Source organism: Symphalangus syndactylus, chromosome 16 (genome assembly GCF_028878055.3).
Source record: "Symphalangus syndactylus isolate Jambi chromosome 16, NHGRI_mSymSyn1-v2.1_pri, whole genome shotgun sequence".
Taxonomy (NCBI): Eukaryota; Metazoa; Chordata; class Mammalia; order Primates; family Hylobatidae; genus Symphalangus; species Symphalangus syndactylus.
The window spans coordinates 43,216,645-43,360,823 of NC_072438.2; the positions used below are offsets into that span (position 1 = coordinate 43,216,645).

Sequence of the window (144,179 nt, forward strand, 5' to 3'; positions counted from 1 at the left end):
CCTTCTTTAGGGCCTGAAAAGCCACTTCTGCTTCAGGTGTCCATTCTACTGAATGAGTATTGGCTTTCTGAGTTTCCTAAATTAGTGTGTATAATGGCCTGGCTATTTCGCCATACCTGGGAATCCATATTTGGCAGAAACCTGTTACGCCAAGGAACCCTCTTAATTGCTTCAGGGTTTTGGGATGAGGATAAGCCAGTATAGGCTGAATATGTTCCTCACTGAGGGCCCTGGTGCCTTTGGATAATTCTAACCCTAAGTATTTAACCTGCTGTAAGCAGAGCTGAGCCTTTGGTTTGGAAACCTTGTAGCCACAGGCAGCAAGGAAGTTTAAGAGCACTTGGGTGGCTTGATGGCACAAAGTTTCTAAACTGGCAGCTAAAAGTAAATTGTCCACATACCTCCAATCCCTGCCTCCTAGGTACTAATGCTTCAGACTTTCACTTCCTCTCCCAAGTATTAGAGCAAGTGGTATCTCCAAAGGGATCTTATGAAGCTCTACGCTGCATCCTTGGGCATCTAGGCTATGAACCCAGGGAGTCTTGCCCCTGGTGTCCCTCTCAATTTAGGTCTACAGCTCAACATGGGCAGTTATGTGGGACCCGTTCCCCACCACCCTTGCCAGGGCCTTAGAACTGATGACCCAGTACTTTAACAACTGGAACTGGGTCTACGACAACATGATAGATCAGGATGAAAGCGAATTGAGTAAATTAAAGGGAGCTGCATATTCCTATGGTATCAAATTGGGGCAATGAGTGAACGTCCTTGCACTGTGTTCCCAAAATCCATCTACCAAGAAAGAGAGAGAAAGAGAGGTGGAGAGAAAGAAAAGAGAAAGAAAGAGAGAGAAAAAGAGAAAAGGCAGAGAGAGGAAAGAAAGAGAGGAGAGAGAGGGAGTGAAAAGGGAAAAAGAGAGGGCAAGAGAGAGAGAGACAGAGAGGGAGTCAAATGAATATTTTTTTATATAGTGCTGCATCACTTGAGGATTGTGACAGTGAATTTGAGTCTATTAAGAATGCTTTTGGTAATAAGCAACGGAATACCTAAGAGTTGCTTCAGAAGTTTGGAGAATCAGTCCAAATATTTGTAACACATCAGTGATCTCAAGGCAGAGGCTCAATGGTTTTCAAGACATGGTGAAATTACCATCCTTCATTTCAGTTCATTCCAATCTCTTTTCCAAGTGGTTGATTCCTATGCAGTATTTACTAATACGTATTTAGAATATTACATATACCTCAATATCACCCAGTAAACAAATTATTTGTCTCCCTTACTGTCCATTTCATTTTGGCTTAAAATGGCTAAGGAAACTCCAGAGGTCAGAATTATGTTCAGGGCAGGAGAAGGGGTAAAAATGGCTCATTTTTGACAGAACAACAAAATTATCAGAAATCCCTCAGCAGACTTCTCATATCTCACTGGATAGGACTGTGTCCAGTGGCCTTCCCTAACTGCAAGGAAGACTGGAAAATGCTTATGTAATTTTTCTTTTCTTTAGAGTGGAGAAAGTTATGGAATAGGGGGTTGAGTATGGATATTGGGTCAGTCAATCAATAATATCTGTCACAGAATTAGAGAAAAGCACTTGAAAATATTCAAATGGATTATTGAAGTGATAACCTTCAGTTTATTCTCAAGTCCTTAAGGTTGGAGGACACGAGGGTGGGAAGAAAGCAAGAACAGAGATACCCAACTAGAAACCTTGAAGTCTAAAGGTAGATAACTTTTCTTATAGTTTGATGGAGCCACTTCTGATTCCATCACACAATTTAATTTTGGTTAAATTGTTTTTATTTACTTGTGATTTGAGTTCCATAATTATGATTGAGAGTACTTAAGTAATTCTCTAAAAGCATCTTTGTAATTAATTCTCTTCTCTTATGAGGTCTTCCAAGAAAACCTAATTTTATTTCGTCTTCTTGAGATACATAAATAGCTGTGAGAGTACTCTCATAAGAAAGAAACAAAAATACTAGAGAAGAGAAAACAGTATTTTCTAACTGCCTAGCACACATCAGCTCCTGTTACATGTTATTTCAATAAATCTTTATAAAACTCTATTAAGGGGAAGTAATATGTCCCAATTTTACAGAGGAGAAAACTGAGGCTTAGAAACATTAAGTCAGTTACTCAAGATCACACTCACAGTAAATGGTAGAAGAAGAGCTTAATCCTCTCTCTGCTGTTTCAAGACAGAAATCTTCTTGAATTTACCTTCACAGTCTGAATCAGCATCATTGTCTGGGGTAAATACCTGGATTTCATCATCTGGCATCAGGAAGATTAAGGACACGTACACGTGGGTGAGTTAAGGAGCTGAAAGTTTAATAGGCAGAAGAAGAGAGGAGAGCAGCTTCCTCTCTCTTGTGAAAGAGAGGAATTCCAAAGGGAAAGCCAGCTTTCAGCAGACTGCAGCACATTTTATAGGCGGGCTTGAGGAGGCTGTGCCAGATTTACCTAGGGCCCACAGATTGGTTCAACCAGGTGTAACATTAAATAGCTTGTGGGAAGCTGGTTGCACCACCCTAATTTTATTTCCGTTGGGCCATCTTGTCTGCTCCTACTGCACACGTGGCTGGCAAAGAGAAGAGAAGATGGAGCCGCCATTTTGATCATGCCTAGTCACAGGTAGCCTTTCCCTATTGGCACAACTGCCGGTATTCACCCGTGCAAGCTTCTAGCTTGCTTGTCTATGTTGGCAACTAGATTTTACAAGCTGCTCTTTGTTAGAAAACAAAATGATTTGGGGGCTGCTTTTCATTAAAAGAAAAACCTTACCGAGGACTCCCATACTGTCAGTATCTGCCTAAGTATTCTTCTTAACTGGTGTATCAGTTATTCATGCCCAGTAGTGATTGGCTACAAAAGAACACTCAAATGTTTATTCAGTGAATTAGTTTAACTATCTGACTCAAAAACCCTTGCTGTTTATACTATAATTTTTCATTTCCCAGGAATAGTTTCCATAGTGTTGGCTTCCAATTTAAATGCAGAAATGTCAATGTTTTCGATATTTGAGGTAATTTAGTAAAATCAGAATCAAATTTCAGTCATTTACCAACATTTACTATTCATTGACCCTGAGCAAGTTACTTAAAACTCTCTTGACTACATATTATTTTTCATTTAAAAATAAAACTAATAATAGAAAATAATAATAACATATATTGTGCTTTCAAAATGCCATTCTTCCAATCTTTTACATAACACAACCTATTAATCTATACAATACCACTGTGAGGTACATGTAGTTATCCTTGTTTCATGAATGTGGAAACCACTATTGCCATATAAAATGTTTCATAAAAATCACCCCCAAATTTAGGGGCTTAAATCACCAATCAAATTTTCTTGATCATGTAAATGAGCCAAGGGGCAGTTCCCTTGGCTGGGTTGGATCGGAAGTCTTTGCTGTTGGTTCTCTAGAAGTCAGCTGGAATGGGCAACTGGGCTCCACTCCAAAAGTTTTTCGTCCTCTTTTATCTTCCAAGGGCTAGCCTGGGAATATTTTCTCATGGAAATGTCAGAGTTGGAAGGTAAGAATAATTTATAGGTGCTTTCAAGCCTCTGCTGTGCCAAAATCTGCTAACATCTCATTGGTCAATGCAAGATACAAGGCCAGGTCCAGAGTTAAGTGGTGGTGAAATATACCTCACTCTTTTAATCAGAGGTGGACAGCAGTTAATATTTCTGAACAATAATCTACCATACTAAAAAGCCTAGCCATAAGCTCAGGTATAAACTCAGGTTGTTGGTATCTTAACCTGTTCTTACCACTATACTATATCTTATTACAACTGGAAATTTAAAAAATTCCATCCAGGATGGAATAACAGGGTGTTATTGACATTTAATAATATAAGGTATCAACATTAAGTGATATAATGCATATAGGACACTTAGCACAATGCCTGGCACATGATAAATGAAAAAGAAAATCGTCTGATGTTTAGTTATTTCTCACATAGCCAGATATAACTATTTGTATTTTTTTTTTTTTGAGACGGAGTCTCGCTCTGTCGCCCAGGCTGGAGTGCAGTGGCGCAATCTCGGCTCACTGCAAGCTCCGCCTCCCGGGTTCACGCCATTCTCCTGACTCAGCCTCTCCGAGTAGCTGGGACTACAGGCGCCCGCCACCACGCCCGGCTAAGTTTTTGTATTTTTTTAGTAGAGACGGGGTTTCACCATGGTCTCGATCTCCTGACCTCGTGATCCGCCCGCCTCGGCCTCCCAAAGTGCTGGGATTACAAGCGTGAGCCACCGCGCCCGGCCAGATATAACTATTTGAAAATACTCTTATAAATGAACTCGACAGACATTGTCAAAGATTGTCTACATTGTGTTTACATATATTGTGAGTCATTTCTGAATTTGAGGAAGATAGATATTGGTGGACTTCAATTTGTTCATCATTTAGGAGACAATACAATTTACCAGTAGAAAAGTTTAGTGTTATGGAAGCCTCAGAAACACTACAGGAGAGTTCAAGATGTTTAAAAATTGTGATCCTTTCCTCTCTTTTGTATTCCATTAATATTTATTGTATATTCACTCTGTTTCAGTCACTGGGCTTACTTCTGTGCATACAATAATGAACAAGACACAATCTTTGCCCTAAAGAGGCTTATGGTTTATGATCTCATTCTCACTAGATCTTTGGATTCTTCAAGGCAAAAACCCTGTCATGCTCATTAACATGTGGATGACTGAGATAATTACAGGACCACGGGAGAGCCAGATAACTTGCCCCGGGTATGATGAAGGGTTTCTGAATCTGTTAATAGCCAAAGACAGCCCTAAAGGACAAAATATATTGACCAAGATCAACAGGCATGAGTTTGGGAACAGGAAGAATGAAAGAAGGATATTCCAATCCAGAAACATTCTCATAAGAAGTGAAGTTAGAGAAACCTGAAAACACGGGGGAAGAGGAACTGGTTTAATATGGCTAGAGAATGGAGCTACACAGTCCCAAATGGTAGCTCCTGGCCACAGGCGGATGTGCAGCACTTATAATATGGCTGTATATTGGATTTCAAAAACCAAGTACCACACAAAGGAAGTGAAATATCTCCTAAATAATGTTTTAAAAATGATTACATGTTCAAGTGATAATCCTTTGAATCTATTGAGGTAAATAAAGTCTGTTATAAAAATTAATTTTTTCTCTTGTTACTATTTACAGTGTGACTACTACAACACTTTAAACAGTGTATGTGGCTTCCATTTGTGCTTATATTGTATTTCTACTGAATAACCCTGAAAAGCAACATCAGGTAGGAAATAACAAGAGATGTTGGGAGATAAAGGAGGGGAGAATAAAATGTTTTTAGATATTTTTCTTATAAAACCACAGCCTGTGAAGACACTCTCTCTGGAGGACTTAAACATCTCACCACGAAGTATCCACCTCCTCAGACACTAAAAATATTTCCTCCTTGCTTCTGAGAGTTCACAAAGGGTGTCTTTAGTGTGCCATATACCAGTCGATAGACTAGAGTCATCATGAAAGGGTAGTGGAATGTCCTCTCTCCCTTTCCAGCCTCCAGATTTTCACATGCTATTTCTGCAAACCTGCTGGCTAAAACAGCCCTGCAGGACACCATTGCCTACATAAAAGTGTCTAAACTGGGAGCCTTTAGGTCTCATCATTGCATTTGTTCTCCCATCCTTCATATATCCTATCCTAACTTCATTTCATAACACTCTTGCTTTCTTCTCAGTCAGGAGGTTTTAGGAGAGATTCACTCCTTCTCCCTAAGCTTCAGGTATGGACCCCTCTTGACTCCTTGCTAAGAGCTTGTCTGTGTGTCCTGTATCTTGGCTTGTGAGGATATGTTCTGAGATGGACGTGTAACCCAATCAGAACCAGTGAGACACCAGGTTATGTTTGCTGAGGCTTCTTGGGAAAAATAAAACAGAACTTATTTCTCCTTCTGTGGAAAGAGATTCTTGGTGCTGCTGTTTGTGCAACAAGCACTTTTCTTCAGCTGCCAGCCATCTTGCAGTGATGAGGAAACAGTCTGATAAAATGGGACCAATACTGAAGAAACAGGACTAAGAAAGGCAGAGTGAAGCCAGCTCTGTCCACCCTGGCTTGGGCAGTTGCACAAACCAATCAATGTTCTACGTTGTTTTAGCCACGTTGAGATGAATAGTTTGCCTTAGGTATTACAGGATATTCCCACAGCAAAAAAACAAAACAAAGCAAAAACGTTGTGTGCTGGAATAGTGGTAGGTGTGAGCAGAGGAGAGGAGAAGTTTCCTTTTCTCTGTGCCACACTTTGTCACTATGTTCTCTGAAGTAATTGGGTTTGAGCCCAGAGTCTCACACAATCATTAAAAATTAGGTCTGAGGGAACAGACAAAATTTTGGCTCCCCTCTTCATTTCTGCTTCGTCATCTTTGTTCCATCATTTCTAAAACTGCTTCCCCTTTCTCAGTAATGCAGTAAACACATCCATGCACATAACAGAGGTGTCAGAGTAAAGTGTTTTCTCCCTGGGTGACAGCCAGACAAAAAAAGTCCTGATCAAGAGAAAGTAGTCAGTCACAAAAGGTCAAATCTGCATAATTCCACTCATAGGAGGTATTGAAATAGTCAAAAGTATAGGAGCAAAGAATAGAGTGGTGGTTGGCAGGGGCCACTGGAAGAGGGGAAGGGTAAATTGCTAATCAACAGGTATAACATTTCAGTTATGCAAATAAAGTTCCAGAGATCTACTGTACAGCATTTTGCCTGTAGATAACAATACTGTATTATACACTTAAAAACACATGAAAGGAGTAGATCTCATGTTGCATTCTTACCACAAGATAAAATAAAAATCTGTTTATGTGATCAAATAACTGTGGACATGTTTGTGTATCTTTTAGTTTAATACAGCTTGAAAAAGTTTCTGATCTGGGTGCGATGGCTCACAACTGTAATCCCAGCACTTTGGTAGGCCAAGGTGGGCAGATCACGAGGTCAGGCGTTTGAGACCAGCCTGGCCAATGTGGTGAAACCCCGTGTCTACTAAAAATACAAAAATTAGCCTGGCGTGGTGGCACATGCCTGTAATCCCAGCTACTCGGGACGCTGAGTCAGGAGAATGGCTTGAACCTGGGAGGCAGACATTGCGGTGATCCAAGATTGTGCCACTGCACTCCAGCCTGGGTGACAGAGCAAGACTCTGTCTCAAAAAAAAAAAAAATTTTTTTTGACTTGTCAGCTATGATTTCACAGTTTTACAGATGGAAAAATCAAGTATCAAAAAAGTTAAGTGAGTTTTCCATGGAAGCAGTTGTTTAATAGCTGATTGTATACTCCAATCCAGGCCTCTTAACTGAAGAGTATGTAAGATATCTTATGTTAGATGCATCCAAAAACAGTACATCTGTCTACACAGCATGCAAAAAAAGATATTTTATGTTAGAACTGTGCCCTGGTATCACTTGGAATTCAATGCTTTGTCCAATATTAGAAAGCTATTATAACTTGTACACATTTCTGTCATTCCTTAATTGGTCTTTTCTGAAACTGGTCTTGAAATTAAAATTATACTTTGCATACTGTGCCTTTCCAGAAAATGGCCTTATAAGATTATTTCATATTGATTTTTAAAGTTACACATGCAAAATAATTTAAAAACATACCACTGATCAACTTTTAACTCCTAAAATTTTGTTTTTTTTTTTTAGATTTTAATCACAGAACAATACTTATATTATTTAAAATTAGCAATTAAAATGAGTAAATTTTCAAAGATCTAAGTAGATTATTTTAAGCAAATAACTAATAAAAGACCATATTAAAAATAATCAGAATAAACTTATAATAAAATTTGATTGCATTAATGCTATATTTATTGTCTTTGTTGAGTGTTTAGGTTAACAAAAACAGATTTCATTTGGTTCTTACTATAACCTTGAAGGACAAATGTTATTACGTTCAGTTTATGGATAATAAAAGAAAGGTAATGAAATTAATCTATGTGCCCGAGATCAGTTAGGTTGCCAAGTTATGGCCTCAACTTGTATTTCATAGCTCTGAATCCACTACATAGACTCTAATATCAAGGACTGGAATAATCACTCAAACTGGGTTGTCAGACATACCAAAAGCAAAACAAAGATATGATTGTCAAGATGAAGACAAATATAATATACTTAGTTAAAAAAAGGATATATTAAAGGATTTTATACTACTTATAAAGTCTTATTTTCTTGTATTCCAAATAGGGAGCTCCATATAGTTATAAGGAATTGCTGCCACTGCATGGATTTGAACTATGATCTAATTTTTCCAAGATTTTGGGAGGCCAAGCAGTGATTGCGAACTCTTAGGAAAATCTCTTGTTCTTTTTTCTTCCAAGGTATTATGAAGCCAGAAAAAAAAAAGCTCCTCTGATTTGTACACTCCAGAAGTCTTTCACTCTTTTGTTAATCTGGTTTTGTCCCTCTCTCGAGTCTTTCTATACATTTGTCCTCTTCATGCAGGCAGCATTAACTAGGGTGACCTCAGCACCATAGTAAATTACATTCTATTGTAGCACCTCTACCAATACCGCAAAGATATAGCCTTCACCTCCATCCAGCCTCTCAGGGAACTGAAAGTACTTTTTATATGCTAACCCGCCAGTTCACAAAGTATTATTTTTTTTTATTTTTATTTTTTTTGAGACGGAGTCTCGCTCTATCACCCAGGCTGGAGTGCAGTGGCGCAGTCTCGGCTCACTGCAAGCTCCGCCTCCTGGGTTCATGCCATTCTGCTGCCTCAGCCTCTCCAAGTAGCTGGGACTACAGGCGCCCGCCACCACGCCCGGCTAAGTTTTTGTATTTTTTTAGTAGAGACGGGGTTTCACCATGGTCTCGATCTCCTGACCTCGTGATCCACCCGCCTCGGCCTCCCAAAGTGCTGGGATTACAAGCGTGAGCCACCACGCCCGGCCCACAAAGTATTATTTTTAAGACCTTTTCTGAGTATCAGTGATATGAAAGTTATTTTCAAAATAGTTCTAAGAAACTATGTGAAAGGTGATTTTTTCACTCTCATTCTTTCTCTCATTTCTAAAAAAGATTTACTAAAACTCTGCTAGTGGGAATGTAAATTAGTACAACCTCTATGGAAAACAGTGTAAAGGTTTCCCAAAAACTGAAAGTAAAGCTACAATTCAATCCAGCAATTCTACTACTGGGTATTTACCCAAAGGAAAATAAGTCATTATATTAAAAAAATAAAAACCCTGCACATGTATGTTCATCAAAGCACTATTCACAATTGCAAAGATATGGAACCAACCCAAGTGCCCACCAATTGATGAGTGAATAAGAAAATGTGGTGTGTGTATATACCTACATACACTCACACCATGGAATATTATTCAGCCATAAAAGTAAATGAAATAATGTCTTTTGCAGTAACTTGGATTGGAACTTTAGGCAATTATCCTAAGTGAAGTAACTCAAGAGTGGAAAACCGAATATTGCATGTTCACTTATAAGCAGGAGCTAAGCTATGGCTAAGCAAAGGCCTATAGAGTGGTACATGGACATTGGAATTTCAGAAAAAGGGAGAGCTGGAAGGGAGTGAGAGATGAAAAACTACCTATTGGGTACAATGTACACTATTTAGAGTGATAGGTACGTTAAAATACCAGACTTCACCACTATAACATTTATCCATGTAACCCAAAACTATTGTAATAAAATTTTTTTTAAAGTTTTGATAAAATGTATGTAACTATTGTATTCTATTTGCTGTGCTTTCTTGTTTTGAAATATATTTTTCATAAAATATGTTAATCATATATCATGCAATAGTTTATTGTCATTTAAAATGAACTAATAAATATTGCTTTAAATTATTAATTTAATTCCTAATATGGTAAATATTTATAGATATAATTAATATTTATAAAAGCTCAATTGGAATCCCCAAATTTTTCCTTTTTCTCTGTTTTTTTTTTTTCTACACAAACCTTGAATGCAGACCTCAATAATTTTTGAAAGTGTAAAGAGGGGCCTGAGACGAAAATGTTTGCAAATCACAGATCTAAATGTTTTAAAAATGAGAATCTTCTTACTTAAGTGGATTTTATTTTCTCTCCTCAGAGAATGGATATCCAAGACAAGTGGACCAAGACAAAAAGAAATCTGTGGAGATCCACAATACAAGCCCATAAATGCAACACACACAAATACAGTGTGTGACTATCAAAGGTATAGTTTTAAAAGGCATTCCAAAACAGAACTGAATGATGAGTGTTAAAAACTGCTGTAGGCTATGCTTCACTTCAATTACTTTCTTCAATAATTCAAGAATAATTACTGTAGCACTGAGATCTGCTGAGGCAGTCTCTCCATGAAGTCTTTTATACAGAGCTTAGTGCTATTCAATTTCTTTTTTATTGTGGTAAAATCACACGGTGCATAAGATCTACCCTTTTAACAAAAATTTTAGTGTAAAATGCAGTACTCTTCATTATAAGCATAATAATGCACAGCAGATCTATCTCTAGAACTTTTTCTTTCCCCTTAACTGAAACTCTACGCCCGTGGAATAACACCTCTCTACAGTCCCTGGAAACCTCCACTCTACTTTCTGTTTCTATGAGTTTGGCTACTTTAGACACTTCATAAAAGTGGAATCATGTAGTATTTGTCCTTCTATGATTGGCTTATTTCACTTAGCATAATATTCTCCAGGTTTATTCATGTTGTACCTTATGTCAGGATTTCCTTATTTTTATGGCTGAAAAATATTCGATTGTATTTATGTGCTATATTTTCCTCATTCATTCTTCCATCTATGCAGAATGGTTGTTTCCATCTCTTGACTATTGTGAATAATGCAGCAATAAATATGAAAGTGCAAATATCTCTTTGAGAAACTAATTTCAATTTTTTTGAATAAAATTTCCAGTGGAGGATTACTGGATCATGTGGTAGTTCTATTTTAATGCCTGTACTAATTTACATGCCTATCAACAGTGCACAAAGGTTTCAGTTTTTCCACATCCTAGCCAACACTTTTTAATCGTTCATCTTTTTGATAATACTCCTTGTAATAAGTATGAGGTGATATCTCATGGTGGTTTTGATTGGCAATTCCCTGATGATAACTGAAGTTGAGTATGTTTTTATGTATCCATTGGCCATGTGTATGTCTTCGGAGAGTTGTCTAAGACCTTTGCCAATTTAAAAAATCAGCTTATTTGTGTTTTTTGTTTGTTCGTTTGTTTTTTTGTTATAGAGTTGTAGGAGTTTCTTATATATTTCAGACACTAATCTCTTATCAGATATGTGAATTAATTTATCCCATTCTGCAAGTTGCTTCTTCATTCTGTTGATTATTTCCTTCATTCTATTGATCGTTTCCTTTGCTATTCAGAAGCTTTTTAGCTTGATGTAGTCCCACTTGTCTATTTTTTGCTTTTGTCGCCTGTGCTTATGTGGTCATACACAAAAGTCATTGTCCAGACCAATGTCAAGAAGCCTTTCTCTGATCCTTTCTTCTATTACAGTTTGAGGTCTTAAATTAAAAATCTTTGATATATTTTGAGTTGATTCTTATGTATAGTGTAATGCAAGGGTCTAATTTCATTCTTTGGCATATGAATATTGAGTTTTCCCAACATTATTTGTTGAAGAGGCTATTCTTTTCCCACTTATATCCTGCTACCCTTGTTGAAGATCAGATGACCATATATGCATGGATTTATTTCTGGGCTTTCAATTCTGTTCAATTGTTCTATATGTCTATTCTTCATGCCTGTTGCACATTGTTTTGATTATTGTAGTTTTGTAATATGTTTTAATAAGAGAATACGAGGCCTCAAGCTTTGTTCTTTCATTAGATTGTGTGGCTATTTGGGGTCTTTTCTGATTTCATATTAATTCACTTATTGATTTTATGCTTAATAACTATAATCATAAATCAAAATATTGTTCAAAATAGTTTATGCAGTAGAATTAATGACTGTAATGCTTATTATTAATGGAATATTCCTTAACAGTGTTAGGACATACATAACACTTCTCAAACTATATATCAGATGTCATCGATGTACTAATTTTGGAGAAAATCTATGAAAACATTTCAGGAATGTATGTGCCAAGCTTTAGTTGGGGCACATATTCTATTACTTATATAAAACTGCCTATGTCTATCTTTTTCCTTCCTCTGTGCTGCTATGAGCATTTATCAAAGTGCCTAGATTAAATTAAGCACTCAACAAGTATCCTACATATTTATAGTATTGTTTGAGAGTGAACTCATGCCTAAGCATTTAGAAACATCCCCCAATATTTTAATAATACCAGGATAAATATGATTGGTTTGTGATAGATAACAAATGCAAACTATACTTTTAAATTAAACATGTTTTTTGTGATACATAAAAATTCTGCATTAGTTATTGTTCTAGGGCAAAATCTAGAAAAAAATAACATTAGAAACACTAAAATTTAACTCTAGTATGCTAAAAACCTTGAATAGGAGAATTGTGACAAAATCTTTCCATATTCCCATTTAGCATGCACACTCTGCCAGCAGTGGGAATTAAGAGGTTTATATTTTTATTTTTTAAAGTTCAATTATCATGTTAGAAATGCTTATTAATTGGCCTAGATTGGGCAAAATATTGCTCGCTGGCTTTCTTTAAATCCTTTAACCCAGTCACACTAATCATTTAGAAACAGCAGAATAGATTTAATAAGTGAACATTTTAAAGCGCTTATTCCAGATATAGCTAGCTCAGTGGTTCTGAAGTAGCGGGAAAAAGAGCTATTCAAGGAGAGACAAGAGTCTTTCACAGCAAGATGAAGGTAGAAAAAGTAGCAAGTGATATAGGAAATAGGTCAGAGTACTGAGGAGCCAAAGGCGGAAAGAGAATTCCTGATGGAGTAAACGTGTGAAAATAAAACAGCTGTGTTCTGACATTTGCAGGAAGAGAAAAATAATAAGGACATATTTGAAGAAAAGTAAATGATAAATTTAGATCTGTATTAGTCCGTTCTCATGCCACTATGAAGAAACACCTAAGACTGGGTAATTTATAAAGAAAAGAGGCTTAATTGACTCACAGTTCTGCTGGGCTGGGGAGGTCTCAGGAAACTTACAATCATGATGGAAGGGAAAGCAAACACGTCCTTCTTGACATGATGGCAGGAAGGAGAAGTGCCAAGGAAAAAAGAGAAAAGCTCCGTATAAAACCATCAGATCTTGTGAGAACTCACTCACTATCACAAGAACAGCAGCATGAGGGTAACCCCAACCCCATAATTTAATTACCTCCAACTGGGTCCCTCCTACAACACCTGGGGATTATGGGAGCTACAATTCAAAATGAGAGTTGAGTGAGGACACAGCTAAATCAAATCAAGATCTTTCTTATTTTAAAGTTTATCTTTTCCTAACTCTCAAAGTAAAATTATTAACAATAAATGGATTAAAATTACATGATTAGAGGGAAAATATTGGAAGCAGTTATTTGTATGCTAGTTATTAGTATATGGCCCAAAAGGCATGGATGCTTTTTACAGTTTTCTTTACTCACTATGCTCAGCAGAGAATTTGCTTCAGAGCCTTCAATGCATATGATCTGATGAATGAGTAAATGGATAAGACCACAGTACTGTGCCTTGGTGTAGGGAGTGTTAAGAATTTAGACCCTCCAAGGAAGGCCTATGCTTGAGCCTCAGCTGCTGTTTTTTTAGAGCAGAATTGCATTTGGTTAGATAGGATAATATCCAGCAGCCTGCATTCTCCCTGGCAATGGAGAACATGACATGTGAGTGAGAATTAACCTTTTCTTTCTATGGAACAAACGTAAGCTTAACAGATGATGAAAGAATTGTTGCCATGACCTTTAGAAAGTTTAGTTCCTGGTGTATTTGTGCCATCAATCTGTCTATTGACGTGTGTGTGTGTGTGTGTGTGTGTGTGTGTGTGTGTAACAAAACAGAGCTGGCCCAAGTGTTGATGTCAGATGACGACATTTGTCAGGCTAGATTCTACTTAGGCTTTATCTGGCCAATGATCTGATTCTGGCATTGGCAAAAATATCCCAGGTAACGAGAAATTATTTAACACCTACTTTGCAACATTAAAAAAACCTAACTTAAAAAGTTTATGTTATCTAGAGACATATATACATCTTTTACATCTTAAAATAAAGTAATATTTATTTGGGGCATGGTTCATAATACAAATATAAAAAAGTTTCTACAGAAGTAAAAAAGGGCAGAGGTATCTTATTTAATATCAAATTCAGAGTAAGCATTTCGATTAATTTTTCACAACATCCCTTTTTAGCTCCCCCTCCAAACTGTCCACGGTATTAATTTTTTTAAGGTTATACCAGCTGCACAAGTCAGTGAATTCTGATAAGTCATTCCAAACAATCACTACTGACAATATTATTTTTTAAGTTAATTTTTTGTCTTTTAATTTTTAATTCAACAAATATTTGAGTGTCAACCATAATTCTGCTTAACATACAATTTGATAGAATTACTGACTTCAAGATGTTCAAAATAAAAAGGGATATGCAAAGAGACATATAGTAAGTATAGTAAGTTTGGTAACAGAAATAGGCACAGGGTACTAGGAGATAACTGATAAAGAAAAAGCTGGGGGGATCAAGGAAACGTTTCCAGAGAAGCAAATAGTGAGCTAAGTGTAAAATGGGAATTGAGGTCTGAAGGAGGAATTGCATTTCAAAGCAATGGAAATAAGATAGAGCTAAACTGGGCAGGAAGCTTTCAGGTATTAAAGATTTCTAGAGCCTGAAGTGTGAAGCAGGATGTGGGCAGAGGCAGGGCTGTAAACACAGCAGCAGCCAGGGATGAGCCTTGGTGAAGGGTTTAAGGAGAGAAGGGCTTCAGAGTTCTGTGAGCCCCCTAAAATCATGTGGAAGATGCTTTTAGTTTATACATGTATTTTTGTTGGGGAAATCTATGATTTTCATCAAAATCTCAAAGTGAGAGCCAAATAGTCAATATGCATATGAAAATGTGCAAAATGTAAAAATATTAGCCATTAGAGAAATGCAAAGCAAAACTACAGAGATAGCACTATATATCTATTACAATATGTAAAATTAAAAAAATACTAAATTTGTGTGGAGATGTGGAGAAGCTGGTGAGAGTGTAAAATGGTAAAACCACTTTGGAAAATTATCAGGTTTCAAAATGATATATATGCAACTATTTTATGACCCAGAAATTTTATTCTCAGAGCTCCTCAAAAATAAGTAAATTTTTCCACAAAATTATTATGCAAAAATATTCCTAGCAATGTTATTCATAAATGCTCCAAAATAGAAATAGTTGTAAGGCCCAGCAACAAAATAATAGGCAATTTGTACTAGAGTTGTGTTGGTGCTATGACAAACTACCAAAAATGTAGTGACTTAAAATGTTGATTTATTCTTTTATAATTCAGGAGGTCAGGAGTCTGAAATAAGTCTTAAGGGACTAAAATGTTGTTCGTAGGCAGATTCTTTCTGGAGGCTTCAGGGGAGAATCTTTTTCTTGTCTCTTCCAGCTTTAGAGGATGTTGCATTTCTTGGCTCTTGGCTGTGTCACTTCCACCATTAATTTGCCTTCTTTCTTCTTTTTACCTCCTGCTTTCTTCTTAGAAGGATCATTGTGATTACACTGGACCCAATGTCTAATAATAGGATAATGCGGAATAATCTCCCCATCAATATCTTTAACATTATCACATGTGCAAAGTCTTTTTTGAATGTAAGGTAACATTCACAGGTTTTAAGTATTAGGATGCAGACATCATTGGTGAAGCTTTAGCCTACCACCTAATTGTTTGTAATTTATTCTTACAAAGAAATAGCACTCAGCAATATAAAAAGGACAAATTACATATACACAAAAATATGTCCACCCTAATTTTGGCATCCAATTATGTTCAAATAAAGTGAATATTGCCTTTGGTATATCTCTTAGAATCAGCTTTTCTTCTCTAATTTTCTGGTCTCTAGCCATCAAATTTAACCATCTAGTACATTCTCATAGGCACCGAACTGGCTCTTCTGCCACCAATTTATCACTTACCCAATTAGATCTTACATATGATTGCCAGAGTTATCTCTCTAAAAATCCAATTTGATAATATAATTACTCTTCTTGTAAGTTTACAATATCAATAGAATCTGAATGCCCATAATGCATATCATGTATGTTTTAAAAAGCAATAATTTAGAAGTCCGCTCATTAATTTGAAGAGATACAATCAATGTATTTGTAAATAGGAAAAGCAAGGAATAGAACACTACACATATTATTTTTGTGTGTGTGTTTGTTTACATAGAAAAGCCTGGAAAAGTTGACACTACGTATTATCAATAGTTATCTCTGGACGTTTTATGAAACTGGTGATTTTCATTTTCTTAGGTGCATCTTCTGAACGTTTTCATTTTTTTTTTTTTTTTGCTATGAGTATGTAGCAATTCAAAATAAAACACAACAGAGTTATTAAACATATCTACAGTTTTCCACTGGCTAAAAGATAGTTTGAATGCTTAGTGTGGATTGAAAGGCCACACTTACAAAGTGTCTCCACCTGAACTTCTACATCTTCTTATCCTGAAACTTTAAACCATTAAGCTCTGAGCTGGAGTCACATTGAACTTACAGCAAATTCCCTGAACACCTCGGCTTGGCCAGATCTTGATGTCTTTAATGCTTTTATACCAGGAATGTCTGTCTCTACTTTGTCTGGAAACTATCTAATCTTTCAAAACCCAGATAAAATGTTACCTCCTCTGAGAATTTCTCAATGTTCCAGGCAGAATTAGATTCTTTCTCCCTAGGGTTACCATAGTATTTTGTCAAACTTTGTTTTCTATAGTTTAGTATGTGAAAATTAATTTTAATATCTATTTTTCTTCACTAGATTTTAAGTCTTCAAAGTCAATAACTCTCTTGTATTTGTGTCTGTGCTCCAGTGCCTGACATAGTGACTTGAACAATTGTGCTTTCAGTAGTTTTTAAAAAATTATTAAAAGTAATCTCTTTACATTGAGATATTTAAAAATCAATTGTCACATTTCCATCAACTAATATAATTTGTTATGTTTCACTTTCTGTAATGCCAAAAATTGTTCTTCCTTCTATTCAGAGAACAAAATTCAGTAGGTTATGCAGATTTGATTTATGCTTTCAAATGTTGCCATTATTTAGAATATTTGATTCCATGTTCAATTTTGGTGGCATTTCTCTCTAGGTTTGCTATATTCAAAAGCCTCTTAAAATCAAATATTTCTCAATTCACCATCCAGTTTCTGTGTGGTAATTGATGGACAAGAATAAATACAATTCTAAGGAGGAACAAATTGTAATTTCACATTGTGTTTTCCTAGGCCTAAATTGCTGGATAAAAGTATCCAGAGTTGCTCATCTCCTTTTTTGAAACAGAGTCTCGCTCTGTCACCCAGGCTGGAGTGCAGTGGCGCAATCTTGGCTCACTCAGCAAGCTCTGCCTCCCAGGTTGACGCCATTCTCCTGCCTCAGCCTCCCAAGTAGCTGGGACTACAGGTGCCCGCCACCACGCCTGGCTAATTTTTTTGTATTTTTAGTAGAGACAGGGTTTCACCATGTTAGCCAGGACTAGATCTTCTGACCTTGTGATCCGCCCACCTCGGCCTCCCAAAGTGCTGGGATTACAGGTGTGAGCCACAGCACCCGGCCTTTATTTTTTTTTTTTTTAAATCACCATTGGCCAGCTACTCGGGAGGCTGAGGCAAGAGAATGGCGTGAACTTGGGAGGTGGAGCTTGCAGTGAGCGGAGATTGCGCCACTGCACTCCAGCCTGGGTTACAGAACGACACTCTGTCTCAAAAAAATAAAAATAAAAATAGAAATAAAAAATAAAAAATAAATCACCACTCAAGTAAAACCATTTGTTAAGATCATTTTTAGGAAATGTTACCTACATAAATATCCCAGTTTTAATATTAGGGCCAAGACTGGGGCCATGGCTAGTCAAAGGGATCTGACAGATAGCATTCGTGTGCCTGATGAAGGGTCATTGCTAGGAATAAAACTAATTAGAGAAGAATGAACTGGGAAGCATAGAGAAGCATGCTTCTGACTTCAAAGACTCAGCATAAGATGGGTGAAACAGACTGGCATCAAGGATTTAAGTACCCACAACTATCCCTGTGAAATATGTATCATATCTATCACAGAGAGATATATATCCTTGTGAGTATACATAAATTAACACATATGTAATGGTTAATTTTATATGTTTACTTGACTGGGCCACGGGGTGCCCAGATGTCTAGTCAAACATTATTCTGGGTATTCCTATAAGGGAGGTTTTGAATGAGATGGCAGTAGACTGAGTAAAGCAGATTGCCCTCTTTAAAGTGAGTGGACCTCATCCAGTTGGTTAAAGGCCTGAATAGAATAAAAATGATCACCCTCTCCCAAGTAAGAGAGAATCCTTCTACCTTTGAACCAGGAAGTTATCTTTTCCTTGCTTTTGAACTGAAACCGACGCATCAGTTCTTCCTAGGTCTCAGGTCTGCTGGCCTTCAGATTCAACCACACCATCAGTACTCCTGCTTCTTAGACCTTCTGACTTGGCCTGCAACTCACCATTGGCTTTCATGGGTCTCCAGCTTACAACTCACCCTGTGCCTTGCTTCTGTCATTTTCTCTTTATATTTCTAGACTATATAAATTTCTATATGAATAAGAGTTGAATATAAAAATGAATAATCTCACTTTCTTGAACTCTGTATTTTTTCAGAGAATAGAGCGCCTCTAGTCATATATACAGTACAGTGGTATTTCAACTTTTCAATATTTCATGTTAATTTTGTTGTTTTAAAATTTGACTAGAATCCAACACATTCAAGGTTTCTGTCACTTTAAGTCTGACAATATTAAAAAGTTCTAGTTGAGACATGTTGAAAAAATGTGTTGTCCATCCTTCAAATTTTAAATTAACAGTATGTATTTTAATCACAGGTGCCAATAAGAATATAACAGGTCAAACAAAAAAACCACATTTTCCCCTAAGAAAGTCTGTTAAGAATTAACTAGAACAAGGGATATGCTAGAACAATGAAAAAAAAAGTGAAAATGCTTTGTTTGCACTTTAATATAATTTTCACAATGGACTTATATTTTACTATTTGATTTCCTATGATGTGTGCCCAGTTTGAGCCAGTCTTAAAATGAGCTTTCACATTTCTGTTTTCTTTCAGTGTTTTTATGTTCATTTGCCACACGTTACTTCTGTCCCTTCTTGTCTTGTACCTCATCCCTATACTTTCCATTTCTCTGTGTCCCACTCTACCTGTATTCTCTCTAAACAAAACATCTTGTATCCAAACCCCAATTTCCTGAGTATTCTTTCCTCTCAACATTAACGTTGTTTACAAACTTGTTCTGTGCCAGATACTGTTTTAAGTGTTTTACATACATTCACTCATCCAGTTTTCAAAGCAGCCCAGTGAGGAAGATGTCATTTTTAAGTAAATGGAGGCATAGACAAGTTAAGTGAATTTCCAAAGGCCACATAGCTGGTAAGTGGCAGAGCCAGCTTTGGAAGTTAGGCTGTCAGGTTCAGATTCGGGCTTTGCCCAGGATAACAAGACTTCCCTCAAAGCCCTTCTCTGCAAGTCACAAAGGAGTGGACTTTTGCCAGTCTTTGGCTACTTTTTGGCTCCCCAGTTCAGGTCACTGTCCTCAACAATCACCCAATGAAGCCCAAACCTTACAGTGGGTGTGGTGCTTGCTAAGTGACGGACTTGGGCTGATGATTTATTTCTAGTATCACATTTATTCCTTAAATCTACTCTGTGAGTTAAATATCATTTCCTCATTAATAAATGAGGAAATAGATACACTTAGCCATTGTTAATTTGTTTAACATCATGTAACCTATAAAGACTAGATCTTGGATTCACACACCTGCCTGACTCCAAAGTGTTTACTTTTTGCCTCTACTCTATCAAAGAAAAGTAACATTTCTTATCACAAACCATTCACATATACCAATCTTTTCTTCCTTATTAGTAACATCAAAGACAATCTCATCTTTCTGCTTGGAAGTTTTTCTTCTCGACTGATTCATTGCAAGGACTTCAGCCATTCATTCTAACTTTATGTGTATTGTACTTTCCCTTCCTTATAAGGCTAATGTTTCTGAATATGGTTTTTTTTATCTTATGTACTCATTTATTAGATCTTCAAATACTTATTTGAGGTTATTACAGTCCTGAATGAAGATTGGGATCTATAGATTATGACTAAGACAGATGTGGCCCCTGTTGTCACAGGGGAAACAAGAATATATACCAATATTTAGATTATTATTATTATGCACAATATTAGGCCAGGTTCCACATAGCTCCTATAACTTTTCCATGATTTTCTGCTTCCTTTATTTCTTACATGTTTAATGTATATTTTCATTGCTTCTATTTTCAGTAAACTATTTACTGTAGCTTGCAAACACATCCAGGTCTCCCTGTGCTTTAAAGACAAACAAGTATATGCACAGTTTTCCCTCAATTCTGCTACAGTCCTAAACTCTTTTCTTCTCTCTCTCTCTCTCTCCATTTTAATATCAAATATTCTAGAGAATATTTAACTTCTTTATCACCCACTCTTACATTTTCAGAAGACTTGGCTTCTATTATAACTATGAACATATCAGGATGCTTTTGCATTTTTGCAAGACTCTTCAGAACATTGTCATACGAAATTGCTTCCTTTTTGTGAGTTTAGACAGTAGTATAGGACTCACTGAGAAAGCTCATATCTCCAGAGGATCAAATATACTTCCTTTCATCAGATAAAAAAGTCTCTCAAAATGCTCATTCATTTACGTCTTTTGCTGTTAAAACTCGAGTTCAATGCACTCGTTCATTAAAATCACAAACATCCTCTGTCTTACATACAATTTTCTAATCTCTTTTACTATTCATTATTACCTTTTAAGTTTCCTTTCAATGTTTTAGATTTTCAATTTTTTTTTTTTTTTATTATTATACTTTAGGGTTTTAGGGAACATGTGCACAATGTGCAGGTTTGTTACATATGTATCCATGTGCCATGTTGATTTCCTGCACCCATTAACTCGTCATTTAGCATTAGGTGTATCTCCTAATGCTGTCCCTCCCCCCTCCCCCCACCCCACAACAGTCCCCGGAGCATGATGTTCCCCTTCCTGTGTCCATGAGTTCTCATTGTTCAATTCCCACCTATGAGTGAGAACATGCGGTGTTTGGTTTTTTGTCCTTGCGATAGTTTACTGAGAATGATGTTTTCCAGTTTCATCCATGTCCCTACAAAGGACACGAACTCATCATTTTTTATGGCTGCATAGTATTCCATGGTGTATATGTGCCACATTTTCTTAATCCAGTCTATCGTTGTTGGACATTTGGGTTGGTTCCAACTCTTTGCTATTGTGAATAGTGCCGCAATAAACATACGTGTGCATGTGTCTTTATAGCAGCATGATTTATAGTCCTTTGGGTATATACCCAGTAATGGGATGGCTGGGTCAAATGGTATTTCTAGTTCTAGATCCCTGAGGAATCGCCACACTGACTTCCACAATGGTTGAACTAGTTTACAGTCCCACCAACAGTGTAAAAGTGTTCCTATTTCTCCACATCCTCTCCAGCACCTGTTGTTTCCTGATTTTTTAATGATGGCCATTCTAACTGGTGTGAGATGGTATCTCACTGTGGTTTTGATTTGCATTTTTATTCTCTGTTATGTGTCCATATACACTGTATACTTTTCATTCATGTATCCAGCCTCCTAGACAAGAGAAATTCTGCCTGTGAAATTTCTCCCTATCTGACCTTCCTCCACCCTCCAACACAGCACGAGGCTTTAGTTATTATACATCCTGTCACCAGTGGGTTCCAGCAGTTGCTTGGCTGTGGCAGGACAAGAAGCTTTGTATCGAGAGTTGAGGGAATGGGAGCCAAGCCACAATCAGTTTACCATGTTTTCCAGATTCTCTTCTTCAGGAAAATTACATTTTCTAGTGTTATCATCACATTATATATATACTTTCCTAGCATTTGTTGGGTTGTGTGATAACTGTATGGCCCACCGGCTATCTTATGTACATTGTCACATTTACGTTTCATAACAAGTAGGTGTGTATTTTCCTTTTAACAACTAAGAAAATCAAGGTTCAGAGAACCCAAAAATTTGTTCAATTTCACCCACCTAGAAAGTGGCATGGATGACATTCAACCCATTTTAGCCTGACCTTATTTGCCGTTACTTAGTCACTATGTAATTTTGTTTCCTCATTTGTGATGAAAATAAAAATAGAAAGAAAGAACTGAATGGAATAATAAAAACATGAAATGTGATCTCTTGCAGGCCATTGCCTCCTTCATCGCAGACTTGAATGGCTGCCCTTGGCCATCACTCTCCTGACCTACCTATGGTTGTTAATATTAATTTTTACCACCCACAGTTGCCTTTGGCTCCTTCTCCTTCACCTCTTGTATCTAGTCAACAAGTCCTCTGGATTTAACTACCTTATTTTCCGTATTTATCTTCCTGATGCCATTCCATGGATGATGCCTGAGAGCTTCTCAACTGTTTCTACTCTCTCCACCAGCCAAGCTGTCTTCTAGTATGTTGACAGGTTAGTTTTCCTACTTCCTGAATAGCTTTACTTATGCCATTTCAATGATTAAAAATTGTCATCAAATTCCCATGATTTGTGGGATAAAATCTAACCTTTTCCCTTGTTATGTTTCTTTGTGATGTGGTTGCACTCCACGATTCAGCTTCACTGCTCACTTTCCTGCACGAGTCCTGCAAAACACAACTATTCATGATACTACAAAGAAATCCAGCAGTTTCCTGTCCCTCTGCCTTTTTATATTCTGTTTGTTTTACTTCTACTCATCCATATGTTTCCTTCAAAGCCTGACTCTCAAATGTGCTATCATCCAAGAAAGAGTCTCTGTCTCTTTACTCCTCACTCCCAGCTAACAGTGACCTTGTCCACCAATCTGTGCTTATTTACTTACTGCCCAATACTAGCAAAATTATTTGAACCTACCTGTCCTGGTATTGGTGGATAATCACATCAGCACTTTCTTTAACAAAAGAGAGCATATATGAATGAAAAGCACCTATTTCATTTGAAAATCAAGTTATGGTCTTAGGCACAACTGTAAATCCCTGATGTTTCCTGCTCTTGGAAATGTAGATTTCCTAGATTAAAGAAATTACACAGATTAAAATAGCTTGCTCCAGAAAACAAAGTCTAGGGAAAAATTGAATGTGATCTCTTTGTGCAGCTTGCTACATTAGATTATGTTTATATATTTTTGATTGAACAAATTAGCATAAGTAGATATCTTCACACAAAACAATTTGATGCACCTGCAATCAAACATTAAACAGGATTCAGCTCCCAAAAGTGCAGATGATTTGAAGTATGCTCTATTATATTCATATTTTATGAGCACTTTATAGATGAACTCAAAGCAGTCATATAGACCACGAATCGCACCTTCACATTTAGAAATGCAAAAGATAGTCACGTATTGTTATGTTGAAAATGTCATGAAGCAATTTAGAAACACTCAGTTAATTAACATAATGGATTTTTTTTCAATTTGAATTAATATAACTCTTTAGTTTTTGAATAGCTTTGCTGTTATCATTTATACAATAGTCTGATGAAGTGGATGAGGTGTTATTAACTAGAAATAATGAGAAAATGCAAATTTAAACTTATTAAATTTCTCTTAGCTCAGCATTAAGATGAATGTTTAATGTTCCTAATGCTTAATGTCTTATTCAAGCCATTTTACTACAGTCTCAATTTGTGAATATATTCATAAATGGTGGTTGTATAGAGGTCTTGGTTGTGTCACAGTGTTGCTACTAAGTTATGAGATCTGTTCAAAGACAAATAAATACTGATTTCAATGTTTCAGAGCTTTTAAGACTAAAATTTTTTGGAGCTAAACGATATACTTTAACAAGCAAAATTTTTTAATTTTTAATTCAGTTTTCAATTTTTGGTCAATTCCATATTAACAAATATCTTCTATATTAATTCAAAGGATTAAAAATATTTTTCAAGTTCTTTAAAAATAATTTTTGCTTACTTTAACAATTTGGTCTTTGGTCCTGAAACAGTAAATAATTGAGTAAGTGGCTATAGAAAATATAATGGGTAGGTAAAGGAAAAATGATTTACTTCTTGCACTAGAAAAGAAAAACTTTTATGAAATAGCACATAAGTCTGTCTGGACAGTCACTATTTAAGTCTATCATCAGAATATTCCAGTGCCATTGATCTAAAAATTAGAGATCTAGCTTTATTTGTGAACTTTGACTTAATTTTTAGCAAATGTGTTATATTTTATTCATAAAGTTTATCTGAGAGTTACATACAGTAAGAAATACAGTAAAATTAGTTTTGTCAAAGTCCACTCTTGGTCTTCCAAAAAGATATCATCTCTGGTTGTCAAGCATCCTCTTATACCTTGTGTTCAACTGAATATTAGTTCAAGCTGACACTAAGGCCAGAGACATATATTGGGCAGAAAAGTAAAAGGGATTTTGTAATAGATTCTTATTAAAAATAAAAGGGATTTTTATAGACTGTGAAAAATAAATATTAGCTCATTACAACTGAGATTTACAGACTTTGGGGATGGTTGATACACTTGAATGGAATAAACTCTGAATATCCAATGCAATTCATGCATCTTCTATGGCATCTGAGATGTATGATGCAGAGAAAATATCTTTGTGCTTTTGTACAGTTACTGATGTTTTAAATTAAAATTAAATTAAAATTTTACTGAAATTTTGGATATTGGACTAAAAGCAAACCCTAGAAATAATTTACAACTGTAGAGATAGTGAGAACTCAAAAGAAAAGTACCAACTCTAGAGTTGTGTATTTACGTTTCAAATGGGTAATGAGGCTTAGGACTTTGGAAACATCTATAGGCTGCAAAATTAAAGACATTAGGATTATTGGGCTCTTTGATTTATTTATATTTCAAAAGATGAAAATGAGAATGCAGTATCCTTTTCATCCCATCTCTGAGAAGTAAAGGTTTATCTACTTTTTTTAATAGTAGAAAATTGAAACAGTTGTGTCTTTCTTCTACATAAATAACAAATATCCAGGTTTATTTTTTTAAACATTTCTTTATGTATAGAGCACTTGACCTAATTTTATAATATCTCCCCGGGGGTAAGAATTGTGATGTGGGGAACCAAATGATTAATAATCGGTTTTAAATGAATAGTGATAATCTGTCTCTGATTCAGAAACCTTGTATATTCATTCATGACAAAATTAACAAATATGAAAATCTAAGTAAAATCTAATCCTAGATAAACATATTTCACATACAGTACAATCCATCAATGTAGACATTTCCTATGAGCAAAACTCTAGCTGGAGTTGAGATCAGAAGGAAAATATTAAACCTCTTATTCCTATAAAAATAGCAAATACATGTAATTTATAATATTACTACTTGGCCAATATTACTTTCTTCTCTGTTGCCACAATGCCCTGTACTATAACATTTATTACATCCTATAGTTACTTGTGTGACATTATAATATTTTGACATTAATTAATATTTATTTTCACTCTGGTCATTCGTTTTGACCATATGGCTCTTCCCCATTAAATTATATTCTGACATCTGTGTCCTCAATGTCAAGTAAGAATGCTGAGTGAAACAAAAATAAGGTTCAATTTTTTAAAAAGTGTTTTGTGTTCAAAAATCTTGGTATTGCATATTAAACCCTAAGGCTCTAAGGATCTAAGACCTTATGATCTTTTAGAGTTTTAGTTGAAAACCATAGACAACAGATTTATAGACTATTTAGGAGGGAGCCACATTTCTGATTCTTTCCTCTCTTTATCCAAATAAACAAAGAAAATTATTTCTGGGACAAAAATGAGAATTGGTAGAGAAAGAAAAACTTACAATTTTCTCTGTCTTTAATAAGAGATTCCCTCAATGGAATGGATTTGGATCAATGAAACTCCAGATAGGTGAAGAGCACTGACAACAGAGAACGCTTGTGCTCTGCTTTCTTGATCATAACTGAGAAGGCACGCAGGCTCACAGGGTTGTGGTGAATGTGTAGTCATGCATAGTGTCCAGGCAGATTCATCAGATAGGTTCACAGAGTCTCTGCTATGGTCTGAATGTGTCCCCCTAAATTCATTTGTTAAAGCTTGATGAAACTTGATGAAAGTATTAAGAGATCAGGAGTTTAGGAGGTGATTAAACTGCGAGAGTGGAGCACTCATAGATGAGAGTAGGGCCCTTATAAAGGAGCTTCTGTTCTTCTGCCATATGAAGACTCAGTGTTTGTCCCATTGTTGCTGTTTCATCCCTTCTGCCATGTGAGGACACAGCAACAAGGTGCCATCCTGGAAGCAGAAACATTGGGCCCTCACCAGACACTGAACCTGCCAGTGCCCTGATCTTGGCCTTTCCAGCCTTCAGAAGTGTAAGAAATACATTTCTGTTCTTTAAAAGTTGCCCAGGTAGTGGTATTTCCTTATAGCAGCACAAACAGACTAAGAAAGTCTCCATCCATTCTAGGGAGGTCACAGGAATAGCAGCATGTTGCAGAGAAGGAACAGCATCTCACACAAAGAGCCAATGGGGCCAAGAGTCCTTGATGAGGGTCAAAGTAGATACAATAGCAATTTGTCTCTACCAATCATCAAGACCACATGGAACAAGATGTCTCACCAAGTGACAAAGTGGACAGATGCCAGTCAAGGACCCCTACATGACACCATGGCACTACATAAATATCTCATCCTCTTGCCACTGATTTAAAAACTATCCAAGGAAAAGACAAGGGAAAACTACACAGGAGATTACCCCGAATCAGCTAAAGTTAACAGAATTGGCTGAGGTTTAATTTCTGCCCCCTAGTATAATGGAGTTCAAGCTAGAAAGTAAACTGAATAACAGATAAACTGATAAAAGCTATTACTATTATTATTATTGTATGCTGAGCTATTGGCTGAATAACAGACTACTAAATTTACATGATTATATGTATTCCCCATGAGACTACATTCTCTTCCCAAAAAAGAGCAGTCAATGTCTATTATTCTTGTCTTTCCCTCCCCTGAATCTACTCGTTAAATGAATAAGGCAGTGGTGAGGAAAGAGTGAAAACTGATAAATTAACTGGTATGGTAGGTACTATGCATTTATGTATAACATCCCTTTTTGTCATAATCTATAAGACATAGGTTTGTTTTGTCTTCACATTTCCCAAAATATGTAATATTAACCTGAACCTCTGTCTTGCAATTTTTGCTTAAAATTCTTAATGAAAACAATATCACAAGATGCTTTAGTTTTCTTTTCAGGCAAGTATTTCTAGAGTCAATATTGTTCAGTTCCCTTATTCACTTTGGTAAAAATATAAAAAGAAATTCAGAAAATTGTATTTTCTAGGATACTTCCTTACTGTTTCAAGTTTAAGTTAGAAGCAGGGGACTTTTTAAAAGTTCTTTCAGCTACAATGTGCCAATTCTTCAGCCTATTACAGGAGGAGATTTCTCTTGTGCCTCGTTAGTAAGTAGCAAGGACTCTCCAAATGAGAATATGGTGACTGCTCATTAAATGAGGTGTATTTTGTGTGGGCGTGTGGAGAAAAGGGAAGTTCACATACATGCACATAATAAAGATATAGGGTGCATGACAACAGAATTCTTTGAAAAAATATAAGAAAAATAAATGACTTTGAAACAAGAAGTCGTTTTAGAAATACAATATCAATTTCCATATATGGTTGGGCATGGTGACTCACGCCCGTAATCTCAGCACTTTTGGGAGGCCAAGGCAGGTGGATCACCTGCGGTCAGGAGTTTGAGACCAGCCTGGCCAACATGGTGAAACCCTGTCTCTACTAAAAATACAAAAATTAGCTGGGTGTGGTAGCGCATGTCTGTAACCCCAGCTACTCAGGAGGCTGAGGCACGAGAATCACTTGAACCTGGGAGGCGGAGGTTGCAGTGAGCCGAGATCGTGCTACCGCACTCCAGCCTGGGCAACAAGAGTGAAGATCCTTCTAAAAAAAAAAAAAAATTCCATATACAGCACAGTAGAACATGTTGCAATTTTGTTGAATGCATTACTTCCACACTAACAATATTTCTTAATTGACAGAAATTTTCATCAGAACTAAAAATGGAGCTAGAAAAAAACACCATGAAATCAATGTGAAAAATTATTTTGCTGTTTGGAATTAAAATTAGCCATTTCTGACTCATTATAGCTAAAAAGTAAGAGTGTGAATATCAATTGATTGCAAATCAGTAAGGCAAAAATGGTTTATTTAAATCAGTATCATTGAATCAATCAAAGTTAACCACATCTCAACCAATATGAAAGAGCAGCACCAGAAATGGCCCATTGTAAAGAAGGGCAAATTCGTAATCCTCCTAACTCACTCAAGATCAAATCATGTCAAATGGCTTTTATCCCTAATACTGCAATTTTAGGGTCTGATTAAAGGACCAAGTAAAAAAAGCGTTAGTGAAGCAGAGAAGTGACACCTAATTCACTGAGTAACTCAACTACAACAAGGCATTATCTCCAGATCATCGGTGCTGCAAGCATTTGCCCTTGGGATAGCACAAAGGTCAAATCTTCTTTTGACAATGTGTACAGCAGAGGATTCCTTAATGGGAAATACCATTTTGCTCTGAGTGAAGAAGAAAGTAATGTATGCTATTAAAAAGACATTTTTAAAATGGACATTTAGATTATATTTTAAAATCTATATTTTATAAATAGTGGATTGCCAATCTAGCCCCAACCTCCTTTCCAGGATTATATGCCTAGTCTGATCCTAGTTCTTCCTAAACACACTTTACCTGATTGGTTCATTTTTGTTCCTTTTATCATATCTGGACTTTTCATACACCACCTAAATATCATGTTTAACACCTGTTCCAGATGTTTGTTGAAGGCCAACTTTCAGCTCCTCAAATTCCAATTCTTCCAGAAAGTCTCCTTAGAAAACGAGTTTAGCTTCAAAAGAACTCTATTCTTCTGTGACGACCAGTTGGTATCACTTTAACAGTATTTATCATATACATAATGTATAGCAATTGAGGGCTGCATCTTATCTCCCACAATAGATAGTAATCTATTAGAAAACAAGGGTGAACTCTTAATTTCCTTTGTTTAACCTATGATGCCTAGGCAGAGGACGTACATAGTTGAATAGTAATGTTGATGTTACTAATTGATCTGTCAGCATCATTACAATCTAATTCACTTTCAAATTATTGAACCTTTAATTACTCTCTCTAAATTTAGCTGTAGGAGAAATCCATTTGGGACAGTAAATTGTGAGGCACAAACCTGGAGAATGGTAGGATGGTCCTAAATTTGTTCGGTATATGTCTTAGTTGATTTCTGCTTCTATGACAAAATACTACAGCCTGAGTAGTTTATAAATAAGAGAAATCTATTTCTCACCATCCTGGAGGCTGGGAAGTCCAAGATCATGGCACCGGCAGATCTGATGTTTGGTGAGGGTTTGCATCTACTTGCTGCATCCTCACATGAGCAAAATGAATGATTTCTGTGTCCTCATATGGCAGAGGACATAGAAGTACAAAAGAGACAAACGTGCCCTTGCACCTCTTTCATAAGGTCACTAATCCAATTTATGAGGCTCTGCCCTTATGACTTAATCATCTTTAAAGTCCCCACCTCTTCAGACTATCACACTGATAATTAAGTTGCAACCCAAAAAATGTGAAAGTACACAGACCTTCTAACCACAGCAGAGGTTTAGAGGCTAGTTTGTGCTGTGTCCAAGTAATTGAAATGGTTTCCAGGGGGATCTGGATTGCAATATTGCCTTGGCTGGCAATTAGTTGTATAATAATTGACAAGTTCCATATCACTGACAGTATCCCAAATTTTAATTTTCACATGAAATCACTAATTTATCATTTTCATGTACAAGATGCCATACTAGGTCACTTAAATTAAAAGAATAATAAGGCACTATCCTTAAACTAAAGGAGCTTGAAGAGTAATAAATGTATAACTATATACATCAATAATCACCATCAAGTAAGTTAAGAGCATTGACATTAGGTCTTAATTAACTAGTGAAACGTGCATGAGAACAGAGGGAAGAGAGTGATTTGCCTAAAAGGAGGGTTAATGAAGGTTTTACAGAGATGTTATGTACTAGTTCTGGATTCTTTTCTGACAGAGAAAAATGTGTAGTGGTAACACTGTCTATGCAATGGGAATAGCACCTACAAATCCACAATGGTAGGAAACTGCCTGGGCTAATCAGGGACTGCATGTTGTCTGGAATTGTTTGAACCATAGGTATGAAGGGGAAAGATCAGAAATAGGGCCATAGGAACTCAATGAGTTTCCTGCATCTTGCTGAGAAGTTCAGACACTTTCTTTTAGATCATTAACTTTCAAATGGTACTTCTTGGAGTCTTAATGATCTTCGAAGGATCTCCAGGGCCACTGATAATTCAAGGATGTGAGCCAGGGCAAAAGGAACTTAGAAGTGAAACTGATAGGGATGTAGGTTTTTACTTAAACCATTTTCACTTTTCTTTTACCTGTCTTTATTTTGGGGGTCTGCATAAAAATTGAATTTGACCACCAATCTTATTTTTAAAAGTATAAAGGATAAAAAAGTTCTGTTATAAAATATGAGGAATAATAGATGGAGCGCACACACGAATGAGATTGGACGTGTCCTACAGAAAGTGGCTTGGAAGGCAGTGATGGATTCTACAGAAACTGAAGTGATTTTAAAACAAAGACGTTGCTGGGCACGGTGGCTCACGCCTGTAATCCCAGCACTTTGGGAGGCCAAGGGCGGATTGCCTGAGGTCAGGGGTTCAAGACCAGTCTGGCCAACATGGTGAAACCCTGTCTCTACTAAAAATACAAAAAAATTAGCCGGGCGTGCTGGCATGCACCTGTAATCCCAGCTACTCGTGAGGCTGAGGCAGGGGAATTGCTTGAACCAGAGAGGTGGAGGTTGCAGTGAGCTGAGATTGCACCACCGCACTCCTAGAAGAGAACTTTGACTGATATTATCTTGAAACATCAGAGTTCCTAATAATTTTAATCATCTAAAGAGAAAGAGTCATGGGCTTTATCTTATTCTGGGTGACAGAGCGAAACTCCATATCAGAAAAAAAACAAAAAACCCAAAGGGGTTGGGATGAATACTCACTATTCTCTGACATGGTCTACTCTGTGCTCAGAGACTCAAAGTGATTTTCAGCATTTGTTTTTCCTCTTTTTGGCCATTTTCACATGCCATTAATTCCTCCCCACTGCTGTTAATGTCCTTGTCTCTGCAGTGTGGCTAATTGTTGCAGCTGGAAAGTGCTTCACAGAGTGGCCGGTACTCCGGCTAATTCTTGCCCACCAGCCTACATTGGCTTATTCTCTAGGGTACTCTAGGTCTTGCAACATTGATACGAAAAAGTTGCCAGGATTCTTCCGTATAGAACCCCTTTTAGTACAGGTTTCTGTGGCTCTAAGTGAATCTCCAGCCTGCAGATAGAAAGCAATTGTGTAATTGATCCTGTAGAGAACCCTTTGGGGTCTCAAAATCTCTACTCAATATTTTCTTAGTTCTCACTCTAGGAACATTTGAATGCTCATACATTTGAATGCTAAAAATTTTGGCAGCATATTGAAGGAATACAACTTCACAGGATGAGTCATCAATCATTATTACATAATTACTACTTAACTATAGCAATGTCTTGCAAAAACTCTAAAAGCATCCACAGACTGCCTGGATCTAAACTTAGTCTTCACTATTCACTAGCTGAGTAATTTTGGTCAAGGTCCACGACTTTTTACACTTTCGGCATTCTTTGAAATTTATATGAGATAATCTATGTAACATACTTTGTACGATGCCCAGTACAATTCGATGTTCAATAAAAATTAGCTACTTTATTATCATTTTCAGATTCTCACATCATTATTATTTTCTTAACCCAACAATTTGCATTTTTTTACCGTTTGAATATAATGGTTTTCTGCTCATATTTTCTCCCTTGCATATTCATGAGGAAAAGTCTTTATGAAGTCCGTAACACACAAACTTAATTCTTATTCATTGCCAGCGACCTTGCCTTACACAATGCTTCATGGCCTACACAGCTAGTTTTCTGTTTGATGACATTCCATATGCATGTATGCTTAGTGTGTTAAGACTACCTTTTATATGTCAGCTAAAATTAGGAGGCAAACCAACAAAGTTTTATACAATATCACGTATTATGACAGTGGGAGGAGCATACTGGGCTATGCTATAAAAGCTCTGAATAAAAGTAATAGCAAGGGTTTTTGATAAGCATTGCAGTGACATTTAGGAAACTGGAATTCTGTCTTAACTTTCAGTTTTCTGATTTGTATAAAGAGTGGGCTTAAGATACTTAACAACTGTAAGTGCTAGTCCAGTCACAGGCCAACGAGAAGAAGAAAACAGAGATCACAACATATGTTGGCATGTACTATGTGCAGGGTACCCTCTGATAGTGAATATTCATTTAATTCTAACATCAGTTCTGTGAGGTATTTCTTATTCCAAGTTTATCCATCTGACAAATAGATCTGAGGCAAAGAGGGAAAATAAAGAGTGAAGACAATTCAGAGTTAAAAATAACTTTCACAGAAAAAGTAATAGAATTAAAATTTAAAAACTCACCCAATAATGAGTTCCAAATTTATATAATCATATTAAATTACATTGTAAATAAACTGGATATCTCATCAATAAAGTTGTATTACTGACTTTTATCTACACATGATAAAAGTAGACAAGCGCCTGGCAAAGCATTTACAATACAGTCACTCAGTGAGTGTTGAAAGAATGAATGAACCTATGACTAACTCTATTGAACTTGGTACTTTTTTGTTATTTCATTATTTTAGGTGAACAGATGGATAAAGAAGGAATTGGCAGGAAGGCAAGTTAGAGTCTCAAGATTACTGAAAATCTCAGTAACAAGCTAAGGCCAAAGAGGGAGGAAAGGAGAACCATTTTATGCCTAAATCCATGTGTTCTTGATTATTGGAATGCAGCCATGGTTTTGCTTTCCAAGGCAAAAATGTGTGTATGTAAAGGCTGAATCCAACTTGAATAAGGTTTTTAATAATGTGCTAGCATAAGGCATTATCCAGGCTCAGCATTCAGTCATGGCTTCTGACTATCGATTTATCAGATCAAAGTAATTGTTGATACTTATTTCATAGAGTAAAACACCTCAATCATGAACTTGTAGAAGCATGTGAGCTACAAATGATTATAATTTCTGACTTATCAGCATTAGTTGGTATTGAATGCCACTCTTTAGTCCCTAATAAGGTTAGATAAATTTCAGAAAAAGGTTGCTAGAGATCAAGGAACAACAGATATCAATAAACTTTAACAATCAATGTATAAATGTTGCTATGATCTGAATGTTGATGTCCCCTGCCCCAAATTCATAGGTTAAAATCCTAACCTGCAACGTGATGATATTAGGAGGTGAGGCCTTTAGAAAGTGATTAGATAGGGGGCAAAGCCCTCATGAATAGGATCAGGGTCCTTGTAAGAAGCTGGAGAGAGCTTGCTTGCCTCTTCTGTCATGTGAGGTAAGAGGAAGAAGATGGCATTCTATGAGGAAGCGAACTGCTGGTGCTTTGGTCTTGGACTTTCCAGCCTCCTGACCGTGAGAAATAAATTTCTGTTATTTATAAGCCCCCTTGTCTATGATATTTTGCTGTAGCCTCACAAACAGACTAAGACAAATGGTTAAGTTGAAAAAAAAATACCCTACTCTGAGACTCAGACTTTAGAGTGACAAAATAAGAAATAGATGGATTTTTTAGATGGCAGCATGAGGAAATATATAAATAAACAGATAAATAAAATCCTGAGTTTAAATTCCAGTTCCATCATTTCCTAGCTGTGTGACATTGAATAAGTCATTTGTTATTAATTTCCCCAACTCCAAGATGGGAATGGTAATACCTACATCAAAATGTCATTGTAGGAATTAAATAAATTAAAATATAGTTAAAGCACTTACAATAAAAGCATGTTACAGAAAACAATGGTTGCTGTTATTTCTATTTTTCTAATTATTATAAAAATTCTGTCCAGTTAATATTACCCACTGCTTTGTGGATCAAATATAAGCACTGATTCTGGGAGTAGAGTGTCATGTCGATTTATAATTAAATACAGCTAGTTTTCAACTACCCTGGGATTGAGATACAAGTTCCAGGTTTGGAGGACTTTTTGATTCTCATTCTATTCCAGAAAGCCTCTTTAAAAAGGTTAATTTCTCCTTTATATTCTGCAGAAAGGTAGTCAGATAACAGAGATGAAACAGATGTCAAACCAATCCTTTATTAATTAATTACATAATTAATTTTTAAAATAAGCTTATTTTTTGAGCAGTTATATTAATAGGCTCACAGCAAAATTGAGCAGAAAACACAGATTTCCCATATAGCACTTGCCTTTACACATGCATAGCTTCTTCCATTATCAACATCCCATAATAGAGTAGCACATATTTTATAATTGATAAACCTACATTGATATGGCTTTATCACTGAAATCCACCATTTACACTAGAGTTCACTGTTGGTGTTGTACCTTCTATGAGTTTTGACATTAGAGTTCACTCTGGTTCTACCTTCTATAAGTTTTTTAGGACAGTGTCCTAAAAACCCTCTGTATTTGGCCTATTCGTCCCTCCTTCTCTCCAGCCCCTGGCAATCACTGATCTTTTCATTGTCTACACAGTTCTGCCTTTTCCAGAATGTCATGTAGTTGGAATCATGTAGAATAGAGCTTTTTCAGAATAATATCCCATTATCAGCATGTACCACAATTTATTTATCCACTCATCTATTGAAGGGCATACCTGTTGCTTCCAAGTATTGGCAATGAATAAAGCTGCTGTATAAACATCATCTGCAGGTTATTGTATGGACATGTTTTCAACTCCTAATTTAGGTAAGTACCAAGGAGTGTTATTGATTGCTGGATTGCATGGTAAAAGTATATTTAGTTTGGAAACAAATTGCCAAGCTGACTTTCTATGTTGCTGCACCAGTGTTCATTCCCACCAGCAATGAATGAGAGTTCCTGAAGTTGCTCCATATTCTCATTAGCATTGGTGTTAACCAGTGTTTTGGATATTGGCCATTCTAATCGGTTGTAGTGGTAGTTTATTGCTGTTTAATTATTTACAATTCTCTAATGATATATAGTGTTGAGCATCTTTTCATGTGCTTATTTGACATCTGTGTATCTTCTTTGGTGAAGTGGTTGTTCAGGTCTTTTTCCCATTTTTAAATCATGTTGTTTGTTTTCTTATTGTTGAATTTTAAGAGTTCTTTGTATATTTTGGATAATAGTTCTTTACCAAATGTCTTTTGCAAATGTTTTCTACTAGTCTGTGGCTTGTCTTCTCATTCTCTTAATCTTTTGTTAAATTTTAATAGCTCTAGTAGTGTTGGCAGAGGTAAAACACTGGTACTAAGAACCCAGGAGTTTATTAAGCAGAATGAACTTTAATTTGGAGATTGTTTTCACAAATGCATTTAAAATACCAATTTTTTCAGGAATTGCCTCTCTCCCCAAAAAAAAAAAATTCTGCTAAACATTTTGATGAAGAGGAAAATCTAGTCAGCTGCATTCTGGCTCAATTAACTTTATCACTATTCATAAAATACTTATTTTATGAAAGACATTCTATTTAGCCATTTAGGATTTAAATCTTCTTAGTCGCATACATGAATAAAACCTGAATGGGTATAGAATTGTTGGATCACAAATTTTTCTTTCAGTACTCTTCAGAGTTTAATACTTTCCTTCTTGAATTTAGCATTAATGAAAATCATGCAATTAACCATATTATTACATCATTTTTATCTGCCTGGATGAAGGGATATTTATCCCTTAAATAACAACACAAGACAAGATGTAGGATGGATTTAGACACTAATCTCTTCCATTGATTTTGCTTTGTGAATGGTAAGAAATTTTGATCAGTAGTCTAGGATATTTTGATTTTAATAGTTGCTACTTTTTCACTTGTTCTGTTTTTTTCTCTTCAGGAATGCCCATCATACCTATATCTTTTTTTTCTCCACTCTTATCATAATTCTTATAGTTTTCTTCTTTATTTTTGCCTCAATATGATATGCATCACTGACTTGGATTTCTAGATGCCATTTTGTTTTTTACCACCACTGCAAGTTTTACTTCTTGATTGATATTTCATTTTATTTCATTATTTTATTTTTCTGTTTAAGTTTTTTCCTCCCATCTCTGTCTGTTCCTCTTTCTTTTAATCTTCTAACTGTTAGTTTGGAGTCCAAGTTTACTTTAAATGTTTTCCAAAATTTTGCTTGTTTTTAAATAATATATACTTTAAAACTATGTCTTTTCTTTTGCATAGTTGAGACCACACTTCCTTAAGATATTGCTAGTCAATTATTTGCAGACCTAAGCAAGATTATGTCCATTTTAAAATTCTTGTCAGAAAGACCTACCTTATCCAATGTTTGGACATAGGGTAAACAGAGTGCTCTAGAGCCCTTCACTATCAATTTAAGTTCAAGCAGAATCTATCTCTCCACACCCACCTTTGAATCTTGTATCTTCATAGACGCCCATTTCTGAGCCAAATCACCAATGCAGACCAGTCTCTCTACTTAGGATCTAAACCATACCAGAAAATTCCATGAAGACTCTTTTTCATCTCTCTACGTGTGCAACCTCATAAACCATTTTAGACAAGATTGGGCAGGGCGGTATGCCCGTAGAACTCATAAACCACTTTAAAGTAAATAAAGAGTTCTAAATGGCAGTTATAAGATGCTAACTGTTGTTGTTGGATCAGTTATTTAACCTATTGAAATCCCAATTTTCTTCTTTCTAAAATGGGGATAATAATTTTTATGCTAGGGGCTGGTTAAGTGATTTAAGTGAGTTCATATTTGTAAAGCATTTATCCCAGAGTCTGGTACAGAATATGCACTCAAAATTCATTCACTATTTATCACACATATTATTTTATAATATTTAGTTTTCCAACTTACAGAAAGATCATGGACTTCAATACATGCTCCCTCTTGAATTTTATAATTATAAAAATATCTACATTATATCTTGTTAAATATAGCTATAATGAACATTCTTGCTGCATCTATTTCACATGATAAGCTACCACTGATGGAAAAATGGATAATGCAAATGATATTGGTACAATAAAATTAGAGAGTATAAAATCAAGTTAAAATACATAAAGTTATTCAGAAGAACTTAAAAACATAATTTAATATATTAGTTTCAGATCATGATTTTACATAAAAATTAAGGACAAGAAAAATTGTGCCTGGATCCATATTCAGTGAAAAAGGTCCACTGCATAGATCAAGTCTGATGTAGTGTATTTCACATCCAAGATGACATATAATAGTATTTTAAAGTCCCATTACTTGTTAGGCTGTAAGTCATAGATACATTTACTCTGCAGTGAAAGAAATGTGTTTTTAATGGCATGTTGAATTAATTCATAGTGTTGGTTGATTTAGCAGTATGACTAAATATGTTTGTGTATCATCCCAATTTTATGGGCTAAGTCTGCCCATAAATTTAAACTTCAATGACTTTCCTAGAGATTTAATATGCTTCTTTGCTAGAGCAGATACTTGGAGAATACATAATAAAAGTCCACGCTCTAGTTTCTCATAACTATGTGAAGAGCACTGTGCTAGAACACTTTTACTACATTCTATGACAAAAAATCATGGGGAAGTAAGGCTTATAATCTATTTTTAATTCAATTTCAGTTGTGATTTCAAGCTACCTGATACATATCAGCAAAAATCGTAGGATGTCTGTCTCTTCAAAAAAAAAGAAAGGAAAAATAGTTAACATATGACATAAATAAAAGGAGAACTATTTTGATGACCTCTGAGTAGACAATTTCAGAATCCTTTTCTGCTTGCTTCACCCAGAAAGCCCAGAGAGAGCTATGCAGAGGAGTCGAAATACAAATTCGTGTTTCTTAATTGAAAATGGGGCAAAGAAAATCACAGAATGCCATTTCCCACTATGATTCTATGTCTCTGGAGTAATTTCAGCTAACATTTATTCAATATCTATTAAAAAATATAATTTACTTACTCTTTAATAATACAAACTCTTCTATCTTTTTTCTTCTTATTAAAAAAACTCATAAAAAGATCATATGTCATTGGTAGACATTAAAATACATTAGTCTTATTTATTTCTTTAGGTAGTTTCTAAAGTTTTCCAATTTTACTGGTGGTGATTTGACTTATTCTTTTAAGTCAATTCATGCTAGTTTAATTCATTTAGTAATTCTCACAAACTTTTAACCCATTAAACTTTTGGGCAGGCATTCACTTTTCATTACCAAATTTTCCTGATTCTTTCTAGCACAAAAAACTTAAAAGAAGATTCAATTTACTTATGACCTGATGAATTGCAACTCAGGGCTGAAATATATATGCTGTTTGATACATCAGCTCCAAAAGGTACCAATTATGTTATAAACTATATACAAACAGAAATGGCACCTTGGCAGTCTCATTTTTCTGTTGTTTGTTTGTTTGTTTGTTACTGGTAATATTGCCTATCTGGAAGGCAGGGAGCCCTCTCTAACCCTTCTCCATAGGATTTGTAGTGCATATTCTCTTTTTGTTTGAGCGTGTAGTGAGCCACTCAAATGTCCTTTGGCATGGCTGCAGGACATGCTTTTAATTCTTTTTTCAAAAGAAAACAGACAAACAAAAAAACAAATAAATGTAGGGTTTAACATAAGTAGAATATCTCAATGAAAAGAATTTCTTACACGAATTGAATGCCAATATACAATTGGGAGATATGATATCCTTTGAGTTTTAGGGTCAATATGAGAAGAGGAATGGAAGAGGACCTCAAACACAATGGTGTGGAGGACAGTGATTCTAAGGTAACCAACAGTGGTGATGGTACCAGTAATGAAGGAAGAATAACAACTGTAGCTACCTAGAGGAAACATTTTAAAAAATCACAACAAAAAAAAGAACATGCAATTGTATTCTAAGTAACAAAGCTAGGTGAGAGGTAAGAGTCAAAAAATGAGATTGTCATTCAAATCCTTGACTGTCTTTAAATTTTGAGTATTCTATGATGAAAGATGACTAACACGAGTCTATACTAATACACAATTATACGCATAACAATTTACCATATTCCCCATGAATATAAAGATCCCTAAAAAAATTAAGCAAATATAATTCAGCAATGTAAATAAAAAATATATACCATTGGCCGGGCGCGTTGGCTCACACCTGTAATCCCAGCAGTTTGGGAGGCCGAGGCGGGTGGATCACCAGAGGTCAGGAGTGCGAGACCAGCCTGGCCAACATAGTGAAACCCCATCTGTACTAAAAATACAAAAATTAGCCTGGCATAGTCCCAGCTACTCGGGAGGCTGAGGCAGAAGAATGGCATGAACACGGGAGGCGAAGCTTGTAGTGAGCCAAGATCGTGCCACTGCGCTCCAGCCTGGGTGACAGAGTAAGACTCCGTCTCATTAAAAAAAAAAAAAAAAATTAGCTGGGCATGATGGCAGGCACCTGTAATCCCAGATACTTGAGAGGCTGAGGCAGGAGAATTGCTTGAACCCAGAAGGCAGAGATTGCGGTGAGCCGAGATCACGCCATTGCACTCCAGCTTGAGTGACAAGAGTAAGACTCTGTCACACACACACACACACACACACACACACACACACTATATATATATTAGTTTATATATAATATATTAGTTAATATATATAAGTTTATATATTATATATGAGTTAATATATAGAATATATATTAGTTAATATATATTAGTTAATATATAATATATATTAGTTAACATATATTAGTTAATATATATAATATATATTGGTTTATATATTAGTTAATATATATAATATATTAGTTAATATATTATATATATGAGTGAATATATAATATATATGAGTGAATATATAATATATATGAGTGAATATATATTATATATGAGTTAACATATATAATATATATTAGTTAATATATATTATATATTAGTTAATATATATAATACATATTACCTAATATATATTATATCTTAGTTTATATATATAATACATATTAGGTAATATATATTATATATATTAGTTTATATATATCTTAGTTAATATATATTATATATATTAGTTTATATATATTAGTTTATATAATATATATTAGTTAACATATATTAGTTGATATATATTATTTAACATATTAATATATTTATTATTTAATGTATTTATATTAAATAATTATTATATAATAATATATTAATATATTTAATATATTAATTACTTAATATATTATATATTAGTTAATATATTATATAGTTTATATATTATATATTAGTTAATATATAATATATATTAGTTTATATATTATATATTAGTTTATATATTATATATATTAGTTAATATATATAATATATTAGTTAATATATATTATATATTAGTTAGTATATATTATATATATTAGTTTATATATATTTTATATATATATATATATATATTAGCTAAATGGAGTTTATTCCAGGGATGAAGCCTGGATTAATATTTGAAAATTTATCATTGTAGTTCACTATATTAATGGTTAAGAAGAAAATATTACTACTGACCTGATGCATGATAATTATATATGATCATATCAATGAATGCAGAAAAAAGATCTGAGAAATTTTACCACTCATTCATTTAATTATGACCTGAGGAAAAAAACCTTAATGACAATATCACAATATAATCTTAATTATAATACGATTATATTTGCAAAGGACTATTATCCAGAAAATATAAAGAACTTATTCATGTTAACAGTAAAAATTAAATAATACAATTAGAAAATGGAAAGAAGACATGACCAGACAATTTATTGAAGAGGATATACAGATATCAAATAAGCAAACGTAAAGGTGTTTCATATCATTAGAAAAGTGAAAAATCAAACCACTGAGTTCTCACTATATACATATCAGTTTGACTAAAATAAGAAATAGTGACAGAAGCAAATGGTGGTCAGGATCTGGAGAAACTGGATCACTCATGCATTGCTGGTAGGAATGTAAATGGTACAGCTCCTCTGGAAAACAGCTGGCAATTTCTTAATAAACTAAACATACAACTACCATATGATTTAGCAATTATGCTCTTGCGAATTTATCCCAGAGAAATTAAGACTTATGTTCATGCAAAAACCTGTATGCATATGTTTAGCTTTATGCAACCCAGATGTCCTTCAGCAGGTGAAAGTTTGAAAACACAGTAGTATATCCATATGGAATACTTACTCAGCAGAAAAAGAAAGAAACAAACTATTTGATACAGTCAACAACTTGGATGAGTCTCCAAAGAATTATGCTGAGTGAAAAATGCCAATATCGAAAGGTTACATACTGCACGAGTCAATTTATATAACTTTCCTAAAATGACAATATACAGGAATAAAAACATACTAGTGACTTTCCGGGGTTAATAATGGAAAAGGGGTGTGGGAGGGAAGTGGTTGTGGTTATAAAAAGGTCACTGGAAGAATACTTGTGGTGATGAGATTGTTCTGTATCTTGACTACATTAGTATCAATGTCAGTATCCTGGTTGTGATATTATACTACAGTTTTGCAGGATGCTACCACTGGGAGAATCTAGGCATAGGGTACATAGTATCTCTCTGTAAGATTTATTACAACTTCATGTAAATGTGTAATCACTTCCAAATGAAAAGCTTAATTTTAAAAAGCTTACCCGTTACAGTTGCATGCCAGGAATATATTTTATGCATAATTTATTTCTTTTAAAGATGATTTTGGCATTAAAATTTTTATATAGTTTGGAAAACTTTGGAGCCCTTACATAAATTAGAAGCTTTGAAATTGTGCTTGTGAAAATATTCCTCCTCCTTTTTTTTCCACCCAGCAAGAAAATGTGATGATAGTTTGAGAATGGAGTACAGACAATATCCCAATTTTGTATCCTTTTGTTTTATGTATAAATATAAAATTAAGGTGTTGCAAACCAACTTAAGAGAGTTTGGCCTTCACAACACTTACGTTATTTTTGGCAGATAATGACAAACCCCCAAAGATGTTTAAGGAAAGATTAGCTTCTGCCCCCAAACCTCATTCCAGGTATAAGAGCAAGGTGCAAGAGCAAATGCATCAATCACTAAGCCATTTAATACACAAAATGCATCAATCACAAAGCCATTTATTACACATTTTATTGGTAAGCAAACATTCAACCTGGTCATTCAACTGTTCTGTGAGTTCAATGAAGTCTTAACACACACACACACTCTCTCTCCCTCTCTCTCTCTGTGTTTTCCTTTTTAGGTCTTCTAATGATGGATTATATAGAATTGCTCAACTGGGCCAAACCCAATAACATTCTACAGGCAGGATTTTAAATTCCTTAATTGGTATTCATGCTATTAAAAAGCCTCCTAAACCAATGCTGGTCATAGACCCAATTAAGCATCAAACCTCCTTAAAAATCCAGATTACAGCCCTCACTGTTTTTAAAAATGATATGTTTATTAAAGGGTTTGTAGTATCTCCATACTATCTTAGTTAATCTACCTATCTTGAATATTTTTAATTTTACTAATGCAATGTTTAATTTCAGTATGTCAATTAGCTAAATGTCAGTTGCAGATCAAGAGACATATAGAAGAATTTATAGTTGCTGCTTCTAAAAGGTCACATATTACAGATCTTTTTCCATAGGATACTTATTGATGTCAACAAATATAAAGGAAGGAGAAATGATACTCTTAACATGCAAATATGTACTTATATAAATTCCATATTTTAATGAGGAAAAGGATCTATGTGAGATGTTCTGGAAAATATCATTTTATTGATGTCAGTAGAAAATAGTATATTTTATATTCAAATTATGAAATATTAAGAGGAACAAAAGGGGTAGATAAGGGATTGGAATGCATGAAGTCAGAAATCAGTGATTCAGATTTGGTGCTGGGGGAAGGAATCCTTTCAAAACAAAGAGATTCTTAAATACAGTGACAAAGACAAAGAATCCAGAATGTTAGGATTGGGGAAAAATAGGAAACAAAGGTTAAGAACAGCAGATTTAAGGCTGTACAAAATCACTGCAAACTTTCTAAAGCAAGAGTCCAGAGGGACAGCCACTTGAGCAATGGTGGATGTAGTTACAAAGATAGTCCTTATTTATAGGCGCTGAAAAAAGTTAAATCTAGGACTACAAAAAATACTCAATTTGAGACTTGAAAGGTACAAAATAATGATGTTGGCCTTGTACCAGGCGTTGGAAGCAATAAGCCCTCTTGGAAAAAAAGGCTGTAATTCTGAGAGCCAAATATTAGCAATTTAATGGGTAAATAAGAAAACGAGCCTTCTGGAAGGGTGTATGTAATTAACATCATCTGTACATAATCAGTTTTCTTAAACTTTGCCCATTTCTATTTAGTTCAGTAACTCTCCGAAGTTGCTAACTAATATTCCTTTGAACCAGATGATATTACATAAGTGAAAAAGTTGACTTGGGGTACTTAGCTTAACAGGTGTGGTTTTGGCAGTGTAATCTCTTCCACTTTTATAATGAAGTGATGACAATAAAAAGTTCACCTTAGACTCACCAGGATGAAACATGACATTTTTGTCTTATAATGTGGCTTCCTGAATGTTGCTTGTATGAAGTATTATGACACTAAATCTTTGAACATGCTTTTGTTGCACTGACAATAGACAGGGAAGATATGCTCTCCTATTGTCTTAGTCGGTTTTTACTTCTATAAAGATACCACAGAATGAGTAATTTATAAATGACAGAAATTTATGTATCTCAGATCTGGAGGCCATGAGTTTAAGATAAAGGCCCTAGTTGGTTGGTGTCTGATGAGGGCCTGGTCTCTGCTTCTAAGATGGTGCCTTATTGCTGCATCCTCTGGAGGGATGGAATGCTGTGTCCTTACATGGCTGAAAAGACAGAAGGGGTGGAAAACGGTGAACTCCATCCACCAAGCCCTTTTATAAGAGGACCTTATTCATTCATGAGGGCAGACCAATGTCTCTTAATACAGTTGTACTGGGGGTTAAGTTTCAATATGAATTTTGCACAGAACAAATACATTCCAATTATAGCGCCTATTTTTATGAGCATGCTCTCAGTCTACCTGGAGCTTTCAGGCAACCAGCTCTAACTTGACACCCAAAGCATCTGTCCTATTGACTTGAGCAAGAGGAGATCTCTAAATATCCTAGAGTCACTTGGTGTCCAGATAAATATGCCTTCCCTGGACCTGCACTGGAGTTAAGTGCTTGGCCTGCTTCTGCTTTTAATTTTAGTCATGCTGTACAATTCCATCACGAGGAATCTTGGAATCTCATGTTTCCCTAGCCTCCTCTAGCTCAGCCAGCAGCTAGTACAGTTATGGACAGCAGTCATTCGGTATCTATTTATTTGAAGTAGACACAGATATTTCCCCTTAAAAAGCATTCTAGGAAGTTGCACATAGGCCTGCTAGATCTCCTCCCTATGCCAGGCCTGGACAGCTTGCCTAAACATTCAAAGGAAAGATTTGAATGACAGCATTTAAGTAGGCCTCTGTTTAGTCCAGGGGATTTTCCCTTTAGGTTTTTATCTTTTTACACAGGTTTAAGTAGGTTAGAGAAATATCTCCAAAAACTATCAGAAAAAATAATAGTTTTGATAATGTGCTAATAGATGTTATGCAAAAAAGTGTTCCATTGTTGAATAACTGGAAAACTCTAGATAAAACAACTTTACTGAAAGATTGTCAGAAACTGAGATTGTGAACCTCAAAGAGGAGACTATTCTATATGTGCCACCTGTTACATACTTGAATGACTATAAAATATTTTTGGTGGGAGAGGCTCATAGGACTATATTTCTGAGGAACACATTTTGAGAAAATCACAGTAAGAATATTGTTGTAATGATGCCATGATATGTGTTGGATCTTTCTTTTGTGTGGCTACAGACCCTCTAATCTTGGCAAGCAATAATGTTAGGGCATGCCATTGTTAAGAATAGCAGTTTGATCATCAAACAATCTAGCTCAAATAATGTTGAACAAAATTAAATTCCAACATTGTAAGTCATTCTTCCCATCTTCATGAATCACAGATTCTAATAGGAGAAAGATATAAACAAATTATGGTATAAGATGATGGTGATGTGTGAATAATAAGATGGCTAAAAGAATGGAGTTACTATATGTGTCTGGAACAACTATGAAAACATTTTGGAAGGCTGCAAGAGGGAGTGAAGTTTGTGGGATAATAAATATTCAGTTTTGAACATGTTATGCCTGAAGATGCTCATACATCATTCAAGTGGAGATGTACAGAAGACAGCAGTATTAATGGGTCTGTAGTTCAGAGAAGAATCAGACACAGAATAAATTAGAAAGCACTTATATGGCTTTAAAGCCTTCAGACTGAATGAGATTACCAATAGAGCAAATGCATTCCAAAAAGGGATATGTCCAAGTACTTTAGCTCTTCAGTATTGAGCAGTTAAGAAAATGAGGCAAGAGCAAAGGAGAACATGAAGGAGCAGCTAGTGACATTGCAGTAAAACTGAGACAACATGGCATGTTAGGATTCAAACAAAGAAGAAATATTTATGATTATTTACCCTGCTGTGCATTCTAATCCAACTATATTTGGCGATTTCTGCCAATATTGCCCATGTAGGCCATAGGTACCTGTATCTGTTCCTAATCTGGAGGTCAGAATGGAGTTCTTATAATTCTCAATTATCTTCAGAGATAACAGATAAAGCAACACAGGTGCTTTATCTGCTATCTCTGCTGCAATTATTTGTCTGCCACAATCACTTATCTCCTTTTCCAAAATCCTAAAAGTTTTGAAAACCAAAAAGAGATTTGCCATTCATTTGGTAATAACTTCATCTGTCCTTTACTCTTTTGGCAGCAAAGCCTGTTTGAAATGATATGAGACAATTTATAATCTTCATTTCCTGCTTAAAGGAGATAGTCATACATTTTGCTTCCAAAAAATATTTCTGGATTTGATTTTGGCATTGCTATCTCAGACCGTTCAGCAGGTACCACGTGTCTTTGATGTATGAACCTTATTATTTTTTTCCAAACCTGAAAATTTTACATTCTGAATGACATCTGATTTCAGGGGTATTAGAAAAGTAATTGCCATTTTCTATAAAATTATTCTAGCTCTGTACACATTTCATATAAAACAATATAGTCTTCCTGGAAATACATTAAGATTGTAATAGGCTGCTGGGTAATAAAATAATTCCATTTCCCACCCTCACCTGGATTTAATCTACTTTCTCTAGAAGAATAATTTTATAATTGCGAACCCAGAGAAAAAATTTCTTAACTTACAAGGATATTTCCTGACTTTTCTGGCTCCCAGAAGATCGTTTGGAAAAAAACATCAAACCTTATCCATAATTTGTGTGAAGTCATGTTTGATCAACCTTCTGCATCATTTTTTCAATAGATATTTTGAACCTACTCTATATTAGAACTGGAGGGAAAAAGATTTTCCTGATCCCAATCTGGATGCCTTAATTTACACTTCCTCCTCCATGGGTGTAGGAAAAAATATAGGGCTCTTGAGAGAAAATCCTGACAGACGAGTAAGACTTTTGGAAGCAGGTTCATTGGTGCAACAGTATAGGGCTTAAGGGCACTACGTCTGCGTAAATGTAGGGCATTTCTTGGTCACCAATGACCCAAACCCGCTCTATAGCCTCCTGTTAAGATGGAGGGTGCCTACGATTTATTACTTAAATGAACGAATAATTTTTTTATTTTAAAAAGTCTATTTGGGGAAGAAATTGTGTTTAAATTATTTAGTATTTTATATATATCAAGACATTTGTCAAGGGCCTTTGCCCATAATGCTGAATGAAAGTATTAAATGATGCATGGTTATGAAAATGCCAGAAAATTAAAGCCAGGAGACTTGTATTCTCATTTCAACCTTGTCACTAGCACTGTGAACTACAGCATTCTCATTCTAAATGTCATCCTTTACAAAACAAGAATAAAACCATTCTTTGCTTCTGCACAAAGTAATTAGAAAATGTACACGATAAGATACAGATAAAAGGAGTGAAAGTATAAAACAATGCAAAAATAAAATCACAAAACAATTTTTATTAGAATTAAGCAAGAAGTTGGATATATGTTTGATATATTTCTATATTCTTTTAATGCATGAATTCTAATATAAATAAAAGGCCTTGCTTTATAGAAGGCTAGAGACAAAGCAGAAAAGCTTTTTCCCCAGATGGATAGCAGAGCAGTAGACCACCGGAGACGACAGTCTAAAGGTCATATCTCTTTTGATGGAGATGGCAGCAGCCTGGGCAATGCATTGACACCACACAGCAAAGCACGAAAGACAGCAGAGGGGTGACAAGAGCAGTGATCCTGGAGAAAAGGACCGCAGCGCAGCAGGAAGCACCTCTAATTCTATGAGACATTCTCAATGCCCATCTCTGACCCAGCAATTTTAAGAGAGAAAGTGATTTTACCTAGGATCTTCTACTGGGAGAGTTTAAAGTCTCTTCATTTAATTAATTTATCTGAGTATCACTGAGGATTCTCAGGAGTATATGAGATAAAGAATATTAGAAGTTAGGGGTATCTTTTAGTCAAATTGAGTTTTAGATTGTAAATTTATAGAGTTGTACTCAACAATTGGCAGGGTCTGTGACACCCCAGTTATGCTGTAATCCGTAATAAACTGATAAGCAATTTTGGATTCTAATCTTTTATACATGCGTTTTCTCCCTTTCTTTTATGAAAATAATGTGTTCTTATGTATTTTTCATTTATATTTCTAACAATTGTAAACTCAATAGCAAGGAACATGGATGTATTTAACTTTCCATCCAAATTGCTCATAATAATGCTGACTCATAATATAACGAAATATTTTTCTGATAGATAAGGCAACGAATCAACTAGTTCTGTATTTGAAATGATGAAAACCAAGTGACTTTAATAAACTCTTTTGTGTGTAAAAAAACACTGACCTAGTTATTACATGGCTGTGATAAACTCTTAGGATTTTGGTTATTTGTTTACTAATTATGTGACCTTTAGCAATTCATTGAACCTCTAGATCATCTTCAATTGTCCATGTAGAGTAAAAAAAATGCAAGCTGGACTAGATATTTTCTAAAATTCTTTTATACCATGAACATTATTTGTTTGTATTTTAAAACCAAATAAGCCTCTGTTAAGATGGATGTGTGTTTGTGTGTGTGTTTATGTGTAGATGTATGATATTGACGTGATAAAATGAAGAGTGCAGGAAAAAATCTCTGACCAAATGCTGGGATGTTAGTCTAATCAAAAACTAAATTTCCTACTAGTGCTGTCTCTCTTTTAAGTCTCTCCTTTTGTTGTTTTCAAGATAGCATTGGGTGTTTTCACGGTGGCAGGAAGAATCCTGGAACCACATTTAAGTCTCTTGTGTGGTTGAATGAATTTGGTCTCTACTGCCAAAGTTGGTCATCCCTCAATTAGCTTCTGAGACTTCCTTGCTTTGACACTGTACTTACTCAACCCATTGGTTTATTATGTCATTTCTAAATGTATTATTAGGCATATGAGAATGCATTACATCATATGTAGGTTGTAGGGAATCTAGGACACTCTCAGCCACTGTGAAGCTAACACAGGATGGACACCAGGGGGACTGTGGCATCATGCTGAGTAAATAAGTTTTCCAAAGGTTTAGCAACTTTCCCAGGATATGGGAAATAAAGCAAGGAGCAAGCCTGGAAGTTTTATTTTTTATTTTTATTTTTTTTCACCTCAAAACACACATGCATTAGTTTTTTACATTAAACCTATTTGGCTATGTCTACCATTCTCTCCCATCAGGTTGACCACCAGGTGAGGTTGACACTAGAGACACCCACATCTGACATTTTGTTCTGCCAATTTTTACTCTTCTTTTCAACAATAGAAGAGCTTTCGATCATGAATTCATGTTGCATAGGATCTTCATTTACATTATCTTCCTTACCCATCCGTATAGTTGAAGTAAATATATAAATTAGTCTTGAAAATGGAATAATATTGAAAGAAAAAGAAGGGCAAATGCTAAACTGGATGAATGACTGAACAAAATTTTGGCTGAAATCGACGTCCTTGTCATCACACTACCTATGGTGAGATTGTATGATTAAGGTAAACTATGTTTGACTAATATTAAAGAGGAACTTTTAGAGTTTAGAAGACTTCTTTCTTAAGAAAGTATGACTTTCAAAAGTATTGTTTTGCTAGAGACTCTATGAGGTCAGCTTTCAGGCACCACAATAAGCAATGATGACTTCAGTCTAGGCAGGAGCCACGTTTCCTTGAAGCAACACTCACCTTTGGTAGTACTGATTGGGTGCCAGTGGCGGTGATAATTATGAGACTGCCATCATAGAAATATCAGAAGGCCTTCATTTGATACTTTAGAATATTTTTCCTTTACATTTAAAAAGAGTCTAGGGTAAAAGGCAAGATTTAAAAGTAAATTGTATCAATTTTATGGACTGAGAGATTGACCTGTAGTAGATCTTTCTTTTTCTACTTCATTTACTACTTACGTTACAACTTTATCATAATCATTTTGAAACTTTAAAAAATGAAAATGATGCATTTAATTGCACATGTACAGCGAGTTAATTGTGCTCTAAGTAACGATGAAACCTTAATACTAGAGGTGGTGTACAAAAATATTTTACTCGTGCAAAATGAGGGGTTCTGTTATTTTAATATTAAAGAAAGTAGATGGCCAAATTGTTAATTGCTAACCCATGTTATATTCAGAATTCATGTTTTTGAGAAATGTATTACCAAGAAGTTTTATTTTCTTTCTAATATTAGCAGCAAGAACAATCTGGAATGTAGAATTATAAAGAACACAATTATTTTTCAGTTGCATACACGAAAAGCCTCTAGAGCCCCCAGTAGAAGGAAATGCCATAGGTCATTTTAACAATGCTATTTATAGCTATCTAGGTAAGTAAGTTACCAGAGGATGTGACAGGACATTTTAGTTTTCATTACATAGTTTTCTCATTTATAAGGTTATGTCATTAGTTTCTAGATGTATGTAGACTGTGTAGGAAGAATATAAAAGGGTTGAAATGAATGGACTCTAAATTCTGACGTGTCTAAAATGTACTTTAGAATGGGTGAATGGCAAAGGTAGAGGGAAATGGAGGTCAAATGAATAATTATAATAGGGCTTTGATGGTTAACAGTATCTAGGTTATTACAATTTTGTTAAGCATTTGGAGTTGGGGAGGATTAAAAAACATTAATGGAAAAATCAAAAGGTACAATTAAAAGCAGTTCAAAGCCCAAGTTAATTTTTTTAGAGCAAGCAAACTAGACTTTCAAAAGGTCAAAATAATTTTAAATTAGGAAAAAAAAAGTGTTAAAGGAAGAGAATAGGAAGCGAGCAGTCATCTGGAAGGTACCCTGACAAGCAAAAGATAGGTATATCCAGCTTCCATTTGGACATCTACCAGAAGGGGTACAAGTTTTGTTTGATGAACATGCATTGTTACTCATTTAAACAGGCTAAGGCTAAGAAAACCCAGAGAAACAAAAACGTTCGGGATGGGGATGTGGATTGGGGTGTGTTAAGTTAAAAATTTCAGCCGGGCACGGTGGCTCACACCTGTAATCCCAGCACTTTGGGAGGCTGAGGCGGGTGGATCAAGGGGTCAGGAGTTCAAGACCAGCCTAGCCAAGATGGTGAAACCCCATCTCTACTAAAAATACAAAAAATTAGCCCAGCACAGTGGCAGGCGCCTGTAATCCCAGCTACTTGGGAGGCTGAGGCAGGAGAACTGACTCGGAGGGTGGAGGTTGCAGTGAGCTGAGATCATGCCACTGCATTCCAGCCTGGGTGACAGAGACTCCGTCTCAAAAAAAAAAAAAAAAAAAAAAAAAAAAAAAAAAATTCATGAGTTAAAATGGAAGGAAGCTTTGGCAAAATCAAATACAAAATTAGATTCTTAATTGCCAGCTTCCTCTATCAAACTGAGGAAAAGATAGATTATACCATTAACATAAAAAATAGGCACAAGATGCATACACAAAAAACCTCATCCACTTAGAAATGAAGCATTTTGATATAAAGCCCCAGTAGAATTAATTCTTGTCTCCTGTGCAATTATAAAGCCACTTTCTAAAGAAAATTTGAATCATAAAACAAAATTACATTCACTATTAATAAATAAGAAAAAGAAACAATGTTTATTTTTAAGTTTAATAAGACATTTCAAATTTGCACGAAGGCAGGTTCACCCAGACAGTTTCCACATAAATCTGGTGACAAATTTTCAGACCTGATAAAATGTTTATGAACCTTTCTTCATTACTGTGAAATGTACAAGGCTTAACTGTTTTCTTGTTAATCAGCAAAGTTAGAACAAGATATTTATCTACTTCTTCAGCATTTCAGTGTCATCAGAAGGTAATAAAAGACAGAAAATGAAAATAAGAAAATGGAAAATAAAATTTACCATGAAATAGCAACACAGGCAAAATGTGTACTTAATTTGGATTGTGTATGCCAAGTGATTTGTGTTTGTAACAGCGCTATGTGACTTGTGAAGACAGATTGTCAATAGTAGAATGGAAAATAACTAAATTCAAATGTTTCCCAAGGAGTTAGAGATAAGATATATGGTACATTAAATTAACTGCTGCATATAAAGAAGAATTGATGCACATAAAGCTGGAAACCGAACGATGCTACTTGACAAGGTCATTGACTAGATCTATGCAGATAGTACTCTGCATAACTTTACAGGATACCACTTAGGCCTCTTTATCCAGGTACTACAAAATAGTAGACTGTTAACTTTTTATTTCATAATTGTATTGGCTGAGCTAAACAGGTTAAATTCAAGATAGCTTAACCCCAAGTTGTCAGCTGGTTATTTGAACAAGTATTCCAGGGCTTTAGTTGAATTCAGGATGAAGTTTCCTCACATTACTTCACTTTCCATCTCTTGCCACAATATCCTAACCTCAGCTTCTGATGTGGCGGATAAGATGACCCCTCCACTCTCTCCAATCACAATTGCCATGCCCCCACCTGGTGTCTGGAGCACATACTCAGTGCATGGGAATCATCCCATTTCCAGCTTTCCACAAATTGAAACTAGTGTTGACTTTAAGGAAACAGAAGGTAGGTAAAATGATATGGGAGAATAGTAAGTTAAGCAAAAACTACTGCCAATTCCAGATCTGTCTTGGGATCTCTTACTGTACCAGTTCTTTGGTTTATATCAGTTCTATGTCACTTAGGGAAGATCACAGTATCCCTCCCATCCCTTAACATCTGAAACCACTTAGAGTCTGGAAGGTTTCCTTTCTCTTCTCTATCTCCCGTTTCCACCAAGACCCGTAGAGCAAGTTTACCCTCCAGCTTTTAAAAAAGCTTGCCAACTCAAGGTCTTAGTTGTCTAGGATGAATGACAGCAGGAACATCAAATCTCTTAGGGAACAATATCAGCAACCTAACTTATAAGGATGTGCTCTGGGCCCAGAGCTCCTAAAGAAAATTTTAAAATATTACAACGTAAGCACAGTGTGAAATATATCAGCCTTATTCATAGTCTCTTAATGTGGGTTTATGTGTTTATAATCACCTGTTTGTTTTTTAATCACCATATTTGTTAATGCAAAATTGTACAAAAGAACAGTCACTTTTATTATCTTTGGGTAGATTTGTACCTCTACTCTACTGAGTACATTATGGTGAATAATATTAACTTGAAAAAATAAAAGGCCAGTTGTCCAAGTTAAGTCCCATTAGTTCAGGAGTCTATGAAGACCTAGAGGCTTAAATATCCTATTTCAACGTCATGAAGTTTAGGGAGAAAAATTATGTAGGCACAGGAAATAGAAAATAGAAGAAAACTCAATTTGCTTTTTGGGTACAAAAATCACATATATTTTTTCTATGCTTTATCAATTATCTAGAAGAGATTCACTTTCTAGCTGAAACAACAATTTATGAATCTCCCATCATAAATGTTAATTTCCAAAATAATACCTTCAACACTTGGCACTCACTAAACATCTGTTAAATGCAAATGCAGTACGTTTTTAAAGTAATGACTGTTAATGACCACATCTACTAAGTATCTATTTAACTGAAGGAACATAATGTGGGTTGTGGGGAAATATGATTTGATTTATTTCATGATTATAATATCAAATATTACTTTCATGCAAGGATTAAAGAAATATTTCTGAATTTACTATTTTTGTTTTTAGTTTATTCTACTCTCTATCGTTAATGACTTCTTTATATTCACTTTGAGAGCTTGCACCATTAGACAATTAAGTGTCTTCATTGAATAAAGATGGTAGTTGCATACAGGAAAGAGAAGCTTTTGTAGCTCTTTTGTTACCTTATAGGAAAATCTGGCTCCATCCACAAGGCCTGCTTTATGGCTCTTCCGGGTTGTGGCAGCAATTTTTTCATAGTTCTTTATTAGAAATGATTGCATTGAGCTCTTTGTAGTTAAGTACTTACCTTCTTTGTTTTTGTAGCATCCAGGGTGAAGATAATATGTCGATGATGTTCAATGAATGCTTCTAGGAAAGTAAGAATAAGTGAATAAATGGTTGAATGGATAAAACCTTAACGAGGCAAAAAAAGATGCATTCAATTTTCAAGGAACAAGAGGTTAAGGTACAAAATTCTTTAACGTTTAACCTTTTATTCTTCCATTCCCCAGCACCACCAACCTATTTACAATGATTTAAAATTATGTTGTAATATTGTGATGAAACATTAGTTTCATCTTTTATCCTATGAGAAAATGTGTCTATGGAGTAACAAAGGCTTCTGAGGGAATGCACTGAACTGATAGCTTTTACAAGAAAAACATATAGATTTTTTCCTATAGTAGGCATCAAGGACTTGGCAGAACTAATATAAAAAGAAAAAATGAGTTTGAGCTTCTGTTTCTGTTTGTGAAATCCATATTTTATATTACAGTGATTGCCAGGAGAATTCAGAAAGGCTGAGATGTATTAAAAAATAATACATGTAACCTTCAGAAGAGTCCTTCCCTAAGAATCTTTTCTTCCACCCAAAGATATTATTAACTGTAGAGTTAATCTGAAATTGCAGAGATTTCAGTAAGAAAGATCATTGTCAACATTTCCATTGCAGAAATAATGTTTTATTTATCCAGATTTAATCACAACATTTTAAAGCCATATGATACATGAAAAGTAAGGATGGAGATTGGGTGGAGATTTGCTCTTTGAATATAATTTAGAGACCCCATTAGGGTAGATTTTGCCATACATGTCCCCAATCATATATATTGCATACCAGGCCCTTAATGCGATAAAATTCCTGAATGTTAATCATTATTATGTAGGTAACAAGACAATTCTTGTTATAAATGATATAAATAAGATATATCACTTGATATTGAATGTAAAATTTCTGGAGTGGTTGAAAGAGAAAATCCTGCAAAGTGAAAATGGCCATATGTAAATTGACGTTTAAAGGACTTGTGACCTCATCTGCCAAACCAGGACTTTAGCCCCGTGATGATACTGGGAATGCCCATATGGCAGGGTCTCAATGCATGCTGGGCATCTATGGTTTTCTTCTCACTTTGTTTTCTTGGTAAGGATCTTAGTTTCCTGCTGTTACCGTAACTACCCAGTGATAGAGCCAGCTGCTACTAATAAAAATCCCTCTTCAACCCATTAGGTATATGTTCTCCTAGACCTAAGTTTCCCCAAAGATAGGCTGTGTCTAGTATAAATAAAGAGAATATCTTCTCCTTAAGCTTTTTATTGTTTTAATTTAAAAAATTATTATAGTGGACATACAATAATTATACATATTTGTGGAGTACAGTGTGATATTTTGTTACATGTATACAATATGTAAAATCAAATCAGAGTATTTAGCATATCTATTGGCTCATAGATTTATTTCTTTGTGGTGAGAATATTCAAAATTCTCTCTTCTAGCTATTTTGAAATATACAATATAATATTGTTAACCCTAGTCAACCTACTCTGCAATAGAACACCAAACTTATTTTTCCTATCTGTAATGCTGTACTCATTGACCAATCTCTCCCTATTCTCTCATCTCTCCCTATTCTCTCATCTCTCCTGCTCTCCCCAGGTCCCAGTAGCTACTATTCTACTCCCTACTACTATGAGATCAACTTTTAGATACCACATATGAATGAGATCATCTAGTTTTGCTTTTTGTGCCTGGCTTATTTCACCTACCCTAATGTCCTTCAGGTTCACCCATGTTGCCACAAATGACAGGATTTCATTGTTTTCTATGGATGAATAGTATTCCATTGTATGAATATACCACATTTTCTTTATTCATTCATCTATTGATGGATACTTAACTTGATTCCATTTCTTGTCTATTGTGAAGAGTGTGGCAATAAACATGAGAGTGTAGATATCTCTTCAGCATACTGATTGCATTTCCTTTGGATATGAACCCAGTTGTGGGATTGCTAGAATATATGGTAGCTCTATTTATATATTTTGTGGAATCTACATACTGTTTTCCATAATGGCTGGACTAATTGATGTTCCCACCTGTGTATAAGTCCCTCTTTCTCCACATTCTTGCCAACATTTGTTATTTTATATGTTTTTGATAATAGCCATTCTATCAGGCTTGGGGTGATTTTTTTCTCTAAAGTTTTGATTTGTATTTTACTACTGATTAATACTGCTGAACATTTCTTAAGTCAGGTGCAGTGGCTCACGCCTGTAATCCCAGCACTTTGGGAGGCCGAGGAGGGTGGATCACGAGGTCAAGAGATGGAGACCATCCTGGCCAACACGGTGAAACCCCGTCTCTACCAAAAATACAAAAATTAACTGGGTGTGGGGACGCGTGCCTGTAGTCCCAGCTACTCAGGACGCTGAGGCAGGAGAATCGCTTGAACCAGGGAGGCGGAAGTTGCAGTGAGCTGAGATAGTGCCACTACACTCTAGCCTGGTGACAGAGCAAGACTCCGTCTCAAATAAATAAATTAATTAATTAAATAAATAAAGCTGGACATTTCTTCATATACCTTATGGCCATTTGTAAGTCTCCTATTGAGAAATGTCTATTCAGGTCTTTTATCCATTTTTAAATTGGATTATTATTATATATTTTTTTTCCTGTTGAGTTTCTTATTATGAAGATTAACCCTTTGTCAGACACATAGTTTATAATTTTTTTTACCATTTTGTAAGTTGTCTTTTTACTCTATTGGTTATTTCCTTTGCTGTGCAAAAGCTTTTTGGTTTGATATAATTCTATTTCTCTACATTTGCTTTCATCGCTTGTGCTTTTATCTCATCCAAAATTCCTTGCCCAGACCAATAGGATAAAGTGTTTCCTCTATGTTTTCTTCTAATACTTGCATCATTTCAGGTCTTACATTTATATCTTTAATTCATTTTGAGTTATCTTTTTTTTTTTTTTTTTGAGATGGAATCTTGCTCCATCGCCCAGGCTGGAGTGCAGTGGCGTGATCTTGGCTTCCTGCAGCCTCCACCTCCCAGGTTCCAGTGATTCTCCTGCCTCAGCCTCCTGGGTAGCTGGGATTACAGGCATGCAACAATATGCCTGGCTAATTTTTGTATTTTCAGTAGAGACGGGGTTTCACCATGTTGACCAGGCTGGTCTCAAACACCTGACCTCAGGTGATCTGCCACCTTCAGCCTCCCAAGGTGCTAGGATTACAGGCATGAGCCATGGTGCCTGGTCGAGTTGATTTTTTTAATATGATAAGAGATAAAAATCTAGCTTTATTCTTCTGATTCTTCTGCATGTGGATATCCAGCTTTCCCAACATGATTTATAGAAGAGATTGTCCTTTCTCCATTGTGTATGCTTGGCAACTTTGTCAAAAATCAGTTAGCTATAAGAGCATGGATTTATTTCTGTGTTCTCTATTCTCTTCCTTTGATCTATTTGTCTATTTTTATTGCTACTACCATGCTATTCTGTTTATTATTGCTTTGTAGTATATTTTGAAGTCAGGAAGTGTAATGCATCAAGCTTTGGTCTTTTTGCTCAAGATTGCTTTGGCTATTTGAAGTCTTTTGTGGTTCCATATAAATTTTAGTATTGTACTTTTTTATTTCTGTGGAAGAATATCATTGTTATTTTGATATTGCTTACACCAAATCTACAGATCACTTTAGACATTTTAACAATATGAATTCTTCCACTCTATGAGCAAAATTGCCCTGTTTGCAGCTGACATGATCATGTGTATAGAAAACCCTAAATATTTCACTAAAAAAACTCTTGGAACTAATAATCAAATTCAGTAAAGTTTTAAGATACAAAATAAACATACAAAAAGCTATAGCATTTCTATACATGAATAGAAAACTATCTGAAAAATAAAAGCCTCATTTATAATAGCTACAAAAAATACTTAGAAATAAATTTAATCAAGCAGGTAAAAGATCTCTACACTGAAAACTATAACATTGATGAAAGAAATTGAAGAAGACACAAAGAAATGGAAATATATTCTATATTCAATCTCTCTTAAATTTAGCGTTTGTCACAAAGACATAAAAGTAATGCTGCTTATGACTCATAATTGAACTTTCAGTGAATCACATTTAATGAAAGGAGTTTCTCCATGTTCTTGCTATGGGTGGGTCTCCTTTAGGTCTCAGGCTCAGTTAAGAGGCTTATCAGAGTTCTAACCTTTAAGACATACATTCTGTAGTACTATGTATTTCTCTCCACCTTCTTTCAACCTTATTTTTCTTCCTTACTGTATGGTCAGTCATTCATCAGGGCCTGGAGTTATGCTATGTTAGTTATGCTATGTTTTCCAGTGCCCACAGTAAGGTTTAGGTTTCACTTTGAAACTTTTGCTATTAATATTTACATATTGACCTAGTAAATATGGTCTGGTCTACTTAATAGGAAACTAACATTTAGGCTGGGATTGGCTGGGAGAAATGAGTATATCAGACCTAGCGTACTATTATGATATAGTTATTTCCTCAAATTTTTGTCCAAAAATATAATTTTCTTTGTTTTCCAGATAGAAGCCTTCTGATTGAATGTACATAGATCTGTATCAGTAAACCCAAGAAATAAAAATATTATGCTTAATTGTTAATGTGTCAAGTGCTTATTCTTTCATATATTTAATGTGTTTTTCCTAATTTTATTAATAAACTATAGAAGATCTTGTCAAAATAAAAATAAATTTACTAGTCTGTGAAAAGAAAGGCCCAGGCCACATGCTTTGAGTGTTTTCCAGACCTCTCCTAAGGGGTCCTGAGTCCTCTAGTCTCTATTCTATTATGCATTAATTTTGTGGCCATTGTTGATCACACAATTGTTTTGACTCAGTGGCTTCATGTGTAAAACGAAGATACTCATGCAGTATAATCTGACCTGAATGATTATTAGAAATGTCTAAGATCATCACAGATAAACATAAGATGTTACACAAATCTGAGATTTTGAATACTTCTCATTTTCCTAGGCAAGAAAGGACATTTTAAGACACTTATTGTTGCATATGCTTGTATATATGTAAAATGGGTTAATAGTAAAGAGACCGTAGAGTCATTGAAAGGCTTAGATGAGTTAGAACATAGACAGTGCTGAGAACAGTATTTAGTGCCCAGTACATGGTCAACAAACATTAGCTGTAATTACCAGGCCACCTGTTTCACTCTGCGACCCCACCCCAAGACAAGAGTTGACTGACTGAGATGTGGACATCTGAATAATGTGGAACATTCAAATCTCCATCTCTTTCTGTCTCTCTGTCTGTCTTTCCCTCTTTCTTTTGAATGTTCATATGCATATGGATGTGCTCACAAATTTCAACTTAGAGGAAGGGGAAAAGACGATGCTACGAATTGGGAGCTAACTTATGTCAGTAAAGGCCCAGTTGGAAGTTTCAGAAGTTCTGCTGTTGAGGTCTTGGGAGCTCCTATCACAATATCATCACAGTTTAATTTTTTCCTTGGCTTTAATGGTATTCCCCCAGCATGATTCAAATAAATTCTCAGTTTTGGGGATTGTGTGTTAGTTAGCTCAGTGAAACTGCTGTCCTTTGCAATTAAAAGAAACAATGCATATGGATTGTGTGTGCTATTTAACTGATTCAGTAATTACTCTTTATAGTTTGGTGTACAAGATACACTCATATGGCAGTACTTTTACCTCATGAGCTACTAATTAGTTCCATTTGGAATACTTCAAAATACTTTTGAAATTGTCCAAGTTAGAAACATGTTCTAACAGTCATATTAATGAATATGGGAAAATACTTGTGTTCTAGAAAACCAGGCCAAGTGACATTTGTGAAATGTAGGAAAGAAACAAATAAGGGACCAGATCATAGATTTCTTCACTCATTATAAAGGCAATTTGATTAAATCTTAATAATTAGTAATTATTTTGTAAAATATCAAAATTGATTTCTAAATTGTAAAGTTTGAATTTGGAATTATGTTTTTGCATGGAAATTTAGATTTCTTTTCCGGACATAAGTGGCTATTTATAATTTTAACTAAAATTGTTCATAAATTTTTTTTATGAGTTATTTTGTATATTTTTTGCAGACATTTTCATTTTTGTCAAGTAGGATAATCGTGTCAAGTTGAAGTACTTAAAAATAAAGAAATAAACTCTATTATGGGTTAAGAAGACATTTTCTTCTCAGTGGCTGCATGTCTAGTTATTCTTTTTATAAAATACTCAAAACAAGGATTATGTGTGATTTCATCTGTGCCAATTCTAAATAGAAATATCATTATAAATCTAATGTCCTTTCATTCTAATCACATTTGAAAATTTTTAGAACAGCTTCATTTGTTTGTAGAAATACAAGGAAAAAATCCATCCCCCCATTCTTTCAAATGCATAGTATTGACAAATTAAAAAAAAAAAAAAACTTTTGAAAAGGATACAAAATGAAACAAAGGGAATATCAGATGATTTCTCTAAATGAAAGGAAGGATGACTGATTCTGGTAGTCTTTGTCCTCCAAAGATACCCTTCTTATTACTTAGTTCAACTATATTTATGAATTGTCTGCCAAAATCCAGGTGCTGGGCTTAGCACTGGAGATTAGGGGAGGAAAGAAAAGGATCAGTGTCTGCTTTTACGGCCTCTAGAAGAGATTTTAGGACAGCAAAGATCATTATTGACATTGCCAGAAATGTTTGCTGAGAACATCAAGAATTGGTATCTAAGATTCTATATAAAGGGAAAAAACTAAAGAGACAAAATCTCAAATATAAAAGATAAAATATCGCAAGTTGGCACCATTGAAAGTAGGAGGAAATTCTCCTAAATCCCAAACACTTTAAGCAAGACTGCTTTCTGGCTAAATACTATAGTGGCATTCGTAATAATTCCAAGTCATCACTTTTAAAAAATGGCTCTAAGTCATTATCCAGCAACTCTATTTCCTTGGCGAACATTTGTGTAACTAATATGTATCGAGTGACTATCAAATGCCAGAAACTGGTCTAGCAATGAGAATTAGCAATAAACTAGACAGATGAAATCTATGTTCATGGAATAAATGTTCTAATGCTTGTAGAATGTATATAAAGCTTATTTAAGAAGAAAAAAATAGAGTTTAATATAGCTGTTATCATGAGAACCTGGAATTTTGTGTTGGTTATTTAAACATTTGCTATTAATTTTCTCCCCCAAATATTGAAAATATGCCCAATTTCTTTTAAGAACATCTTAGCAAAGATTGTTAGTGGCTTAAATGACTTAAAATGAATTTTAGAACCAAATTTACACACAATATTTGAAGAGACATGTTTTATGATAGCAATGAAACATTTTGTTTGAAACATTCTTGTAAATATAGGTAAGAAACAGAAAAGTATTTTGAAGATTTACTCCTTTAACCAATCCAATCTTATTTCTAAAATACTGCCCTCCACAATTGCCTGCACAGATTTATTCTTTGACAAAATTACATATTACTAGTCCTTAAAAATTATGTGCCTTCTAATTATATTAGATTTTCCAATCCCTGGAGCCAAGGCGGTGAGTACTACCAGAAGTGTCTGTCACATTTCTCCCTCCCTCTCAATCACAGTAACAGACTGTGAAGGCCAGTGTAAGTGTTTTGAACTCAAGTAACCAAGAGAGGAGATGTGCTCTTTGATACTACAGACAAGGCAGCAATAGGGCCATGAAAGAAGAGTGTTAAAAGGTGTTTCGTGAATAATGAAATCCCCCTGGAAATAATATCAGATGAACTAAAGGACTATGTAAATCAACTTTCACCTGATGTGCATTGCCTTATTTTTAATTACCTCCTTCTGTAGGATATCATGTGTATGGAATGTTTTCAGAAAGCTAAAGGAAGCAATGTCCTTGTATCTGAGAGTTGTGAAGGTTGTGGGTCCTGTGCAGAGTGGAGGTGAAAATATATCCCAAGTGGCTTTACAGATTTCCAGTTTTCTAACACTTTAATAAGATGTCAGACATCAAACAACTACATGGCCTTCATTCTAGATACCTTGAGAGGTGGAGTACAAGACCATGAGACATTTAGCATTCTAGGAGTCCTAGAAGCTTTGCAAGCACATCCAAAGTTACTAGGTATGGAAATCTCTCATTTGTAGTTGGCAGAGTCCATTTGGACAAATATGGCACATGTTCTGTAGGTTACCTACAGCATAACCTACTGCTGCTGTGGGTTATATTTTGGGGAAATTCTTGTAATGAATGATGAATCATTTCTGACTCCTCCTGAAAATAAACTGAAAATTTCTATGAGATCCAAAATAAAAACTTCATGTTTAGTCAGGGTAAATATTCCTGAAATTCTTTATAGTTCAACCCTCAGACACCTCAATTTGGAGTAGTTAAAAGTTACTAAACCACAGCTGTTTAAAAGCTTTCTGTGCATCAGCTTAAGATCTTTCATCATGAGGAAATGTAAAGGACCCTTAAATTCCTGAAAATACATATTTTTAGTAACATATTTAGCCTCTTCCTGAAACTAGGAACACCTAGAAATGGTTCCAGTTCCTTTCATTGTAGGTCTCATCTGATGTGTAATTGGAGACAGTTAAAGATCACATGATTTTAGAAATTTGTGCAGTATTCTTTGGAGAGTTTGCAAAAAGGCTCTTGAAAAAGATCTTAGTTCTTCACCCTCACTGCCCTGTTGCTTACATAAAGTTTGAATCCAGGATTCCTGAACCAACAATTATGTCTTTTTTTTTTTCATTAAGATGTCAGAGTTGAAGTTCTACCAGTGTGAAACCCACCATCTGGGATATGTAGATGAGTTAGCTGCAGAGCAGAATGGCTCATGCAGATCTGGTAAAGTATGGTTTGACTGATGTGGTAGAATATCCTGGTATCATCATCATTATAGGAATAAAGGTAATCAATGAAGTTTTTTCCTGTATCAAATATCTGTAATTTATAACTGTCTCATATATATAAACCATACAATTGGATCTCAGACCACTCGAGATGGAATTGATTGGTTAATATCAGCCTAGTTCGGTGCCATATACTGAAGCCCGATTCCTTCGGCCAGTTTATTGAATTGTTGCCCAGTTGGAGTTTATTTTACTGGACTACATTGTTTTGTCAACTACTCAAGGGCTATACTTGAGTTTGCTTCAGTGCAGGCATAGGAATTTGGGTTTCCTCGGCACTTGTTAGCAAATAGATCTCCAACAGTAACAATGATAATAATGCCCAGAATAACAATGCCAACATCCTAAGACAATAATCACCATCTCAAAGATAACTCAAATGAGGACAATGACTTTCAGCAAGACCTGCAACCAGGACAGCAGCAGTTTGCAGCTGACACGTTGAATGAGATGGAAGACAAGTGCAAGAAGATGGAAAGGTGGCGGCTGAGAGTGGAAATAATACTCCAGCTAATAGGCAGTTATTTTTGTGAACACTAATGAGAAATAAGCAAGACCCAGTTGTCTTCAGTATGGAGTAAAACCAACACCAGTTACTGTTCATTATTCAGAGTGATGATGAAAAAGACAATCTAGAACTTCAAGAAGTCTGGACTCTTAAGAAGGGTGCTTGTCAATTACTCTGAGCTTAAATTACAAATCAGAGAGTCAGTGTAGTCCAGAGAATTGTCAGAGGTTGCCAAAACAAAGTCACACCATGCCATGAAGCCGAAGTAGATGGCAGATAATCCCATCAGTATCAATGATCCTGTGATAAAGGGTGACCATGTGCAGGTCTTTGTATTAAAATCCAAAAATCTTGTTGAAATAATTATGACAAACTATGAAGTCACAGATCTAGTGCTGAGAAACTGTTCCAAGATGATGTTCATTCATATTATCAGGCACAAATTACTGAAACTTCTAAAAATCGAAAATGCACCAATTGTAAATTAATTTGACTATGTACAATACAAAAAACTAAACATGGATTAGACATTAGACTAGATACTAAGGATGCCTCCTGAAAGAAATCATATCATATACCTATGCCCAATGTAGCAGGTAAACGCACTACCTTTGGAGCAGAAGTTATTCAGTGGTCTCTACCCCTGTCTATCATATCTGTATTATCCATGAATTCAGTAACCCTCCCAATATCTGGAACAAAGAGTGGATTTGCAGCTGAATAGACACAATAGAAAACATCAATCAAGCATTTGTTAAGTATGAACACTTCCATGAAGCCACTTAAAATGACGATCACTTCCCTTTCAGTGCTCATGAGTACCCCTGGGGATGAAAAATATATACTTAGAAAGTGCTGTGGTTGGAGCTTCCTGGCTGGGGTCACTATAGCTGCAGAGTCCAACAGCTTTGCCTAATATGAATTTGAAAATAATGAAACAAACACCGTCCATGCTCCTTGAAGGAAACTATCTGTAGATTTTTGTATTAAAATAATAGGAGAAGAAATTCCTAAGACCCAGCCCATGAAAATGGTCATGAGCAAGTGGTGGCAATTTGCATCCAATATTGTGTTAATGCGGAGCCAATTGAAATGACTACATTTGATTGGTTCCTTCTGCCTTCCAGCAATTCTGGCAGAAAGCGGATGCCAGCCAGGGTTATCCAGCAGCCAGAGTACAGTAAATCCTCACTTACTGTCTTGATAAGTTCTTGGAAACTGTAACTTTAATCAAAATGAAGTGCAATGAAGCAAATTTTACCATAGACTAATTGATGTAAACAAGAGTTAAGTTCCTACAGCATATTTCTGGTCACAAAAACATCACCAGCTTCTAAATGAAGAGGAAAACACTTCTAATATTAAACATTAGAGTAAGTGTGTGCTATACAGACATTTAAGACAGATTAATAAAAACAAGCAAGGTAATTATTGTACCCGCTTACTCCAGTTTATAGTTGCAGGTGGCTGGAGTCTCTCTCTACAGCTCAGGGTACAAAGTGGGAATTTACCCTGGACAAGATGCCATCTTATCACAGGGTACACTCACACACACACATTCACTCAGACAGGGACCACTGAGACACACTAATCAGTGTAACATGTACAGCTTTGAGATGTAGGAGGAAACTAGAGTACTCAGAGAAAACCCTCCAGACATGGGAAGAATGTGCACACCACACAGACAGTGGCCTCAATGGTAATCGATTTATTTAGGTTTATCATCAATGTTCTAAGGAAGCAACACTCAACAAAACAGTGTTATTTGAGGATCTGCTGTGTTCCACAGGGACTCGAGTCATGCAGCTTGGAGGTCCTGCCTCAGTTTGTTATACAGAAGATGCATAAGCAGCATTGAAATTGTATGCAAAGGTTTATACATAGAGGAAATTAAATGACATTTCCTAAAGGAATAACCTTATACCATATGTTTATACCATTTAATTTAAAAATTGATTTTAATGAAGGCAGATAATTTGAATGATTGCTCATATTTTCTGACAGTTGATAAAATGCCATTTTTTGACTGAGTCTGCATTTACTCTGTTCTTAATAAGCATTGCGTTAAATCTATATATTTTTCTTATAGAGTGAAGCTCAGTAAATCTGATGAAGAGTGAATGATAAATAAATCATTAAATTTGACCATCCCTATAGACATATAGAGGATTGGATATATTCTTCTTAGCAACTGTTTAGGCTTTTTGATGTTTTCAAAGATGATATAAGTGGAAGGGACAATGCTTGAGACATAGAAGAATATTTCATCATTTTCACCTTACAGCACAGAAGCTATTTGTCAATGACTCTATACTATGTACCCTGAAGCATGACCTCCAGTGACAATCAGTGTCTATTGCCAGAAAGCAGATTTGAAATATGGTTGAAAGCAGAACAGCAGAGATGTTCAGGGTTTACTCTCTTGTGTCCTCTGAATGCAGAAACTTTGTTTTGAATATTCTTTAGCTGTGAGACCTACTTTCCATAGTCTTCTGCCCATATGATTCCAATTGTGCAACCTGCATTTTATAAGCATGCTTTAAAAATAAGTGTTAAACATTTGGTTAGATATTCAATATGACTTTTATTTAATTATTAGAAGTATCTACCCATTTTTATGGACTGAATTGCATCTCCCCAAAATTTGTATGCTAAAGTCATAACTCCCATTATCTCTGAATGTGACCATATCTGGAGATAAGATCTTTAAATAAGTAATGAAATTAAAATGAAGTTACTAGGAATATGACTAATGACCTAATATGACAAATATCCTTATAAGAAGAGGAAATGGGGACACAGCATGTATAGAGGTAAGACTATGAGAAGATACTAGGACAAGATGGCCTTCTATAAGTCAAGGAAAAAGGCCACAGAAGTGAGCAACACTGCCCAAAGCTTATGGACTTCTAGTGCCCAGAATGGTGAAAATAGAAATTTCTATTGTTTAAGCCATTCAGTTAATTATACTTCAGTATGGCAGCCCTAGCAAACAAATACATCATCTTTATTCTATTTTATCCAGTCTGAGAGTTGGGTTTTTTCCTCCGGTCATGACCGTGATCTCATCTTCTCCTGTCTCCACCTAGAACATTGCTAATCAGTTATACATTCATTCCTCTGTCTTCACTTTCTCTCTACTTACATGTTCCTCTCAATTTGCTTAACTTTTCTGCCACCATCTTTTGACTCTATCTTTACTTTCTTTATTATCTCCACTCTTCAGAATAGTAATCTGTACTGAGTAAAACCACTCTTATCATCCATCTACCAGTCAACACGGTGGAGTCAGGATTATACAATAGCCCTCTATTTATAATAATTTATTCTTGTTAAGGTCTCCAATGATCTAATGGATAAATCCAGTGGTTACTTTTTAGTCATTAATTTATTTTATCTTGAATTTTAGCATGATCTCCTTAAAATTCTCCAGTGGTTACCATATTTTCTTTTCACTGTTTAATCAAGTAATCTATTCTCTTCTGGAAGCCCATCACCTTTGAAGTGTTGGTATCATCTGTGTATCTCTCTTTGGCCATCTTCTCTACCTTCTTAATACTGTATTCTTAGGCAGTCTCAGCCATTCTAATGACTTTATTGATGGCCTGATCACCAATATGTTAATGATCTAGAACCAGAAATACCATTTGACCCAGCAATCCCATTACTGAGTATATACCCAAAGGATTATAAATCATTCTACTATAAGACACATGCACAAGTATGTTTATTGCAGCACTATTCACAATAGCAAAGACTTGGAACCAACCCAAATGCCCATCAATGACAGACTGGATAAAGAAAATGTGGCACATATACACCATGGAATGCTATGCAGCCACAAAAAAAGGATGAGTTCATGTCCTTTGCAGGGACATGGATGGAGCTGGAAACCATCATTCTCAGCAAACTAACACAGGAACAGAAAACCAAACACCACATGTTCTCACTCATGAGTGGGAGTTGAACAAAGAGAACATATGGACACAGGGAGGGGGACATCACACTCCAGGGCCTGTCGGGGGTGGGGGGCCAGGGGATGGATAGCATTAGGAGAAATACCTAATGTAGATGATGGGTTGATGGGTGCAGCAAGCCACCATGGCATGTGTATACACATAAACCTGCACATTCTGCACACGTATCCCAATACTTAAAGTATAATAATAATAATAAAAGAAATTTTAAGAGATCTGAATTTTTTTTGTTTGTTTTTTTTTTTTTTTTTTTTTTGCTGACTTGAGGAATTAGACATTCTGAATATTGTGGATAATAAATGCTTATCTTCTCAATTTCAGAACATGTTACAAAAAGTAGAGAAGATTAAAAAACATTTTAAATAATTACATGGAGCAAACATGAATTAATGTTTCTAATTTCATTTTATTGTTACTGCTATTACAGTAAGAAAGACCATAGTGTAGCAGTGCAACATAATTCTACTAAAAGGTCAAAGTCTTCCCTTTTAAAGTTTGTAATACCTGATATACACTAAATGTCTAGTACACTAAAAGATTTCAAGTATGTGTTTGCTCAAATATATATTTGGTAGCAGCTTAATATAAATTAAATACTTTTCAGTTTGATCCTATTTGTAGTATATTAACTATATTTCTCTAGCAGTTGGAGGAATTGTTCCTCTTTCTAAGGAAATTCTACAGTTAATAAACCATGAAACTGTGAGTTGTTTAAGTACTAATAAGCTCACTAAACAGGGTTTTATGAACAGCTGTCATCTACGTTGTGCCAGATGATACCAAGTAACTTTCTGAGGAATATATTTTTTTATGTAATGAGGCTTAATATATTAAATTACAATTCAGAATGTATAATTATTATTTTTCCTATCCCCTGGACAGTACCCTACATCACTACATCACTACATAGCACCCTGAGGTGGCGGGGGGCAGAGGGAGGTATGAGGAAAACATTTACACAGAAGGAAACATTTGAAGACAATTTTTTAATAAACAGAATTACTTGAAGCATGCACATTAGAATTAAGTGGAACAAGGTCCCATAATTATATCTAGAACATACTCACTCTTTCAAGTAATGAAAGCCATTCTGATGAGGTTTCAGATGGAAATGAGGAACATATTGAAAACTTAAGGAAAGATCATTCTTGTTATAAATTGTCAAAGAACTTGGCTGAATTGTGTTTATGTCGTAACATTTTATGAAAAGAATAACTTGTGAGAGACAGGACACTTGCCTGAAGAGACTTCTTTTTTTTTTTTGAGACAGTCTCGCTCTGTCGGCCAGGCTGGAGTGCAGTGGCACGATCTTGGCTCACTGCAACCTGCGCCTCCCAGGCTCAAGCAATACTCCTCCCTCAGCCTCCCAAGTAGCTGGGATTACAGGAGTGTGCCACCACATCCGGCTAGTAGAGACGGGGTTTCACCATGTTGGCCAGGCTGGTCTGGAACTCCTGACCTCAGGTAATCTGCCCGCCTTGGCCTCCCAAAGTGTTGGGATTACAGGCGTGAGCCACCGAGCCCCGCCTGGTTGAAGAAACTTCTTAGCAAACTATTGAAGGTGCAGTTTGGCTTCTCTTGAATGCTAACAGTAAAGTATGAGAAGAGAGAAAAACACTTAAAGATGGATTTCTTAATCAAAAGGGAAAGGAGGAAAATATCACCTTTATCAATGAGAAAGGCTATATTGGAGAACATTCCTTCACATCTGTGATAGAAGTGGATTCAACACCACATGTCAGTCTAAGGACAACTTTCCCCTCAGTCTCAGGCAGCATTAAACAATGGATGCCATTTATGTGGAAGCTGGTTGCTATGAAAGTTATGTTGGCTGGACACGGTGGCTTAGGACTTTAATTCTAGCACTTTGGGAGGCCGAGGTGGGTGGATTGCCTGAGCTCAGGAGTTCGACACCAGCCTGGGCAACATGGTGAAACCCTGTTTCTACTAAAATACTAAAAATTAGCCAGGCGCGGTGGCACTCGCCTGTAGTCCCAGCTACTGGGGAGGCTGGGGCAGGAGAATCACTTGAACCCGGGAGGTGGAGGCTGCAGTGAGCCATGAGCCAAGATGGTGCCACTGCACTCTAGCCTGGGCAACAGAGCAACACCCCATCTCAAAAAAAGAAAAAAAAAAAGTTATGTCATGGAGATCCTGACAACACCACTATGTTCAGAAAAATATAAATTTAAACACTTCATTAAATAAGGTGTTCTACTCTTGATAATAACTCTGATGTTGATCAGTACAAAGAGTAAAACTGGTGAGTTTTGGCCTCTAGAATTTGTCTAGTTTCTCTAAGATTTGTAATGTATTAATGTGAAGTTATCTCACTATTCTTTTATCTTTAAAATCTTTCTTATATCTATATTTGTATCCTCTGGTAAACTTCTAATATGGATGATTTGTGTATTTTTTTTTCCATTTTCTTTATCAATCTCTTCAAATATTATTTGTTTTATTAATACTTTTTAAGAATTCTATTCTGGTTTATCAATCCCATTTTATCTTTTTTTGTTTTCATGTATGTTTTTAATTTATTGCCTTTTGCTTCTACTTTCTATGAGTTAATTCTTTTTTGCCTTTCTAATTTCTTTAATTAGATAGTTGTTTCATTGTTTGTAACTTTTCTTCTCTTTCAATGTAAATCTTCAAGACTAAATTCCCTTAAGAGTGCCATAGCCACTTCATCCTCCACGTTTTGCTATAGTATTTTTATTATAATTTGTTTCTACACATTTTAAATTTCCATTGTGATTTCTTCTTTGATCATAGATATATTTATGTGTGTTATATAATTTTCTAATATATAAGGATTTTAGTTTATCCTTGTGTTTTTTTTTTAACTTAACTGCATTTTGTTTAGAAAATGCTTCATTAGGCACTTTTAAGGTACTTTAAAGCAGTGGTCCCCAACCTTCTTGGAATCAGGGACTGGTTTCATGGAAGACACTGGTTTCATGGAGAAAGACACCTCCACTTTCCATGGACTTGGGAGTAGATAATTTTGGGATGCTTCAAATGCACTGCATTTATTGTGGACTGTATTTCTATTATTATTATATTGTCGTATATAATGAAATAATTATACAACACAACATAACGTAGAATCAGTGTGAGCCCTGAGCTTGATTTCCTGCAACTAGACAGCCCCATCTGAGGGTGATGGGAGACAGTGGCAGATCATCAGGCATTAGATTTTTTTTTTTTTTTTGAGATAGAGTTTCGCTCTTGTTGCCCAGGCTGGAGTGCAGTGGCACAATCTCGCCTCACCGCAACCTCCGCCTCCCAGGTTCAAGTGATTCTCCTGCCTCAGCCTCCTGAGTAGCTGGAATTACAGGCATATGCCACCATGCCCAGCTAATTTTGCATTTTTAGTAGATGGGGTTTCTCCATGTTGGTCAGGCTGGCCTTGACCTCCCCATCTCAGGTGATCTGCCTGTCTCACCCTCCCAAACTGTTGGGATTACAGGCATGAGCCATAGCACCCAGCCAGGCATTAGGTTCTCATATGGAGCATGCAACCTAGATCCCTCACATGTGCAGTTCACAACAGGGTTCTTGTTCCTATGAGGGTCTAATGCTGCCATTGATCTGACAGGAGGCAGAATTCAGGTGGTATGTGAGCAATGAGGAGTGGCCATAAATACAGATAAGCTTCACTTCCTCTCCCACCGTTCACCTCCTTCTGTGAGGGTTCCTAATAGGCCACAGACTGGCAATGGTCCATGGCCCAGGGGTTGGGGACCCTTGCTTTAAAGTTTGAGATTCCATTCATAGACTACTATAAGATCACATTTTAAAAATCTTGTATATATACACTTGAGAACAATGTGCATTCTTAATCCTTGAGTGCAGGGTTCTACATATGCCTATTAAATCAACCTTGTGAATTGTATTGTTCAAATATAGCATGCCTTAAGCAACTTTTTATCTGGTTTCCTACTTAACAAAAATAGATAAGTTTTGAAATTCCTCATGATAATAGATGTTTTGTCAATTTCTGCTATTAGATTTAACAATTTTGACTTTCTATATTTTAAGGCTATTTTGTTTTGAACATGGAAATTTAAAATTTGCATTTCTTCCTCCTCATTTAATCTATTGATATACAGTACTTTGTTTCCAAAATAATATTTTTTTGTTTTAAATACTTTTTTTATTTTATTAACATAGTACAGGTACTTTTCTTGTGATGTTTTCAACCTTTCATATCTGTATGGTTTAGGTGCATTTCTTATGAATCAATATAATTGACCTGGTTTTCCATCTAACATTATACTAATACCTAGCTGATAGCTAGTGAATATACCATACCTACATTTGTTTTGTTATTGCTACTATATTTGTAACTCATGTCTTCAGTCTTTCCTTGTGCTTTCTACTTGACCTGTTGTCAAATAGAGTCTTCATCTTTTTGGCTATTTGACTTTTCTAAAATAATGTTTTGTTTTATTGTTTGTTTCCTTATTAAACCAGCATTCGGTATTTATTTCTTTTAGTAACTCCCATATTTGTTTTCCATTTTTCTATATAAATAATGTTTGTTATATTTTTTGTTTATTAATTTCTGTATTCACTATTTCTTCTTGCATCCTAAACACTTGCTCTGGGATAATTATTCTTTTAAAATATTATATGTTAGAATCTAGTTTGAATTCTAAACTAGAACCTGCAGTCTGCAGGTGACAAAATCAAGTTTTCTGTATGTGAAATATACCTTTTCTCACTCTCATTCTTGAAAGGTAATTGTTGTGAACACGCAATTCTAGACTGATAGTTTTTCCTCCACCTTCCTAGCATTTTGACAATATAATTTCTTTGCCTTTTTTTCCTGTTGTTTCTATGAAGAAGTCTACTGTTGGACTAATTGTAATTTAGCTCTCATCCTCTTACACCTCATTATTGACCAATCGCATTTCTTCTCATTGGTTAAAAAGACTTCAGAGTTTAGAAGTGCATTAAAAGCTTTTTCTCTTTTATCTAGTAACTATATGTCATCAGGGGCCTTTCAAAGTATCTAGTTTTGTCTGTTTTAGAAATATGACATCCTTTAGCTTTTGTTTTTCAAGCAGCAGACTGACTGTGTTCAGAATCCTGAGGCAGTTACTTCAATATCTCTCCACATTAGTTTCCTTGTTTTTGAAAATGAGGGCAATAATTGCAACTACCTCAAGAACAATTAGATTGTTTCATAAGTTGAATGAGCTAACAAATCTACAGGAATTAAAACTGTGACTGGAACACTGTAGACACTCAGTAAGTCAATGGTGGGGTGGTTGTGGTGGTAGTAGTAGTTCCTGATGATATAGTAGTAGTTACTAAAGGGACATAAGTCTTCTACTATAGCACTAATGCAACTTTTAATATAATTTTAAATTACTGAAGACAAAATATTATTAATCCTGACACTACTAAACCCTTTGCTTTTCATGATGAAAAAGTCGTATTAGTTTGTCTTCCCAATGAGGGTTAAAACACATTGACAGTAGACTTTGTCTCTTATCTTTTATTTGTATTTTCTCTGTGGCTTACACAGTGCATAGTGAATAGTGGATTCTAATTACAGCTTGTATTAGTTCGTTTTCACACTATAAAGAGTTTCCTGAGACTGGATAATTTACAAAGGATAGAGGTTTAATTGACTCAGAGTTACATATAGCTGGAAAGGCCTCAGGAAACTTACAATTATGGTGGAAGGGGAAACAGGTACATCTTACATGGTGACAAGTGAGACAGAGAGTGAATGTGTGTAGGAGGAACTGTCAAATGCTTATAAAACCATCAGATCTCATGATAACTCACTCACTATCAAGAGAACAGCATAGGGAAAATCACCCCCATGATCCAGTCACCTCCCACAAGGTCCCGCCCTCAATATATAGAGATTATGGGGATTATAATTTAAGATGAGACTTGGGTAGGAACACAAAGCCTAACCATATCACAGCTTTACAAATTTTTCAACACTTTTGATTATCTAGCTTTATGGCAACCTGTACTCTCCTTGTCCTATTTTGAGAATTCATTTCATTCTATATTATCTTTTTTGTTGTCAAACTCATTTCCTTCAATAATGAACTTAATGTTTATCTTGCCTGTTGGGTTTTTAAGAAAATGAAAACTAAATGCTTTCTTTGTCAACACTAGAAATGCTGGTTATAAAGCAAGATTGTGTAAAATTTAAGTGCAGTAAGAGAAATAAGAGACAGAGTAAGAACATCAGGTTAACTTGTTTCTCAAAGCAAAATTTTTAAAATTTCTTTTTGGATGTATCTGTGGAGGTATTTTGTATCCATCAAGCCAACTCTAGTGTGCTGATATTATTTTGTGGTCTTTATTCTGAATGAACTGAAAGCCTGAAAGCCTAGATGGTGAGTGAGATAAATAGAAGGTGATAGAAATTTTCAGAAACAAAGACCTGATTATCCCTTCCCCTATAAACACATAATTTATTATGTGATTCAATCATCACTTGTTCCCTTTTGAAATGATGACTATTAAATATTTCTTATTCTTCCAATTTTGATGTTTATATTTAGCATTTTAATACAGATATGACACAACACTACTTTTCTGTGACCCATCTAATGGAATGGTGCCTGTGAAGCATACAAAATTCAATTTTTATGGCTCTTTTCCTTCCTATATATGATAAATGGAAGAGTGCAAAGCTACTTGCTATAAGTTAAGTCTAATTTTTTTCTCTCCTGTATATATTATGTCAAAATCTATGCTATTTTGCCAGTGACAGCTAATGTTAGTTACGTCTTCTCTTAGGTTTCCCAAGTTCTGAAAACAGTGCACAACCAGAAAAGCCATTTACTTCCTTCAGCAAAATGGTTGGGAATCTTTCAGTTACTCTATTCTCAACTGTATAAAATTTGTTTCTATCATTTCAGGAAAATCATATTGCTCAACAGTCAGAAATAAGGAACAGTTTTGAGGTAAAAAGAAATGTTTTCATGTTCTGCATTCTTTAAAAATTTTTTCTTTCTGTAAAATAGGAAAAGCACATAGAAATCTTAAATGCTCCCAATGGTCAAATTATTTTTTAACAGCATAGTATTTATTTATATTGTCATGGTTGAAATTATAAGAGTAAGGCACAATTTCTATTTCTGGTATAGTTTTCCATTCACTCTACACAATAACTATTATATTTAAATTTAAAGATCTTCCAGAGTTTATGTGGCTCAAGTTTTATTTTATTTAAATGCTTTCCTAAACTTGTCAAGATTACTCAGTGTGGTCATGTTGCTATAGAGTATAAGTATTATGTGTAGTCAGTATTTACAAGGTATTTATTTTAGTTATCTCTTGACTAACTTCAGGGTTGGGAATAATAATGAAATATCATTATCTATTCTAAACAAATTAATGCTACTTGAGCTGAACATGACAAATTTTCTAATCCAAGTAAGTTATCCTCTTTCAAAGCCCTGAGCCCAGGTAGTTTTTACTTTAATTTTATGGGTGAATTTGCAGTCTAATTAATTTTCTAGTATCTTTTAAAAGAGGCCTGTGGCCAGGTAATGACAAGGACAGATTTCTCTTCCACTGTGTTCCATGGATACCAGGATATAGATGACTCTATCAACAAATGCAGCTTGGCAATAGAGTATCTTGAATCAATCCTAACAGTGACTCATCCTTCTTGACATCTTCTTCAATGGCAATCCCGCCTGCGAGAAGAAGCTCTTGCTTTTTTCTGAATACTGATACATGTGGTCAGAGTGTTAGAGAAGGAAGGATGGTCTAGAAGCAATAAAACAAAATTCTAGTCTCACTCTTACTGCAATTCCAAAAAAGCAATTGTATTTTAGCAATAGTAAAGCCTGTGAAATCTCTATCACATTATAATTTTTCCCTCACTTTTAGAGCCATATTTTACCTTGCTATGTGACCAAGAGTTTTTTTAACCCTAGGTCTAATCTTTAGATTTATATTTCATTTTCATTTTATTTCTATAACTCATACTTTCAGAGGCAAGGCTCCTTCAGTGTAATTGATATGCCTGTCTTACAAGTGCTTAATGTTAGGGGAATAAGTTTCCCATTCCTTTTCAAACATACCCAGTGATAACAACACTCAAAACTAATGTTCAAATACAGCTTTAAAATGTATCTTAAGCAATAAAAATATTTGTTCGTGCAACCAACAAAGATTATTTTCTCCACTAATCTAGTTGAATTTGTATCTATTTAATAGGAAACGCAGAACTATCATGTGACCAAAGACTGAGTTAGTTTCTCTCACATAGTTTCTTTCATTTTGGGTTACTTCCTCTATATTTCAGAAAAAAAGTACGAGGCTTTGGGTAGTTAGAGGACACAAGTTTGTGTTGCTAGAAAATACGGGGCAAAACTGTGAGCCCCAAAATGCTGACTCCATATTTAATGCCATTTTTATTAAGTCCCATTAGCAATAAAAAATAATATTAATGATATTTATGAAGTACTCATTCTGAAATTGTATATGTGCAGGACACTAGAGGTTTATTTCATTTAATCTTAACAACACTATGACATACATATTAGAATTATTCCCACTCTACAGATGAAGAGATTAAAATAAAGGATAAAATAATAAAAATGGCATTGCTTCCTGAGCTAGAATATATTCAAGTGGCGAGCTCCAGAGTGCCCACAGCTAACCACTTAGCTGTACTGTTCCCAAACACTTCACTTGAAAAAGAAAGGAAGTACCATGTAGAACTTCCTCGTATCATAAGTATTTTGCACCCAATTGTACATTACATTCCTCAAATAATTCACGGAATCACTCATCAAAGATAAGTTCTATCTTTCAGGAGCTTCATGTGCACATGTAAATTCAAATCTACCTTTGCATCCACATGATTTTTTTTTTAAAGTAAGAATGCTAGTGTCTTAGTCCATCCAGGATGCACTATGAACTAGGTGGCTTATAAACAACAGAAACTCTTTTCCCAGAGTTCTGAAGCCTGGGAAGTTCAAAGTCAAAGTGCTGGTAGAGGTGATGTCTGGTAAGGACTGTATTCTAGGCTGCATACTGACAACTTTTCATTGCATTCTCACATGGCAGAAAGATGGTGAGAGACCTCTCTGGGGTTCCTTTTATAAGAGCATGAATCTCACTCATGAGAGCCCCACCCTCATGACTTTATCATCTTTCAAAGGCCCCCACCTCCTAATACCATAATATTGGTGAATGTTTTAATATATGGATTTCAGAGAGTGGTGGAGAGAAACATTCAGATTGTAGCAGGTAGTAAAGACAATGGGAAGAAGACAGAAGACAGAGATAAATGAAGAACAAGCTCAACCCCTCTTATTCCCAGACCAAACTGAGGGTCAGGCTGCTCTTTCTTGTGGCCCAATAACTGGATGCAGATGAACTGGGGAGGAAGAGAGTTTTTATTTCTGTAACCATTTACAGGGAGAAGGCCTGAAAATTATTGCCAGGCCAACTCAAAATTACAAAGTTTCCCAGAGCTTATATAACCTTCTAAGCTGTATGTCTATGTGTAAGTGTGCATTCACCTAAAGACATATGTGATTAACTTCTTTTAATCTATGACTAAGGTCTGAGTCCTGAAGACCTTCCTCTGGAGCCTCAGTAAATTTACTTAATCTAAATGGGCCCAGGTGCTGGGGTGATTATCTTGTCTCCTGCTAAATCACGGAGGTTTGGGGAGTTCTTTCAGGCTTCCAACAAACTTGTTTATGGAGGCCTGGGGAGTTTCTTCAGACCCACAATAAAACTTGTTTAATCCTAAATGGGTCCTGTTAAGAATTCCTTCTTTATTTTGTCATGCTTTAAGGCCCAGGAAAAGCTTAGGCGAAACTCTTGGTGGGCTCTTTGTTACATTCCAGCCTTTGTATAAGGGCACTGGCTTTTAGTATTTAACTTAACCACTCAGTCAGTACTGAAACAGTTGTTATGGAGGCCTGTGTTAATGACACCTGGCCTGCCATACTCTCTTTTCTTTCACAGTGAGTTGAACCAAGATGATGACTTAGAAAGCTATGTGGGAAATCCCAACATGCTTATGAACATGCTGTTAAAAATGTTTCCTTTTTGGGATTTGAACTTCAAAATCCTGATTAAACTTTTTAGCTTACTTCCTAAAGGCCAGTGTGCCGCAAGGCTTTGTAGAGGTTGTATTTGAACAAAGTCTAAGATGGGCTAGGGAGATAACCAGGATGAAAGGAAAAATGAAGCTTTGCTCTCTTTCCTTTTTCTTAGTTGGGGACAGTAATTTTGTAAGAAAAGACATGTTTGAAAGATGAATGAGTCGTTTTGCAGCTGATATTGGCAAGGACATTTAGCTTCCTGTGACCACATAGCAATGTTCTTAAAACAGGTTTTGATGTTCAGAGATGAAAGCACCTAACATAGAAAGAGGCATGAATATTCTTGAAAAAAGCTCATATTAACACTAAATATGTTATGAGGATTATTTTACAAATGATCAAGGCTGCAGTTCCCACTTACCATATTTCAGTTCATTCCCTGCCAGCATTCTTTGAATTAATTGATACTATCATATTTTATCAGTTCTAAGACACTTGAGTTTTCCACATATTACCATTTCGAAAATAGAAATGCATTTTATCATGTGATTGTAAATTGGCAGTGTTTTTTTTTTCCTTCCTTTTTCAGGGAAACAAAATAACGAAGTCTCATAATCAGTGCTATCTTCAGATTAATGACATTCTCTATTCAGGAGGTAAAAGGAGACAGTGCTTTTTTTTTTTGTTATTTCTATAAACACAATAACTTATATTGTATGATTCAGAGGGGACTAAACAACTGATTGTAATCTCTGATTATCACACATGATGCCTGACATTCCAAGACTAGTAACCGATTCTTTAAAAGTAAATACCGTTTATTCCTAAAGCTTTAACTCTGAATACTATCTCGTTTGGCAATACTTTGGACTAATCTCTAGGATCCAGAAATCCATGGTTATAATTCACAACTTCATAAACCTAAAATTGTGTGTGTTAACACTTTTGTGTGTGCATGTGTATATAGTAGATACTTTTAATTCCCTGCCCATATCCTCTTGGCATTAATTTTCACACACACCTGATTGTTTACATGAAAAACTGCAAATTTTTTGAGGGTTTTTAAATATTATGTGTGCACATTTTACTTGCACCTAAAGCAAGCCACAAGTGCTTGGGAGATAATGATCATAGAAGCAATTTGAAAATTATTGATGGGCATTGGTAGATAAATATTTCCATTTCTCTGCTCTTGGTTGGGATACCTCTGAGGAATATCGTATACTATCTCCAGATTTCCTCAGTAGGATTGAGTTCTGATTGTCCGCAATGATAGCTGGCTTTATCATGAAATTTTATTGGCTTATTTTCTTTACCTCTCTTATTTCCACACTCCTGTGCCAAATTTATTTGCCCTTGAATCCTAATAGTTTATACACATATTGTCTCTCTGTGTGTCTGTGTGTGTGCATGTATATTTTTTAGAGAAAATGTGCAGTTTAATCAAATATGTTTGATTAAGAACAACTATCTTATTATGAATTTGTTAGCTCTTTTAAAAATAGGATCTGATTCTGAAAAGAGAACTGTGAAAGAATTAGCACAGCATGCTCCTTGTATGCCTCCATGGAACCTTGGAACCACAATTTACCTTTGACCAACCTCTGGTACTCTGGGCCTCAGAAGACTCTTTATGTTGATGATTGATGATTTTGTTGTCTACACCTGGAGAATAGACTATGCCATGTGAGCTTCTCAAGCTTAACATCAAGATTGATGATGTGTACCTAGTTTTATTGTTGGGGTCCTGAGTTGTTGTTACCATGGCTGCTTGTGCAGCAGGATGTGTCTACACAAAGAGCCTACATAAAAGCCTTCTCTTGGCAGATTCTCCTTTTATATGTCCTTGTAGTTCACATCAAAAGAAAAGCACATCCTATACAACGAGGATTAGGAATCCTGTATTTGTCCTCTCTAAACTCTGCCTAATGCATACCTTCCTGTTGTTCTTTCTCTGTACCCTTTTGTTCTAATGAAACTTGGCTATGAGTACAACCTCTATTGCATCTTGTGAGTTCTAGAGAGTAAACCTACTTGAGAATATTCTTGAGACCTCTGAAACAAGCACCAAGTAAATTTTGGTAGGAATACAGAGAGCAGAAATGTTTACTCCTTGGACACTTTCTAGGGAAAGGCATGCCAAATTGACGGTTTCACATTTGGGGTAGATGGAGGAAATCTGGAAGGCTGGTGAGTAATTCTGAGCTATTGAATTCTCTCCAAAGAAGAGCCTGTAGAAGACTGTTATACACAACTTCACTGCCTGCACAGATCCTGCTTAAGATTCACATTTAGAATAAAGAGCAAAGAAAAATGTCTCTTGTTATTCAATTATAGAAGAGATTGGTTAGCTCCTTTGTCATCAACATGTGGAAGACTAAACTGGTCACTAGAGAAAGTGTTCATCAATCTGTTTAGCCTCCAAACCTCAACTTTTAATACGGAAGTCAGAAGTGGCAGGAATCTCTGCTGTTCTTATTTGGGAAATAGGAAGTTGCAGTAAGTTTGGACAGAATTTAAATAGAGTGATGCAAACTAATAAAAGGACGTACTAAGTCGGGGCCTACCTTGCAGCAGAACTGGCAGACAAGAAAGCCACATGCTCAAGAGTATAAAAAGCATGTAATTCAGATGATGTCTTTTAACCTCCTCAGTATTTAAAGGCCCTAATAGAGGACTTTCTGCAGGTCAGATAAACTGGATAAATAATATTAGGCTGGTGCAAAAGTAATTGCAGTTTCTGCTATCGCATAATGTCAAGAAACACAATTACTTTTGCACCAATCTAATACAACAACTACATACTAATATATAAGAGCAGGTCTGCTATACTGGGTTTCTAAATGAAATCATTTTGAAATAAACTTTATTTTTCTATTTTCCTAGAGCTTACTAAACTTGTGGAGTACAGAATCATGAATTTGGACTCACCATCTTATTTTCAAGTTGGTGTATGCCACAAGAACAGTAGGAAATACTTGAGCAAGATAACATTTACTTTGTTGAAATCACTAATGGCTCTTCTTCGGACAAAAAAAAAAAAAAAATACCCTTGACGGCAAGTGCTATACATAGTGACAATTCACCTCATTTTACTACTCCTCTGCTTCCTAAAATATAAGTCTCAGAAGATTCAAATTACACTTGTCAGAATTTGTTCACCATATTGACAAAAGTAAAAACAAAAAGAAAATAACAAAAGGATTAATTTACTTTAAAAGAAAAAGCAGATTACAGTAGTCCTCGCTTATCCACAGTTTTGCTTTCTGTGGTTTCAGTTATCCAAGGTCAACCACTGTCTAGAAATATAACACACAGTAAAACATTTTGAGAGTGCAAGTGAGAGGGAGAGGGAGGGAGAACATTCGCCTAACTTGTATTGCTGTATATTGTTATAATTGTTCCATTTGTGAATGGAAAATGAATCTTGGGGCCCCCAAATCACTAAGCTAAAGAGAAAAGTCAAGCTGGGAACTGCTTAAGGTGAACCTGTCTCCCATTCTATTCAAAGTCACCCCTTTGCTCACTGAGATAAATGCATATATGATTTCTTTTTTTTTTTTTGGAGAGGCTAATCAGGAACTCAAAAGAATGCAACCTTTTGTCTCTTATTCACCTATGACCTGGAAACCCCCTCCCCACTTTGAGTCTTCCTGTCCTTGGCCTTTGCTTCGAGTTGTCCTCCCTTTCCAGACTGAACCAATGTTCATCTTTCATATGTTGATTGATGGCTCATGTCTCCCTAGAAAGTGTAAAACCAAACTGTGCTCTGACCACCTTGGGCACACGTCATCGGGACCTCCTGAGGCTGTGTAACCAACACGCATTCTCAACCTTGGCAAAATAAACTTTCTAAATTAACTGAGACCTTCTCAGATTTTCTGGGTTCATACATTTTATTATTAGTTATCGTTGCTGATCTTTTATGATGCCTAATTTATAAATTAAATTTTTTCATAACTGTGTATGTATAAGAAAAAACAGTACATACAAGATTTTATACTATCTGCAGTTTCAGGCATTTATTGGGGGTCTTGGAATGTATACCCCACCGATAAAGGGGGACTACTCTACTGCAAAGTATGCTGTCACTTTAAAGTGTATTACAATGTGATGTTACTATAACCATCTGTCTAAAAAATGCTTTCCAGGGCTGAATCTCTATACTTATTTGAAGTCATATCTAAACAATTCAAGTTAAAGGGTATACTATAATATGGTTCTACTTATTAAGAGTTAGATTAAGATTTAAATGCAAATTTGTGTTATGTGTGACAAATTCTATGTTATCTACAGCCACCAGTTAAGTCAAATGTCTTTTAATGTGCATTTAATTATATTCTTATAAATCCTAGCAGTTTCTAAGCCCTTGAGACCTTGTGTTTACAATTTAAGTAAATTGCTGCTAGATGGAAATCTTGCAAATCTGGGGACATGAGACCAGACAGAATATTTCAGTTTATTTTTAAATTCATATAGTATTGAATTTATTACTAATGAAAATGAACTCATAAACATTTATTATCAAGATATTACATTGTAATTCATAATAGTCACCTTATGACTTAATCTTCTCCCACTCCCACCCCAGAAAACCACCACCCAATGTTAAGTCCCTTGAAAAAAGAAGGTATCCTTTACTCATCTCTGTACAGTCAATTCCTAGTACATTGTTTGGGTCATGTTGGGTAATCAATGAATGTTTGATGAACCAAATGCAAAAAGTTTTGTTTAAGGTGAATTTGTTTGATTTGGATAGTTATTTATTTTTAAACTATTTTTTACTTTTGATTTAAAATAATAAATATTTTAACATTATAGAAATGAATAAAAAAGAAAAAACCTCCTAGGGTTTTGCCATGTAACTGAAACTTCTGCACTCATGTCCTATTTTATAGGTATCATATGGACTTCACTATACATTTATTAACTTCTTTTGGTAAACTCAATCCCCACTGATAGCAATGAGGATTTAGGAGCCCCATCAAGGCACTGAGTGAGTAAGCTATCCAAGTTTATTTGCAAAATAATCTCACTGGGAAGTAAGAACCTCTGTAACCCTCAGGGTAAGTAATTGTTCTTATGCAGCAATAGTGCCCCAGGAAAAACAGGTTAGACAATATTGACCTATACACTTTAGTCCCTTTTTGCTACCTAAAACCAAGTCATCAAGAGGTACAACAATATTAGAGGGTTTCCCCAGATTGGCAGGCTCAGCATGATTATCTTTATTTATAACTCAAGACTCTCCCCTTGTGACCTCTTCCCTCTGTATTCACTGTGTAAATTCCTTCCTAACTTATTTGCAGAACTCCCACCAAGGCAGGGCTAGTTATACCATATGTTGCTCCTCACCGATAACTGTTGACTTCATTTCCTAAGGACTGTTCTCATTAAAATATTGTGAACATGAATATTTCATATAATTATCATGAAAAAGAAACTCTTTTTAAAGGGTGGTATTAATTCAATTTAGACTTTGTTGGGTCATTTATCTACTTGACCATTCCTCAGTTGTATCTTTGCCTTAGCTCAAGCTATTTCAAGTATGAAAATGTAATATCATGCTCCTTCTTTGATTTTCTCTTTTTTTAATTGAGGCAAGAACATTTAACATGAGAACCACTTTACAAATTTTTAAGAGCACAATATAGCACTGTTAACAACAGGCACTAGGTTGTACAGAAGATCTCCAGAAGTTATTCATTTTGCACAACTAAAACATTACACTGATTAAACAACTCCTCTCCCCAATGCTCCTGTTAACCACCATTCCTTTTCTGTTTCTATGAATTGATTAATTTTATAGTGCTAAATGCCTACATCAAAAAGTTAGAAAGATTGCAAATTAACAACCTAACATCACACCAAAAGGAACTACAAAAAAAAAAGCAAACCAACTCCAAAACTAACAGAAGAAAAGAAATAAACAAAATCACAGCTAAACTGAATGAAATTGAGATTTAAAAATTTATACAGGCCGGGTGCAGTGGCTCATGCCTGTAATCCCAGCACTTTGGGAGGCCGAGGCGGGTGGATCACGAGGTCAGGAGGTCGAGACCTTCCTGGCTAACACAGTGAAACCCCGTCTCTACTAAAAATACAAAAAATTAGCCAGGCGTGGTGGCATGCACCTGTAGTCCCAGCTACTCAGGAGGCTGAGGCAGGAGAATGGTGTGAACCCAGGAGGCAGAGTTTGCAGAGTGAGCCAAGATCATGCCACTGCACTCCAGCCTGGGCAACAGAGCGAGACTCTGTCTCAAAAAAAAAAAAAAAGAAAAGAAAAAAAAATTTATACAAAAGATCAACAAAATCAAAAGTTGGTTAATTGAAATAATAAATAAGATTGATAGACCAGTAGTTAGAATAATAAAGAAAAAAGAGAGAGAAGATCCAAATAAACACAAGCACAAATGACAAAGGTAACATTACCATTGACCTTACAGAAATACAAAAAAACCCTCAAAGTCTATTATGGAGACCTCTATACACATAAACTAGAAAACGTAGAAGAAATGGATAAATTCCTAGAAACATACAACCTCCCAAGAGTGAGAAAGGAAGAAACTGAATTCCCAAACAGACCAATAACAAGTTGCAAAATTGAATCAGTAATAAAAATTCTACTAACCAGAAAAAACCATAAACCACACAGATTTACAGCTGAATTCTACCAGATATATGAAGAAGAGCAGGTACCAATCCTACTGAAACTGTTCCAAGAAACTGAGGAGAGACTCTTCCCTTACTCATTCTATGACGCCAGCATCATCCTGATACCAAAATCTGGCAGAGGCAAAACAACAAAATAAAGAAAACTCCAAACCAATATCCTCGATGAACACAGCTACAAAAATCCTCAACAAAATACTAGCAAACTGAATCCAGCAGCACATCAAAAAGCTAATCTCTCATTGAGATAAGCTAATCTCTGACTGATGTGCTGCTGGAGCACATCAAAAAGCTAACCATGATTAAGTTTTTTCCTGGGATGCAAGGTTGGTTTAACATAGGCAAATCAATAAATATAATGCATTACATAAACAGGACTAAAGACTAAAACCACATGAGCATCTCAATAAATGAAGAAAAGGCTTTTGACAAAATTCTACATCCCTTCATGTTAAAAACCCTCAACAAACTAGGCATTGAAGATAAATATCTCAAAATAATAAAAGCCATCTTTGTCAAACCCACAGCCAACATCATACTAAGCGGGCAAAAGCTGGAAGCTTTCCCCAGGAGAACCAGAACAAGACAAGGATGCCCACTGTTACCACTCTTATTTGATGTAGTTGAATAATGAAAATAAGTTGAAATAAGTTGAAAAATAGTTGAAATAAGAAAAAGAAATGAAAGAAAGAAAAGGCATCCAAATAGGAAGAGAGGAAATCAAACTATCTCTCTTAATAGATGATATGATTCTATACCTAGAAAAGCCCATAGTCTCTATACAAAGGCTCCTAGAATTCACAAACAATTTCAGTAAAGTTTCAGGATACAAAATCGATGGACAAAAATTAGTACATTTCCATATGCCAATGAAATTTAAATGGAAAGCCAAATCAGAAATGCAATCCCATTAACAAGAATCAAAAAAAAAGAATAAGATACCTAGGAATATAGCTAAACAGAAAGGTGACATCACTACAATAAAAATTACAAAATACTGCTGAAGGAAATCATAAATAACACAAGCAAATGCAAAAACATTCCATACTCATGGAGAGAAATAATCAATGTCATTAAAATGGCTGTATTGCCCAAAGCAATTTACAGATTCAATGCTATCAAACTATATATCCTATCAAATTACCAATGCCACTTTTTGCAGAATTAGAAAAAAACTATTCCAAAATTAATATGAAACAAAAAAAATGGTTTTGTCTAAGCAAAAGAGCAAAGCTGGAGGCATCACATTACCTGACTTCAAAGTACCTATCAAGGCTACAATAACCGAAACAGCATAATACCAGTACAAAAATAGACATACAGACCAATGAAATAGAATAGGAAACCCAGAAATAAAATCATCTACCTACAGACATTTGATCTTTGAGAAAGTTAACAAAAATGAGCAATCAGAGAAGGACTGCCTATTTAATAAAAGGTGCTGGGATAACTGGCTAGTCATATGCAGAGGTTTGAAACTGGATCCCTTCCTTTATACCATATGTAAAAATCAACTCAGGATTGATTAAACACAAATGTAAAACAAAAACTCTAAAAACCCTAGAAGAAAACCTAGGAAATACCATCCTGGACATAGGCCTTAGCAAATATGACAAAGACTTAACATTTCATGATAAAAGCAATTGCAACAAAAACAAAAATTGGCAAGTGGGACCTAATTAAACTAAGCTTCTACAGAACAGAAGAAACTGTAAACAGAGTAAAGGGACAACCTACAAAATGGGAGAAAATACTTGCAAACTATGCATATGACAAAGATCTAATATCCAGAATCTATAATGAACTTAAATAAATCAACAAGCAGAAAAAAAAAAAAACACTAATTAAAAATGGGCATGACGCCAGGCGTGGTGGGTCATGCCTGTAATCCCAGCACTTTGGGAGGCTGAGGCGGGTGGATCACGAGGTCAGGAGATTGAGACCATCCTGGCTAACACAGTGAAACCCCGTCTCTACTAAAAAATATACAAAAAAAATTAGCCAGAAGTGGTGGCAGGCGCCTGTAGTCCCAGCTACTAGGGAGGCTGAGGCAGGAGAATGGCGTGAACCCGGGAGGTGGAGCTTGCAGTGAGCCGAGATTGCACCACTGCACTCCAGCCTGGGTGACAAAGCGAGACTTCATCTCAAAAAAAAAGAAAAAAAAGGGCACGACATAAACAGACAGATGTCTGTCAAAAGAAGACATATACACACAGCCAATAAGCATATGAAAAAAATGCTCAACATCACTCATCATTAGAAAAATACAAATGAAATTCACAATGAGATACCGTCTCACACTAGTAAGAATAATTATTTAAACATCACATTTCAATCTTTAATTTTTTTCTGAATTCCGGCAGGAAATGGAGTATTATTATTAAATCCCTTCAACCTCAACAACTTTGTTTGCCATGTACTTGAAAACCCTATGAGATTCAATTTTCAGGACCAAATACAACCTGCACAATGCAAAGTTTCTTATATAGGGAAGATAGTTATAGTAAGTAGGACCACCATATTTTAGTAGTTGAGTATATTTTTTGGCTCTAACTTTGAAGGGTCACTCAGCCTCGGGTGGCTTTGTCTACAGGTAAAGAATTGCTTTATATAAGCAGATTTTCTTTTTCTTTTCTCAATAGATACGGAGCTTGGCGAATACAGAATATTGAGTCTCTAGCAAATGCAGAATAATCAGTTCTTACCAAACATGAACTTCCAAGACATTAGAAAATGCTGACCTTTTGGAGTCGCAATGTGTGCTAATGTTAGTTTAAGCATATGAGCTACTACAGTTTGACCTCAACTATCCAGTATGTCAAGTGAGGTCCTGGTATGGATTAAATCGTTTTGTAACAGAGGTAGAGAAAATATTTGCCATTTTATAGTGTATCTCAGCTGAGAAGGCATGAATTTAAAAGTTAAAAATGTGCTATGTTTTGTATCAAAGGTCACAATCAATAGAGTGAAAAGACAATGTACAGAATTAGAAAAATATTTGGAGATAAAAATCTGATAAAAAGTTAATATCTGGAATATATTTTAAAAACTCCTACAAGTCAACAACAACAAAAATCAATAAACTGGATTTAAAAAGTCAGCAAAGGACATAAATAGGCATTTTCCCAAATTTGACATATAAATGGCAAACAAGCAAATGAAAAGATGCTCAACATCACTAATTGCTAGAGAAATGCAAATCAACCACCAGGAGATATTATCTCACAACCATCACAATGGCTACTATGAAAAACAAAAACCAAAATAAATATTTGAGAGGATGTAGAGAAACTAGAACCCTGTGCACAGTTAATAGGATTGTGAAATGGTATAAGTGTTATGGGAAACAGGATGTCGATTTCTCAAAAAATTGAAAATAGAATTACAATTTCTGGTTATATATCCAAAGGAATTGAAACCCGGGTCTTGAAGAAATATTTGCACACCCATGTTCATAGCAGAAGTATTTACAATAACCAAGAGCTAAAAGGAAACCAAATGTACATCGACAATAAATAATAAAGTGCGGTATATACATACAATGAAACATTATTCAACTTTAAAAAGGAAGAAGTTTTTATCACATGCTACAACGTGAATGAACCTTGAGGATGTCATACTAGGTGAAATAAGGGAGTCAAAAAAAGACAAATACAGGCATACTTTGGAGATATTGAGGGTTCTGTTCCAGATGACTTCAATAAGCAACTATTGCAATAAAGTGAGTCGCACAATTTTTTTCTGTTTTCCAGTGCACATAAAATTAACATTTACACTATAGTATAGTTTATTAATTATGCAATAGCATTATGTCTAAAAACAATGCACATACCTTAATAAAAATGCTTTATTGCTAAAAATGGCTAACAATCATTTGAGCCTTCAGCAAGTCATAATTTCTTTGTTAGCAGAGAGTCTCACCTTAATGTGGATAGCTGTTCACTGATCAGGACGGTGCTTGTTGAAGTTTGGTAATTTCTTAAAATAAGACAACAATGAAGTTTGCCATATCAAATGACTGTTCCTTTCCTGGAATATTTCTCTACAGCATGTGAAACTTTTTTTTCTTTTTTTTTAATTTTTCCATAGGTTTTTGGAGTACAGATAGTATTTGGTTACATGAGTAAGTTCTGTAGTGGTGATTTGTGAGATTTTGATCCACCTATAACCCAAGCAGTATACACTACACCCTATTTGTAGTCTTTTATCCCTCATCCCCATCCCACCCTCCCCCACAATCCCCCAAAGTCCATTGTATAATTTTTTTTTTTTTTTTTTTTTTTTGAGATGGAGTCTCACTCTGTTGCCAGGCTGGAGTGCAACGGCGTGATCTGGGCTCACTGCAAACTCCACCTCCTGGGTTCAAGCGATTTTCCTGCCTCAGCCTCCCAAGTAGCTGGGATTACAGGCATGCACCACCACTCCCAGCTAATTTTTGTATTTTTAGTAGAGACAGGGCTTCACCATGTTGGCCATGGTCTTGATATCCTGACCTCGTGATCCTCCCACCCTGGCCTCCCAAAGTGCTGGGATTACAGGTGTGAGCCATCGCGCCCGACCCATTGTATAATTCCCATGCCTTTGCATCTCATAGCTTAGCTCCCACATATCAGTGAGGACATATGATGTTTGGTTTTCCATTCCTGAATTACTTCACTTAGAATAATAGTCTCCCATCTCATCCAGGTCACTCTGAATGCCATTAATTCATTCCTTTTTATGGCTGAGTAGTATTCCATAGTATATATATACCACAGTTTCTTTATCTAATCATTGATTGATGGGCATTTGGGTTGGTTCCACGATTTTGCAATTGTGAATTGTGCTGCTATAAACAAGTGTGTGCAGGTATCTTTTTCAAATAATGACTTATTTTCCTCTGAGGTGACACCCAGTAGTGGGATTGCTGGATCAAATGGTGGTTCTACTTTTCGCTCTTTAAGGAATCTCCACACTGTTTTCCACAGTGGCTGTACTAGTTTACATTCCCACAAGCAGTGTAGAAGTGTTCCATGTTTACCACATCCACACCAACATCTATTGTTTTTTGATTTTTTGATTATGGCCATTCTTGCAGGAGTAAGGTGATATTGCACTGTGGTTTTGATTTGCATTTCCCTGATCATTAGTGAAGCTGAGCATTTTTTAATATGTTTGTTGGCCATTTGTATATCTTCTTTTGAGAACTGTCTGTTCATGTCCTTAGCCTACTTTTTGATGAGATTGTAGGGTTTTTTTTCTTGCTGATTTGCCTGAGTTCGCTGTAGATTCTGGATATTAGTACTTTGTCAGATGTACAAATTGTGAAGATTTTCTCCCACTCTGTGGGTTGTCTGTTGACTCTGCTGACGGTTCCTTTTGCCATGCAAAAGCTCTTTAGTTTAATTAGGTCTCACCTATTTATATTCGTTTTTATTGCATTTGCTTTTGGGTTCTTGATCAAGAGATCCTTGCCAAAGCCAATGTCTAGAAGGGTTTTTCCAATGTTATATTCTAGAATTTTTGTAGTTTCAGGTCTTAGATTTAAGTCCTTAATCCATCTGGAGTTGATTTTTGGGTAAGGTGAGAGATGAGGGTCCAGTTTCATTCTCCTACATGTGGCTAGACAATTATCTCAACACCATTTGTTGAATAGGGTGTCCTTTCTCCACTTTATGTCTTTGTTTGTTTTGTTAAAGATCAGTTGGCTGTAAGTATTTGGGTTTACTTATGGGTTCTCTATTCTCTTCCACTGGTCTATGTGCCTATTTTTATACCAGTACCATGCTGTTTTGGTGACTATGACCTTATAGTATAGTTTGAAATCAGGCAATGTGATGCCTCCAGATTTGCTCTTTTTGCTTAGTCTTGCTTTGGCTATGTGGGCCCTTTTTTGGTTCCATGTGAATTTTAGAATTGTTTTTTCTAATTCTGTGAAGAATTATGATGATATATTCATGGGAATTTGTAGATTGCTTTTGGCAGTATAGTCATTTTCACAATATTGATTCTACCCATCCACGAGCATGAGATGGGTTTCCATTTGTTTGTGTCATCTATGTTTTCTTTCAGTAGTGTTTTGTAGTTTTCCTTGTAGAATTCTTTTGCCTCCTTGGATAGGTATATTCCTAAGTATTTTACTTTTTTTGCTGCTATTATAAAATGGGTTGAGTTCTTGATTTGATTCTCTGCTTGGTCACTATTGGTATATAGGAGAACTACTGATTTATGTACATTAATCTTGTATCCAGAAACTTTGCTGAAAACTTTTATCAGTTATAGGAGCTTTCTGGAGGAGTCTTTAGGGTTTTCTGGGTAAACAATCATATCATCAGCAAACAGTAACAGTTTGACTTCCTCTTTACCGATTTGGATACCCTTTATTTCTTTCTCTTGTTTGATTGCTCTGGCTAGGACTTCCAGTACTATGTTGAAGATAAGTGGTGAGTATGGGCATCTTTTTCTTGTTCCAGTTCTCAGAGGGAATGCCTTCAACTTTTCCCCATTCAGAGTTATGTTGGCTGTGGGTTTGTCAAAGATGGCTTTTATTATATTGAGGTGTGTCTCTTTTATGCCAATTTTGCTGAGTTTTAATCATAAAGCAATGCTGGATTTTGTCAAATGCTTTTTCTATATTTATTGAGATGATCATGCAATTTTTTAAAAATTCTGTTCATGTGGTATATCACATTTATTGACTTGCATATGTTAAACCACCCCTGTATCCCTGTTATAAAACCCATGTAATCATGGTGGGTTATCTTTCTGATATATTGTTGGATTCGGTTAGCTAGTATTTTGTTAAGGATTTTAGCATCTATGTTCATCAGGGATATCAGTCTGTAGTTTTCTTTTTTGGTTATGTCCTTTCCTGATTTTGGTATTAGGATGATGCTGGCTTCATAGAAAGAATTAGGGAGGGTTCCCTCTTTCGCTCTCTTGTGGAATACTGTCAATAAGATTGGTACCAATTCTTCTTTGAATGTCTAGTAGAATTCTGCTGTGAATCCATCTGGCTGTAAAGTTTTTTGGTTGGTAATTTTTAAATTACTATTTCAATCTCTCTGTTTGTTATTGGTCTGTTTAGGGTGTCTATTTCTTCGTGATTTAAGCTAGGAGGGTTGTATTTTCCCAGGAATTTATCCATCTCTTCTAGGTTTTCAACTTTATATGCATAAAAGTGTTTATAGAAGCCTTAAATGATCTTTTGTATTTCTGTGGTGTCAGTTGTAGTATCTCTCATTTCATATCTTATTGAGGTTATTTGGATTTTCTCTCTTCTTGTTTAATCTTGCTAATGGTCTATCAATTTTGTTTATCTTTTCAAAGAACCAGCTTTCTGTTTCATTTACCCTTTGTATTTTTTTGGTTTTAATTTCATTTAGTTATGCTCTGATCTTGATTATTTCCTTTCTTCTGCTGGGTTTGGGTTTGGTTTGTTCTTGTTTTTCTAGTTTCTTGAGGTGTGACCTCAGAATGTCAGTTTGTGCTTTTTCAGTCTTTTTGATGTAGGCATTTAGGGCTATGAGCTTTTCTCTTGGCATTGCCTTTGCTGTATCCCAGAGGTTTTGATAGGTTGTGTCACTACTGTCATTCAGTTTGAATAATTTTTTAATTTCCATTTTGATTTCGTTTTTGACCCAATGATCATTCAGGAGCAAATTCTTTAATTTCCATGTATTTACATGGTTTTGAAGGTTCCTTTTGTAGTTGATTTCCAGTTTTCTTCCACCGTGGTCTGAGAAAATGCTTGATATAGTTTCAATTTTCTTAAATTTATTGAGGCTCATTTTGTGGCCTATCATATGGTCCATCTTGGAGATATTTCCAGCACTGTTGAATAGAATGTGTATTCTGCAGTTGTTACATGGAATGTTCTGTATATATCTATTAAGTTGATTTCTCCAAGGTATAGTTTAAATCCATTGTTTCTTTGTTGACTTTCTGTCTTGATGACCTGTCTAGTGCTGTCAGTGGAGTACTGAAGTCCCTCACTATTATTGTGTTGCTATCTATATCATTTCTTAAGTCTATTTGTAATTGTTTTATAAATTTGAGAGCACCAATGTTAAGTGCATATGTTTAGGATTGTGATATTTTCCTGTTGGAAAAGGCCCTTTACCACTATGTAATGTCCCTCTTTGTCTTTTTAAACAGCTGTTGCTTTAAAGTTTGTTTTGTCTGATACAAGAATAGATACCCCTGCTCACATTTGGTGTTCATTTGCATGAAATACCTTTTCCCACCCCTTTCTTTTAAGTTTATATGAGTCTTTATGTGTTAGGTGAGTCTACAGAAGGCAGCAGATAGTTGGTTGGCAAATTCTTATCCATTTCGCAGTTCTGTATCTTTTAAATAGAGAATTTAGGCCATTTGCATTCAGTGCTAGTATTGAGATTTTAGGTACTATTCCACTCATTGCGCTATTTTTTGCCTGTATACCTTGTTTTTGTTTTTGCTTTTTAAATTGTATTTTGTTTTATAGGTCCTGTGAGATTTATGCTTTAAAGAGGTTCTGTTTTGATGTGTTTCCAGGATTTGTTTCAAGATTTAGAGCTTCTTTTAGCAGTTCTTGTAGTGGCGGTTTGGTAGTGGTGAATTCTCTCAGCATTTGTTTGTCTGAGAAAGACTGTATCTTTCCTTCATATATGATGTTTAATTTCGCTGGACACAAAACTGTTGGCTGATAATTGTTTTGTTTGAGGAGGCTGAAGATAGGGCCCCAGTCCCTTCTAGCTTGTAGGGCTTCTGCTGAGAAATCTGCTGTTAATCTGATAGGTTTTCCTTTATAGGTTACCTGGTGCTTTTTTCTCACAGTTCTTAAGATTCTTTCCTTCATCTTAACTTTAGATATCCTGATGACAATGTGCTGAGGTGATGATCTTTTTGTGATGAATTTCCCAGGTATTCTTTGTGTTTCTTGTATCTGGATGTCTAATTCTCTAGCAAGGCCAGGGAAGTTTTCCTCAATTATTCCCCCAAATATGCATTCCAAACTTTTAGATTTCTCTTCTTCCTCAGGAACACCAGTGATTCTTAGGTTTGGTTGTTTAACATAATCCCAGACTTCTTGGAGGCTTTGTTCATATTTTATTCTTTTTCCTTTGTGTTGGATTGGGTTAATTCAAAGACCTTGTCTTCAAGCTCCGAATTTCTTTCTTCTACTTGTTCAATTCTACTGCTGAGACTTTCCCAGAGCATTTTGCATTTCTATAAGTGTACCCAATGTTTTCTGAAGTTTTGATTATTTTTTTCGTTATGCTATTTATTTCCTTGAATGTTTATCCCTTCACTTCTTGTATTGGTTTTTGGATTTCCTTGCATTGGGCTTTGCCTTTCTCTGATGCCTCCCTGATTAGCTTAATAACTAACCTCCCGAATTCTTTTTCAGGTAAATCAGGGATTTCTTCTTGGTTTGGATCCATTGCTGCATGAGCTACTGTGATTTTTGGGGGTGTGTTAAAGAGTCTTGTTTTGTCATATTGCCAGAGTTGGTTTTATGGCTTCTTCTCATTTGGATACGCACTGTCAGAGGGAAGGTCTAGGATCGAAGGCTGTTGTTCAGATTATTTTGTCCCACGGGGTGTTCACTTGATATAATACTCTCCCCCTTTTCCTATGGATGTGGCTTCCTGAGAGCCGAGCTGTAGAGGTTGTTATCTCTCTTCTGGGTCTAGCCACCCAGTGAGTCTACCATACTCCAGGCTGGTACTAGGGGTTGTCTGCATAGAGTCCTGTGATATGAACCATCTATGGCTCTCAGCCATAGATACCAGCACCTGTTCCAGTGGAGGTGGCAGGGGAGTGAAATGGACTCTGATGGTTCTTAGCTTTGGTGATTTGATACTCCATTTTTGTGCTGGTTAGCCTCCTGCCGGGAGGTGGCACTTTCCAGACAGCATCAGCTGTGGTAGTATGGAGAGGAACTGGTGGTGGTTGGGGCCCTAGAACTCCCAAGAGTATATGCCCTTTGTCCTCAGCTACCAGAGTGTGTAGGGAAGAACCATCAGATGGGGGCAAGGTGAGGCGTGTCTGAGTTCAGACTCTCCTTGGGCAGGTCTTGCTGCAGCTGCTGCAGGGGATGGAGGTGAGGTTCCCAGGTCAATGAAGTTGTGTACCTAGGAGGATTGTGGCTGCCTTTGCTGAGTCATGCAGGTTGTCAGGAAAGTTGGGGAAAGCCAGCAGTCACAAGCCTCACCTAGCTCCCATGCAATCTGAAGGGCTGGTCTCACTCCCTTCGTGCCCCGGCTAACAGCAGTAAGTCTGTTTCAAGGCAGTGGGCAAGCAGAGCTGAGACCTTTCCCCAGGCTACCCACCTCCCAGCTGCGAAAGGAAAGGACTTTAGTTCTTCCCCCACCTGTGGAGTCTGCATGCCAGATTCATGCCCTCCTCAGAGTTCTGGCCAAGAGGCTTCTCGACCAGTTCAAATTGTTACAAAGTTCCCCTGGAGACTTCCTTCTCCCTGTGCCATTTTTCCCTGTGCCACTGGCCACCCTCCCAAAGGATCCCTTTGATGCCAGGCAGAAATGGCCTGCTTGGGGACTCAGCAAGCTCCCAGGGCCTGTCCTGCTGCTTCCTCTACCCCTGTATTTTGCTCAGCTCTCTAAATTGATTCAGCTTCAGATATGGTCGGAATCTTCTCCCACTAACTAGACCTTCAGTCTCCCCAGTGGGGGTGTGTGTTTGGGGGTGGAGGATCTCCCTGCCCCACTTCTGAAGTTTGGACACTCACAGTACATGGGGTGTCTCCTGGGTCCTGCAGGAGCAGTCCGCTTCCTTCAGAGAGTCTGTGGGTCCTCTTGGGATTCCTGATTTATTCCTGCACTCGTTCTGGAGCTAAAATTCACGATGCAAGCCTCTGCACAGTGCTCTGTCTGAGTTGGAGCTGCAGTCTTGTCCTGCCTCCTGTCCACCACGATGAACCACATGTAATACTGTTTGGCAGCATTTGACCCACAGCACAGTAAAACTTTTTTCCAGATTGGAGTCAATACTCTCAAATCCTGTTGCTGCTTTATTACCTAAGTTTATCTAATATTCTAAATCATTTGTTGTCATTTCAACAATGTTCATGGCCTCTTCACAAGGAGTAGATTCCATCTCAAGAAACCACTTTATTTCCTTACCCATGAGAAGCAACTCCTCATTCATTAAGTTTTGTCATGCGAGGGCAGCAATTCAGTCACATCATCAGGTTTCATTTCTAGGTCTCTTGCTATTTCCACCACATATGTGGTTACTTCCTTCACTGAAGCCTTGAATTTCTCAAAGTCATTCATGATGGTTGGAATCAACTTCTTCAAAACTCCTGTTAATGTTGATATTTTGACTTTCTCCCATAAATCATGAGTGTTCTTAATAAAATCTAGAATGATGAATCCTTTCCAGAAGATTTTTAATTTGATCAGAGGAATCACTCTCTGTGACAGGTATAGCCTCATGAAATGTATTTATGAAATAATAAGACTTGAAATTCAAACTTAATTCTTGATCTGACAGCTGCAGAATCAATGTTGTGTTAGCAGGCATGAGAACAACATTAATCTCCTTGTACAACTTCATCAGAGCTCTTGGGGAATTAGATACATAGTCAATAAGCAGGAATATTTGAAAGGAGCTTTTTTTTTTCTGTGCAGTAGGTTTCAAGGGTGGGTTTAAAATATTTAGTAAACTATGCTGTAAACAGATGTGTTGTTATCCTGGCTTTGTTGTTTCATTTATATAGCACAGGTAGAATAAATGTAAGGGTTCTAAAAAGCTGGGCACAATGGTGCATACCTCTAGTCCCAGCTACTCAAGAGGCTGAGATAGGAGGATTGCTTGAGCCCAGGAATTTGAGACCAGCCTGGACAACATAGGAAGACCTACCGTTAAAAATAACAAATGAATGAATGAATGCATAAATAAATAAAAGGCTCTAGGATATTAGCAATAGTAAATGAGCACTGGTTTCATCTTGAAGTCTCCAACTGCATTATCCCCTAATAAATATGTCAGCCTTGTTAAACTTTTGAGGGTTTGAGGCCAGGCATTGACTTCTCTGTAGCAATAAAAGTCCTAGACGACATCTTTTGTCAATAGAATGCTGTTACATCTGCATTGAAAATCTGTTGTTCAGTGCAGCCACCTTCATCCGCGATTTTAAATAGATCTACTAGCTTCAGAGTTGTCTTCTGTGGCTTCCTCATCTCTCTCAGCCTTCATAGAATTGAAGAGAGTTAGGGCTTTGCTCTGGGTTAGGCTTTGGCTTAAGGGAATGTTGTGGCTGGTTTAATCTTCTATCTACACCAATAAACTGTCTCCCTGCCAGCAATAAGGCTGTTGCATTTATTTGTCATTTGTGTATTCAGTGGAGTAGCATTTTTAATTTCCTTCAAGAACTCTTCCTCTGCATTTGCAGCTTAGCTAACTGTTTGGTACGAGAGGCCTAGGTTGCAGCCCATCTCAACTTTCAACATTCCTTCCTCACTCAGCTTAATCATTTCTAGCTTTTGATTTACAGCGAGAGAAGTGGGATTGTTCTCTCCACTTGAAAACTTAGAGGCCAGTGTAGAATTATTAATTAGCCTAATTTTAATATTGTTGTGCCTCAGAAAATAGAGAGGCCCAAGGAGAGGGGGAGAGATGGGAGAATGGCCTGTCAGTGGAGCAGTTAGAACGTACACAATATTTATGGATTTGTTGTCTTACATGGGTGTGGTTCGTGGTGCCTCCCTAAATAATTAAAATAGTATCATCAGAGATCAGTGATAACAGATATGATAATAATGAAAAAGTTTGAAACATCTGAGAATTACCAAAATGTAACACAGAGACATGAAGTGAGCACATGCTGTTGGAAAAAAAAAAAAAAGGACAGTGATAGACTTGCTTGATGCAGGGTTGTCACAAACCTTCAATTTATAAAAACTGCAATATCTACAAAGCACAATAAAGCAAAGAGCATTGAAATGAGGTATGCCTTTACTGTGTGATTCTACTCATATAAGGTAGCTAAAATAGTCAAAATCATAGAAACTGAAGGTAGGATGTGGAATACCAGAAACAGGAGGGAGGGAGAAAGGGGATTTGCTCTTTAATGGGTATGGAGCTTTAGATTTGCAGGATGGAAAAGTTTTGGAAATCTGTTTTGCAAGAGTATCCATACACTTAACAACACTGCTCAACTGCACATTTAAAATGGTTAAGATGGTAAGTTTTATGTCATATGTGTTTTACCACAGTAAAAAAATCTGCTCCATTCCACATAGACTAAGAAGTATTAATATCATAATGGAGGCTCTGGCTATAACCATATTGGTTCTAGGCCAAGATTGGCTGACCATATGCAAATGCTCTCTATAGTTTTGAATTAAATTTGGATAAGAAGGAGGAGTTTATTCTTGGATTTATACACTTAAATATAGCCTCAGGAGTCACCTCTTATTATGTGTTCTTCAATCAATTCTGAATTTTTTAAATTACTTAAACACATTGATTTAGATATCAGAGATCCAACGTTTTGCTTTACTCACAGGAGATGTTGAATTTTATAAATGCATACATAAAAAAGTTGAAAGATGTTTATTTTTTAAATTGACATTTTCTCATGTTGAAGTTGTGAAATAACTCAATAAAATCATTGTAAATCCTTAGGCTAAGGTGGAAACTTAAAATGCCCATGCTTAAAAAACCTGAGGGAATCTAAGAATCAAGACGGCTCAGAAAAACAAGTAGACATAGAACTGAAAAATGTGCTTCACATTAAACATCTTACTCATAAAGTTTTATTTTAAAAGAGAAACTGTGAGTGAATTAAAACAACTAAAGAATGATAAGCTGTTTAAATGGGAGGAAGCAGTTATCTCAGAAGAAAATTGATGAATTAGAGGATAGAAATTTTGGAAATTTAGAGAATGAACTTTAAGAGCCTGGATAGAAAAATAAAAAGGGGAGAAGAGGAAGCCAGGTCCAGATGTTCTTAAAGAACTTAAAAGAAAAGGAGAGAACTCTTCTAAGCATTACTGGATCAAAATGGGTGATGGGGCTCAACAAAGGCAAGGTCTTTAGAGACCTAACATTCACTCTACTAAATGAAATCGGGAACCAGAAAATTCTAAAGCAGTGCTTCACAACCTTTTTCAGATTATGGCACATGATATTTTTGTAGCACATTCAGACAAATGGACAAAGCTTCTCATATCAGAGGTGACAAATCCAGGAACTCTAGTTACCTCTAACCTTTCCCATCTACCCCAATAGCTAAAGGGATCAAATCTAGGCTTTGTGCCATCCATTTCACCTTATGATTGCCACAATTTCATCAGTTGTTTACAGAACATCTGAGTAGATTTATAAGGGAAGATGGGATAATTATTGCAAAACAAAGATTAATTAGTAAGTTCCAACTAGACACAGTTGTAGGTGAAGTACGTATTGTAGGCGTGGCTGTGTGTATCATGCTAAGGACATCTATGGATTTAGGATTTTAAAGGAAAGTATAAATAAAATGAGGCATTCTCAAGTGGAGCCAGGGAGAATAATGATTTATAGATTCCAGACAAGGGAATGATGTTGCTGTGTGGACAGTTTATTGTCTGGGTGGAGGCAAAGACGGGCAAGATTGTCAGAACAATGTTCTACATTTGGCAGGCCCAGAGTCATTGATTTTATATATTTCCCTGTAGGAAATAAAAGCTAGAGGCATATGGTAGGAAACAAAACATCTGAGCCAACAAGCAAAGGGTAAGTAAAAGAAACAAATTTTCAGATTCAACAGCAGCGTCAGCTCTCTCTTTGTTAAATCAAGAGATCAAATTAAGAAACAAACTTAACTATTAGATGCTTCTGGGTCTACAGCAGAAAAGGAAGAGGGACACAGTCTAGGTAGAGAAAACATTAAGTATATCCCACAATGGAAAAAAATCCATTATTTCCATAGAAATAAATCCATTAGGATTGAGAATGGATTTATTGAGAAAAATAACATCATGAGAAATAAATGTCAAAAATATTGGTCTTAATTAGCCCCTAAGGGCACAGGCTTCTGAAACACCAGTAGAAGTCACAACAGTTGAAGCAGCTGGTGGGAATTTCCAGTTGTCATAGATATGTGTGCTATGAGAATCTTCTCTGAACGTCATGTTTCATAGGCCTATGTGATCCCATCACCACAATAACTGAGGCCAAGAACTCACACAAAGAAATGAATTTTCTACGGGGATAGAAGCCCCCTGAAACAAAGGTTTAAAGCGGGAATGAAAGTTAGGAGGTTTTGGACATTCAATTTTTAAAATGGCACCTTGAGTAAACAAGATGGTGGGATTCAGATCCTGGGATTCTGAAGCCTGGCTTCAGAAAATCCATCCAGCAGCTACCCACAGACAAGAACACCTTTGTAAAAATCCCAAAACCTGGAAATGAGACTAAGACACTGAGAAATGAGACTAAGCATGGACACCGTAGAAACTGAACATAAAAACAAAAACAAACAAGCAAAAAAACACAGATGAATAAAAGGAACAGCCTCACTTCAACTATATTGCCCCTTCTCCAAGTTGGCACTGCACCACACAGCGAGCATTCCCCGTGGTTTCTACACTGGGAAAAGAGAACCCAAGGCAGACATCTAACATTGCCTACATTCAGCGGCACTTCCTAGGATGCCCATTCCTGTCTCACATCAAAATAAATACTGGGGATAACAACTGGAATAGGCTGCCTGAGGTCAGCTAGAAACAAAGAAAAAGGTCAGGGCACAGAGAAACCATCATGCACATCTTTGTGGTAGCTCTAAGTTCCTGCCAGCAGTGGTGCCCTATCAAAAATATCAGTGAATGACATAGCCTAGTCACAAAACTCAGTTGGTTGCTCCAAGAAGCACAGTGAGGTCTACCTGGTTTGATTCTCTATTCAGCCAGCCACCCTGTCTACCCTCAGAAACCACCTCAAAGTTCCACCCAGGCTGGGAGATACCTGCCACTGCACACCACTGTGGAACAAAGGCATTGACCCTGCCCAACCCAGGAGTTCAAACAGTGACTTTATTCAACCTCAGAGCTTCCCTCAAGGCTCTGCCCAGGCAGGGAAGACCCCCACAGCTGTGAATTTCTGAAGAACATAGGCGCTGGCCCTGCCCAGCCCAGGAGTCCAATAAATGACTTGACCCAGCCTCAAGGCTCAGCCCAACACTCTGCCCAGACAGGAAGGCAAGCCTCAACTATGCCATTACTATGGAGCATAGACACCCATCCCAAGTTGCAACCCCACCTGACCTGGGAGTTCAGTCTGCAGTCCTTCCTAACTGAAGATTCGAAACAACAGTACCATCTGGCCAGGTAATACAGCCTGTGACCCTGCTTGATCCAAGGCAATTCAAGTGCCCAGCCAGCAGCTCTGTCTTACTGCAGAGTTTAGCCATGGTCTCACTGGATAGCAGAGACAAGGAAGCAGCCCCATGTGACCTCAGAACAAAGAAAGTGGCTCAGTCCAACTAGAGAGCCTGACAGCAAGATCTGCCTGCCTGTGGCTTTTACCAAGTGGCTCATCTTTAATGCCAGACTAGACTAAATATGTTAGAATGACAATTATTAAAAAGTCAGGAAACGATAGATGTTGGTAAGGATGTGGAGAAACAGAGATGCTTTTTTTTTTTTTTTCCAAGACAGAGTCTCGCTCTGTCACCCAGGCTGGAGTGCAGTGGTGTGATCTTGGCTCACTGCAACCTCCGCCTCCTGGATTCAAGCAGTTCTCCTACCTCAGCCTGAGTAGTTGGGATTACAGGCATGCGCCACCACACCCAGCTAATTTGTGTGTGTGTGTGTGTGTGTATATATATATATATATATTTTTTTTTTTTTTTTTGAGGCGGAGTCTCGCTCTGTCACCCAGGCTGGAGTGCAGTGGCGCGATCTGAGCTCAGTGCCACATTTTCTTTATCCAGTGTATCATTGATGGGCTTCTGGGTTGGTTCCAAGTGTTTGCTATTGTGAACAGTGCTGCAGTAAACATATGTGTGCATGTATCTTTATGGTAGAATGATTTATAATCCTTTGGGTATATACCCAGTAATGGGACTGCTGGATCAAATGGTATTTCTGGTTCTAGATCCTTGAGGAATCGTCACATTGTCTTCCACAATTTACACTCCCACCAACAGTGTAAGAGCATTCCTATTTCTCCACATCCTCTCCAGCCTCTCTTGTTTTCTGACTTTTTAATGATTGCCATTCTAACTGGCATGAGATAGTATCTCATTGTGGTTTTGATTTACAGAATACAGAAACAGAAAACCAAACACAGCATGTTCCCACTCATAAGTGGGAGTTGAACAATGAGAACACATGGACACAGGGAGGAGAACAAGACACACTGGGGCCTGTTGGGGGATGGAGGTAAAGGGAGGGAGAGCGTTAGAACAAATGCCTAATGCATCCAGGGCCTAAAACCTAGATGATGGTGCAGCAAACTACCATGGCAAATGTATAACTATGTAACAAACCTACAAATTCTGCACATGTATCCCAGAACTTATAGTAAAATAAATAAATAAACATTAAATAGTTACGTTTATTCCTTGCCAAAGAACACCTGTGAAGGCTGGCAGAGGTAATCTATTTTCCTCAAATGTGCAGACACTAAGGCAAAGACCAGTGATTATGAAGAATCAGGGAATTATGACACCCCTTAAAGAAAACTAATAAAGCTCTAATCATGGACCTTAAATAAATAGAGACCTATAAAATGACTGATAAAAATTCAGAATAATTCTTTTAAATAAGTTCAGGGAACAACAAGAAAATACAAATAGAAAACAAAGTAAAATCTGAAATTCAATGTATAAATAAAATGAGAAGTTTGACAAAGAATTAGAAACAATTGAAAAATATCCTAGAAATGGAAAGTACAGTGACAGAAATAAAAAAATTAATAAAAATCTTCAAAACACACTCAATCAAGAAGAAAGAATCAGTGAGCTCAATGACATTATATTTGAAATTATTCTGTCAGAGCAGCAAAAAGAAAAAAATGAGAAGAATAAAGAAAGCCTACAGGAATTATGGGACACCATCAAAGAACTAACTTTAGCACAATAGAAGTTTCAGAAAGGCTAGAGAGAGAAAAAAGACCAGAAAGACTATTTAAAGAAATAATGGCTGAAATCTTCCCCAATCTGGGGAAAGATACCAACTTCCATGTGCAGGAAGTGCAGAGGTCTCCAAACAAATCAGACCCAAAGTGGAGTTCACCAAAACACATCATAATCAAACTATCCATAATCAAAGAAAAAGAAAAAATTCTGAAATCAGCAAGTAAGAAGACACATTACATATAAGGGAGTTCTAATATGGCTATCAATATACTTCTCAGCAGAAATCCAGCAGGCTTGGAGAGAATGAGATAATATATACAAAGCGGCAGAAGAATAAAAACTGTCAACCAATAATACTTTACCCTGATCTTTGTGCTGCTGTAACAAAATACCTGAGAATGAGTAGTTTATAAAAACAGAAATTAATTTTCTCAAAAGATTAATGAAACAGACAATTGTTTTAATAATAAAACAAAATTGACAAAACTTTGGCTAGGCTAATTCAGTAAAAATAGAGAAGACTCAAATGAATAAAATCAGAAATAAAAGATGATCTATTATAATTGATAGCACAGAAATACAAAGGATCGTAAGAAAATACTATAAGCAGTTATACACTAAAAAAACTGGATAACCTAGAAGAAATGGATAAATACCTAGAAACATATAACCTACCAAGACTAAATCATGAAGAAATAGACAATCTAAATAGACCAATAACCAGTAAGGAGATCGAGTTAGTAATAAAATGTTTCCTGTCAGAGAAAAGCTCAGAACTGGATGGCTTTTCTGGTTAATTATACCAAACATTTAAAGAAGAAATAATACCAGTTCTTCTCGAACTCTTTCTAAAAATTGAAAAGGAAGCAATACTTCCAAATTCATTTTACAAGTTCAACACCCTGATACCAAAGTCAAAGCCACCTCAAGAAAAGAAAACTATAGGCCGATATCCCTGATGAATATAGATGCAAAATCCTCAAAATAATACTAGCAAACAAAATCCAAAAGCATATTAAAAAGCTCATTTACCATGACCAAGTAGGATTTGTCCCTGGGATACTAGGATCGTTTAACATACACAAATCTATAAAACACAAGAGAAACCTTTACAGAATTGGTCTGAGCAATACTTTCTTGGATATAACCTTAAAGACACAGGCAACAAAAGCAAAAATAGTCAAATGGAATCACATCAAACTAAAAATTTTCTACATAGCAAAGAAAATAATAAACAGAGTAAAAAGACAATCCATCGAGTGGGAGAATATATTTACAAACCACGTATTTGATAAGTAGTGAATATTCACATGTATAAAAACTGAGTCAACTCAATAGCAAGAAAACAAATATGTGATTTAAAAATGGGCAAATAACTTGAAAAGAAATTTCTCAAAAAAAGACATAAAAATGGCCAAAGCATTCAGGAAAAAAAGTGTTCAACGTCATTAATCATCAGATAAATGCAAATTAAAAACACAATGAGATATCACCTCACACCTTTTTAAAAAAGAAATAAATTCTGTCATTTGTGACAATATGGATAAACCTGAAGGATAATATCCTATGTGAAATAAGCCAGAAAGACTAATACTGCCTGATTTGGCTTGGGGAATGGAGAGGCTGCACGTAGTTACTTTCTTCCAAAAAGTAAAATATGGAAAGGGGAAATAGTGAAAAAAAAAAGGCCTGAAAAACATTACCCCAGCTACAAGACCAAGGTTACCATCAACGGTAATAAGTCACAATGATTTCATGTGCTCCTGATATGATGAGTGTAGAATTTTATCTCTGTGATCTTCCTCCACAAAACTCACAGCCCCGGGCTTACCATGAGAAAAACAACACACAAATCCCAATTGAAGGAAATTCTACAAAATATCTGACTGTTACTCCTCAAAACCTCAAAAGGTCATTAAAAACAAGGAAAATCTGAGGAAATCTTATGGCCCAGAGGAGCCTAAGGAGACATCATGACTAAATATGATGTCCTGGATAAGATTCTGGAACAAAAAAAAAAAGGTACTAGGTAAAGGAAATCTGATGAAACTATGGGCTTTAGTTAATGTGTTGATATTGGTTCATAACTTGTGACAAGTGTTCTATAGTAATGTAAGATACTGACAATGGGGACACTGATGTAGGGTATATAGGAACTGTGTAATATCCTCAACTTTTCTGTAAATTTAAAACTATTCCAAAATAAAAACCATATTTTATCAAGTAAATATTCACTCAGTCTCTTTTTGCTGAAGGACAACTTCTAGCTCTAAGTCCTGAAGTAACCACACCTATTTCAGTGGAAGACATGGAGACTGCAACTGCTGCAAAAAGCTCAACTATCCCAAAGCATCAAGAATTTTCTATCATTGAATACTCAAGAATGAGAAATTGAGGATAGTTTTGTTCTATAATTTCATTGGACTTTGAACTCACAAGAATAAGAGTTCATAATGGCTTTGAACTTTCTTAGAACTTGAATTTCACTTAAATTTAGGGAATCTCTAGGCATTGGCATTTCATTGTTATTTTCATTTTTCGTAGTCTCATTGCAGAACTGTGATGGCTGATGTAGCCTGGGAATAACTTGGAATCAAAAGTACAATAGGGCGTGAATTCTTGGCTTTGATATAGAGTGACGTTGGATTTAGCATAATTAATGTGCAGTCATGTGTCACAATAACAGGGATACATTCTGAGAAATGCATCATTAGGTGATTTTGTCATTGTGCAAACATTACAAAGCATACTTACACAAGCCTAGATAGTACAGCCTACTACAGCCTGATAGCTATATGGTATAGCCTATTGCTCCTAGGCTTCAATCTGGTACCTCCTGTTACTCTACTGAATACTATAGGTAACTGTAACACAAGGATAAGTATATTTCTGTCTAAACATAGAAAAGACACAATAAAAATACAATATAAAATATTTATAAATGGTACACCGTATAGGGCACTTACCATGATTGCAGGACTAAAAGTTGTTCCGGTGCGTTGGTGAGTCACAAGTAGAGAAGTTTTTATATTCTATTTTTCTACTGCATTAAAGAAAAGAGAGGTTTAAAAATCAGTTAAGTCACCACTGTTTAAAAAGCTCAATAGATATCTCTTTTCCTTCACCCACATATTTGATCCCCAACGAAGTTTTGCCAGCTTGGCTTGACATAAATAAATTATCTTAAATTGATACAGTTATTTCCAGTATTTCTGCCACTGCCCTAATAAAATTAATTATCATCTTTCCCTTGGAAATTGTATAGTCTCCAAACTGAACGTGTTAGTTTTTCTTGCTATACATGGAGTATTTGTGTGTGCAAAGCAATCTCAAAATCATGTTGAAGAGTTGGGGTCAGGAAGCCTTCCCAAAAAGTGATATTTTACATCAGTTTTGAAGGATCAACAGGATTTGGCCAGGCAGAAAATATATGAAAAATATTTCATGAAGAAAAATGTGAGCAAAGACTCACAGATAACAAGATATAATAAGGCAAGAGTAGCCAGGTAGAATCTCAAGGACTGTGTGGGTGGCGACCCATCTGGGATTATTAGAGAAGCATTGTAGGCAATGAAGGAATTTGATTTAAACTGGAAATACAATGTGTTGAAGTCTGAATTATTCTAGCCATTATATTTTTCCCACACTGTTGGGAAATGATAAATAGAAAATTCCAACTTCAGTAAGATTGTGGTTATTTAGAAATGTAAGTTTCTTCACTTAGATTTGCCTCGTATTCTTTTGTTCTCAAATGCACAAACATTTCTCCTTCCTTTAATGAATCGCTAGCCCTTAAAAAGACAGAGGAACTGTATATACTTGAAGAGCAACCAACCTTTGATTCTCTACATATCAGCTTTTGAGAAGTGATAAGCGGATATTTTATCCACATTGGCTTTAACGGACTGTTCTTTGTAGTAAGTCACTTGAGAACAGTAATTTGGTACCACGGTAATGAAGAGGGAAAAGGTGGGGGGTGGGGGTGGAAAGCTTGACATTTCTTAACAGAAAAATGTCTTCCTAAATAACTAAAATATCAAAAGTGCCATAGTCTCTGACTATTGCTGGAATTCTTGGTGCATTTAACAAGTAAGTGCAAAGAGAGAACTAAGAAGTCCTCCTAGATCTGTGGTTTTCAAATGTCATAGATTTTGTTCCCCCACCCCCATCCACCTAGGGAACATTTGACGACATCTGGAGATATTCTCAGTTATCCAGGGGATGCTGCTGGCATCTAGTAGGTAAAAGACAGAGATGCTGATAAACATACTGCAAGATAAAAGCAGCCTCTCATCACAAAGGATTATCCAGCACACGATAGTGTTACATTTCAGAATCTCTGTTCCAGGTCACAACTTCCGTTTGCAGTTGGTGAATAAGATGCACAGAGACAGTGTGGAGACCAAAGTATCAACAGCAGGAGAGATGTGAGACTCCCTCCCTGCCTCACGTGCTCAACATTTTATGCTCCTAACAAGTCATGCAATCAAACTACTGGATCCAAACAGCAGAAAAGACATGGCTCTTACAAGAACCCTAGTGGTGTAGGAAATCAAGGATATCAATCAACATGATCATTAACTTCCTTTTATGGAGATTGTAAATCTCATTGCTTTTTCTTCATGGAAGAAAAAAAATGCGAAGAAAGAAAGTGCTCTGATTTTAGGAGCAAGATATAGTCAAGGTTTTTCTTAAATTAAGTTTCTCGCAAAAAGCCAAACAACTCTGAGAATACGGAGTTTTCTTCTGAGATATAAATAAAATTCATACGAGCCTTGGAGAATTTGAATCACCCACTCATTGGCACCTAAAATTTCACTTGGCCGAACAGCATCTGTAGTGTGTTTCTTAAAAACGCTAATCAGATCTTATCACTCCCTTACTTAAAACTTGCCAGTAGCAAGTTATTGGAATCCCAATAAACCCCTGATTCTTTTTTTTTTTTTTTTTTTCCTGAGACGGAGTCTCGCTCTGTCGCCCAGGCTGGAGTGCAGTGGCGCAATCTCGGCTCACTGCAAGCTCCGCCTCCCGGGTTCACGCCATTCTCCTGCCTCAGCCTCTCCGAGTAGCTGGGACTACAGACGCCCGCCACCGTGCCCGGCTAATTTTTTGTATTTTTAGTAGAGACGGGGTTTCACCGTGGTCTCGATCTCTTGACCTCGTGATCCGCCCGCCTCGGCCTCCCAAAGTGCTGGGATTACAAGCGTGAGCCACCACGCCCGGCCAACCCCTGATTCTTTTATCAGTGCCCGTGGTACCCTACTGAATCCAGGTCTTCTCGCCATTTTGACCTTATCTCCTTTCTACCTTAGCCTCAGAAGTTTGAACTTATTCTTCCCACTCGAGAAAATGCTATTTCCCCAGAGAATTTCATGTTTGGCTCCTTCTCATCATTCATTGAGACGCTGGCAAAAATGTCACCTCTTCAGAAAAAAGCATTACTATATTCAAGGAAAGCCACTCTTATGATGTATTATTGTACTTGTTTGTTAATTATCTTCATAATGCTAAGAAAATCTATAGTTATTTCATTTATGCATTGTTGACTTATTTTTTTCTCTTACTAGAATATAATTTCCAAGAGGGTAAAACTTCTTCTTGTCTTGTTAAGTGCTATATTTCATGGCATTTATAACAGCCTGTGAAACTCAGTGGAACTCAACATGTTTGGGAAGTGTGTGAATAAATTAATTCAATAACTGAGAAAAGGGGAAGAGACTTTAATGTGAGATCTCAGGGAGAAAAAAATTTTTTTAAAAATAAATAAGGGTCAGAATAAGTTGTATTTCCAGGAGCAAGAATAATCACCTGAAGGGTTAAGGATGATCTTATCAAGACAGATGTCCATAAGGAGTCAGTACTGAGACTGCAGTCTGACCCAAGCACTACTTAAATTTGAACAAAAAAACAGTGAAAATAATCTTACTGTTACATCAAGATCTCCTACAGTTCTGTAACTTTGGTTCTGTTACTGTCTGTAACTGACTTGGGTTCCTCCCTTGTGAACTGAAGTAACATAAATGCTTATCACAGGAATCGTTGTTAGGATTAAATTGGATGTCAAACGTAAGAGTCTTATTCCAAAGCCAGGCACATAGAGTTCAATAACAGTAGTCATAATTATTAGTTAGTGATATGATTTATTAATGGTTTATTGCTGTCTTTCATTTAATTATTATCAATAACAAAGAAAAAATTGAAGAACCCATAAGGATTTGTTGTGGCTGTTTCAAAAATAGCAGAATAGAGAAAAGTTAGAGTCTGGCACAGTGCTCCAAGCAGAGCCCAAGTGGAATATAACACAGATGGAAGCGTTGATGATGATAGCAGGGAGGAAGCAGACAGGAGAAACTCTGAGGCTGTAGGAGGGAAGAGAGAGGAAGGAACATCATGCACCCCTGGAGGCTTCTTGCCCACAGAGGAGTAAAGAGCCTGGCCTAGAATTGTGAAGGCTGTGGATGAAAAAGGAGAGAAGATACTGAATTTGAGACTTTGCAGGGAAAACAATAACCAAAATTTGGATCTAGCTTTATTTTTAAGACCGAAAAAATAAGTGACTAAAAGATGAAGTTAAACACACTGCAAAGGTTTTAAATATAAAAGTATTTTGTTTTTTCTAGTTCTTTCTTGAACTTTTCAATTTATTGATACACTTGTATCTTCAGATCACAAGTGTTTTCTCTATCTCTTCATTGTAGCTTTCCTTCTCTCCTCCCCATAACTTTTCCCTTCATTCCATCCCTTTCTATTTGTAGATTTTTCAGGTTTTGTTTTGTTTTGTTTTGTTGGTTTATTCTTTGTCTCTTTGACATTTTGAGTATGTTCTCAGATGGTGATATAGTTTGGTTCTGTGTCCCTACCCAAATCTCATCTTTAATTGTAGCTTCCGTAATTCCTACATGTTCTGGAAAGGACCCAGTGGGAGATAATTGAATCACAGGGGAGATTGGTTTTGGTTCTGTTACTGTCTGTAACTGACTTGGGTTCCTCCTTTGTGAACTGTAGAGAGGGGCGCTGTTGTAAAGATATCCAAAAATGTGGAAGTGACTTTGGAACTGGGTAACAGGCAGAGGTTGGAATATTTTGAAGGGCTCAGAAGAAGGCAGGAAAATGTGGGAGAGTTTGGAATTTCCTAGAGACTTGTTGAATGGCTTTGGTCAAAATGCTGATAATGATATGGACAGTAGAATTCAGGCTTCAGTGGTCTCACATGGAGATGAAGAACTTGTTGGGAACTGGAGTAAAGGTGACTCTTGCTATGTTTTAGCAAAGAGACTCACAGCATTTTGTCCCTGCCCTAGAAATTTGTGGAACTTAAAACTTGAGGAAGATGATTTCGGATATCTGGTGAAAGAAATTTCTAAGCAGCAAAGCATTCCAGAGGTGACTTCGGTGATATTAAAACTATTCAGTTTTAAAAGGGAAACAGAGCATAAAAGTTTGGAAAATTTGCACCTAAACAAACAAACAAAAAACATTTCTGAGGAGAAATTCAAGCCAGCTGCAGAAATTTGCATAAGTAACAAGAAGCCAAATGTTAGTTGCCAAGACAATGGGGAAAATGTCTCCTGGGCATGTCAGAGACCTTTGAGGCAGGCCCTCTCATCACAGGCCCAGAGGCATAGGAGGGAAAAATGGTTTCATGGGCAGGGCTCAGGGTCCCCCTGCTGTGTGCAGCTTAGGGACTTGGTGTCTTGTGTCCAAGCCACTCTAACTATGACTAAAAAGGGCCAAAGTACAGCTTGGGTTGTGCTGCAGAGGGTACAAGCCCCAAGCCTTGGCACTTTCCAAGTGGTATTGAAACTGTGGGTGATAGGAAGTCAAGAATTAACGTTTGGGAACCTATGCCTAGATTTCAGAGGATGTATGGAAACATCTGGGTGCCCAGGCAGAAGTTTGCTAAAGGAAGGGTGACCTCATGGAGAACCTCTGCTAGGGCAGTGCAAAAGGGAAATGTGGGGTTGAAGCCTCCACACAGAGTCCCCACTGGGTCACTGCCTAGTGGAGCTGTGAGAAGAGGGCCACCATCCTTCAGACCCCACAGTGGTAGATCCACCAACAGCTTGCACCATGTACCTGGAAAAGCCACAGACACTCAACACCAGCCCATGAAAGCAGTTGGGAGGGAGGGTGTACCCTGAAAAGTCACAGAGGTGGAGCTGCCCAAGACCATGGGAACCCACCTCTTACATCAGTGAACCCTGGAGGTGAAACATGGAGTCAAAGGAGATCATTTTGGAGCTTTCAGATTTGGCTGCCCTGTTGGATTTTGGACTTGCATGGCATCTGTAGCCCCTTTGTTTTGGTAAATTTCTTCCATTTGGAATGGCTGTATTTACCCAATGTCTGTACCCATATTGTATCTAGGAAGTAATCACTTGCTTTTGATTTTACAGGCTCATAGGCAGAAGGGACTTGCCTTGTCTCAGATGAGACTTTGGACTGTGCACTTTTGAGTTAATCCTTAAATGAGTTAAGACTTCGGGGCACTGTTGGGAAGGCATGATTGGTTTTGAAATATGAGGACATGAGATGCGGGAGGTGCCGGGGATGGAATAATATGGTTTGGCCCTGTGTTCCCACCCAAATCTCATCTTAAATTATAGCTCCCATAATTCCCACATGTTGTGGGAGGGACCCAGTGGGAGATAATTGAATCATGGGAGTGGTTTCCCCCATACTGTTCTCATGACAGTGAATGGGTCTCATGAGATCTGATGGTTTTATATTTTCCACTTTCACTCACTTCTCTCTCATTCTCTCTTGTCTGCCGCCATGTAAGGTGTGCTTTTCACCTTCCACCATGATCGTGAGGCCTCCCCAGCTACGTGGAACTGTGAGTCAATTAAACCTCTTTTTCTTTATAAATTACTCAGTCTCTGGTATGTCTTTATCAGCAGTGTGAAAATGAACTAACACAGATGGTCTCCATGGGGAGTTACCGAAGTCAGAGCCACATTCCCATTCTAATGCCTTTCTAACAGCACTTCTTTTAATTTTTCTTTTTTAAGAAATATTTTTCTTCAACTTTTAAGTTCAGTGGTACATGTTCAGGATATGCACGTTTTTACATGGGTAAATTTGTGCCATGGTGATTTGCTACACAGATCAACCCATCACTTGGTATTACGCCCAACACCATTAGCTATCTTTCCTGATGCTCTCCCTCCACCTACCCCTTTCCCTGACAGGCTCAGTGTGTGTTGTTCCCCTCCCTGTGTCCATGTGTTCTCATTGTTCAGATCCCACTTATAAGGGAGAACGTGTACTGTTTGGTTTTCTGTTCCTGTGTCAGTTTGCTAAGGATAATGGATTCCAGCTTCCTCCATGTCCATGCAAAGGACATGATCTCATTGCTTTTTATGGCTGCATAATATTCCATGGTGTATATGTACAACATTTTCTTTATCCAGTCTGTCATTGATGGGAATTTGGGTTGACTCTATGTCTTTACTATTGTGAATGAATAGTGCTGCACTGAATGAAACATGTGCATGTATCTATTTTTTTTTTTTGAAACAGAATCTCACTCTATTGGCCAGGCTGGTGTGCAGTGGCATGATCTCAGCTCATTGTATCCTCCGTCTCCCAGGCTCAAGCAATTCTGCCTCAGCCCCCCGAGTAACTGGGATTACAGGCATGTGCCACCATGCCTGGCTAATTTTTGTATTTTTAGTAAAGATGGGGTTTCATCCATCACCATCCAGGCTGGTCCCAATCTCAGGTAATCCACCCGCCTCAGTTTCCCAAAGTGCTGGGATTACAGGCATGAGCCACGATGCCTGGCCCATGTATCTTTATAATAGAATAATTTATATTCCTTTGGGCATATACCCAGTAATGGGATTGCTTAGTCAAATGGTATTTCTGCCTCCAGATCTTTGAGGAATAGCCACACTCTCTTTCACAATGGTTGAACTAATTTACACTCCCAACAATAGTATAAAAACATTCCTTTTTATCCGAAACCTCACCAGCATCTGTTGTTTTTTGACTTTTTAATAATCACCATTCTGACTGGCATGAGATGGTATCTCGTTGTTTTAATTTGCATTTCTTTAATGATCAGTGATGTTGAACTTCTTTTCATATGTTTGTTGTCAACATGTATGTCTTCTTTTGAGCAGTATCTGCTCATGTCCTTTGCCCACTTTTTAATGTTTTTTTTTTCTTGTAAATTTGTTTAAGTTCCTTGTGGACTGGATATTAGACTTTTGTCAGATAAACAGATTGCAAAAAATTTCTCCCACTCTGTAGGTTGTCAGTTTACTCTCAGGATAGTTTCTTTTGCTGTGCAGAAGCTTTTTAGTTTAATTAGATTCCATTTGTCAATTTTTGCTTTTGTTGCAATTGATTTTGGCGTTTTCATCATGAAATCTTTGCCCATGTCCTGAGTGGTTTTGCCTAGAACTCCTTCTAGGATTTTTGTAGTTCTGTGTGTTACATTTAAGTATTTAATCTATCCTGAGTTACTTTTTGTATAAGGTGTAAGGAAGGGGTCAAGTTTCAATTTTCTGCATATGGCTAGCCACTTCTCCTAGCACCATTTATTAAATAGGGACTCCTTTCTCCATTGCTTGTTTTTGTGAAGTTTGTTAAAGATCAGATATCTGGTTGTAGGTCTGTGGTCTTATTTCTGAGTTCTCTATTCTGTTGCATTGTTCTAGGTGTCTGTTTTTGTACCGTACCATGCTGTTTTGGTTACTGTAGCCCTGTAGTATAGTTTGAAGTCAGGAATTATGATGCCTCCAGCTTTGTTCTTTTTGGTTAGGATTTTCTTGGCTACTCAGGCTCTTTTTTGCTTCCATATGTGTTTTTAAATAGTTTCTTCTAATTCTGTGAAGAATATCAATGGTAATTCAATGGGAATAGCATTGAATCAATAAAGTACTTTGGGCAGTATGGCCATTTTCACAATACTGATTCTTTTTATCCACGAGTATGGAATGTTTTTCCACTTGTTTGTGTGCTCTCTGATTTCCTTGACCAGTGGTTTGTAGTTCTTTTTGAAGAGGTCCTTCACTTCCCTTGTTAGCTGTATTCCTAGATATTTCTTTATTTTTGTAGCAATTGTGAATGGGAATTCAGTCATGATTTGGCTCTCTGCTTGCCTGTTGTTGATGTATAGGAATGCTAGTGATTTTTGCACATTGATTTTGTTTCCTGAGATTTTGCTGAGGTTGCTTATTAGCTTAAGAAGTAAGATACTTCTAACATCAGCTTCACGGATCCTTATGATTAAAATAATGAATCCTCATTTGCTTCAAAATAATCATGAGACTGCAAGTATCTCCCACCAGGTTGTAAATAAGTTGAAAGTAAGAACTTGTGGTGTTTGCTTTCCATCCCCAGTGCTAAGTATCCTGTCTAGCGTATTGCCAGTGTCTAATAAATGAATATGTTAATACTATGTAAATAAGTAGTATTTGTTTATTTTCAAAATAATATCTACTAATGAACCCAATACATTGGTAGAAATAAGGGACAGAACAACGATGTTATGGTCTACCTATGTGATATTTCCCCTTCCTATGACCTTCTAGCTCTCCAGTGAAGGTTCTGAGCTGATGAAATGCCTAGGCAGATTTTTTTTAGAAGCAAGTGAGAGAGCTAACAAGTGGAGATCCCAGTGACATTTCCATTACTGATTTGTGTATGGCAAATAAACAGTGAAACAGCACCCAAACTCCTGAGGAAAATTAATAAATTAATATTTTAAAACTTTTTTACTCATTGATCTCTAGGGTTAGAATAATAAATACTTTTAAACACTAGTTTTGAAAATGACTATTGTTAATTTTTTGAAAAATAAGTTGGCAAATTATGTATTTAATATGTAAAATTCTTTGACTAGAAAATTCTACTTTTAGAAATCTAACTTAAGCAATTGGGAGGGGAAACCCAATAGTAATAACAAAAGGGGTGGAAGAAAACTTTGGGAAGTGATAGATATGTTTATGGCCTTGATGGTGGTGATACTTTCATGGGTGTATACTTATCCCAGATTTATAGATATGTATACATTAAATATTTACAGCTTTTATATGTCATTCGTACCTTAATAAAGTGGTTAGAAATAAGCAATTAAATATAAATTAATTTTTTATTTAAAATGTTAAAAATTGAGTATACCTAAATATTTTACTTTAGAATTATAATTAAATATATGTTCTGCATCATATAACAGGTAGTAATTATAAAAAATGTGTATAAAAGGCATTTAATGACATAGAAAAATGTATATTACTTAAAAGTAATAAAAAAGAATATACATATAATTATATATTCATTTTGAGCCTTTTACATGTATATAAAATATGTACACATTTCTCTACTTTCTAAATCATATATAATAAGCAGTAAGAAGAAGAAACAGAGGACAAAATACTTTAAATAGACTCATTTATGGTCTCTATCAATTTAACTAATTATAAAAATGACGGGTGGCCCTAGTATCATGGAGTGCAACTCGCAACCACATCATGGTTTCTAGTATCTTCCCAAGAAGAAATAAGGTTGGCCTACGATTGGATCAGGAAGTGTATAAGATGAGTTTAGAGTATCTTGTAGTGCCACAAAGTAAGAAAGTGCTAAAAATGAAAACACAAACAAAAGACACATTAATGGATATATGTTAAAGTGACACAGAAGTCAATTGAAAGATCCCAATAGCTAAAGCTGGAACAATTTGAGCCATAAAAGAAAATAGTATTGAATTATATGCCAAAGCATAAAATAAATATTAATGAGCCCATAGTCACATAAATGATTGAATAAATAAAAGAACAGGGGATAGGAGTCAGACGTCTCTTATAGAAAAATTTGCATTCTGTAGGTTGTCTGTTTATAACGTGGGAGAAAATATTTGCCAACTATGCAGCCAACAAAGGTCTAATATCCAGAATCTATAAGGAACTTAATCAATAAGCAATAATCAAATAACCCCATTAAAAAGGGGCAAAGGATATGAATAGACACTTTTCAGAAGAAGATATATGAGTGGCCAAAAAAGAAATGAAAAACTTCCCATCATCATTATATCATCAGAGAAATGTAAGTTAAAACCACGATGAGATACTATCTTACACCGGTCTAAATAGTTATTACTAAAAAGTCAAAAAACAACAGATGCTGATGAGGCTGTGGAGAAAGAGGAATATTTATAAACTCTTGGTGGGAATGTAAATTACTTCAGTGACTGTGGAAAGCAGTTTAGAGATTTCTCAAAAAACTTAAAACAGAGATACGATTTGACCAAGCAATCCCATTAATGAGTATATGCTTAAAAGAAAATAGATCACTATGCCTAAAAGACACATGCACTCATCTGTTCATCACCATACTATTCAAAATAGCAAAGATATGGAGTCAACCTAGGAGCCCATCAATGATGGATTGGATAAAGAGAATGTGGTACATATAGGCCATGGAATATTATGCAGCCATTAAAAAGAATAAAATCATGTCCTTTGCAGCAACTCAATTGGAGCCGAAGACCATAATCATGAGCATATTAAATGCAGTATAACAGAAAACCAAATGCTGCATGTTCTCATTTATAAGTGGAAGCTAAACATTGAGCACACATGACTATAAACAGGAGAACAATGGACATTGCAGCCTGCTGGGGGCAGGAGAGGAAAAGGCTAGAAAAACTACCTATTGGGTACTATGCACTACCTGCGGGCAATATACCTGTGTACCAAACCTGTACATGTACCCCTTGTATCTAAAATAAAAGTTGACAATTTTTTAAAAAAAGAAATCTTCTAAATAATTATGTATCTCAGGCTTCAGGAAGGGTACCATAAATCTCTAGTCCTTAGATGTAGGTCTTTCATTGTAACTTCCCTTCAAAGAGAACAATCTGGTAAAAGGGAAAAAAAGAGCAACTTTCTAGTGAACAAACTTGACAAATGCTCCCTCATTTAAATGATTATGGTCAACATTAATGGAGAAAAATCATGGTAATAGCATGTGCCCTTGATGTAATGTGATAAAAATCATACCTTTATGGCCTTCCTCCCAGAAAACCATAATCCCATTCTAATGAAGAGAAAAGCATAAGACAAATTTTAATAGAGGAACATCCTACAAAATAGCTGAGCAGTACTCCCCAAAACTATCAAGGTCATCAAAACAAAGTAAGTTTGAGACACTGTCATAACCATGAAGTTCCTAAGGAGACAGCATAAGTAAATGTGATTTGATATCTTGGATGGGATCCTGGAACAGAAAAAGACATTAGTTTAAAAACTAAGGAAATGTGAATAAACTATGGACTTTAGATAATAATAATATATCAATATTGGCCTATTACTTTAAAAATGTACCATCCAAATGTAAGATGGCAATGGACAAAACTGAATATAGAGGGTCTATAGGAACTCTGAATTATCTTCCTCAATATTTCTGTAAGTCTAAAACTGCTCTAAAAATGTCTATTAAAGGCCAGGCGTGGTGGCTCATGCCTGTAATCCCAGCACTTTGGAAGGCCGAGGCAGGCAGATCACAAGGTTGGGAGATCAAGTCCATCCTGGCTAACACAGCGAAAACCCCTCTCTACTAAAAATACAAAAAATTAGCCGGGCGTGGTGGTGGGCGCCTGTAGTCCCAGCTACTCAGGAGGCTGAGGCAGGAGAATGGCGTGAACCCAGGAGGCAGAGCTCGCAGTGAGCTGAGATCACACCACTGCACTCCAGCCTGGGCGACAGAGCTAGACTCCATCTCAAAAAAAAAAAAAAAAAAGTCTGTTAAAAATGAGTGAAAGTTTTATGTTAAAGGTCTTTTTCCAGTTAAACTGTCAAGTGTGATGCATCTCGAAAGAATCACCTTCCATACATCCTTTCTTAGAAAAAAGAATGCTCCGCTGACTAAAGCTTGGCAAAAAAGAAAGAAGCAAAATGGAATTCAAGAAAAAGGATACAACGAAGTGATGGCATAAGAAAAATCCTAAGATAAATTCTGAGTACCCAACATAGACAGCATCCACCCCAGATCTTCTTCCTCACTGCCTACTCCTTCCAAGTCTCATTTGGCGGTACCTCCTCATCAATTTGATGTCTACACTTGATCTGGCTACCCTAACTCACTGCCCTCATGTTCTATCAAGTTCATCTTTGCTAACTCCCCTCTAACCAGAGAATCCCTTCCTCAAGGCCATTACACTTGATCTTCCTCCTATTTGAAAATACATTTTTCTCATAAAAATAACCACTCCTAACCCCAGCCCTTTCAGTTTTAGTTTTTCCATATCTTTTATTATCATCAGACATCATATATATTTACTTTTTTTTATTTTACTGACAGTCTCCCCCTACTAAAATGTAAGCTCCATAAAAATAGAGAGTTGCTATATTTTTCACTGCTGCATCCTCAATGCTTAGAAAAAAATGACTGGCTCAGAGGAGTGACTCAGTATTTCTTTAGTGAAGGAATAAACAAAATGTTAATGATACAATTAACAAGTTAGAATAATATATATTTGGATATATAAAACTATATAATAGAAGATGCATTTCAGTTTCATGTAATCATAGGATTTTTCTTCAAAGTGAACATGTACCAGGATACAGCAGAAAAAGTCTCAAAAATTGTAAAACAAGTATAAAACAAGTCATATTACATAACCACTTACAATAAAATGAATTACAAAAATCTAACTAAAAATAACATTCTTTAAATCATGGGATACACAGAAAATGTAAAGAAAATTTAACTATATTTAGAATTAAATATCTTTGACACACTATATATCAAATTGGTTGAGGTGAAGCTAAAAATCACATTGGAGAAAAATATTTATCCTTAAATATTGATTTTGGCAAAGAAGAAATATTGATAAATAAGAAATAAGCATCCAACAAGAAAAATAAAAAATAAGAAAATAAAAGCCAGACAGAGCTATCAGTAAAATACAATAGGAAAAGGCAAAAAGAAGAGATCAACAAACCCCAAATTTAACACTTTGAGAAGATTAATAAATTAAACAAATTTTGGTGAGATTATCCAGGAAAAAAAGAAAGGAAGCACCCACAAAAACACACATAACCACATCAACACACACATCCCCATGCTATTAGAAATAAAAAAGAGAAAATATTCACTGATATAAAGACTTCAAAATATCATAAGAAAATACTATATGTGATTTTCTTGCAATAAAATTAAAAATTTAAATAAAATGAAAATGTTCTAGGAAAAATGTGATTTACTAAATCTCAGAAAGTAGAAGAACTGAATAGTCTTATAATCATTAAAGAGAATGAAGAGTAGAATAAAATCTACACATACACACAAATAAAATCCTAGCTGGTAAGTGAGTGGGTAGGGGGATTTAAGCCTAGGTAGTTTTATAAGCAAGTTTTACCAACTTCTAATGTAAAAATAATTGTTATTTTATGCAATTTCCAGGAAGGGGGAAGAAAGAAAAATAAGCAGTGTAATATATATACCAATATTTGACAAAGACAGTACAAGAAATGAACAGACCAATACAACTTCTTAACATACATGCAAAATTTTCAAAGAAAGTCTGAGCAATATTCTTATCCATACAAGCCTTCCATATATGAAGCCTACTGTATTCCGTCTTGTCTGTGACTAAGTCAATATGTCTGCCCAACTCTGAGGTTCACCATATATGGGCATCCTAGTTTACTCTTACAAACTATGCTCTTTAACTCATCTTTAATAATAAAGGTAATGTTTTGATTGCCACCTTTACTCTTTCAGCTATCAAAGTATCATGAAATGGGGCAGGGAAAAGAAGAGTGTAATTTGCTGAGGTGCTGTTTCGGGTTTTTTAGATGTCAAGAACTCACCTGAAAATTTTATGCCTGCTAACTCATTTAAATTTTCACAAAGTCCCTATGATGTGTGCATTTTTTGTAGCTGTGTATGCCAGAGGTTAAACAACTTGCTTAGGATCATACTGCTTAGTAAAGATAGAGGCAGGATTTCAATTCTGATAAAACGAACTAACAAACTGGCCTTACCAATCAGTGGCAAAAGGAAGGTATATCAAGTAAATAGGGCTCTAATTATGCAGAAAATATTCCTTACTTCATATAATACTCCCAAATTGGTTCCAAATGGATCATAAGTACAATATAAGGCTGGGTGTGGTGGCTCATGCCTGTAATCCCAGCACTTTGCAAGGCTGAGGCAGGCGGGTCACTTGAGGTCAGGAGGTTGAGACCAGCCTTGCCAATATGGTGAAATTTCGTCTTTACTAAAAATACAAAAATTAGTCAGACGTGGGGGCACACGTCTACAGTTCCAGCTACTCAGGAGGCTGAGGCAGGAGAATTGCTTGAACCTGGGAGGCAGAGGTTGCAATGAGCTGAGATGGTGCCACTGCACTCCAGCCTAGATGACAGAGCAAGACTTCATAAAAAAAAAAAAGTACAATATAAGAAATAAAACTCTATTTTTTAAAGAAAATAAGCATGAAACTATATTTTTATGGTAGAATAAAGGAGGTTTACATACACTTGAAAAGAACTCATAAAAGGTTAATAAATTTTACTACATTTAATCGAAATCCTCTGCAGGACAAACTATATTAGAAACAAAGATGACACATCAAAGACAAGAAGAAGATACTTATATCACGTATAACAAATAAAGAATTGTAATTAGAAAATGCAATGGGCAGTTCTAAATAAAAATAAAAACAAAGCAAATCCAATAAAATTAATCCAAAGATGCAAAGAGGCAATTCACAGTTGAGGAAGTCATCATGGACATAAGCATAAATACATTAAATGTTCAACATCATTAGTAAATAGTTAAATGCCAGTGAAAACAACAGTAAGAATCTCTCTCACATCCAACTGACTATCAAAATTACCAACTATGGGAACGTTAGGTATAATGAAAATGTAGCAGGGGCTCATATTATTAGCAGAATATAAAATTTTAGAGTCATTTGTTTAGCAATTTGCTTAAGGTGGGCACATTCCATAACCCAGAGTTTCTCTCCAATTGACTGGCTACCTTGGAGGCAGTGCCCCACACATGTTCCAGGATCTATGTAGAAGAATGTTTTCTGCAGCACTATTTATAATACCAAAAACAACCCAGCATAAAAACTTTAAATGCTCCTTAGAAAAAGAAGGGAATAATTAAATGTTGTTGATTAGTACAATGTAATACTTAGCAGTTAAAATGAACAGATTATTTCTACATGTGTCAACATGAGTAATCTCAAAATAAAGTTGAATGACCCTCTAAGGTTTTAAAAATATACAGACGAATCTATTTATATAAAACATGAATACACACAAATGAAGGCAGACTTAGCATGTTGCTAGTGAACCTTTAGTTCTGGGAAGTTTCAATTACATATGCCACTTTCCAGGGAGGAAGTTTTTATTCTGAGTATTAACTCCAGGTTGAATATAAAATCTTTAGTTTTAAAATGCTGAAGGGTAGGCCATATAGAGAGAAATTATTGATGATACACACACTCATTAGTGCAATATTTACATTTATGTCTCTTAACAGGATAAGTAGGAAGTAAGATAAGCATGTGCTACCTTCCTGAGGCAGGACAGTCTCTTTCTGCCTGGGCAGCTGCTCCTGACTCCAGCAATGCTATGACCTCAAACCAGCAATGCAAGAGTTTCTTTCTCCTCAATCCCTGTGTGTGTTGGGCATGCACCTCTATCAACACTATAACAAGAAAGCTCACATATGAAGTAGTAAGGTTAATGCATACAGTTATCAATAATTGAAAACAAATTTAGTTCATCCATGCTAGAGGGAAAACATTTTTTTCTAATCCCACCATAGGAATTAATATTTAAGAATGTCACAGGAAGAGGTAATCAAAGACTATGTGGTCACAAATATACAGAAAAATTGATTATAGAGGTAGGTTGGGAAACTTTAAAATATTAGATTTCGCTTGTATATTTTTGGTGCTTGTGGCATTTATCATCTATTTACATTTTTAAATGTGTTATGATTTCTTACTCTAAACAAATATTCTTGCATCTAATTTTATTTTTGTAATTGTGTACTTTTTTCTTAAATAAGGGCCCCAGGGCATACATACACAAAACATAGTTATATTAAAAATAATATACATGACATGACATACACAGGAAAGACATACAATAACTTTAAGATACTGGTTACTGGTGGGGAGGAAAGGAAGCAGAAGAAGGTGGGGATTTAGCTGTATCTGTAACATTTTACTTCCTATTTTTAAAGATAGATTTAATGAACGTATGGCAAAATGTTAACATCTGTTTAATCTCAGTGGCGAGTGTACACAGATGTCTGTATTTTTAATTCTTCTTCTACATATTTGAAATTACATGAAATCTTATATAATAATTTTTTTAAAAAAATCATGCTATTAGTAGAAAATTACTTATGTGAATATCTCCAGCTACTACGTACAACTAAATAGTGACATATTTGACAAGGCAATCTTATTATGGGTCATTTATCCTAAGGTAAAAATAAAAGGAACATTTTACATGCATAAAATATTTGCCATTTCAATGATTATAATTTTAAACATCTAATATCAACCAGGCAATGTGGTAAGCTCTGAAAGCATTTGCTTATTTTTATATTTCTTTTGCTTCTAAATGTCATGTGCTCATATTTACATTATTGATGTTTTGAAAAAAAAAATCCTTAGAATGTGACAGGTTGAATTTGGGATGCAATGGGTTGCACATCACATCTCTCTATCTAACAAATATCTACTGAGCTTCTATCATGCTCTAATGCTAGTTCTGGGTACAATGACCTGGTCTCAGATTTTACAGAGCTTATAGTTTATGTAGAAGACAGACAACAAGCAAAACAGAATGTGAACCATTATTGATTATACACTATGATAAATGATAAATATCCTAAAAGGAAGGAGGAGCATGTTGCTGGATTAAGGTAATTCCTGGGGTCAAGAGACAACTTCAGGAACGTCTCTCTTAGGAGATGACATTTTAGCAAACCTAAAGGCTGACAAAGAGCAAGTATTCAATGAAATGATCAACAATGAAAATAATGTATCAACATGATCCTAAAGATTTGAAGCTGAAAGATTTGGGGGTGTAAATACCACTTGCCAAACCAAGGAGGTCAATTATAAAAGCTATTGTAAAGGGTCAGGAGAAATTACAAATTTAATTATCAGCATATTGATTTTGAGATGTTATTGGAAAATCAATCCTTGGAAACAACCTCAGGCTTGAAATGGTATAATCAGCCAATGAAAATCATGCATAAGTTAAAATACATTAAAAGGACCTACATACATAAAAATAGAAAAATATTAGTAATATAACACTGATTGAAAGAACTAGTGAAATGTGTGTGACTTATGCAATATGAAACCACGTATGTAAAGTATAAAAATACAAAAAACTACTACATATTGGTATAAGTTCATAAATACGTAGTTATATCATAAAAATACACATGGGACATATATACAAAGCACTGTAAGACTTTGGGTACCTCTGAGGTAGGATAAAAAGGAGTGAGATTGTGGAGGGATTTAGATATATCTGTAACATTTTAGTCAAAAAACAAGATTGGAAACAAATATACAAAAATGTCAACATTTGATCTATTGTGCATTGGATACTCAAAGAAATGTTGCAATACTTTTCATAGTCTATGTACTTGAAATATTTTACAATTTTGAAGAGTAATAAAAAAATGAAAACAAAATGAGTGAAGCAATAGCACGACACTATATTTTACATTTAATTTCTAGCAGCCAGGCAAGGATGTAACTAACTCTATGTCTCAGGTTTGAGAACGATTGTTATCTATCAGGATTCAGTTGCTGATAACAGAAAGAAACCTAGGCATTTTAAGCAGAATAGCATTTAATGAAGAGAATTAAATTCTTACAAAAATCACTGGAAGGCAAGGAAGCTACTAGCCCTCTAGAAATGAGGCTCAAAACAAAACTACAAATCTAGCCTACCAGGAGAGCTGTTAACGCTACTGCAGCAGAGAAGATGAGAAAGTGGGAGCTTACTCGCAGGAACTAGTAGGTCCTCAAATGCCTTGGCTTCCATCCAGGAATCACGAAGTCAATACTTCAGTACCACACTCTACCTCTCAAATTACAAACCTGGACTGTTCACTGAAATTTCTGCTAACTTAGCAGCAGAAAATCTCAGTTTTCTTAACCATGTTTTGCAGCAGTCACAGCAGCAGTTGCGGAAATATGACTCTTGCTTCCTTTAACATTCCAATCTAATTGGGCAAACCACATCATATCAAGAATCCTGAAAGTAAAAGGGTCTTGGAAATGCAGATTTAAGTTTCTAAACCTCAACTGTGTAGTGGCAAGCACAGAAGAAAGAAAGTGGAATGGCACCTTAGTGTCCTCAATGGGAGCCTCCAAGCTCTTCATTTTGCCCTATAGAAACACCAGGGAGATTTTGCCATTTTCTATTAGGGTCAATCCAGAAGCCAGTAGCAGGCTAAACAAGGGGTAATATCTGGAATATTCAGAAAGAAGCATGCATTCCTTCCAAACTCAAATGTCAGCAATAAGACCCGGTGGCTGCAGAATAGAGAGCAGCTGCTGGTCAGTGTTGGTTGGTGGCCAGGCAAATACAAAGTATCTTCGAAATAACAAAACAGATTTGTTGCTATGCTCATTAGGAAATTCCACTTGGAAGTCTAGCAGCTGCCCGTGGTGATAAGTAACCTCAAAATTGTTTTCCTTTAAAATCTATAATAAGCTGAATTTATATAATCAACCTAAAAGATTTTCACTTGCTTCGTTTGGGCACTGAATTTTAATTATCTAGAGGTCTTATTTTCTGGCTCATTTCTTTTGTTGTTTCATTTTCACTTTATGTCCTTGTAACATTCCTGAATGCAGGAGAACATTATTCTATACTTGTCATTAAATGATGTCAGCTAATACTTCAAGTCACTTCATAAAAAGATAGCCAAACAAAAATCACGCCCTTCAAATTCCTGCATGAAAAAAGAAAGAGGAAAACGTAGGTGATAGTCATTTCTGAAAGCAATAATAGAGTTGAGAAATTCTTCTACCATGGTAAATATTAATTAGCAAATTAAGTATTACTGGACCCGTGAATCCTATGAGACCATGGACTGTATCATCCACCAGTCATCTAAAGTAGCTAGAATAAAACTCTGTGGTGCAACCACTGCAAAATGGCCCTCATTTTTCACCCACCTCTATATCTATTTTCTTCCCCACATTACTTTGTAGTGTCCTTTTACTATAACTTTAACTTTGGCCATGTAGCTTGCTTTGGTTAGTAGGAAATCAGCAAACGTGACCAAAATGAGGTTTGAAAGATGCTTTCCCAGTTGGGCTTGGCTTCTTTCACATCTATGCCATTGTTGAACGTGCCAAGGCTAGACTGCTAGACAATAAAAGATACATGGAGTTGTGCTGGCTCACTGAAGTCCTTTCTGCCAAGGCCATCATAGATCAGCTAACAACCAGACAATTTTTAATACATATTTGTGTCTGTGAGTCCATATAATAATAGTAAAGCTGTTCAGATGACCTGCAGCTGATGCAGACTCATGAGTGAGTCTGGCCCAAATTAGCTAAACTTTACAGCCACATGAGTTTAAGTGTCACTTCTTATATGCCACCAAGTGGTCTGCTGTATACATTTACATGTCAATAGATAACAAATATAGCAACCAATGAGAATTACATGATGTTGAATTGATGATGATATGTTAACATACAAGATATCTAAATTTTAATTATAAATTATTAAACTGACTTAAGTATACCAAGAAATCATATCTGAGTTGATCTTACAATGTGCTTTGAACCAAAATCTATACAAAAGCTACAAGATATTTGATTGTTGAATTGTTTCATTTTCTTGGATTTCAAAACAATTCTATCATTGGATGTAGTCATGGTCACACTTTCCAAAGTTCTGATGTTTGAGAAGAGCAGCTCTATTAACAACTAAATTCTGAACAAATGCTTTGAATTTCTATATCCTTTTAAGCAACTATATATTTACCATCATTCTTCTCAAAATGGAGGTAATACAAAGGTTTTTGTGTGGGGAATATCCAGGTTGCTTTGCTATTTTTACTTTTGAAGCGGCAGAATAAAATCTAGGCAAATTGTTTGGGTACAGTTTACTTTCAGTTTTCTTCATTTCACTTCTGTGTACCATGCTTCTTATTTGTTCACCAAGGAACACCAACGAAAACAATTTAGTAGTACCTGGCAAAGAAGACTTCCATTCTCTGTATCTGTCCCCTTTTCTTGACCACCGTAAAAATTTATTAGTTTTGTGCCTTTATGGTTGTTCCTTGACTTTTAAAGTTTATCTATGTGTAGAATTTTGTTTTGTATTGCTTTGTTTTTATTATACTTTAAGTTCGGGGATACATGTGCAGAACGGGCAGGTTTGTTACATAGGTATACACGTGCCATGGTGGTTTGCTGCACCCATCAAACCGTCATCTACATTAGGTATTTTTCCTAATGCTATCCCTTCCCTAGTTCCCCACCCGCTGACAAGCCCTGGTGTGTGATATTCCCCTCCCTGCATCCATGTGTTCTCATTGTTCAACTCCCACTTATGAGTGAGAACATGTGGTGTTTGGTCTTCTGTTCCTGTGTTGGTTTGCTGAGAATGGTGGTTTCCAACTTCATCCATGTCCCTAAAACTCCAAGTATTCTGAAGCATTTTTCATATTAACAAATTGTTTCATTTAAAAAAATTGAAGATATTTATCAAAAAGCATGAAATGAAAATAACATGATGGTGAAATAATCAGAGGGAAAAGATAATAATAGAAAAATCATGAAATTAATTCAAAGTGTGCTATGCACAGAATGGCAAGCCATTGAGCTATGCTTAATAATTCAAAGTTGGCAAGAAATTTGACTTTAATGGTACCAATTGCCAAAGCAAGAGAGAACTGTGCTTTGTAAGACTAGCATGTCCCTTAAAACAAACAAACAAAATGCTAGTTACTCAGTATAATTAAACTTACTAGAAATGGTCTGAGACAAAAATCTTCTGTGTACCATTATTTAAATAAGTGACCTCAACTATATCCCTACAATAGAAATTACAGTAAGACTTTTTTTTACATGAATGCCAAAGTAAAAGCAATAATTTATAGGGTGAAAAAATGTAGTCAAATTGTGCAGCTTTCTGGCTTTAAGAGTTATCCAGAAACTAACTTGAGATTTCCTAGAGAGATGCATGAATTGTTTATCCTTCAGACAATCCTTTATAAATATAACTTCTCGTAATCTAACTTTTGTTCCACATTGGCTCATAAACATTTTGAGGTTGTATTCTCAGATGCTGAAGTAATTTTCACTGATAAGAAATTGCAATGTCAGTCATCGCACTGAAAAAATGGCACTGTCTATTCCTTAATTTTTAATGAGCTTATGGAAGTAACCTCCTAGCATAGGATAAGACTCACACAATTTGAAATGTTTCTGGAAAGAGGAAAATCTTTTGCCATACATGCAGAGTACATAAAATCTCATGTATTCCATGTTAACTTTAATAACGTTAATCAGGATTAGTTGGTATATTTTCCAGGGCCTTTTGGAGAACTGTTTATTTCTTGACTTTAAGGATTTGTGAGGTTTGTCTTTAATTAAAGGTAAGAAGTTTTTTTAGGGTACATTTTTCTTAATTCGCTATTTATTTTTAGGGTTGTAGGCAAACATTTTCTTAGGGGAAAATCTTTAAAGTCTATGAAATATGACAAACTAGCATTTGACTGAGAATGTAAGGTTAAAAAATATCAGGTCTATATAGAATTATACTTGGCAGTATAATAGAGCTATTCATATTGACTTAGATTGCTGATGTAAGAAAAACATTTCCTGTCTTGAGTCAATGTATATGATGGGTGAGACTATACAGACTATATTGGAGAAACATTTCTTTAAGATGAGTTATTTCATTTTGACATATTTGCAATAATTTATATACCATATACTTAGCATGTAGTGCATCTATGTAATTATGTTCTCTATACTGTATTTAGTTCCAAGTCAGGTATTAAGATTTTTAAATTTTTTTAACTTGAACTCATCTCTAAAACATACTAGCTCTTCAAAACCATTAACTGGATTTATCTCAGGAAAGAGAGGGAGATTTAACATGGAAAAAATTAATCAGTAAAATTCACTACATTTGAAACTTTAAAAATACAATTCATACCACCTTAATAGATACAGAAAGAACATTTGAGAAAATGTAGTATCCACTCCTAATAAAATGTATAGCAAAAAAAGAATAAAAATTTTCTTAACCTGATAAAGGGCATCTATGAAATATCATACTTACAGTAAAAGATTTAATGCTTTCCTTCTTGTATGAGGAACAAAACAAGAATGTTTTCTCCTACCTCTTCTATTTGATATTATGGTAGTGGTTCTAGCAAGCACAATATGACAAGAAAAATAACTGAAAGACATACAGATTTTACAAGAAGAAGAAAAAATTCTTTCATATAAAACATGATCATCTAGGTAAAAATATCAGGGAATTTACAAAAAATATACTAGAACTAATAAATAAATTTTGCTAAGTTACTGGATACAAGGTAAGTATAAAAATGTTATTTTTCTATATAATTTCCAAAATTTAAATTACTTGTGTATAATTACAATAAATACACATAATATACAAGAAAATATAACGTAATATATATACAAACAAATGTACCCAAGAAAACTTGGATAAAAAAGACTAATAAGGGGGTGCTTATCTATCACCACAATATACTTTAAAACTATTATATTCAAATCAATGTTACTGACATAAGAATTTAAAAATAGATCTGTCAAAAAGAATAAAATGTAAAAATATGACAAAGGTCTGTAAATTAAAAGGAAATAAGTTATAGTCATCTTTGCCACAAAAAAAAACATATTCTAGACATGCACTTTCCCACACAGTAACCGGTAGCCATGTATGCGTATTGGTTAACTAAATTACAATAGCCATATGAGGCTATTGAGGAAAAGCAAATTGAGACGTGTTTTCTAAAATGCAAATGAAATTTTAAATGCTCAGTTTGAAAAAAATGATACATACCTAATTTTTAATTTTTATAAGGACTGTGTTGGAAACAATAACATTTTGAATATGTTAGGCTTATAAAATATATTATTAAATTTAATTTTATTAGTTTCTTTTTACATTTAAAAAATACATTTGACATGAAATTTAAAATTTCATATATGGTTCACATTTGTTGCTAGCGTTATGTTTCAGACATTGCTGGTCTAGAGAAGATAAAACAATAAGAAAGTTTGCAAGAAAATCTAAGGTCCTGATAATATATTCTACAAACAGGCAATTTCTGTGATTAAGTAAAAAGTCAGAAAGTATAAATTAGATTTTTTAGAAAAAAATATGAAGTTACACAAAAAAGGTACTTATCAAATGTATTAAATACAAATAAATTTTGTGGAAAATTCTCTCTTGCAGAGAGAATAGTCATAAAGGTGATATTAATTCTGAAGCTGGGGGAAAAATCCCTATAGATAAATGAGCAAAGATTTTTAAAAACAAATTCAAAGATGAGAAAATTCCAGTGGCCAATAAATACATAATAGGCTGTCCCAACCCCCTACTAATGTACTATAAATTAAAGTAACTACAATATACCATTTCTAAAGTATCAGAGTTAAAAAATTGTTTGGTAGTACATGTTGTTGTAAGAATAATGATGTATGTGAGAAACAGAATGATAGGCAATTTCATATATCCCTGGTGGAAATGTGAATTGTCACAACATTTTTGGTAATATAATTGCACTGTGACAGAATTAATACAGGTGAATAAGAATATTCATACAAATATATTCATTAAAGCATCATTTCAATGTATTTATTGCCATTAATTTCAATGTATTTATTACCATTAAGTGTACAGTTAAACCTGGTAAGGTTGATAAATTATATAGATGCATGTTTTACCTCAATAAAAAATAGGAGGGAAAAAAGCATAGTTCATAATTCCATAACACTAGAAACAAAGTGAATATACATTAATTAAATAATTGAATCAACTATAGTCTATGCAAACTGTGACATGCATTAAATATAATTAGACTTGTGAAAATTAAATTTCAGGGATTTTAATAAGGTGTAAGTATTGCCAAGTGAGAACAGTAAGTTAAGGAAAAGTGAGTATAATATGATGACACTTTTATAAAAAACACAATTGTTTTAAAAGTCTATCTCTTACATATATGTACATATTTATGTGTACATACACATGTATATTATGTGTATATATTTATGTGTATATATACATTCTTACATGAGCATGAAGAAAAACATGAAAGGATACATATTGAGTTAACATAGGTTGCCTGGTGTTAAAAAAGTATGACAAAGGACGAGATTGCAGTACTGAACCAGGTAAAAAATATGAAAAAGTCTTCACACACAAGGCACAAAAAAAGAAAAATTTATGTGATCACATTCAAAATGCATTTATATAAAATTGCGTGTGCAGATAAAATAAATTTTTAAAGGTGAATTAGTGCAACACAAACATGCTGATGACATTTAACAGTTTGATTCTGATTATTTTTCAATTTTTACTTAGCTTGTTGGTTTGATTGCCAGTAGAGTGCTGTGTATACTTCAGAAAGACCTCGGTTTCAGACCAACTTTTCCAACTATAAACTGTGAGATAATAGTCAATTTACTATTGTACTTGATGCAAATTCTTGTTAATAAATGGAGCAACAACAAATAAGTAAAAAAGGATGTTCCAATAACTAAATGAAATAATGTGTTTAAAAAGTCTCATACACAGGCATTCAATGCAGATAATTAGCTGTATTGGCTGTAATTATCATCAACATTGGGATCATTGCCATTATCACCACCACCATTGCAACCATTATTATCATCATTGTTTTAAACCGCATTGTATAAGGGCAGACACTCCCTTAGTAAGGTATTCAGTAAGTGCATTCAGAGAACCCATAACTTGTCTTTTAAATAGTTTATGCCATCTAGAGCTTTTAGCATTCTCCCTGGCCATCTGTGATAGGAGAAAAAAAATACCAATTGCTAAGCTACTATTTCAAAATCACATATTATATTAAAAAACAAAATCTACCTATGTAAAAATGAAATTAAATTGTTGATTGTTAAGGATTAAAGGGGAAAATGGTTTAGCAGATAATGCCACCATGAAAATATTTTCTTTACTTTATATCTTTTGTGTGTTTGTTTGTGTTACCTAGAAGTAAGATTGTATACATTATTCTAGGGAGTAAAAATTTCTTTTTCTAACTATTCTTCTCTAAAAATGTCTGTTCACTCATTAATTTATTCATCAAACTATCTCTTGAGTGTCAATCTATGTTAAGAAAACACCATAGATAAGAAGGCATGGTAGGAGTAATAACAGCAACATGACAAGGTAGGAAGCCCTAGACCATCTTTCCCTTGACAAATACCAACTGAGAAACAACTCATGGGCAAACTCCCTTTGTGAGAACTTGGAAACTGTTGAAAGGCTCAAATACCCAGAGAGGACGTAAAATCAATTCATTGAAGCATGTAGAGAGATTTGGGAAACTCACTGAAAACCTTGACCCTGGGGTAAGCACATATGATCAGGAAAAGTCTCCCTGGCACCCACCTTCACAGAGGGGAAGGAACAGATTTGTTCACTCATTCAGTGTCCCAATTTTTTTTAAGGGACTTCTCAGACGACTGGATTCTGTCTTTTCAGCCTCACAACCCTGATGAGTTCATCACAGTCAAGCTGCCTAGGAGAGAAGGGCAGCAGAGGCTTGGGCTGGTAGGCACTATCAGTGCTTCTGCCTGCTCAGCACAGAGTGAGAAGATAAAAAAATACAATTTCTCAGCTTCTCCCTAGACAGTAAAAATGTTGATCCATGCATCTGGTGCTGTTCAAGGAATTAACATCTGTCTCACTATTTTTGGAGTTCTGACAGGTCCAGCATGGGTTAGATGCCTGGAGAAGAATAGATGCCAGAGCTCTCATTCTTGGCTCAGCACACAAAGAACAAACAAAAACCACAGCCACCTGCCTTCTGCCTGGGGAGGGAAAGAATTGACAGAGGCCCCCAGAATCTCTGACTAAGCTGATTGATAGGGGTCTTTTCCTGTATGAGGCCAGTCAGTGAAGAATGGGAGAAGTCTTTATCTAAAGTGCAGACATCAACACAGACTGTCAAGGAAAATGAAAAATCAGGCAAAGATGTTCCAAACAAAGGAATAAGATGAATCTCCAGGAATCAATCCTAATAAAATGGAGTTATATCATTTACCAGAGAATGAAAAATTACTCTTTTGAAGTTGCTCATCAAGGTAAAGAGAAGAGTGAATGAATGAAGTGCACTCAACAAAGAGATAGAAAATATAAAAGTATCAAACAGTAATCGTAAAGCTGACGAAAACAATAACTGAACTAAAAATTCTCTAGAAGGGTTCAACAACAGACTAAATCAAGTTGAAGAAAGGATCAGCAAACTCAGATACAGGTTACTGGAAATAATTCAGTCAGTAGAACAAAAAGGAAAAATAAACTAAAAATAATAAATAAAGGTTAAGGGGTGTATTAGTCCATTTTCATGCTACTGATAAAGACATACCCAAGACTGGGTAATTTATAAAGAAAAAGAGATTTAATGGACTCACAGTTCCGTAAGGATGGGGAGGCTTCACAATGATGGCAGAGGGCGAAAGACATGTCTTACATGGCAGCAGGCAAGAGAGAATGAGAATCAAACAAAAGGGATTTCCCCTTATAAAACTGTCAGATCTCCTGAAACTTATTCACTACTATGAGAACAGTATGGAGGAAACCACCCCCCATGATTCAATTATCTCCCATCAGATCCCTCCCACAACACATAGGAATTATAGGAGCTAAAATTCAAGATGAGATTTGGGTGGGGCAACAGCCAAACTATATCAAGGGAGTTACAGAAAATGTCAAGCAGACCAATATATGCATTATGGGCATCCCAGAGACAGAAAGGACCAGAAAGCTTATTGAGTGTAATAATGGTTGAAAACATCTCAAATCTGGGGAAGGAATAAATATTTTGATCTGAGAAGCCTGAAGCATACCAAATAAGATAAAAACCAAACATTATATTTATTACATTATATTATAATGAAACACATTATAATCAAATTTTCAGAAAACAAAGACAGAATTTTGAAAGCAGCAGAGAAGACACTTGTCACATAGATGACAAACTTCATAAGACTATCACTAGACTTTTTTTTAGCAGATACCTTGCAGGACAGAAGGGAGTGGAATGGTATATTAAAAGTATTGAAGAAAAACAACTGCCAATCAAGAACACTAAGTCCAACAAAAATCTTCAAAAATGAAAAAGAGATACGGACTTTTCTAGACAAACAAAAGCTGAGGTAATTTATCACCACTGGGCTCATAATGCAGAAATGTGAAAGCAAGTTCTTCAAGTTGAAATGAAAAGATGTGTGATGGTTAATACTGAGTGTCAACTTAATTGGATTGAAGGATACAAACTATTGATCCTGGGTGTGTTTGTGAGGGTGTTGCCAAAGGAGATTAACATTGAGTCAGTGGGCTGGGGAAGGAAGGTCGACCATTAACCTTGTGGACACAAGCTAATCAGCTGCCAGCAAATCTATAGCAGGCAGAAAAACATGAAAAGGAGAGACAGGCCTCGACTTCCAGCCTACATCTTTCTCCCTTGCTGGATGCTTCCTGCCCTCGAACATCTGACTCCAATGTTCTTCAGTTTTGGGACTCAGACTGGCTCTCCTTGCTCCTCAAGCTTACAGACAGCCTATTGTGGAACCTTGTGATCATGTAAGTAAATACTTAATGAACTCCCATATATAAACATATATATATGCTATGTAGCATATATATATATATATATATATATATATATATATATATATATATATATATGCTATTAGTTCTGTCCCTCTAACAGAACCCTAATACAGATTTTGGTACCAGGAGTGGTTCTACAGGAACAGAATATTAAGGATGGAGTTCTTTCATTGGTTTGGGGGTTTCTGGAGTTGGCTGCTTAATATGATTAGACCCCAAAAATGCTAAGGACTCTACTTCTAGTAGTATGGAGAGCACTGATAGTCCTTGGTGTGAACTGTTTAAAGAGTTATGCAAAATAAATGCATTTGACACTCCTGATTAACCATTTGCAAGAGGCAAGTTTAGTGACTCTATGAGTAATACCTTTGACCATATGTGGAGAACTAAGGAAAATAATAAAGCTTGTTGTTTGCTCTTAAGTTCAGTGGACAAGTAATGAAAGACAATGATGAACTCAGGGATTCTGTCTCCTGGCTTCAGAAGCAGATAATGAGCCTTGAATCTGCTAAGGTTGCCCTGAATGGGAGTCTTATCTCCTGTAGAGAAAGAGCTGAAACTGTGGAAAAACAGACATAAGCACTTATCATGCGAGTGGCTGACCTGCAATAAAAGGTGCATGCAGAGCCTTGCCCAGTGTCTACTGTTAAAGTGAAGGCATTGATTGGGAAAGAATGGAACCCTACAACTTGGAACATGGACATGTAGGGGGACCCTGACGAAGCTGGAGACGTTGAGTTTGTAAACTCTGATGAACCTTTTTTTTTGCCAGAAAGAACAGCTTCCCCATTCCCAGTAGTGGCAACATCTGCTCCCTGACCCATACTGCCATCAGTCTTTCCACCTTTGTCTGAAGAGATAAACCCTATGCTGCCTGAGGCAACAGTGATGGCCTCCCCTGAGGCGGTTGCCAGGTAAAATAATGTTGATTCTGCTCAGGAGCCACCTCAAACACCCCTGTTTGCTACTAGAATATAACTAGATTAAAGTCCCGGCGGGTCCCTAGAGGTGAAGTTGGGAGTGTGACCCATGAGTGGGTGCACTATGCTCAAAAAGAACTGTTGGAGTTTTCTAATTTATATAAACAGCAATCTGGAGAACAGGCATGGGAATGGATATTAAGGGTATCAGATAATGGTGGGAGGAACATAGAGTTGTGTATCAGGCTGAATTTATTGATTTTGGCCCACTCAATTGGGACTCTGCTTTCAATATTGCAGCTTGGGGCATTAAAACAAGTTCTAACAGTTTATTTGCTTGGGTAGCAAGCAATATGGATTAAGTGATGGCCCACTGTTAATGAGCTGGAAATGCTTGATCTCCCTCGGTTTAATGTAGAGGAAGAGATCCAAAGGCTTAGGGAGATTGGGATGATGGAGAGGATTAGTCACTTTAGACCTACTCATCCCAGCTGGGAAGGTCCAGAAGATAAATTCTTGAGCAATACCTTGCAAAATAGCACCTGCATCTTTCAAGAGTCCTGTAATTGCTCTTCTCTGTATGTCAGATCTAATGCTGGGACACTTTGGGCTCCTCCTACCTTTATGTCAAGAGTTTAAGAAGGGAGTTACACTGTTGGCTGGGGTGATTGACCCAGACTATCAAAATGAAATCAGTCTAGTACTCCATAATGAAAGTAAGGAGGAGTATGCATGGAATACAGGAGATCTATTAGGGTGTCTCTTAGTATTACCATGCCCTGTGATTAAGGCTAATGGGAAACTACAACATCCCAATCCAGGCAGGACTACAAATGACCCAAACCCTTTCAGGAATGAAGGTTTGGGTCACTCCACCAGGAAAAAAAACCATGATCTGCCAAGGTGCTTGCTGAAGGCAAAGGGAATACAGAATGGGTAGTAGAAGAAGGTAGTCATCAATACCAGCTATGACCACATGACCTGCTGCAGAAATGAGAACTGTAGTTGTCATGAGTATTTCCTCCTTCTTTTCTTAAAAACATGTTTGTGCAGGTATACACTTTTACTAAGAAAATACATTTTATTTCCTTTCTCCTTTATTATGTGACATAAGATTTATTGACTTCATATCAGCATTTAAGTATTGTTAACTTTATGAAATAGTATTTGGGTTGGGGATTGGTGTATTTCCAGTTGTCTGAAGGACAGTTGTGTTATGTTAGGCATAATTATGACCCTATTTTTGTGTTTATTTGAAGATTATGTATGATCTCAGGAGATGTGTATGGGTTCAAGTTGACAAGAGGTGGGCTTCTGATGGTTAATACTGAGTATCAAAGGATATTGATCCTGGGTGTGTCTGTTTGGGTGTTGCCAAAAGAGATTAACATTTGAGTCAGTGAACTGGGGAAGGCAGATCCACCCTTAATATGATGGGAACAATCTAACCAGTTGCCAGTGAATAAAAAGCAGGCAGAAAAAACGTGAAAGAAAGAAGGGCCTAGCCTTCCAGCCTACATCTTTCTCTCATCCTGAATGCTTTCTGCCCTTGAATATCGGACTCCAAGTTCTTCAGTTTTGGGACTCAGACTAGCTCTCCTTGCTCCCCAAGCTTGCAGACAGCCTATTGTGGGACCTTGTGATCGTGTTAGTTAATACTTAATAAACTCTCATATAGATATAGATACTGATATAGATATATATACACACATATATGTCTATATATAGGTATAGATATATATACACACATATATGTCTATATATAGGTATAGATATATATACACACATATACCTATATATAGATATAGATATATATACACACATATATATCTATATAGATATAGATATACATACACACATATATATCTATATATAGATATAGATATACATACACACATATATATCTATATATAGATATAGATATACATACACACATATATATCTATATATAGATATAGATATAGATACACACATATATATCTATATATAGATATAGATATAGATACACACATATATATCTATATATAGATATAGATATATATACACACATATATATCTATATATAGATATAGATATATATACACACACTATATATCTATATCGATATAGATATATATACACACATATATATCTATATATAGATATATATACACACATATATATCTATATATAGATATATATACACACTATATATCTATATCGATATAGATATATATACACACATATATATCTATATATAGATATAGCTATATATACACACATATCTATATATAGATATAGCTATATATACACACATATCTATATATAGATATAGCTATATATACACACATATATATCTATATATAGATATAGATACATATACACACATATATATCTATATATAGATACAGATACATATACACACATATATATCTATATATAGATACAGATACATATACACACATATATATCTATATATAGATACAGATACATATACACACATATATATCTATATATAGATACAGATGATATATATACACACATATATATCTATATATAGATACAGATATATATACACACATATATATCTATATATAGATACAGATATATATACACACATATATATCTATATATAGATACAGATATATATACACACATATATATCTATATATAGATATAGATATATATACACACATATATATCTATATATAGATATAGCTATATGTACACACATATATATCTATATATAGATATAGCTATATGTACACACGTATCTATATATAGATATAGCTATATGTACACACATATATATCTATATATAGATATAGATACATGTACACACATATATCTATATATAGATATAGCTATATGTACACACATATATATCTATATATAGATATAGATACATATACACACATATATATCTATATATAGATATAGATACATATACACACATATATATCTATATATAGATATAGATACATATACACACATATATATCTATATATAGATATAGATACATATACACACATATATATCTATATATAGATATAGATACATATACACACATATATATCTATATATAGATATAGATACATATACACACATATATATCTATATATAGATATAGATACATATACACACATATATATCTATATATAGATATAGATACATATACACACATATATATCTATATATAGATATAGATACATATACACACATATATATCTATATATAGATATAGATACATATACACACATATATATCTATATATAGATATAGATATATATATACACACATATATATCTATATATAGATATAGATATATATATACACACATACATATCTATATATAGATATAGATATATATATACACATATATATCTATATATAGATATAGATATATATATACACACATATATATCTATATATAGATATAGATATATATATACACACATATATATCTATATATAGATATAGATATATATATACACACATATATATCTATATATAGATATATATATACACACATATATCTATATATAGATATAGATATATACACACATATATCTATATATAGATATAGATATATACACACATATATCTATATATAGATATAGATATATACACACACATATATCTATATATATAGATATAGATATATATACACATATATATATCCTACTAGTTCTGTCTGTCTAAGAGAACCCTGACTAATACAGAATGCTGAACAGAAATTCAATGGCATAAGAAAATATGACAGTTTTGGCAAAGGTAAATATATAGAAAAATACAGGTAGGTAAATCACTTTTTATTACAGAATAACAGTTAAATGTGTTGAAAATAAGCATAACTAAAAATGTTAAGAGATATACAATATAAATAGATGTAAATTATGACAATAACATAAGGTGGTACGGTAGTTAACATATAGGGTTTTGTATGTGGTTAAATTTATGTTGTTATAAGCTTAAAATAGACTATTGTAATTATATAATATTTTATGTAAACCTTCAGGTAAACACATAAACAAACTATAGAAGTTACAGAAAAGAAAAAAGAAGAGTCAAGTAATATCAACTAAGAAAATCCACGGATATAAATAAAGACAAACAAGACTAACAGAAAAACAGAAAGCAACAAACAAAAGGAAATAGTAAATCCTTTTATATCAATAATTATTTAAATGTAAATTGATTAAATTCTACAATCAAAAGACATAGATTGGCTAAATGAATTCAAAAACAAGATTCAACAATATGCTGTCTATAAGAAACTCACTTCATGTATTAGTCCGTTTTCACACTGCTATAAAGAAATACCTGAGACTGCCTAATTTATAAAGGAAAGAGGTTTAATTGACTCACAGTTCTACATGGCTGGGGAGGCCTCAGGAAACTTACAATCATGGTAGAAGGTGAAGGAGAAGCAAGCACCTTCTTCACAAAGTGGCAGGATAGAGGAGAGAAGGAGAAACTTCCAAACAATTACAAAACAATCAGCTCTCATGAGATCTCACTCACTATCATGAGAGCAGCATGGAGGAAACCACCCCGTAATCTAGTCACCTCCATCTTTTGACATGTGGGGATTACAATGAGATGAGATTTGAGTGGGGACACAGAGCCAAACCATATTATTTCACCTTGGCCCCTCCCAAATCTCATGTCTTTTCACATTTCAAAACCAATCATGCCTTCCCAACAGTCCCCCAAAGTCTTAACTCATTTCAGCACTAACTCAAAAGTCCACAGTCCAAAATCTCATGTGAGACAAGGCAAGTCCCTTCCACCTATAAGCTTACAAAATCAAAAGCAAGTTAGTTACTTCCTAGATACAATGGGGGTACAGGCATTTGGTAAATATAGCCACCCAATTCTTGTCTTCTGTGCACATGCCAAATATCACATGTAACCTGTCAAGGCTTAGGGTTTGCACCCTCTGAAACAACAGCCTGAACTATATGTTGGCCCCTTTTACCAGGGCTGGAGCTGGAGCAGCTGAGTCACAGGGCACCAAGTCCTGAAGCTACTCAAAACAGTGGAGCCCTGTGCCAGGCCCACATAATTATTTTTCTCTCTTAGGCCTCCAGGCCTGTGAGGAGAGGGGCTGCCATGAAGGTCTATCTATGACATTGCCTGGAAAAATGATCCACATTGTCTTGGTGATTAACATTTGACTCCTTGTTACTTATGCAAAATTCTGCAGCTGGCTTGAATTTCTTTTCAGCAAATGGGTTTTTCTTTTCTACCATATAGTCAGGATTCCAATTTTCTAAACTTTTACGTTCTGCTTCTTTTTTAAAAATGTAAGTTCCAATTTCAAATAACATCTCTCAAGTTCAAAGTTCCACAGATCTCTAGGGCAGGGGCAAAACCCCACCAGTCTCTTTTCTAAAGTGTAGCAAGAGTGACCTTGACTCCAGTTCCCAAGAAGTTCCTAATCTCTATCTGAGATCACCTCAACCTGGACTTCATTGTCAACATTACTATCAGCATTTTGGTCAAAACCATTCAACAAGTCTCTGGGAAGTTCTAAACTCTCTCACATCTTCCTGTCTTCTTCTGAGCCTTCCAAACTATTCCTCTAACCACTACCGAGTTCTAAAGTTGCTTCTACATTTCCAAGTTTCTTTATAGCAGTACACCACTCTACCAGTACCAATTTACTGTATTATCCCATTTTCACACTGCTGTAGAGAATACCTGAGACTGGGTAATTTATATATATAAAAAGAGGTTTAATTGACTCACAGTTCCTCATGGATGGGGAGGCCTCAGGAAACTTACCGTCATGGTGGAAGGGGAAACAGGCACGTCTTACATGGCGGTAGTTGAGAGAGAGAGAGAGTGAGGGGGAAGAGCCCCTTATAAAACCATCAGATCTCATGAGAACTCACTTGCTATCAATGAGAACAACATGGGGGAACTGCCCTCATGATCCAATAACCTTCGCTCAACATAAGGATTACAATTTGAAATGAGATTTGGGTGGAGACACAGAGCCAAATCACATCATTTCATATTTAAGGTCACACACAAGCTAAAAGTTAAGGGATGGAAAAAGGTACGTCATGCAAATGGTAAGTAAAAGAGAGCAGGGGTAGTTATATTTACACCAGGTAAAATATTAAAAAAATTTAAGCCAAAAACTGTCATAAGAGACAATGAAGGTCATTATAAAACGATAAAGGGTCAATACACTAGAAAGATATAACAGTTATAAATATTTATACATATGTGTGTGTGTGTGTCCTACATCAGAGCACCTAAATATATAAAGCAAACATTGATAGAACTGAAGAAAGAAATAGACAAGCAATACAGTATTACTTGGGAACTTTAGTATCACACCTTCAAAGATGGACAGAACATCAAGATGGAAGATGAATAAGGATATAAGGCACTTAAATAACAGTACATACTGAATGAACCTAACAGACATGTACAGAATCTTCCACCCAGCAACAGCAGAATACACATTCTTCTTAAGAATACATGAATCTTTCTCCAGGATAGATTACATATTCAGTCACAAAACCAGTCTGAACAATATAAGAAGATTTTAATTGTACCTAATATACTTTCTGAGCATAATGGAATGAAACTAGAAAACAGTATCAGAAGGAAATGAAAAAATTCACAACTAAGTGGAAATTAAACAACACACACTTGAACAACCTTTGGGTCAAAGAAGAAATCAAAAAGGGACTTAGAAAATACCTTTCGACAAACTAAAATAAATACAACACACCAAAACAAATAAGCAAACTCATATTACACAACTAATCAGAAAATGAATAATAAACTATGCTTAAAGTTTGGGATACTTCCTAACTGGAGATCTTGTCCCTGGTGGAAGGCCATAAGATCCTCTAGCACCAGCTTCACCCAGGGGAAGGAAAGGGTCAGTTTATATATCCAGTGCCCCAACTTTTCTGAGAAGGCTTCCCAGAGGACTGGTTTCTTCCTTGCCAGTCCTGGAACTCTGATGGGTTTAGCACAGTCTGGCCACCCAGCATAAAGAAAAAAAAAGAACAAAAATTAGTGCAAATATAAATAAAATAGAAAACAGAAAAAGAATCAAAATAAACAATAAAAGTAATAATATTTTTTGGAAAGATAAACAGACCAATCTTTGGCTAGACTAACTAAAAAAGGAAAAGAGAAGACTTAAGTGAATTCAGAAATGAAGGAACAGTTATTGCAACACATACTCTACAAAAAAAAAAAAAAAAAAAAAAGATTAGACGGCTTAGCCCAGCAGCTCATGCTTGGAATCCTAGCACTTTGGGAGGCTGAGTGGGAGTATTACTTGAGCTCAGGAGTTCGAGATAAGCCTAGGAAACACAGCAAAAACCCCATCTGTACAAGAAATAATAATAAAAAATGCTGGGTATGGTGGCATGTGCCTGTAGTTTCAGCTACTCAGAATGCTGAGATGAGAGGATTACCTGAGCCCAGGGAAGTCAAGGCTGCAGTGAGCCCTGATCAAAAAACTGCACTGCAGCCCGGGTGACAGAGCGAGACCACCATCTCAAATAAATAAATAATAAATAAAAGAACATAAGACAATACTATGACCAATTAATTATATGCCAACAAACTGGATAACTTAGAAGAAATCAATAAATTACTAGAAACATAAAACCTACCAAGATGAATCCTGAAGAAATAGAAAGTGTTAACAGATTTATAGCTGGTATGGAGATTGAATCCCTAATCAAAAACCTCCAAAAACAAAAAGCACAGGAGCAGATGGCTTCACTGGTGAATTCTACTAAACATTTAAAGAACAAATGCCCATCATTCTCAAACTCTTCCAAAAAACTAAATAGAAGGGAAAGGTCCCAAACTCATTTTACAAGTCCAGTATTTTCCTGATACCAAAGCCAGACAAAGATAAAGAAAACAACAAGTCAATATCCCCGCTGAATATAGACACAGAATCCTCAACAAAATACTAGCAAATTGAATCCAAAATTACATTAAAAGGATCATCAACCATAACTGAGTGGGATTTATTTCTATGATGCATAGATGATGGTTCAATACACAGAAGTCAGTTAATGTGATACGCTACATTACCTGAAAAAAGTAAAATTTGCATGATCATCTAAATAGAGGTAGAAAAATATTTGAATATTTGACAAAATTTAGTACTCTGATCATAAAAGCTCTCAAGATATCAGAGATAGGGCCAGGTATGGCTGCTCAAGTCTGTAATCCCAGAATTTTGGGATGCCGAGGCAGGAGCATCACTTGAGTTCAGGAGTTTGAGAATAGCCTGGGCAACACAGTGAGCCCTCATCTCTACAAAATAAATAAATTAATAAATAAATAATTATCTGCATATGGTGGCATGCACCTGCAGTCACAGCTGCTTTGCAGGCCAAGGCATGAAAATCACTTGAGCCTAGGAGGTTGAGGCTGCAGTGAGCCATGATTGCACCACTGCATCCAGCCTGATTGACAGACCAAGACCCTATCTCCAAAAAAAAAAAAAAAAAAAGAAAGAAATTTGGAATGTAAGGAAATTACCTCAGAACTAAACATCATACTCAATGATGAAAAAAAAGATTTTCCTATAAAATCAGGAACAAGGCAAGAATGTTTCCTTTCTCTGTTTCTATTCAATAGAGTACTAGAAGTCCTAGCCATAGAAATTTAGCAAGCAATAGAAATATAAGGCACCAAATTGGAAATGAAACAGTAAAATTGTCATTTTAAGAGGTTATGATCTTATATATAAGTAATTCTAAAGAGTCTACTTAAAAATCTATTAGAACTAATAACTGAATTTAGTGAAGTTTCAGGATAAAAGATCAACACGCAACAATCAGTTGCATTTTTATACACTAAATTGAAATATCTTAAAAGGAAATTTTTGTACAATTTCATGTACAATAGCACTAAGAAGAATAAAATAACTAGGAATAAAATGTAACTAAGAAGGTGAAAAACTTGAATACTAAAAATAACAAAACATTTATGTTAGACGAGACACAAACAAATGGAAAGCTATCCCATTCATGGACTGGAAGACTTAATATTATTAAAATGTCCACAGTACTGGAAGTAATCTACAGATTCAATGCAATCCCCAGCAAAATTTGAATGGCATTTTTCACAGAAATAGATAAAATTCTAAAATTTTTATATGATAAGAAAACACATGAATAGTTAGGTCAATCTTGAGAAAGAAGATAAAAACTGGAAGCATCAAATATTCTGAATTCAAAATGTGTTACAAAGTTACAGTAATCAAAACAGTATAGTACTGACATCAAGACAGATATATAGGCCAATGGAACTCAATAGAGAGTCCAGAAATAAACCCAAGCATGTATGGTCAACTGATCTTCAATAAAGGTTCCAAGAATAGAAAATGAGAAAAGCACAGTCTCTTTGACAAATGATGGTGGAAAAACTGGATATCCACATGCAAAAAAAAAGAGAAAGAAACTAGACCTTTTTATTACGCCATATACAAAAATCAATTGAAAGGTTTAAACCCAAGACAAGAAACTATAAAACTCCTAGAGGAAAACCTAGGGAAAAACCTTTACATCAGTGGTCTTGAAAATGATTTCGTGGATATGCCACCAAGACCACAGGCAACAAACAAAAATAAGCAACAGGGACCACATCAAACTAAAAAGCTTCTGTATGTCAAAAGAAACAATAGAATGAAAAAATAAGTAAACAATGGGAGAAAATATCAGAAAACTATATATCTGATAAAGGTTGAGTTTCCAAAATATATACAGGAACTCCTACAACTCAATAGTAAACAAAACAAAAACCCTAATAACCCGATTTAAAAATGAGTTAAAGAGTGGAAAAGATATTTCTCTAGAGAATACATGCAAATGGCCAAAAGGTACATAAAAGGTGCTCAACATCACTAATTATCACAAAAATGCAAATCAAAACCACAATGATATATTACCTCACACCTAACAGAATGGTTATTTTATATATATATATTTGACATATATATATATATATTTGACATATATATATTTGACATATATATAGATCTGACAAATATATATATATATATATCAAAAACAGAAACACCACCAAAGGTAACAAATGATGGTGATTTCCAGGTTCAGTTCAGTTTTAATACATATATATAGCAAATGCTGGTGAGGATAAGGAGAAATTAGAACACTTGACCATTATTGGTGGGAATGCAAAGTAGTGCAGCCACTATGGCAAACAGTATGACAGTTCCACACACACAAAAAAGACACCTACCATCCTACCATATGATCTGGCAATCCCACTTCTGATAATTTTCCAAACTATTTGCATTCAGAATCTTTAAAATATATTATCAATCCTATATTCATTGCATCATTATTAAAATAGCCAATATGTGGAAATAACTTAAATGCCCATAAACAGGAGAATGGATAAAGAAAAATGTGGGATATACATAAAATGCGATACTATTCAGCTTTAAAAACAAAAAAGGAGACTCTGAGATATGCGACAACATGGATT

General features: G+C 35.6%; 2 long non-coding RNA genes across 2 annotated transcripts; one reads left to right on the forward strand and one right to left on the reverse strand.

The window, feature by feature from the left end:
* The first annotated feature begins 22,154 nt into the window (after nt 1-22,154).
* LOC134732732 (uncharacterized) lies at nt 22,155-74,060 on the forward strand. Its single transcript, XR_010116215.1, has 3 exons — nt 22,155-22,651; nt 53,756-53,897; nt 74,011-74,060. It is a non-coding gene; the product is annotated as an uncharacterized lncRNA (long non-coding RNA).
* On the reverse strand, nt 44,034-104,927 carry LOC129464715 (uncharacterized). The gene is made up of 3 exons (XR_008651680.2): nt 104,854-104,927; nt 53,739-53,800; nt 44,034-44,126 (listed from the first exon to the last, which is right to left on the reverse strand). It is a non-coding gene; the product is annotated as an uncharacterized lncRNA (long non-coding RNA).
* Nucleotides 104,928-144,179: the final 39,252 nt, after the last annotated feature.